Source organism: Euprymna scolopes, chromosome 16 (genome assembly GCF_053919585.1).
Source record: "Euprymna scolopes isolate OS-2025 chromosome 16, ASM5391958v1, whole genome shotgun sequence".
Lineage (NCBI taxonomy): Eukaryota > Metazoa > Mollusca > Cephalopoda > Sepiida > Sepiolidae > Euprymna > Euprymna scolopes.
The window spans coordinates 56097733-56219628 of NC_136497.1; the positions used below are offsets into that span (position 1 = coordinate 56097733).

A 121896-nucleotide genomic window follows, 5' to 3' on the forward strand; every position below is an offset into this window, starting at 1 on the left:
CACATCAGTGGAAGATTTTCTTTGGTCGACATATTGCTAAGTTGAAAGATTTCAACATTATCCTCCCTGAACCTACAATGCATTCAGGGCATTAAAGAGCGCTTTGCTTTCCCCAGAAAATGAAAGGCTAGTCAAGACTACAGTTGGCGAGTTAATGCTGTCTTCAATATCAGGAGAGTTAAAAAAGATTATGTACAGAGTCTTCTGACACATTATCTATGAACTCAATACCCATCGTGTTAAAGGAGGAAGATATTGTAATATTTGCTGTTATCTCGTTTGAATAAGACACAACACAAATACTAATTTGAAGGATTATTTTATTTTCTGTTAACACTGCGAACATGATAAGATGATATGAGTATAGCAGTCATCAAAACACGTGTGTACTGGACGTCGACTCAGTGAACTCTGCCTCGTTCTCATTGAAAAGGCACCAGCGTGCTCTACTTGGATGGTAGCAGCAGGCTGGTAGGGGAGGAGTCAGTAAGCAGGGTGACTAGGTGTAAGGAAGGGTTAAGGAGTGAGAATTGTCTTTTACACTGTAGAGAAGAAGATTTAATATAGTGCTGAAGAGGATGGTAGTAGTGGTTTTGGTTTTGTGACCTAAATCTTTGGTCAGTACAATATTATCACCTATGCTGAGAAGGAAAACGAATATAGCGAGGTTTATCATGGTCGCTCTTCACACCAATGTTAGTGTCCTTACGTTGGTGACGTCGGGGATCAACACAAAGATGGCAAACAAAAGAGTTATCTTTCCCTAGCCAACAGTGTGCTTATGAGTCAGCAAAAACGCAACACAAATGGCAACATATTCTTAGGTGAGACACTCGGTTCAGCTGTCTTAGATAGTGGTGCATCTGGTACCGTTTGTGGAAAAAAAATGGTACGGATGTTTCCTCAATACATTAATCGATGCACAGAAAAAATGTAATTGTGAGAGACGGAGTGAGAAGTTGGAGACAGAAACAAGCTGAACTCCCTCTACAATGTCCGACTACCATATGTTATTGCAGACATCGAAGTCAAGATCGTCACTGATGTTGTGGACTCTGACATTCTTCTAAATAAAGACGCAATGACAACAGCTGAGACTTGACTCAATTTTGAGCATGATAGTGTGATCATATTTAAAAGGAAAATTCCATTGTTATGCACATCGTTACGACTATCATAATGACTTACGATAGCTGTAACATCATCTGGCCATTACCTTATCCCTATTGCAAAATTTTTATCTGATAGAGGAAAGCTCAAGTACATACTTTTTATTAAAGAAATTTCTTCTAAGAACAAGTCAGAAAAGGTTAAAATTGCCACTAAATTACACAGGAAATTTAGTCATCCTATTAGTAAGAAATTGTGTGATTTAGTTAGAAATGCAGGAATAAGAGATCTATATATTGCTTCTATTGTTCTTCAGGTTCAAATCCCCACATATATCAAGTTTCAAGTCTGTAGACCAAAAATTCAGAGAGGAACTTGGTAGAGACTTTCCATGTACACACAGACAAGGTCACATATATATATATATATATATATATATATATATATATATATATATATATACTTCAGAATAAAAGAGGGCCCCAAGAGAGAAGTTGCAGACGACAAGTCCGTTTCACGTGGAGTTGTTGTCAGTCTAAGATTTGTGAAAGAGAGAGAGAGTGTGTGGCCAGTTTAACCTTTTATAAACTCGATCACATGATTGAGAGCTGGCTTGTGATTGGACATGCCAGAAAGGAGTTAAAATATTTCAAATGTATTCTTTGTCTTACATAGAATAATAAAAATCTTTTGATCTGAAACTCAAACATTTCACATCATAAATTTTTAAATTCATTGAATGACTAAAATTATATATATATATATATATATATATATATATATATATATATATATATATATATATATATATATATATATATATATATTTGTCTGTACTAAAACTTGTTATCCTAAATGGTATGCAATAATGCACAACGTAGAAAATATGCATAAATAGATCTGAGTATAATAGTTAAATGAAACGAATCATCTAATAAGAAATCATAAAAATGAATAATTATTTATAAGTTAAGCTTTATTTAGTGTCTCGCATATCCATGATTCAGTATAATAAGAAGTTCGTTTTAATAATTTATAAATAGAAAAAGTAGGCTTTTAATATTAATGTAAGTGCGACAAAACTCAACTTTACATGGATGTAGATTAATATATTATCTCATTATTCTTTTATTATTATGATGATTTTATTATCTTATTATTTTATGTATTGTTTTTTATGTATTCTTTCATTCTATCTTATTAATCTTTATTAGTATATATTATATCTAAAAATTACCAACAATATATATATATATATATATATATATATGTGTGTGTGTGTGCATTTTTAAATCAAAGTAATATTATATGACAACATTTATTACTCTTGGATATAAATCTTTAAATTAGTCTTAATTGAACTTTCTTTATAACTAGTCTGGGTGCTCGGCATTGCCCGAGTGTTTGGAGGTGTGTGTTGAGCAAAAGAAAAAAAAAGAAAGTGGTAGTAGGCAGGCAGGCTCGAACCTGTACCATGAAGGAGGAAAAGAACATGAAAAAAACCCTGACGTCTTTGCTGTTGCGTCTATTGCCAAACCAGAAGTGGCGAAGGTTTAAATTAAGACTAGTCTTTCGAAAATATCGGCAAAAAAAATGACCCATCCTTGTAGAAAAGTGCCCAGTTGAGGGCGAAGGAATTAATGTTTTTAGCCAATTTTTCGATATTTGTCGTCCAAAGGGTTGTGATTTAAAAAGATACCAATCTCGTAAAAATCCGTTGCCTCTGTTGAAAGTTTTAGGCATACGTACATACATAAATACATACATACATACATACATGTAAACAGACAGGTAAGATTTATATTAGAGATTATTATTTAAAAATATTAAGGTAAACTAAGTTTGCAACTTTTATATCCCTTTTACACCATTTAACAAAATTTTAAGGTCGCATAGAATAAGATAAGGATTTCTTCTTCTACATTTTAATATCAGCTTTATTGATTATCTTCAATAGTAATAATGAGGAAACGGGTCAGCCATAGAAAGTATTCGTGTGTAGAGATGTAGATTAAAGATTAGACAGGATTGTTGAAAGAGCCAGAGTTCATGTATGTTAGTGTCTAAATTAGTAGTGGAAACTTATGTCACGAAAGATTAGAGACAGTACCGTAGGATGAGAAAGAAAGTTCATGTGTATACCGCATTGAAGTCCATGTATGGAGGTAGCCATGTTGGCTTGTTTGTATTCACATTTTAGTCGAACCACAAATCTGAAGGCCAGGTGAGTTCTGTTGGGCCCCAAGAGAGAAGTTGCAGACGATAAGTCCGTTCCACGTGGAGTTGTTGTCAGTCTAAGATCTGTGAAAGAGAGAGTGGGTTGCCAGTTTAACCTTTTATAAACTCGGTCATATGATTGAGAGCTGGCTTCTGATTGGACACACCAGAAAGGGAGTGTATTCAAAATCTCCAGCTGCGAGAATTTGCTCCTGCTTATGTTTGATGCAATTTAGTCTGCTACAGTCGTTTCCGAAATTTGGGAGGGGGGGGGGGGGTAACAAATATTTTTTTTTAAAACTGGGGAAAAAAGGCAAGATGTAAAACAATAGCTAAATGGAGCAAATAATCAAAGAACCAGAAATGTCATTAACTTCAGTTTATTTAAAAGGAAATAAAATAATTGCTTTTGTTTCCCAAATAGAAAATAGACAGGGTTTTTTTTTTTTTTTTTTTTTACATAGGCATCACCACATTATCAAGGCCAAGAGGCCACTCAAGGATAAGGGTTAAAGAGTGTTCAGTAGAAATTGGACAATATAGTAATCATTAGTAATGAAAATTTGGTAAATTTGATAACTTATATGGAACGGCTCATCAAGAACTTATTTACTTTAGACTTGAACACAACCATATTATAGTCAGCCGGAAAGCAGGAAAACGGAAGACAATTCCACAGGCGTACAGTTCTAAGAAAGAAGCTTTGTTCATGGAATCTACGTTTAGGTTTAGGCACAGATAAAGAGTGGGGGGAATTATTGATAGTGTTTACAGCTAGACGAGTGTTTCTTGTGAAAGTTTGGCGAGGGGGGACCATAGATTGAAGCTCAGTCGAACACTTTCCATGAAAATAGCGATACATCAGAGACAAACTCGCAACATCCCTTCTGTGAGATAGAGGTTGCAAGGAAGAGAAAAGGACATCTCCTACGAGGCTACGAAGTCTATTTTGAACTCTATCAAGGCAGGCCAAGTCCTTTCTAGCAGCTCCTGTCCAGATGTGGCAACAATATTCCATCCTTGGACGTACCTGGCTCTTATATAGATAGAGAATAGCATCAGCAGTGAGATATCTACCGGATCGATAGAAAGATCCCACCATTTTTCCAGCGGCCTTGGCAACAGATTTGATGTACGTGTTCCATTTAAGATCAGGAGTAATGGTCAAGCCAAGAAGCTTGTCAAAACTTGAGGCCTCCTGAAGACGAGAGCCATTCATTTCAATTGATGCCAGATGTGGATCAGAATGTTGATGATGTAAAGAGAGAAGCTTGGTTTTAGATGCATTAAAAGTAACCAGCCACTCCTTACCCTGAAGTGAATAGTATCAGTAAGTAAAGAATTGCCTTTTAGAAAGGTTTTATTAACTGTAAAATACACGTACGCTCTTGAAAGGATCGAGCGGGAAAATGAAACAGAGGGCGCTTTTATTATGAATGTCAATCCCAAGGGGGATAACTCTTAACAACAAATTAAATCATAACATTTTCCCCGTCCTAAAGTATTCAAGTAAGGGGTAATTAATTATAGACAAAATTTTTTTTTTTTTTTTTTTTTTTTTACAATCACATAAGAATCATTTTATTTACAAATAACATATGAACCCAAACTGCAGTTTTTTTCAGTATTTAGTCACAAAATCCTTATATTTACTAGGGAATTGTCGAACTCGGGACGACCTCCGCACAGATTGGCAGGAATGCTGATTTTCAGTATTAGTTTTTAGTGAAATCTGATTTTCTTCAAGATCAGACGATTGATTTTTGTCTTCCTCATGACCAATGTTTTCATTAGTAGAAGGTTCAAATAAAGTCTCTGAAGTAGTAGGATTATTATTAGAGTTTTCTTCATTTGATGAGTTTGGAGCTAAGTCTCGAACGTTGACAGTGGTTTCAGTACCAGAAGGTAGTTGAACATAAGCGTAGTGGGGGTTGACATCTATTAGGGTGGCAGGCGTTACAGGAGGGTCATGTTTACTTGTTTTAGTGTGGTTTCTAATATATATTGGGCCTGGTTTAACCCAAGAAGGAATTGAAATTCCGGAAGTAGATTTACGACTATATTTAAACAGTCTATCATGGGGAGTCATATTAGTGGCAGTACAAAGTAATGATCTAATTGAATGAAGTGCGTCCGGTAGTATGTCTTCCCAATAAGGTAGTTTCATTTGATTAGAATGTAATGTTGTTTGAATGGCCTTCCATAAGGTACCGTTGAGTTTTTCAATCTGTCCATTACCTTCAGGATGATACCTACTTGTTTTAGAAGTAGCAATTCCTTTTTTGTGTAAAAAATCCTTTATTTCTCTTGCTAAGAAATCAGAAGCACGGTCAGTATGTATCATGTCAGGCAAACCAAAAATTGAAAAGAGTTTGTTTAGACAGTGGATAATGGTTTTGCTTGTCATATCTCTGCAAGGAAAAGCGAAAGGAAAACGGGAATACTCATCAATTAGAGTAAGTAGATATTTGTTGCCATGTATAGAAGTAGGTAGAGGGCCTTTAAAATCAAGATTTAATCGTTGAAAAGGTAATATGGCTTGAATGAGAGTCCCTCCATTGGTATTGGCGAATTTGGGTTTCAGTAATTGACAGGATGAGCAAGAGTCAGTAATATTCTTAATTTGATCCAAAGTAAAAGGGAGGTTCCTCGTTCTTATAAAATGGCTTAATCTTGAAACACCAGGATGACATAATTGTTTATGTAAATCACGAAGATCTTGTAGATTGTAAGTAAGAGCAGAGATGCGAGAGAATGTGTCAGCAGCAATATTTTCAGGTCCAGGTCGATAAACTATAGTGAAATTGTATTGGGATAATTCTATACGCCAACGACATATTTTGTCATTCTTAATTTTAGATTTTCTTTTATTGTCGAATATGAAGCTGATGCTCTTCTGATCTGTGATGACTTTAAAGTGCCTGCCGAGTAGAAAATGTCGCCACTTACGGAGAGCTTCTACAATAGCGGCTGCCTCTTTTTCTACTGCATGGTGCTTAATTTCGTTAGTATTGAGAGTTCTTGAAAAAAATGCAATAGGACGACCTTCTTGATTTAGTGTTGCAGCAATGCAATAGTTACTAGCATCCGTTTCTACTTCAAATTCTTTATTTGGATCTACCGTTATTAAAGTGGCGTCTTTTAGATCATTTTTCAATGTTTGAAAAGATTTTAATACAGATGGAGGTAGTGGAAATTCTTTGTTTTGATTTAGTAATAAAATTTTATCAGAAAATTTTTTAATGAATTTGCAGTAATAGGAAAACATTCCAACTATTCTTTTTTGAGATTTAAGATTCAGCGGAGGTGGCATTTCGAGTAATGGTTTTAGTCTTTGATAATCGGGAGCTATTTGATTATTTTCTATGGTGTAGCCGAGTAGAGTAATAGAACTAGAAGAAATTATGCTTTTATTTTCATTTAAAGTGATGTTATATTGTTTAGCAATTTTGTAGAATTTTTGAAGATTGTAATCGTGTTCTTCTTGATTTTTCCCACATATAGTTACGTTATCAACATACACAAAGGTATCGGTTAGATTTTCTTTTTCTATAATATAGTCTATGCTCCTCTGGAAAGCACTTACTCCATTGGTGACGCCAAAAGGAAGACGAGTAAATTGAAAAAGTTTGCCACTTACTTCAAACGCGGTGAATTTACGATCAGCATGATTTATAGGTATTTGGTGATAAGCAGATTTTAGGTCGAGAGTAGAGAAGATGTTATATTGAGCGATGTCGTCTACCATCTTATTGATATTAGGCATTGGGTAAGCGTCTAGTTCCGTGAATCTATTGATGGTATCGCTGTAGTCGACTACCATTCTTTTCTTATGATTCTCATTCGAAGTTACAAGAACCTGCGCTCGCCACGGAGATATCGAAGGTTCAATTATGCCTTCTTTCAACATTCTAGCAGTCTCTTCTTTTATGAATTTGTTGGCGGCAAAAGTGTAACGTCGGGATTTTGTCGCAATAGGAGTAGTATGAGGAGAAAGATTAGAAAAGAGAGGAGGGGGTGGAACGTTTATGGTAGGAAAAAAATTATTCGTGTTTATAGCTCCAATTATAAGTTTGTCTCTAGGACCGTCGAATTTAAGTGTTACTTTTTTATATTTTTTTAAAATATCTTTTCCGATTATTAAATCAATGAAAAGGTTTTCAATGATTTCAATTGTTATTCCAGAATGGGTTTTATCTTTCAGTATTAAATCCACGACAGCTTCGCCAGTTATTTTAGCATGTTGATCGGAAGCAGCCAGAGCTATAGTTTTGTTTTTAGGTATTGTGAAGAGTTTAAGTTTTTTAGCAGTATTTTCATTAATGAATGTTTTTACACTGCCGGAGTCCACCATAGCGTTCACGAAGTGCCCGTTAATTTGGCATTGAGTGAATGTGACATCTTTGGAGTTAGTTCCTAGTCAGGATAGAGAAGGTGAGGGGTAGTCAGAGTCGTCGTAAAGAACAGCAGTATGAGTGTTAGAAATAGAAGATTTACACACTTTAGCCCAATGACCATTTTTTTTGCATTTTTTACATTCGGCGTTTCGTGCAGGACATAAATATCGAGGATGACGTGATTTTCCACAGAAAAAACAAACCCCTTTTGGATGCATATTTTCTTTAGTCACAGCTATACGATTGTAGCCCGAAGGATTATTTGTAGCTGCTACAGTAAAGTTATTTGCGTAGCTTATCGAATGCTTTTCTGCTTGTTCAAGAGATCTGGCCGTGGCATATGTGTCTTGTAAAGTCAGGATGGGTTTTTCTAACAGTCGTTGTCGGATGGACGAAGAAGAAATTCCGCCGATGAAAGCTTCCCGAATGTATTGATTTTTGTTTTCTTCAGCAGAAACCGCTTCGAAGTTACATGTTTTGGCAAGCATTTCCAATTGTAGTATGAAGGCATCTATATTTTGTGTTGTTTGTTGCTTCGTCGTCATCAATCGATATCTATTATAAACAATATTTTCAGGTTTTAAATAAGCGGCGTCCAATGTTCTTAATGCACTATCGTAGTCGGTTTTATCGCTTATTAAATCGAAAACAGAGGCTGAAATACAATTGATCAAGGCAAAGAAATTATCTGAAGTGTTTTCGATTAATCCGTTATTATGTGAGCGGATATAATTCTGGAGGGTTAATTTCCAATGCCTATAGGATTTTTCGGAATTAGGGCATGTAGGTTCCACCTCGAATCTGTCGGGACGTAAGATTCGATCCATTATTTTTTTTTTTTTTTTTTTTTTTTTTTACAGTTAATAAAATTGAAGTGAATAGTATCAGTAAGTAAAGAATTGCCTTTTAGAAAGGTTTTATTAACTGTAAAATACACGTACGCTCTTGAAAGGATCGAGCGGGAAAATGAAACAGAGGGCGCTTTTATTATGAATGTCAATCCCAAGGGGGATAACTCTTAACAACAAATTAAATCATAACATACCCCATAGTACTACGTGCTCAAGATCAGAGGAGAGAGAATTGGAGAGAACTTGGTCGTTTACTGTCTTAGATGTGCTACCATAAATGGTAGTGTCGTCAGCATAAATGTCTACAAATGATGTAAGGATGTGATTTGGAAGATCATTAATGTAGATCAGGAAAAGAGTTGGGCCCAGGATGGACCCCTGAGGGACACCGGCATTAATACTGTGAGCTTCTGATGTTTGCCCCTCAACTACTACTCTTATGAACCTATCAGAAAGAAATGATTTAATAATTGAGAAGACATTTCCAGCAATACCATAGCTAGAGATCTTATGAAGTAAACCTTTATGCCATACCCTATCAAAGGCCTTAGATATGTCAAGAGCAATTGCCATAGAAAGGTTGCCTCCGTCGAGAGATTTGCTAATCCTATGAGATATAACTGTAAGCACATCTGCTGTAGATCTAGCAGAACGGAAACCATATTGAGTGTCACTAAGAAGGTTATTTTTGTTGAGATAGTTGATTACTTCTGTATTTAACACAGATTCCAGCAACTTACTCATGATGCACAGGAGACTTATTGGCCTGTACTGAGAGGGGGATGAGCGATCACCTGAATTCTTAAATACAGGGCATACTGATGAAATTTTCCAGGGAGATGGGAAACTATTCTCCTTAAGACAACGTTTAAACAGTTTTGTAAGTATAGGCGCTAGTTCAGGTTGAAGTTTTTTGAGTACTATAATTGGAATACCGTCAGGGCCAGTTGCTTTACTGGAATCAAGGTTTTTGATTAGCTTGGCAACATCACGTACAGATATACGTATATCACATAGCGTGTTTTCTGATACAGGAGGAAATATTGGGGGTTGGCGGCCTTGATCGCAAAGGGTAGAATTAGCTGCAAAGTTCTTGACAAAGAGTTTGGCTTTGTCTGATGCTGACGAGATTACCTCAGGTCCATTGATAATAGTTGGGATGGAGCACACGCTTCTGTTCAGGATTCTGTTTGCTATTTGCCAAAACTGGTGCGAACCAAGCCGCTGCTCAGCTACTTTGGACTTAACAGATTGAGCATGCAACTCTCTTGCATTCTTTATTACTTTCTTACAATGGTTGTTGGCAGTCCTGAAAGCGGCTTTAGTTTTCATACATCTATTACGTTGGAAACAGTGGAAAAAGTGATTTCTGTGCACAATGGCAGCAGCACATTCTGGAGAGAACCATGGCTGGCTGTTAGGTTTTTGCTGAAACTTTTTAGAGGGTATGAAACGGTCAATACCTACAATTAACCATTCCATCAGGTCTAATACTATAGAGGACACATCCTTTTTAAACATGGAATGCAGAGGTAGATCAGATATAAATGTACGGAAGCTATCCCAGTCAGCCTTAGTGTATCGATATACTGTACGATGGAGAAGTACGTCTGGGGACTTATTACATTTCATTTTTATCTTAATTGATACAACAGAGTGGTCGGAAGATCCAAGAGGCGACAGAACAGAAACTGAACATAGTTCAGGGCAAGTTGTGAGAAAAAGGTCTAGTAGGCTCGCATACTGGCCGTCATTGTCGGGCACACGGGTGGGTTCCTGAACAATCTGAGTGAGGTCATAGGCAATGGAGAAATCATGACAGAACCTACACTCATCATCGGTCTTGTTAGAGTGGGTCAACCATTCGACGTTGTGAACATTGAAGTCACCACATACGTGAATGTTAGCTGAAGGATAAGCAGATAGGACTTGGTCAATTTTCTCAGATATGCTTTGAAAGATAGTAACTCCGCTGTTGTGGGGGCGATAGAGAGTAAATATAAATGCCGTAGTGTGAGCTAAAGCAACCCGGAAGCACATATAGGGTAAGTTAGGATCTTCCCTGGAGATGTCCCTACCACATGAAAAGTTATCCCTAATATAGGCACATATTCCATGCCCATGGCGATCTTGGGGGTCAGATTTAGAAGTTAAGTTAGAGTATCCTTTAATTGCGAACTCTTCTAGGGAAATAGCCTGTCCAATGCCAGTTTCACTTAAAAATAAAAGGTCTGGTTTAGTCTCCTGTAATTGGGTTTCAACCTCTGGAAGGTTAGAACGTAGACCCCTGATGTTGGAGAAGGAGACATGGTAGTAGGGGTCTACGTTGGAAGTTGGAGAACCGGGTTTAATCGTGTATTTTTTCTTGAAACTTGTCATGATGAATTTTTGGAATTTGTGGACTAGGTTACTTGAAAAAAGATTGCAAATAAAAGAAGCCTCAAGTAACAAAATTATTTTATTTTTTTTACTTAGTTCTGTTTGTTTCAGTCCAATATGAAGAAAAGTCTTCAAATGTGTAAAAGTCCAAACGTTTAAAAGTTTGCATATGTAATGTACAGGGTTGAACAATAAAATTGTTGCCCCAAAGAAAACAACAGTACGGCTTTATTTTAAACTTTTATTGAAAAAAAAATTAATTCAGGTAACTTGATTATGTTGTAGAGCTGACTTCTATTCAATGTAGCCGCCTTCAGCTTCAACCACTGTGTCAATACAAGCCGGAACTAAGAACATGTCTTTTCCGCAAGTGCCAGTGGTAGCTAGGCGAATACTCGGCAGATGCCAGCAATCAGGCTGGCTTTGGTGTTGTGGGAGGTCAGGTTGATGATGTTATTGACATATGACCAAATAAAGTAGTCCAGCAGGTTCAGATCGGGAGAGGAGAAGAGCCAGTGAGAGAAGAATACAAAATCATAGCAGTCCTTCTGAAGCCAAACTTGGGTCTCTTTGAACTTGTAGGTCAGCGCAGGGTCCTACTGCCACATCCAGGGTTTGTCAACAGCGATCTGATTGCACCAGGGGATCACCACACTCTTCAGCACATCCAGATACACTTTAGTGTAGACTTTCAGGCCGACTTCGAAGATGTGAGTTGGTATGATGTGGCCCTCACTTGAAATCACACCAAAGACAATAACAGGTCAGAAACTTTGTGTTCATCACCATGGGCATGTTCCTGTTATTTGTGGCAATCCAATGATGATTCTGACTGTTGTGCATCTGGTCCTGGCAGAAGTTCTTTTTGTTTGAAAAGAACCAAAGCATGTTTGGCTTCTTGGGATGCTTCAGTCTGTTAAACAAACGGACGGACTTGATTAGACTTAGGTTCTTTGTCTTCTCAATCAAGATGTAGCTGGTCTGGTACCTGTAGGACCTACACTTCAAGTCCTCCTTCACACATGCATTCACAGTTGTGTGTGAGACACTTAAATCTCTGGCAATCTGCTGAATAGGCCACTGGGGAGTTTCATCAATGATTGCCTAGACCTTTTCGATGAACTCCTTGGTTCAGGTCTTCCTGGCAGTGTCCTCAGCCTTGGGCTTCTGCTCTACTACCTCCAAGAGTCATGTGCTCTCAGGTGGCATGATGTGGCCCTTACTTGAAACCACACCAAATATCATAACCATAGGTCGTCTGGTTCATTGAGCTGTGCCCTCCAGCGTTGAACCGTCCGGATTTGCATTTTAAGGGTGTTGGCAATGGTCCTGTTGTCATAACTTGGATCAATAGAGAGGATGAGTTGTACAGCAGTGCATCTCCGATCTTGGTCGTGGAACATTGTTTCACTTTCAGACATGATAGAAGGCTCCTATCTCTCATGAGATTTATACACAATTGGCAGATGGTCTGAAACAAAATAAAAGAAAACCGGTTTTCATTAAACAGTCATTTTTTTCTAGGGTGACAATTTTATCATTCCACCCTGTATATGAAAGACAGTCTTCTTTTCTTTGATTTCCTTCTGAGAAAGATCCTTTCTAGATTATTCCTTAGGAAATTAATACTCTTTTTCCCTCATCTTTTAGAGTACTTTGTTCTTTACAAACAGAATGTAAAGGAAATACATTGACGAGTCAAATCTTCTTTTAGGCTGAATATGTTTTTAAAGTTTGCTTTCCGAGAAAAATCCCTTCTGGCTATTCCTCAGGAAATTATTCATTTTTCTTTCTTTTTTTTCCTTTCTCTCCTTTTAGAACGTTTTTTTTTTTACAAAAGAAATGTGAAGGAAATATATTCACGATTCAACAGCTACCTCGCTTTTCCCTAATGTGGAGAAGGAAATAAAATTCCCCAAATAGTAAAAATAAGCAAATAAAATAGGCAAAGCAACAGCTTACTTAGAAGATATTCTAATAAAAGAGTGAAATATTGGAAAGAAATTGAATTATAATCATTCATTAATTGATGTTTTTCCTGAAGATTATTTAGTAGGAGATGTCAGTTATGTTATACATCAAGAACTCAGAAACAAGAACTCAGAAACAAGAACTGAGAAACGAGAACTCAAAAACGAGAACTCAAAAATGAAAAACCTAAGGGAATGAGCTCCAAACAAATAGCCTCAAAATATCGTTGGAGTTGCAAAATAAAATAATACAAGTATGATAAAACAGCCATTTTCTGTTGGGGAAAGGTCAAATTGTGGCATAAAATAATTACAAACTGTCACTTTGTGATACTAAAAAAAAAAAAAAAAAAAATCACCATTATTCGTCAAATGATGTTTTCCTCGAAAAATAAAACTGAAAACTATCAACAAAAAAGATGACTGCAACCACATAAACGACATCAATTGTCTTGTTTTTATTTCCATGTCATCTGTTCTGTTGTTGTCCATGTAAAAATCTCGTTCCAGTTTCTGTCCTTGCAAATGAATGACAGCTTTTCAGCTAGCAAGGTTAAAGAAATACACCAAAGTGATTGGCTGTTTCCGGTTTAATCAAGCATTTCAAACTATGTTGACATTTTGATAAACAGATTTTACTCTGAACATGAAGTCCATTGTAAAGATGCCATGATGTCTGATTTATTCCAAATGACATCATAACAAATCCAAAAACTAATCCTCCCATTTCTTGTCATATAAATTGTTCCTTTCTTTTCAAATATTATACTTGTCAAGCTTACATTAGGTTATTATTTTGTTATCAATTTATTTAGCTACTACACCTACCCATGATCCGTTGGGTCACAATCACTAAAATTATTTACTTAATTTTGATTTCATTCAAAAATTCATGAACTTTGACATATCTTTTATGGCATTATTGCATAAGAAAAATAATATGAGGTACCTTTAATAAGTTTCCAGACTTTTCGTATACAGGCACTTATAATTCTCTTAAACTCTTGAAAATTCAGTATGTTATTGCTATACATCTTATGAAATGACTGACCAATTTTTATGATTTCAAGTTTAAATGAACACCTACAGCAGGAATTGGAATACACCCTACTAAAGCCTCATTTTCACAGCTGGTGAATTTTAAACATGCAGTCTGGACGTGAGGCATAAGAGATTCAAGGAAGGCAGGATGTCTGTGAGAGATGAGTAAGAAAGTCAGAACACCAGAGTTGATTAGACAAATAAAGAATTTCATTAATAAGGACCATCATGTGTCTATAGAAACAATAAGTGCACAGTTTGATGTCAGTGTGGGAACTGTACACACAATTATTCATGAGGAACTATTAATAATTCCCCCACTCTTTATCTGTGCCTAAACCTAAACGTAGATTCCATGAACAAAGCTTCTTTCTTAGAACTGCACGCCTGTGGAATTGTCTTCCGTTTTCCTGCTTTCCGGCTGACTACAATATGGTTGTCTTCAAGTCTAACGTAAATAAGTTCTTGATGAGCCGTTCCATATAAGTTATCAAATTTACCAAATTTTCATTACTAATGATTACTATATTGTCCAATTTCTACTGTACACGCTTTAACCCTTATCCTTGAGTGGCCTCTTAGCCTTGATAATGTGGTGATGCCCGTGTAAAAAAAAAAAAAAATAACTGAAGATGCAGAAGATTTATGTGAAGTTAGTTCCAATGATGCTAAGAGAAGATCACAGACTATTTGATCAAGATAGGCATCACCTTCCCTATAGTCCAAACCTTGCTCCGTGTGACTTTTGGTTATTCCCTAAGCTCAAGCAAAACCTTAGAGGCTGTCGTTATGAGACAATTGAGGAGATGAAAGAGGCTGTGATGAGGGTCATTGACATGCTTACACAAGAGGACTTCTATGGGCTTCCAGTCGAAGGAGATTACTTTAAAGGGAAATAGAGTTCCATGTGTGTACTATCAATAAAAATGCACATGCAAAAAAACTCTGGAAACTTATTGAAGGCACCTCGTCAGTCTCTTTACTTACTAGGCATAGTCACACAGGCCATCATCAAAGATTTATCTTTGAGAACAATTCATGGTGTTCTCTAGAGTCTGAGTGACAAAAAATCTCTCCAGATTTCCAGTTCTCTCCACTTCTTCCAATAATCTTTGCAGATGAATTTGCGTTATTGCAACAGCGTTTACCATTGATTTCTCATTGGCTGCGATCATTGATCTTCACTAGAATTTGGGTGGAAATAAGCCTCCTCAAGGCCCCAGTCCTCTTTGCACTCATTCATCGGAGGTCTGGCTAGTGTATTCTCTCCTCGGTCTGTCCATCCTCCTTGAACCTCCTCACTTATTTGGTGTGGCATCAGTTTATGGTAACATTCACGAAAAAAAATGGAAGGGAAGGCAGGGACACAGGGAGATTAACTTACATTATTATTATTATTATTATTATTATTATTAACTTGCTAAGAGTTTTCACACAAGTCATCATCAGTGATTGCTCACTAACAACAACAGGTGGTGTTCTCTGGAATCTAAGTAACAAGTCTCTCCAGACCTTTTTTTTTTTGTCAAAAACAAAAACAAGTATTGCACTCTAGAAAACAACCAAATCAAACACCATTAATAAATATTTGAAGATACAAAGAACATGAAACATACTATCTTTTTCCAAAATTATTGGATTCAGTATTGAATAACCGAAATGAGTTACTATGCCACAAAAAAAAACAAAAAAACAACCAAACCAAACTCCATGAATAAATATTTGAAAATATAAAGAATTTGAAACATAAACCCTTTTTCCAAAATTACTGGATTTGTCATTAAATAACTTAAAAAGAGTTGATATGCCATGAAACAAAACAACCAAACCAAACATCTTCTCTCCTTTCATGTATAGTCGGTGAGTATCATCCTTCAGATGTAGTATATTGTGCATGATCATTAATTTCCTAATCTTCTGGTCAAGATGTCTAAATATTTTTGTCTAGTCTATGACTAGTCCAGAATATCCTACTAGTGATACTGCCCAGGCATTTACTTTTATTCGATTTCTACGAAATGATTTAGTTTCAAAGAGTTTTGCTTTTCTACTTCTAATCTTCTCTTTCATTTCTGTTGGTTTGATGGTGTATGCCTTCTAGAACTTCCAAATATTTATGGGTAAGCCAAGTGTTCTCATCTCCTCTCATCTGTTCTATGCCCTCTGCTGTTTCCAGTTTATCCCCTTTTATTTCTAATAGTGCACACTTTTCCATTTCCAATTTGATTTGAATGTTCTGCTTAAAGAGTCTGATCATATTTATCAGCTTTTCCAGTCAATTTTTGCATTTTGCAAATAGTTCCAGATTGGCCATGTACATTAGGTGGTTTATTCTTTTTTCTGTGTCTGTAAACTCGTATCCAGCATCACATCCAACATCGTATTCCTCGAGTATGTTGCCGGGTAGCATCATGACTAAGATAAACGATAGTAGTGATAGTCTCCTTGAAAGATGGCTTTCTGTATTCTTCTCAGTAAAGTGTCATCCTCCAGCTATCAGTACTAGTTTCCATGCTCCCATTCCTTTCTTAATAAGCTTGGTAATATTATAAGATATTTTGTATACCTTTTAACTCAATCATCGATACTTTTGCTGTAGACTATCTTATAGCTGATCCATACCATGACTATGTTTTTTTTTTTCTGTTTTTAACCTTCTTCAGGATCTTTTGATCTTTGTATGTATGTCATGCATTCATCTTTTCCCATTCTACTATCATTCTGTTTCCCAAGGTTATGATTATTAAGAAAATAGTAGATCTGTTCTTAAGATTTTCCACATGGTTGATAAACAGGTTATTGGTCTATACTTGCTTCCTATTATTTCTATAATGTTTTGTATTAGTGTGGTTCTTTCTTTGCTTATCCATTCTGGTATGTTTGTTTCTTGGATACATCTTCTCAGGTTTTGCATTAGTTTTTCATGTAGGATAATAAATTTTCTAAACCAATATGGACTGGTGCTTTTCAGTTTGACATTTTTCTTAAGGTTCTCTTGAGTACTAGCATTTCAGCTTAGTAAACGTTGCCCGGGTGTTTGGAGGTGTATGTTGAGCAAAAAAAAAAAAGCGGTCAATTTTTTTAAATTTGACCCCTATTATGACCACTTAAGATTTATTGTTTGGGGCTCAAATAAAGTTATTAAGTTAGATCCATGTCCAATGAACCTAGATCTAAAATTTCAAGTGTGTAGACCCAAAATTGTTAGAAGAGTTTGGTAGAGTTATCAAAGGTCAAATCGTTGAACTTTGACTCCTTAACAGCCAAATTTCTGGCCGAAAACCGATCATAAAGATTTTCCCAAATCTCAGTACCCTGTATATCAAATTTCGAGTCGGTAGACTTAAAATTGACAGAGTTATTGCGCAGGGAAATGTACACACACAGACACAGACACGTTCACTTTTATAGATATACTAGCATTTCAGCCTGGCGTTGCCCGGGTATTTGGAGATGTATGTTGAGCAAAAAAAAAAAAAAGTAGTCAATTTTTTTAAAATTGTACCCCGGTTATGACCCCTTAAAATTTATTGTTTTGGGCTCAACTCAAGTTATTAAGTTAGATCCATGTCCAATGAACCTATATCTAAAATTTCAAGTGTGTAGACCCAAAATTGTCGGAGGAGTTTGGTACAGTTATCAAAGGTCAAATCGTTGAACTTTGACCCCTTAACAGCCAAATTTCTGGCCGAAAACCAATCACATCGATTTTCCCAAATCTCAGTACCCTGTATATCAAATTTCGAGTCGGTAGACTTAAAATTGACAGAGTTATTGCGTAGGGAAATGTACACAGACAGATAGATACATAGACACACAGGCACTTTCACTTTTATAGATATATAGATAGATATAGATTACTTCATTAATTTCAGTTTCTGTTTTCTCTTCCATTTCCTTAAACCCTGTATTGTAGTGAGGGGAAGATTTTTTGTCTGTTAATGTGTATATCTTATTACGTGTGTCTCTTTGTCTCTATGTATGTATGTCATCGTAATACATTTAGTGTGTGTGTACATATACATATGCGATAAAGTCCACCATACCTTTTTTCTGTTACCTTGATCTTCTCTTTGGGATGTGATTCTTCCCGTCACTGGTCGATGAACTGCAACTACATCTAAGATAAAAACATAATGCTGATTTTCTGGTACTGATTCCTTTATTTCATCTACGAGTGAACTGGGGGAAGCAATTGTATTGCATGGGAGAGAAAAAATATTTCCTCTCTTTCTTTCCACGTTTTCTTTCATATGAACTGAATAACCTTTTTTCAGGTGCCACCGTTGACTCTAGCCACAGTGTTTGATATAAGTCAGTAACTTAACCTTTGAACTCTTCTGCCACTAACTCACCTGCACAGCAAAATCACAATTTTCAACATGCCGGCATAACTCGAGATAGATTACAGATTGTCAGAATTTAATTCTTCCATTTACCCTTCTTTCTCTCTTCTTTTCTTCTTTCTTTAACCCCCCCCCTCTATGCAAGTAGTTGTAGACTGCTACTGATAGTTTCTTTGTTGACGCTTGATCGAGTGATTTTTGCTTGCCAATATAAGCAAAAATGGAAGTGAATAAGGGCAGTTGCTGCCTTGGCATTTGGGAGTGAAAGGTCGTTGTTTGAAAATGTTGGACATGGATGTAGTAACCCATCTTGGTGAGACATCAGGAGGCTCTAGATGAAGGTCCTATTTCGTCAGTTAAATTTTCGTCTAGGTGACGCAAATCAAGAGAAAAATGCCAGCTGAGTTCAGGCAGAAAAGTCTTTAAAAAATTAAGTCAAAAATCTTGTCTAGAGGAAAAGAAATAAGTGCAAATGTTAAACCCTAAAAGAATTAAAAAAGTGACGGTGCATACAACAATAATTTGCTTGGTCCTCATGAAATATTCGAAGTGGAAAGGAAAGTGTATAATCTTCAATGGTGCAGCAAGAAGAGCCTTCTCTATTAAGAAACAAGTTTTTGTTCAACTAAGCTGTCGAATCTATGTCAGGTCAAGTAATGTTTTTCCCCCAAGTAAAAGCCGACAAATACGAGTAAAAGAAAGTTGAAGAAGATGCAGATTTATTTGATTAAAAAAAAAAAAAGACATTTTATATTTTTATGCTATCGCAAGTAGGAATGACAATTTTTCTCTCTAAAAAAATTCCGTATAAATTATTCTTGCTTCTAAAAAAAACTATTCTTACCTAAAGTTAGTTTTGACTCTTTCTCAATCTTTTCTTATCTTTTAATTCTATTCTTTCTCTCTCCTGAATTGTTACTAGAACTTTTAAGGTTCACCAAAAGGGCACATTTTTTGGCAGTCAAAATACAGTCTTTTATACGGTTAAAAGGTGAACTTCAGATTTTACTATTATTTTTTTTCTCCCTCCCCTTTCAATTTATTTTTCCCTCTTTAAATAAAAGTTTATAATTATTTCAAGTGGTTTTTATTTCCTCTTTTTTCTCCTTGTCTTACTTGTAAATGGTTATATGCAATTGGTTTTTACAGGTGCTAGTATTTAAATATGTCTAATTTGGCTGTTACTAAGTTAAATTTGGACAAGATCAGCCCTTCTTTGATTATTTTCAGACATTCAGCATTTCTATTGTGGTTTTGTTGTTTTTCCCATATCTTTCCCCAGAAGTGTTTTACTTCTGTTGGGTTTGGTTTGGTTTGGTTTGGTTTGGTTGTTCTGTTCTTCCTCCATTTACATTTTTATATAACTGGCTTTTATTGTTTACAAAAGTCTTCTTTTTTTTTTTTTGTACTGTTTTGATTCATATCTGTATCTTCTCAGTCTTCCCTGTTTTGTTGCTTTTGTTTTAGTTCTTCGTGTTATTCATGCACTCTTTCTTCTCTGTCAATCATATCTCACTTATTTCATTGCTTCCTGTTTTTTCATCTTATTTACGGTTTAAGCTTCTTTTTGAAAATTATTGATTTCCCATCCATTCCATTGATGAGTTTTTTTGCTGACCTTTATCATAAAGATCCATACAAATTTTCAGCCAGTAGTTTCTGAGCGAAGAGCAATAGACAGACAGATAAACAGATAAAGAGAAATATAATATAATTTGCATATCAGTGATAAGAAAGACGAATTGTAGTGGAGAACATGTCATGTGTTTAGCAGCAAAGAGAACATGGTGAGCTAATGACGTGAATGTTGTGGGAATGCTGGCAATTTTTGTAGATTACAAGCTATTTGAACAAGAAAAATAAAGACCATGTCGAGAGTCGGTCTATTTGAGATTTAGAATCATCATGTTATGAAGAAGTTTTAATTACGAGACAAGAATCGAAATTTTTACAGTTGGTGTTGGTATGTTTTGGAGAAATTTTTTATACATTTCAAAAATTATCGTCATCATGTTATGAAGAAAATTAAATTACGATTTAAGTTAGATGTTTTAATTTTATTTTGTGTTTGAAAGTCAACAAGAATATCAAGGGATACTTATGCCTAGTTATGTTTAACTGTGTATTGAGGGTTAGTTTAGTCTAGCCATGTATTGAGGGCTAGTTTTGTTTGGCCATATATCGAGGACTAGTTTTGTCTAGCTAGGTATCAAGGACTAGTTTTGTCTGGCTGTGTAAGGGATAGTTCAATTTGTTTGTATAGTGAGAGCTAGTGAAGACTGGTTTTGTGTGAAGTACTAGAGATGTAAGGTCTATATGATATTAAATGATCTCTAAAGATCATGGGGGGGGGGAGTAAAATATAATTTGCATATGAAATGAGCAGCTGCAATAAGAAGGATGAATTGTGGAGGAGAATGGGCCAAGTGTTTGGCAGCAAAGAAAACATGTCGAGGTTAAAATGCTGAATTAATAATATGAATGTTGTGAGAATGCTGGCAATTTCTTCTTTTTTGCTTTTAGATTAGTCAGATACACACAAACACAGTAAACTCAGTAAAATGGCAATATTCTGTTTCAACACTCTTAACAGATACCCCACTATTATTATTAGAAGGATATTATCTCCAACAAAAACAGTTGTAATATGACATCATATTATTTCATCACGTGGCATGTCTGTTTGCTGTTTTATTTTCTGTTTCGTAATGCTGTCTGCATATATTTTAAACCCCCCCCCGTTTAGTTTTAGTTCACAATAGGGTAGAAATGATAGTTGTTGGTATTTGATTAAGAAATCAGAGCTGAACGATAAAGCGAGTTTGATAATAACTTTATTCAGGAGAGCATGCTAGGCCGGTAATGGTTACATCCTGTCCTAGGCAATCCAAAGCAATTAGTATTCCCGGTGTAGGGTGCTTGGTCGACATTCACTGATGCCTTGTATCACGGTCGTGATGTGAGCATAGGTAAATTAAATGTTTCTCAATCCCCAACAAAAATATGAAAATAAAAGGTCAGAAACGGCATTAAGACAAAGGCAAATTTTAAAAGTTCAATATGATTTTTATTTAACAATATAAGAAAGGCGAACGATGTTATTGTGTTGATGTATTTTTATTTGTGCGTATGCTGGTTTAGCATGAGAGTCATGAAAGTGATAAAGCTAAAATGTTCAGGAAAGGAATATTTTGCCAATAAAGTTAATGTTTGTAACTTCTTGTACGATCGCTAGGACTCTATATATGTATTTGTATTTAGTCTGATAGGTTTCGAATTAAATGCGTAAAACAAAGTAAAGAGAGAGAGAAATCTTGCTCTGACTGGGGCAGATGTCTTTTCTTTTTTTTTATGAAAGAGGTCACAAAAATGTTGATTTTCAATGGTTACGGGCATAGAATTTAGGTAATGCAAACTTATATAAATATACCCTTTTGGTAATCAGTCCAAGGAAATTTACAGCTTCAAGTGTAAAGCGCGCAACAATCATTTTTAGTTTACGTCAGGAGACGGAGTGAGTGTTCGAAGAGCTGGGTTACCGGACAGAAAAAAAATCTGACTTGGCGCATTTGCCTGTTTTATTGTAGACAGACCGGCTCCCAGCGAAGGCTGTTGAAAAAATCTTTTGGAATTTGCTTTCCTCGCAATCCGATTGGCTGAAAAACACAACATCACTGTGACGTAAAGTGCTTTCAACTACGTCGGTGAAACAAGATGAGTTTTAGTTTTTACGATCACGAAAATTGCATGTGTGTAAACAACAGATGTACGCGGAACCAAAATGTTGCTTGTACAATTGTTATATATTCGTTATTATCGAGGTTATCCTTGAGGGGTACCAAATTGAGCTTTCGTTACATTTGAATGTGTTATATAGAGTTCTTCATTTAGGGGCACTTTTTACGTTTGGGTGTATACACTGTATAACATCAAAGATTCCGTGTGCGTATGATTGTCTCTAATATAAATGGTTGTGTGTTTGATTATCATAAAGGGAATCGTGTGTGTGACATGTAATTTCTGAACCTACCTCTGTTTCTCGCTGTTGAACCATCTGGCAATTTCTCATCCTGGAGGGAGACTTGATACCTGTTTGACGAAGATTTATCACTCCAAGACGATGAATGTGTTTTATAGATTTTATTTCACTTTCCCCAGAGGTCCTGCAGCAGGTGTAAAGTGAAATCTGCTTGTGTGGTTCTTCTTCACACACGTCAGCGTTCGTCTCCCCCCTCCCCAGTTAAGAGGGGGAGACCACGGAAAACGTCCGTCTTCTTCAAAGCTCAAATCAAATCTCACAGATCTAGCCAACCACGTCACACATACGTAATTTGGTCAGCTGACCTTTGGTTCTGGTAAACGTGTCTACCTCCACGTTTACTCACCTCTCTCTCTCTCTCTCTCTCTCTCTCTCCCTCTATATTCTCTTATAGAGACACAAAGAGAGAAAATAGAAAGAGTAAGAAAGCCAGAGAGAGGGGGGGGGAGAGATGCTCGTTAACATTCCTCCACCCCTTTTTTATCAAAATGTATGGCAAGCCATACATTTTTAATAACTAACTAACTAAAAAAAAAAAATAATTATGTCCGAAGTACATCTTTATTTTTTCACTTTCCGGACTCACCCCTTTTCCAAGAAAGATCAGGCACCAGTACTCTTCTACAACACTATCAACCCTTCTGCTGCTTCTCGAAAGTCCCTCCTCGACATTAACTTGCTTCCAAGTTAGACAAAGGTACAGCTTTGCAGATATACATCTTGTCTAGGCGGTCGCATTGTTGGATATTTTCCACTGACTCTGCTCTTTATTTGGACCACTTGGCCAAACAAATGGAGACTCCATTTTCGATCACTTTTTCGAAATGGGGCCAGCATATCGCAATTACGACCAGAACGTCGGATGCTCCATGTTGGTGGTAGCTTTATCGCATGGGGACTCGAACCCCAGACCCTCAGATTAAAAGTCTGATGCTCTACCGACCCAACCATCCCACTCGCGTTCTCGACTTTCAGCATAGGCCTAAGTCCCAGTTTTTTTCCTTTACTGTAATGCCCTGACGTCTTTCTCTGAGTGGTCCTATTACTGGAGCTTTGTTCTATTCTATCTACTACTTCGGGACTTCACAAAGCTCTTCTACTAACTTCCTTGGTTGGTCTAAGCCAAGATACGCCTTCACACTGATTCACTCGGAGCCTGTTTGAGTTCCTGGAACCCGACAAGATACGGAATCATCACTCTCTAACTAATGCGCCAAAGCTTACTTGCGCATCGATTTCTAACTAAGTAGCTTTCCCTTTGTGATTTTTCCGCATTCCCAGCAAGTCCCAAGATTCCAACCCAGATACCTCTCACACATTCCTCAAAAAAAATAAAAAAATAATAAGGCTCTATCTTGTCCCTTACGTAATCTGCATCTTTCCCTTTCTTCTATCTCCCCATGATTAGGCTTGGTACCGACTGTCCAGTCGCTCCGTACCCTGAGGAATTATCGCGACCTCGCACGCCAGACTTTTGTTGGACAAGACTTATTGCCGTTGCTTGGGCCTACGTGGCATCTTCCAACTCACTGGAACCACTAGTATTGTTTTAACAGGGTACTCATTACTCTAAAATAGTATTTCCCCTGCCAAATTTTCTAATTTGTGACAATACCGTGGGTTATAAAAAAAAATAAAACAACAGAAAAAACTGCTTTCTACAGCCTAATCGCCTTGTAATTCTCATGAAAAAAAATGCAACTACGCGCTAAACGTCCCTAAAATATAACTAAACCAACCAAATCTATTCCAAAATAATTTAATTTAATAATACCAATTAAATTCACCCAGCATGTTTTTTTTTTGTTTTTTTTTTTTTTTTTACACTTTAAAAAATTTTTCCATCCCAAGCCTTATCCTATTCATCATAAGCCTACTCTTATTACTAGTATATTGTGGGAAACAAAAAACCTCTTAACATTCCATATGGTGGGTAGCCTTCTATTTTCCTAAGTACTTGCATACATATTTCATTCATCTTCTCTTGAACGATTCGTAACATAATGGCCACGTCAGCCATTGCACCCCCTCTGCCCCTTACGCCATGTCAGAGGGCATTTCATTTGCTCTCTGAAGTTGATTACAACTAGATCCGCTCACGCTGGACAGAATACATTCCGTTTACTGCTATGTCAGAAAAAACTTTTTTTTTCCAAAGTCGGTAAGCGCAACCTGCCTTGAAGACACATAGCTTCACGGAAAACATCGGATTTCCACACATGAAGTACTCAAACTTGCTCCATGTTGATTCTACTCGAAATCAACAAAAATCACGATAAAAAAAATAAAATTCGAATCATTTCCCGAGAATAATGAAATTAATAACTACTCATGTAATTCAACACCTCTCCAAAATTCTAACATGCTTGCCACAGAAATTAAATTCCATTCACGCCCCACTTTTTTCTTTCATTTCTTCATATAGTTTATTTAACCCTATATTTATCCTTTTTTTTTTCTCCCTTACTTATGTGGTGAAAACGTCACTCATGTCGAATAGAACATTTATTCTACTTTTCGAAAATTGAAATTAATACCGACTGAACCTTTGACTCTTCGGAAACTGTATTATTATTATTATTATCATCATTATTATTATTATTATTATTATTTATTACACTGTTTAAATCTTATTTCTTTCTCTTTTTCCCAATTTTATTATTACTATTATGATTATTAATTAATTAATTAGCAACACGTTCTTTCTTTTATTAATCATTCTTTCAATAGACCCCACAAGCAAAGATTTCACCTCACCATTCTGCGAACAAAAAAAAATACATGTCAAAGAACAAGAAAATTCTGCCAATACCGTTTGACAACACATCAATTACATAAAAATAATAAATTAAAAAATACAAAAATATCCTATAAGCAATCACAAAGTCCCATCTCACTAACAACAAAATTCCAAATAACAAAACACAGATTCGTGGATACTCCTTTTGACCACGTCAGCAAAAAAAAAAAAAAAAGAAATTCCTACGAAAAATTCGCCCAATCAGCGAAAAAGAAAAAAAATCATTTTACAGGACATGACCATTGTCTTTTCATCAACAGTACATATTGTTTTTCATTAAAAGTTACATTTAGTTCACAGTTTTAAAATGACACAAAATATTCATAACACATATTTTTGATTGACGTGTTTATCTTTGTGGTAAAGGCTCGTTACAATCATATGTTCTATTTCTTTTTTTTTCTTTTTGGTTTTCTCACTGGCTGTTGTTAAAAATTTACAAAATAAGGTCATTCTTTGATTTTCCCTTCTAATTTTGACATTAAGTGATATTTTTCTTCGTTCATAACGAGCTAATTCCCAATACGATAAACATTTTTTTTTAACTATTTTCTATATATAAAGTTTTACATCTGTGTGTTTGTATGTCTTCCTTTTTCTTTCTTCGTGAAAAGTTGTACGTGTGTATTGCTTTTCTTTTTTTTTTTTTTTTTTTCTTAATTATTTTTCTAATTCGCCTAGTGTTTTAATGGACCCTACGTTGTGTGTGTGTTGATTTGTATTTTTTTTTTTTTACTGTTCTTTCTTTTTCTTTTTTTTTTTCATACATTTTATTGTTTTTCTTGTCCTTTTTTTTTCTCTTGTTTTTTTTAGTCTATTTCTTTTTTCTTGACACTAAATCTCCATGCTTCCACGTTGTATTTTCTTAAACACAGGTTCGATTATCGCATCGGTGATGCGACTGGTCGACGAGCACCAAATTTTGAATATGTTATATATTCTTATCATCGAGGTTATCCTTGAGGGGTACCAAATTGAGCTTTCGTTACATTTGAATGTGTTATATAGAGTTCTTCATTTAGGGGCACTTTTTACGTTTGGGTGTATACACTGTATAACATCAAAGATTCCGTGTGCGTATGATTGTCTCTAATATAAATGGTTGTGTGTTTGATTATCATAAAGGGAATCGTGTGTGTGACATGTAATTTCTGAACCTACCTCTGTTTCTCGCTGTTGAACCATCTGGCAATTTCTCATCCTGGAGGGAGACTTGATACCTGTTTGACGAAGATTTATCACTCCAAGACGATGAATGTGTTTTATAGATTTTATTTCACTTTCCCCAGAGGTCCTGCAGCAGGTGTAAAGTGAAATCTGCTTGTGTGGTTCTTCTTCACACACGTCAGCGTTCGTCTCCCCCCTCCCCAGTTAAGAGGGGGAGACCACGGAAAACGTCCGTCTTCTTCAAAGCTCAAATCAAATCTCACAGATCTAGCCAACCACGTCACACATACGTAATTTGGTCAGCTGACCTTTGGTTCTGGTAAACGTGTCTACCTCCACGTTTACTCACCTCTCTCTCTCTCTCTCTCTCTCTCTCTCTCTCTCTCCCTCTCTCCCTCTATATTCTCTTATAGAGACACAGAGAGAGAAAATAGAAAGAGTAAGAAAGCCAGAGAGAGGGGGGGAGAGATGCTCGTTAACACAATCACTTAATATTTGTAGCAAGTCGCTACACTGGTACTATAACAGGGAGTGAGGAAAGTTGTTGGCAATTGTTTCAGCTAGGTGATTTTTTGTTGTGAACTTTTTACAGAGAGAGACCATATATTGGAGCTCAATCGAACATGTAGCTATATTTGGCCAAAACATTGAGGATCCTGATAAAAACTTGAACAACCATCATGGTTTGTATTCAACAGCAAGAAGTGTTTCATAAACCAGCCTAGTATATCTTTTTTGGAAACATATACACCTCCACTGGAATGAAAACAGATCCAGATAAGGTGCGCAACATCAAGCAAATACCAAGTGCATAAAACAAAGAGGAACCACGTTTTCTAGGTATGTTAAATTACCTTTCCCCATCTATTTCAACTTCACTGAAAAAAACTCTGCCATTGCACAGCCTTCTTAAATCACAATCACCTTGGATTTTGGATCCGTACCATCAAAAGTGCTATGACCAACTCAAGGAAATGATTAGAATGAAAGCTGTTAGCAATTGTGCATAGTATTGAATGGTACCACATCTACCTTTATGGGAAAGCTTTTTTCATCATCACAGACCATAAGCCACTGGTTAAAATATGTGCTAAACCATTGCATTCAACACCACATTGGTTACAGCAAATGTTATTGAAGATCCAGGGCTACCTATACCGAGCAATATACAGACAGGGTAGTGAAATTATCCTTGCTGACACCCTAATTTGATTGCTTGAACTTGAAAACAACAAATCAATTGAGCTAGACGAGAGAGTAGATAGCATAAACACTGAAGTCAATGAAGACCAGACCATCTCAACCATCAACTTCTCATTCAAAAAGCATAAAATGCTCTGAAACACAACAGCAGAGGACCCAACCATGAATCTCATTAAGGAGGGATAGCTAAATAATATCTGTGAATTACCTGCCAAAATCCAATCCTATTGGTATTTTTGCAATGAACTTGCTGTTGAATCTAGAATTCTGTTCAGGGGAAAACAAGTACTCATCCTGGATTCCATGAAGGAAGACATCTTATACCAGCTCCACCAAGCCCATCAAGATATTAAGAAAACACACTAACTTGCAAGAGAAAGTATGTACTGGGTAAACATCAACAAAGATATTAAAAGGATTTACAAGTCATACACATTTTGCCAGGAACACCAAGATGCAAACAGGCATGAACCACTGCATCCATATGACATCACATCTCAACTTCGGAAGTTCATCACATCAAACCTATTTGAGATTGATGGACAGCAATTCCTGCTCACTGTGAATAGGTACTCAACATACCCAATTGTCAATGAAATGCCAACACCAGTAATCAGCAAAATGGTGGCAGATAAAATGAAATATTATACCTCTCTTTTTGGTCATCCAGATGAAATCATGATAGGTAATGGCCCACAGTACTCGGAACAGGCTTTCCAAAGTTTCATCAATTCCTGAGCATCAAGCATATCACAAGCTCACCTCACCACACCAGAAGCAATGGCTTCATAGAGAGACATGAGACATATTAAATCAACAATAAAAAAATGCAAAGACAGAGAGAACTGACATCCAGCTTGTTCGTTCTGCTGTAGATTAAGGCAATACCAGTAGACACCAAACTACCATCACCAGCTAAAATATTTTTTGGAAGACCTACTTACCCAACCACCTTACCCAGCTTATCAGAACCAAGAAAGGAAGAACATTAAAACAGTTACATGAGACATCAGTAAGCACAAAAACCCATCATGACCATTATAGTGGAACCAGAAAATTACCATTATTCCCAGGTCAGTGTGTATGGGTACTAAATAAACTCAACAACACATGGCATCCTGGAACTATAATCAAGAATGACAAAGGACCTAGAATCTACATAGTAGAGGCACCCAATGGAAATAGACTTTGTCACAATCGCACCCATTTGCATATCACACACATTCCAGTGACAAAAAAGGTTCACTTTGCTATCTCCAAATCTGACACCATACAGGACGTGAGAAAATCAAGGGAAAATTGATGTTGGAGACAAAATCACCAAACCCAACATCACCAGAACTACATTAGACAAAAACAGATATGGCCCACTTCAAACTAAATCAGGAAGAATTATAAGAACACCCTCCCGGTACAAAGACTGATCTTATCTCATAGATCATAACACCATAACATGCTATAAAAAGACAAAACAGACAACAAATATGCACATACAACTCAACAGGGATAGGGATTTTATGGTACCGCAGATACTATTTGCCTCAGATTGCCAGGGACCGGATGTAATCCTTATTGGTTTAGTTCACTCCTTTGAATAAAGTTGTTTTCATGCTTACTCTATTGTTCGACTCTAATTTCTTAACCAAATACCAACATCTATCACTTCACTCCATATCTGTCCTAAACTAAACGAAAATTCAATGAGCAGAGTTTCTTTCCTAGAACTATCCATCTATGGAACGCAATACTGTTTGTTTGCTTTTCAGCTGACTATATCATGGTCATCTTCAAGTCTAATGTGAATAAATTCATATTGAGTCATTCATTTAGAAAATTTAGCCTTTTCACTATGACTGATTTTGTCTTACTGTATACTTAACACTTAACACTTGAGTGGCCTCCAGGACTTGATAAGTGGTGACTCTCCAAGTTAAAAAAAAAATTATTATTTTAACTCATATCCTTAGTGCGCAATATCGAATAGCCATATGAACTTATAAATAAAATATTATGTTATATTTAAAAAAAAACAAAAAGATTTAGTTCTTCCAATCTTTATTAAACTAATTTCAATTGATTTATTATTCATCCAATTTATAAGTAATTGCAATTATTTTCAAAAATCAAATATTTATTTAAAATCAAATTCATAAAATACAAAATTTATCAAATGTGAAAAATAAATTGAATGACGAAAATAAAGCGTAATTATTCCTTAAATAATAATTGTAATTTTAACCCATCGCCTCGCAAAGATAATTGTTGGAACATTTATATTTAACACTGTCTGTTTCTTTGTCAATCTGTACATGTTTTTTTATTTCTTTCTTATTCTCCTTTCCCTCAATTAATTCCCTTTATCCTAAACAATGACCCCCGCCATTTTGTTTTTCCACTTTCTCGTCTTCCGCACAGGAGAGCGACAACATAATTCCCATTGTAATCGAGGAGAAAGAAATTCATTTCTTTTCCTCATTATTCTTTTTTGTCGTGCGTGTAAATATTTACTGCATGTTTATTTTTGATTTCCGAAAAGGACATATTAGGCGACAACTTTTGTTTAGTTCAGTTGTTGCCTTCTTTGCATGATTATTTAGATTTACATGAATGAAGAAATGAGCGGCACGAGAGGTAAGAAGACGACGAATCCTTCTTGTTTGGCCATTGTTTCGTTTTTTATTTATTTATTTTTTTCAATTTCTTATCCAAATTTGTCTACTCGTTAACTTGCTATATCCTTTTCTGTATTTTTATTTTATGGATTTGTTAAATCATGAAATAAGAAATTTTATTTTTATTTTCAAAAACCTTATTTTAAAATACTTGACTATATATATATATATATATATATATATATATCAGGTGACCATACTTGGATTCTTTTTTTTTTTTTTTTCGTTGCATTAAAACAATTTGTATTATTCGCATTTTATCACCAAAATTTGTATCAAATTAATATTTGTTCGAACCGATAGCAGTTTACCTTTAGTATGAAAATGGAGACAAAAGATATTTTTTGTGTGTGGCATCGCAAAAAAGAGCACGAATTCCAGTGAAGAAAAAGTGGAGTTTTGCACGCTTTCAGCGTTCTAAATTTTTGTTTCACAAGATTGTGATACCGTGCTGATATTTAGAAAACCATTCGGTAAATTTTTACGACTTGACCCAGCGTATTATAAACACCCCAACCTCCCATGTTAAGAACAGCTTTCGGAACTCCCCCTCCCCTCCAACCTTTGAAGCCGTTCTTAACATGGGGTGATTGGGAGTGTTTATACTACGCTGGGGCAAGTCGTAAAAAAAATGGTGCTAATGCAGAGAGTGATCCACGCTATTTTTTAAAATCGTATTTCCACGTTTAATTAAAATTTTATGATATGTTTCGTTTTTGTTTTTTGTTTTTTTGTTTTTTTTTTTTGGTAAATATGAAGAATTACTCCACCCTTTAAAATTACCTGTTTACATTTGGCGGCCGCCAAAACACCCCCGCCCCTCCACCGCCTCCCACCAAATGTAAACAGGTAATTTTTGTAAAATATTAAAGTTCTTCTGCTCGGTTAATGTTGGCACGTTACTTATGTTAAAACGGTTAATTAAACTGCATAAGCACTTGAAAAACTATACAAGTTCTATAATTGAACGAAAAACAGACAGTTATCCCCCCCCTCCAAAAACAAAAAAAATCATAAAGTGAATGCATTTCTTCATATCTTGGAAACTACTTGTTTCCTGGAATTTTAAACGTAAGTGGTAATTTTATAGGATTTTCCGAGGATGGAAAGTAAGCCCCCCCCCCAAAAAAAAATCGTGCCCACAAAGTGGGTGATCATTTTACGTTAAATTATTATAGAAAAGTGATCCCCCCCCCACTTTTTTAAACTAACATTTCTTTGTATCTTGGAAACTACTCGTTTGCCGTAATTTTAAACGTTATTTTCATTTTCAGCGACCCCGAAAACCTAAGAGTGATAATTTAAAGGAATTTTCGAGAGTGGAGTAATTCTTCATATTTACCGTTTTTTTTTTTTTTTTTTTTTTCTTTTTATTCAATTGTAAGGTTAAAGTACAGGTACAAAGTATCCTCCCCTTCCCATGTTAAGAATGGCTTTTTAAATAACGTTATTTCAGCATGGATCACTCTCTGCATGAGTACCAAAAAAAAAAAAAAATACCAACCATTCTTAAAATGGTGAGGATGTTTAGTAATTATTCTGTACTTTCACCTAACAATTTAATAAAAAGATATAAAACTTGAATTCAACTTAAAAATACTATTTAAAAAATAGCACCGCACCGTAACGTAAATGCATAAGCGTCAATTATTTATTCGATCATGAATTAATTTTATTTGCATATTTTCTTTTATCCTTTACTTTTTTCTCTCCCATTAATTTTTTTGTGTTCCCTCTAATATTAAAATTGGCAAAACAAAATTAAATTCTTAATTGTTGATGAATATTTAGAATAACTTAGCCCCCGTCTCGCTTCATGTTTCTTTTTCCGTAAAGTTGCAGTATCTTTCCGTCCTTCAAAAATGCCTTAAATTTACTAATCAGGTTTTCGGGGCCGCTAAAAACGTAAATAACGTTTAAAATTCCAGGAAACGGGTAGTTTCCAAGATATGAAGAAATTATAGTTAAAAAAAGTGGGGATCACTATTCTATATTAATTTAACGTAAATGAGCACTCACTTTATGGCCACTTTTTCGGGGGTAAAAAAAAAAAAAAAAACTTTTCTATGGGTTTTCGGATATGCTGAAAACGAATATCGCATTTAAAATTTCCATAAAGAAAGTAGTTTTTCGGATATGAAGCATTCAATGGGTAAAATTTTAGAAAAGGCGTGAACTCGAATTAGTAGAAAAAAAATTCTTGTAGATTTCAGTGTGCTGAAAAAGAATCTGAAAACCGTATCCGTCGCAAGTTAATAGTTTTGGAGATATTGATATTTTTCTAATGGATTATTTTCTTTGTAAAATCAGCTATAATGGCGTAAGTCGGCTGATTACGCATGCCCAAAGAGAAATCATTTATTTTTAAAAATCAGCATTTTATTAGTTTCCATAAGTAAAAAGTAAATATCACAACGCATCGCATCAATGATGCGATGCGTTGTGATATTTACTTTTTTGCGACGCATCATTGTATTTGTTCATGTAATTTCGGTTCTTGCATTCACGTACGCAAAATGACTTGTCACATTGCGGAGGAATTTTTATCGGGCATTTTAAAAAAAAAAAGTGGTTCATTTGTGTGTTATGTAGTTTAGTTCTTAATGCTTTTTATGAATTGATCTAAAAAATTCAGTTTTCATAAGCGGTTTATAAAAACATAACCGTTTTTCCGGAAGTAACGTGCCGAAATTTATCGAGTAGAGTAATGATTAACATTTCACAAAAATGGTAAATTTATACAAATACCGTGACAGCGAATTAGTAGAAAAAAATGTACCCTAACCCTAACCCAGTTTTCAGATTCGTGTTCAGCACACCGAAACGTAACAGAATACTACGTAAAAGATTTTACTAATTCGCTGTCACGGTGTTTGTATAATAATACCACAAAAATTATGTTTACATTGGCAGGGCGACGGCGGTGTTGTTGCGGTAACACCGCCGCCCCTCCTCTGTGAAATGTTAATCATTACTCTGCTCGATAAATTTCGGCACGTTACTTAGGGAAAAAACGGTTAATTAAACTGCACAAGCACATGTTAAGCTATACAAGTTCTATTATATGATTACTCCCTTCCCCCCCCAAAAAAAAAGAACGAAAAACTAGTGTTTTTGTAAACTTGTCGTGTTACTAACAGCATTATTTTTACTATAAAATGAGGTTAAACTTTTATGAAAATATTTCTTGTGATTTAAAATGTCCGCCATGTATACATGCGCTTTGTGAAATGTCACGTAACTACCGCTCTTGCGTAGTGTAAATGAAGTCAGCGAAATGGCCTCTGTGCGCATGCGCAATCAGCCGACTTACGCCATTATAGCTGATTTTATAAAGAAAATAATCCATTTGGAAAAATATTATCTCCGAAACTATTAATTTGCGATGTATATGGTTTTCGGATTCTTTTTCAGCACACCGAAATCTACAAAAAAAATTTATCTTAGTTCGAGTTTACGCTTTTTCTAAAATAAGTCTTTGTTACACGTGGTGGTGGCCATTGTTGTACAGCAAAAATGTGAGCGTACAACAATGGCCACCACTTATAACACAGAATTAAATTGCTTGATATCCAGAAAACTACTTATTACGGAAAGCTTAAATGCGATATTCGTTTTCAGTACATTCGAAACCCCCTAGAAACAAGTTTTTTTTTTTAAGGTAGGCCACAATTACCAAATAAACACCTTCCCTAAAACAATTGCCAGAATCCCTCCCCCCGCTACAGGTGGCCATAAAGTGGTGATCATTTTACGTTAAATTAATGTAAAGTGATCCCTTACTTTTTAAAACTATAATTTCTTCATACCTTAGAACCTATTTGTTTCTTGGAAGTTTTTATACATTATTTTCGTGTTCAGCGTCCCCGAAAACCTACGAAAGTGGTGATTTTAAATGATTTTTTGAGGATAGAAAGATACACCTTAACTTTTTTTATTCTCGTGTATTTATTTCCCTGTTTTTACTTTTTTTTTTTTTTTTTTTTCTCTTCTCGCTCACATGCCCCCATTCCGAATTCATAGCAGAGCAGTCAGTGGGCCGACATCAGTAGATTTACAAAAGTAGAAAACGGGAGACAAAAAGTACCCTTTTTTTTTTTTTTTTTTTTTTTACCTAAAACTTTATCCATTTACGTGATTTTTGGAATATGACATCTTTGTTCCATGACGATTTTTCTGTATTTTTTTTCATCCTAAGAAAGTTAACATTCAATGATTACTAAACAAAAGACATGACTTAGTGCTTTCAAATAAGTTTCTGCGTGTAATTTTCTGATATGAAAAACAGTCAAGTTCGTTTGCTTATTTTTAAACAGGTAAACATTAATAAGAATGATTTTTTTATTTATTTTTTTATTTTTTTTTCAAGGCATTCATCGTGAAACAGAACAATCAACATAAAAGTAAACAAAGATATGCAAAACTTGAACAGGAACACAGTCACTGATTTCCTGAAGCACACACACACACACACAAACAAAAACAAACTTTGTTTTGGATTCATAACATTTTTGTCTTCATGGCAAACGTAATGCTGAAATATTTGATACTTTGCAATTTAGTTATTTCTAAATCGGGTTAGTAATGTTACCCCTCCCCCTCAGGCATTTTGTTTTTGTTTCAGCTTTTTAAAATATTACAATTTATTGACATCACTTGACCTATTTGGTCAATTTTTACGATGTGCCCCAGATCGTAAGCACCCAGGTTTGTGTTACTATACACATAGATCCGAAAAAGTGTTAACATTTATTTGTTATATATTTTTTATCAAAGGCAAGATAAGTTACTTTTCTACCTATCTGCAAAGGTTTTTAATGGTTTTACTCGCTTTAAGACATCGGTTCGAAAATCATAGTTTTATCGGTATATTTGAAAAAGCGAAATGACGGTGTGCATCAGAATCGGCCATTAAAAATGCCGTATATGAACTTGAATAAATCAACTTACTATCTTTCCAAGCTCATAACTGTTTGAAAAATGTAATTCAAACCCTAATTTATTTTTTTTCAATTAAAGGAGCAAAGATCAAAATTTAAAAAAAAAGAAAAAAACAGTTTAATAGCAAATTATGCAATGTTTTTTTGTTTTTAATCGGTTTTCTTTAAATCTTTTTTAAAGAAAATCAACGAAATTTTACTTAGTTCGATTATAAAAAAATATATATAAATTCCCAAAAATCACTTATCTATAAAAAAATTCTATTTAATGTGTACTTCCATTGTTCATTAAGAATTTATCCATATTTATACTTATATTCCATGTCCTTAAAAATAAAATACTTTTTTAAACAAGGATTCCACAAAAAAAAAAATGCGAACTCAGATTTATTGACTGTTCAAATAAATGGAGAGAAATCTGATTTTTTTTATTATTATTTTACGGTGACTTATAAACGCCAGAATTAATATCTTATTGCGTGCTGTTAACCAAAATTAGTATTTTTGGGCCTCCATAGATGAAAAAAAGCACACATTCACTTATAAGTTTTTTCCCTTAAACAAAAAATCCAGTCGACCGATTTTTTTTTTTTTTTTTTTTTAATTCTCTTAATGAAATACACGAGTTTTTATTATCTTATTTCTACTTTATCGAATGATTTTTTTTTTATCTAAAAAAAAGAAAACATTGAATGAAATAGAAAAAATAGTCGCCAGCGATCGGTATTTACTTGACGATATAAGCATAACATGAGCTTTCATTTAAAAAAAAAAAAAATCAACGTGGTTTTAAAATAAAGGTTTTACACTTTGGACTTTACAGGTAAATTTCAAAAAAAATTTTTTTTTTTTTTTAATTAGAATATTTTATTTATTGATCTTTTATCTTCAATTTGTGATCTATAAAACTTTGGTACGTAAATTATTATTTGAATTTTAATAGATTTTTTAGACATTTTAAATTTGGAGGGTGAATTTAAAAAAAAAACGATTGTCTAAAATATATTCGGTTTATTGGAAAGAGCATAAAATTTCATTGACCCTGAAAATATCGTAAAAATTGAACCAATAGAAAAATTGATAGATTTTTAAAGTTTAAAAATTGAAAAAAATTTCACTCGTAAAATTATTGATTTCATATGTTAAAAAAAATGGCTAGTTGAAACGCATGCGGCCACTTTGTAAACACTTTTTTTTTTTTTTTTTTTTTTTAATAAAAAATATTTCTATTTAAAACAACTTTAATAGTTTATTTTGGAAGTATATTACATACAGAAAATAAACAACCCACTTTTAAAAGAGAAATTACGAGTTTCTTTTTATATTTTATTCAGTTTTCTGTTAGGGGTGTCAAAAATTCCCCCAAAATTCTGAAACACTTAGCAGTATGCTTGCTGTTGAATACGGTAAGTTTAGGAAAATGAGTTCAAACTAAATAATTATACAAAATACTGTTAGAAACCCACAGAATATATATCCGCCTATGTCATGATAACATATATTGAGTTTCTAACAGTATTTTGTGGGTTGTTTATTTCTTTATGGAAAATACTTCCAAAATAAACTATTAAAGTTGTTTAAAAAAAAACAAGGCCGATAGCCATTAGTCGCGTGCTCTTGTGTAATGAATGAATGCGTGAATGTAGGATTGACATGGAATTCTTAAAGATAAACTAAAATGACCTGAAATGACTAAAATAAATAGAAAGTAAATGACTTTAATGAACTTAAGAATGACTTGAATGCTTAAAAATAACTGGAATCCTTCAAAAACAACTTGAATGATCTGGAGAATGACTGGTTGTAAAGTGGGTGATCATTTTACATTAAATTAATACAGAAAAGTGGTCCCTCACTTTATATCACAGTTACAAACATAAGTACAGCATGTAATAAGAACAGATACTACACTTTTTGACCAAAAGGCCAAGAAAAGCTTAAAAAGCTAAGAACAGCATCTATTAACAGCAGACCTTTGATCTTAACCAAAAAGGCCAAGCACAAAAGTGTTATGGACGGATGGACCGACCGACGACGGATTGGCTTATAGAGTCACTTGCACGCGACTAATAGAAATATTATTTTTTATTTTTAAAAAGAGTGTTTACAAAGTGACTGCACGCGTTTTAACTAGCCATTTTTTTTTAACATATGAAATCAATTGAATTTTATGAGTGAAATTTTTTTTTTGCAATTTTTAAACTTTAAAAATCTATCCAAATTTTTCTATTTGTATAATTTTTACGATATTTTAAGGGTCAATGTGAAATTTTATGCTCTTTCCAATAAACTGAAGATAATATTTTAGACAAACGTTTTTTTTTGTTTTGTTTTTTGTTTAATCCCCCCCCCCCCCATTTTTTTTAAAATGTCTATTAAAATTTAAATAATTAATTTACGTACCAAAGTTTTATATATCACAAATTGAAGATAAAAGACAATAAAATATTCTAATTTAAAATAGTGTTTTTTTTTTAAATTTACGTGTAAAGTTCAAAGTGTAAAACTTTTTTTTTTTTTTTAATGAAAGCTCATGTAATGCTTATATCGTCAAGAAAATACCGGATGCTGGCGGTAATTTTTTCTATTTCATTTAATGTTTTCTTTTTTTAGATATTTAAAAAAATAAAAAATAAAAAAATCACTCGATAAAGTAGAAATAAGACGATTATCAAAAACTTGTGTATTTCATTAAGAGAATTAAGTGAATGTATGCTTTTTTTTCATCTACGGACGCCCCAAAATACTAAATTTGGTTAACAGCACACAATAAAAAGACATTAATTCTGGCGTTTATAAGTCACCGTAAGATAATCGCGAAAAAAAATCAGATTTCTCTCCATTTATTTGAACAGTCAATAAATCTGAGTTCGATTTTTTGAATCCTTGTTTAAGAAAAGTATTTTATTTAAAAAAGGACATGGAATATAAGTATAAATATCGATAAATTCTTAAACAATGGAAATACACATTAAATTTTATAGGTAAGTGATTTTTTGGAATTTATATTTTTTATAATCAAACTAAGTAAAATTTCGTTAATTTTCTTTAAATCTTTTTTTAAAGAAAACTGATTTAAAAAACAAAAAAAAAACAAATATTGCATAATTTGCAATTAAACTTTTTTTTTTTTAATTTGATCTTTGCTCCTTTAACTGAAAAAAAATTAGGGTTTGAATTACATTTTTCAAGTAGTTATAAGCTTCGAAAGATAGTAAGTTGATTTATTCAAGTTTATATACAGCATTTTTAATGGGCAATTCTGATACACCTAGCACACCGCCACTTTGCTTTTTTCAAATATACCAATTACACGTTTTTAAGTGAGTAAAACCACTAAAAAAATTTTGCAGATAGGTAGAAGAGTAACTTATTTTGCCTTTGGTAAAACTTATTTGTTATATATTTGATTTTTGACCACTTTTTTGAATCTGTGTATAGTAGCACAAACCCAATTTTCAAATACATCGGCAAACACTGTATGTTTGTCGAGCTGAATAAACATGTTATATTTAATAAAAAACACTAAAAACATGTCCAGTTAGGTAGAAAAGTAACTTATCTTGCCTTTGATAACATCTATTTGTTATATATGTTTCTTTGCCAACTTTTTTGAATCTATGTATACAGTAATACAAATCCATATATTTTTGCCTACAACCCCCACCTCTATTTTTATTTGTTACAAATATGCTTAAAATAATTAGCCAAAACTGAGCAAAATCTTGTGTTGTGGGAAGGGTGAGGATTGTAGATAACACAAACTAACCAACAAACAAAAAAAAAAAACTGTGCACGTATCAGATTTTAAGGTTGAAAATCCGAATTTTTAATGTTTTATTTTTCATCTTTTGTATTTTTGAAGTGTGAAATTCATTGAATATGTTAATAATTATTTTTCAGATTTGCAAAAAAAAAAAAAAAAAAAAAAAAATTATATTATTTCTGCGAAAAACACTACTTTTAAATATTTGAAAAATAAATTAATCATTTTCTTTTAGTGAGCCCAATATTGCTACTATACAATTAAATAGGAAATGCTTTGAGGAATCGATACCAAAAAAGGAAAAAATTTATAAATAACTGCGCATTTTGCTTAAAATATGATAATTTCTTTCAACAATTTCTTGTTTATTCACCTACGGTGGCCCAACCATGATAGAAGATGCAGTTGTTTTCAACACCTACGACGGCTAGTATTCCCAAAATGGTCATGCATCTGGTACTGGCCAGCGTCAGTGTTGCTTAACTTCTAGGGATTATGTAGGCAACAAATATCGCTTATGAAAAAAAGAATAAAACCCTTCACTTAATCGCCAAATCAAATTTTAGAAATACATGGCTAAATATAATTTATTTAGGCCCCCCGGCCTCCATACTTAATTTTGAACTATCATTAATTTTATATTTTTATTTCGCTGTGCAAATCTAGTGATATAAAAAGTTAGAATTATTTGAAATTCAGGTACTTATAATATTTTTGCATATTCTTACAGCAAATCATCCTAAGTCTTATTTAGACGACAAAAATTGACCAAAAAATTATGATTCAAGAACCTTTTTAAAAAATATTTTAATGTTTTAGCGATCGCAACAAAAATGACGGTGAATGATGTGGTTTTGGAAAGTTTTAAATTCCATTAAAAATAGTTTTATATTCTGCTTTACATTAAAAATAGTTTTATATTCAGGCTTTTGTCGTTGAGAAAAAAAAGTTGCTCAAGAATAATGAATTTTAATAGATTTAAAAAAAAAAACAAAAAAAAAAGCTTGTTTTTTTCTTTCACTTTTTGGTCGTGCCTATTTTTCAGTATACATTTCGAAATAACCCCAGATTGCTTGAGGGGGGTGGGGGGCACATGTTACAATCACTGTAGGGCTGAAGCTTACAACATAAAACTTTTGTTTTTGTTGTAATGACAAATCCATTTCATTCTAATTAAATAGAACTTGTCACTCATGTTTGTGTCTCTTTGCCGAAAAAAATGTGTTTTATCACTTTTCTCCGGTATTCAGTAATAAGCAGATTCATAATTTATTTTAGCTTCAAAATAATAAAAATGAACGAATATAATAATGACCGCGTTAGATACATTAATTTTTTTTAACCAGAAATTACTTTTGACAGATTCGAGGATTCAAAATCATCTTCGAACGTGACGACCTAAATACAGTTACCGTCTCCCCCCCCCCCTCACAATTTGGATGTATGTGATTTTCTTGCCTATATGTAACTTTGTAAAAAAAAAAAAAAAAATTCAATGCGTATTTTTGGTTTATACTTTGAATCGAATATTTAGTGCAAAATAAATAAATAAAATACAAAAATGCTAAAACGATTTTTCATAGACACATTTTGTTTGTTCGAAGTTCTCCACCCTGGTCGGGTAGGTCATGGCCTTCATATGGAGGCCAAATGAAGGTACATTTAACTAGTTTAAATAAATGGTAATGTTGACTTTGTTAAATTTATCGCCGTGCGAATTGGTTGTATTAAATTCTGAAGTAATTTTCAACTATTTAAACGTGTATTAAAAATAATTTAGGATTAAAGTTTAAAGAGTCACGTATACTTTTATTTATATCATTGTAGAGAATTTTTATTTTTTATTTTATTTTTTTATTTTTTTTATTAAAATGCGCATGTTTTTTTTTTAACAGGAGTAAGTTGAAAAATAAATGATCGAGTTTAAACAATTTAACACTTTGTCAGTAAATCTTGATTTTATTCTAAATAAAACTCAGGATTATATATATGAAAAAGAAAAGAGTTTTTAACAGTTTTGAAAAATACAACAAAGTATCGTCATTTGTTTTTTTTAATGTAAAAAAAAAAATGGTATTCGGTGAATTATGTTTATGAATTATCCAGCATTTTTTTTTTTTTATTATTATTGATAAAACGGATTTTCTGATTTTTTTTTTTTTTTTTCACTTCACTATTTTCTCAAGTGCGTGTGGCGCTCTCTTTAATTGGGTCATGTGAGATAGACTCGCTCTAAAACCTCGTTGGTTTTTTGATGGTGTGAGGGGGCGCTCCTTGTCGCAACAACATTGCAGATTTTACGGGGGGGGGGGGGGCTGCTGTTCAGTCTTTCCCCCTTTTTTTCCCCTACTCCCACTCACGCAAAAATGTCGGCTCATTTTAATAACTATAGCAGCAGCAGCACATCATCCTTCTTGATGATAGCATTTTGTTCAGGGGAGCCACGTGAAAGATTCTCAGTTTTATTTATTTAAATAATATTCATCCGCAACTGAACAAATAATTAAAGTTGGTCTGAAGTCTTTATTTTTTATTTTTAATTAAATTTTAAGAATTTGATTATTACATTAAACCTGAACCAAGTTATTGGATTAAAAAAATTTTAATGGATTTTTGACAGCTTAAATACTTCCATATTCCATTTAAATTTAGTAGGGTTATACCACGGTTACCGAGATATAGTGGCTTCGGTTATGCCGTGGCTACCGAGCTCGGTGGCCGTTGTTATACCCCCGGGCCCTCCACTCAGAAAAAAATTAAAAATCGCTGACATATTTAAAAATAAACCGAAATGTTGGATTTAATTTAATTACATTAATTTTAATGGGATTAAAAAATTTACTTTATTGCATTTTTTTTAAATTTAAATATTCTATTAATAAAAACAAAGTTTAATGCATAAAAAATGTTACATCGACACAAAAAAAATATGCACACGCAATAGATTAATAAATGTAAAAAGAAAAATGACGTTAAATTATTGGTAGATTTTTAAGGAAAATATCAACTTGGTAGGGCATTTTTTTATAGATTCAACTTGCACTGAAAGTCTCAATCTTATTGAAATAAAGTTTTATGAACGAATTTATTTGCTAGATGGAATTAAGCAAAAATAGTTTTATTAATTAAGCTTTTACTTATTAGACTTTAAATTGTGCTTGAAAACAAATCTATAGCAATTTTTTTTTGTCTGAGTGTGGCATTTTGATTTGCTCAAATTCTTTTTATTCTTAGAAAATGAGCAACTCGGCCAATATTGATTGTTTTTCTTCGTCTACATTACATCATAATCATACTAATAAATTAGTATTAAATGGAATTTTAGATTATTTGTAACTGGCTCTATTTTTCTGTATGTAATTATTGCCGGATGGCAATATGATTACACACGGACGAATATAATTAACAAGATGTTTGTTCACATTACCTTTAAATTTTTGTATCTTGATACAGTCGGAGATTCCAAAGACCAGCAGTTCAAGAGAATAAACTATTAGTTAAAAGCTTTCCTGCATTCTGGGAGCGTTTAGAGTAACATTGTAAGCAAATGCTAATCGGTGTGTGTGTGTGTGGGGGGGGTCTTTGGGTACTAGTGTCGCAAGTTCGTCTGAGTGTTATATTATCGGTCTATAAGGACTGCCAAAATTCACCACAGAATTACCCCACCCTATATGTAAAACACGATGTAACTTTATTATAAATTAATATTATCAGTATAACTTTGTACCATTTAAAAAGGCAAAATAAACCAGTAATAATGAAAAAAAATTTTCATTGAACGAAAATAATGAAATTGCCAGACGAAAATCGTATTTACATAATTGGCACTTTAAAATAACGTTCCCATGTAGTAGACATTCCGAACGTGAAAACAAATCTAGCAAAAATCAACTAATGGTCAGATTTTCGTGAAATTTTCGATATTTATCCATTTTAGAATGTAATTACATATAAAATGCAGTTTCCATAAAATATGAGGGGAAATATATTTTTAGTGCGTGTCCTCCCCCCATTTATTTTTTCGAAAATCTGCCAAAATATATTTAAATATATCGAAATTTCTATTTATTATGAAACATAGGCGTTCAAATAAGTAAAAATATTTATTTTTTAAAAGTTTAAATACACGTATTGAATAAAAAATTTACCTTGAAGTTGCAATTAAAAAAATATAAATTTAATGTTTTTTTGTTTTGTTTTTTTTTAATAGCGTTTTTTCGAATTAATATATACTATAATCAGGTGAATTGCCAAGAAAAAGAAACTTCGTAAACATTAATTAATTTTTAAAAGATTAAAACGATTAAAATTTCATTATTTCAAAATGTTCCGTTACAACATAGATTTTTAATTAATTGTTTAAATTTTTTTTTAATATTAAGTTTTTACATAAACATGGCTCTTGTCACCTATTTTATCGCCAGATTAAAACAGATTTGAAAATATTATTGCACAAATATTAAGCATTTTGTAGCCCCCCCTAGTATTTTGTTTGTCTCTTTTTACCGAACAAAATATGGAAGCCCGTAGGTAACCAAAAGAACATTCAGTAAAACCATATTTCATATTTAATATACAAATGTTTATAATATTATTAATCATTAAACTGTGTAAATCTTAAAACCTAACAAAATTATAACAGATTAATTATTAATTGCAGTTTGAAGAAGATAAACAAAGGTTTAAAAAAATCAAGTCGCTCCTGCTTTTCTATAGTTCGTATAGTTAACACAAGTCTGACGTCATGGGAACATGCGCTCCGTTTTTCACATTGTTTTGGGAATATCTATCGATCTATATATGTAACGTGTCTGCGTTGTCTCATATAGTGTGCGTGCATATATAATTTTATAGCTATTATCAGGTTAGTGGGTGCGAGTATATATGTGTCATTATAAATATAAACAACGGACTTTATAACTGTATAGCAGAATTTAAAAGTTTTTGACGCGAGAATAACATTAAGACAGTTCTTTTAACAAAACTTATGCATATATTTTCTTGTTTTAAGGTGCTGAGATAGGACACATAGCTTTTTTCTTTCTCTTTCTCTTTTACTATCTGCCAAAATTCTTCCCTTTTGAAGGAAAACATCAAGCATGTATTATATTTTTTATATATAACATTTATTTTACATCTCTGAGGTTTCTACGACTACATCTTCCTATGGTCATGTTCATCCAAAGTTTTCGAATGTGGAGACAATGTGCTCCTGTACTAACTTGTCGCTAGCCAGGACCCAACTCTTTCTTTCTTTGATTCTCTGACGTCATTACTCTGGTCACTTACTCGGTTCTATTTATTATTTCTAAAATTCCAAGCTTGTTTTGGAAATATTTAACATTTTATTCTAAAATACCTAATCTGTTTCAATGTTTTTTCTTTAATGAATATTTCACCTTCAAAATTATATATATATATATATATATATATCTCACTTAAGCGACTCAACAAAACACAGGAGTGCTAATATACAACGAGCACATTCCATTGAAGTGTTTGTAAAACGAGCTCTGGGATGCAGCATTGCAACAATGACAGGAACTGGAGCTTGGTTGATAGAGGGGCCTATTAGATTATAGATTCTTTTTTTGCAATCCTGTCTGTGAGAATGCAACAAGTAGTTTGTCAAATTCACTCTTTCAGACAAGGTTAAAAAAAAACAAAAAACCTTTAATCTAATAAGCCTCTGACTATCAACCCAGCTCCTCTGATCTTGAGCACGTAGTACAATGGGGAAAGGAGTGGCTGGTTACTTTTAATGCATCTAAAACCAAGCTTCTCTCTTTACATCATCAACATTCTAATCCACATTTGTCATCAATTGAAATGAATGGCTCTCGTCTTCAGGAGGCCTCAAGTTTTGACAAGCTTCTGGGCTTGACCATTACTCCTGATCTTAAATGGAACACGTACATCAAATCTGTTGCCAAGGCCGCTGGAAAAATGGTGGGATCTTTCTATCGATCCGGTAAATATCTCACTGCTGATGCTATTCTCTATCTATATAAGAGCCAGATACGTCCAAAGATGGAATACTGTTGCCACATCTGGGCAGGAGCTGCTAGAAAGGACTTGGCCTGCCTTGATAGAGTTCAAAATAGACTTCGTATCCTCGTAGGAGATGTCCTTTTCTCTTCGCTGCAACCTCTATCTCACAGAAGAGATGTTGCGAGTTTGTCTCTGATGTATCGTTATTTTCATGGAAAGTGTTCGACTGAGCTTCAATCTATGGTCCCCCCTCGCCAAACTTTCACAAGAAACACTCGTCTAACTGTAAACACTATCAATAATTCCCCCCACTCTTTATCTGTGCCTAAACCTAAACGTAGATTCCATGAACAAAGCTTCTTAGAACTGCACGCCTGTGGAATTGTCTTCCGTTTTCCTGCTTTCCGGCTGACTACAATATGGTTGTGTTCAAGTCTAAAGTAAATAAGTTCTTGATGAGCCGTTCCATATAAGTTATCAAATTTACCAAATTTTCATTACTAATGATTACTATATTGTCCAATGTCTACTGTACACTCTTTAACCCTTATCCTTGAGTGGCCTCTGGACTTTGATAATGTGGTGATGCTTATGTAAAAAAAAAAAAAGCTCTAAATTTATGCAGCAACTCAGATGTGGCAATAATACTCCATGAACGTGAGCAAATGGTGACTTTGTATGGATATAGTATTTTCATTTATCTTTAAATATTGTAAAAAAAAAAAAAAAAAAAAAAAAAAAAAAACTGAGCATGGCCAAAAGTTAGTGTTTTTACATTCATAACAGGAAATTAAAAACTAGTAAAACAAACTCAACATAATTGTGCTGTATTGTCAAGAATGGGCAAAAAAAATGTAGTGCTGGCTAGGTAAGAAACTGGCTCAACACTATCGGAGTGTACACTTGCAACAACTTTCTTGCCTTGATAGAGCAGAAAATCTACTTTGAGATCTACTGAAGGATGATCTCTTTTGGTTACAGAAAAGATGTTGCTAGTTTTTCTCTGCTTGTTATTTTCAGAGCAGGTGCTGAACTGAGCACGGATCTCTGGTTCTTTCTCCTCCCCTATAAAAAAAAATTCCCATTAAAAACTGTTACAGCCATTACAAAAAACTTTTTCTACCTCTCTGTCTCTGCTGACTACAACATATTTTCAAGGCCAATGTTAAATACTTTTCAAATTTTCTGTTAAAGTAAATTTTTTTTTTAATTCTGCCCATATCACCCATCACTTAGAATCATTTCAGATAATCTCATTAACCTTTATCCTTGAATGGCCTTTAACCTTGATAACTGGTAGCTCATTATTTTTACACTACACTCACAAGAAGGGTTATCTTTTTAAATTACTGGAAATTTATTAAAGTAAATTTTTTTTCAAATATGTCCAGGTTCCTGTAATTATAACTTGTCTGTAGACCGATGTCTGATTTCAATATGTCAATTATCCCATGTAAGTAAATAGGGTTAGTCTGTCTCTATTTGGTGAAAAGTTAATTCGGTTGTTTAATGGTTTATCTTACTATATAATATGAAATCTGTAAATTTAATGCAAATCAAAATTATTTGAATGGGAGGGGGCATCTTATCCCCACCTGCCCTACCTCTCTCTAAAATCATCAAAATTTATGCAGACCTAACTATTACATGTCAAGTAACCTGTTGATTTAAAGCATATTGTTTTTTTTTTTTTTTTTACAAATATATTGACCGTTGAAATCTGGTGTGTGGACAAACTCACACACTAGACCAGGGTTTCCCAAACTTCAGGACACCATGTAGCCCCTGAGAGCAGGGCAAAGGTTTTTCACAGAACACTAACACGATAATTTCTAAAATAAATATGAAAAATATGAATTTCAAATTGTAATTAATACTTATTTATTAGTTGTTCCCGTTCATGATTTTATTGTTTTTGATTAATCAAAAATTGTTGCATTTAATTTTTACTTTTTCTGAACCATCCTGAAACTCTTTGTAGTTATGTATTATATCTTTTTCCAGTAAAAAAGATCAATAATTAAATGTATCCATTTAATTTTTCCATATAAAGCATTTGGTCCTTTTGAAGAAAGGGCTTGCCTCACTCACGGAGTCCAAGGGTTCTGTGGAGTCCATTTTAGGAAACCTTGCACTAGACTATCAATGACCCAATGGATCGCAACCATCACCGCAATTTGCTTCATTTTGATTTCATTTGAAAATTCATGTCCTGACATATCTATTAAGAAAATCTTCTTGTATAACTAAAAATAATAAGTCTCTTCTACTAATGAATATTGGAATGTTTGGAAAATTCATTTGATGAAAGAACAAGGGAATACAAAATTCATAAGCCGCATTTTTCATGTTTGCTTGAAACAGTTAGTTTCGAATGCTGCTATTCATTCTCATTGCAATGTCTTCTCTGCCACAAACTTTCCTCATGAGACATCTTTGTTGGTTTGGCCATGCTCTTCGCTGTCATTCAGATTTCATTCACAAAACAATCGATTCCGCTCTTTCTCAGGTTTAGAAAGAAAAACGTAGCCAGCTAAAAATGTAACTCAATATGGTGAAACAGGATGCCCAGCTGATCTTTTGTCCTTGCCTTTATGGAGTTTGCCGCTGGAATAAAAATTGACTAACGTTTGTATATGCTTCTGCAATGAACCGTCATGTCTGGTCAACATTCATTTGGAACACCCTAAATTCTATGAATAGAGCCAATCCAACTCCTCCAGGGTGAATGCTGGAGCAAATACACGTACAAATTCAATGGATAATATAAAGTGACTTGTTTTATTATTGTACAAATGTATTTGTGTACAAACACTATTTAGACTTTAAATAAGTCATTCTTTCTCGAAATGCTCAGACATTAAGAAATATTAGTTGAATCAACAGAAATTATATAAATTGCTAAGAGATGGATGACTTGTTCAGTTATAAATTACAGTTAATTTAATGAATTTCTTAACCCTCAGGTGCTGTATTTCATGCTGTGCCCCTTTGGAAAAGAATAGCCTAGTGGTGCCCATTCCTTTCCAGGCTTCAGAGTACATACAACACCTTGTATTATCAAATAGTTACTCATTTTAGTACTGACTAGGCTTGGCATTGCTGTAGTGATTTAACAGGAATCAATGTGTCAACATGATCATGCCGTAACATGTATTTTCTGTCAAAATATATAGGAAAAAAGCCTTTGAGAAACCTTAATAAACTCATTATTATAATATAGGAAACGTTCAGTAAATTTTCAACTTTAAAACAGTTGACATACTTTTGTAATTAATCAAGTAATTAATCATCAAAATTGTTTTGATATTAAAAATGGGTTTCTGGGTTTCTGTCATATGTAAATTCTATGAATATTGTGTCATGTTTTATTTAACAATGGGTCAGTTTTTCACTGGAATATATTCCCCATATTTTATGGGTTTTATTTTAAACAAGCAATACATGTGTATCACCCCTTTTCCCTCCAATGCTATTACTATGCATTGAATAACATAAACAGAATATTAAATCATGACTGTGATTTAGGACAAAACTAAATTAGTCGAATCTTTGCATATTGTGGGGACAGGTAGATCTTTTATCAATCAGTTGAGTATCATTTTCAGCACTTTGATCTGCAAACCTTTCCTTGGATTACCAGCAATTGAATCATGTGGACAGGCTAATGTATCATTGTACATATTTTTTTGAAAATGTTCACTTATTGGGGGTGGGGGATAATTTCCTTAGCATCAGTAATATTTTTTGGGGGGGGGGGGATCAAGAATGGAATTTTAGATATTTGTAGAGTTTTTCTGTGTTCCTCTCTTTATATGAGGTTAGATATGTTTAAATATTTGTATGTTCAGGTTTCATTCCTGAACTAATTTACTGATCATTATGAATTTTAGAACACAGTTGCTGGACATAACTATTGGTAAAGTAGGCTTTATTTAGTTTTATGTAAAAGTGGAAACCTTTGTGAAAATTCAGATACCTCCATTTCTTGTGAAATTTTTAACAATAGGTATTAGACTAATAGATTAATAAATATTCCCAAAATTTCAATTTCTTTGGGGTATTTTCAAGGGTTTTTATGAGGTGAATACAACTTCCCATTTGAAAATCCCAATATACCAAATTTGTATTGAATTTAATTCAATTATTAAACACCAATTAATCAAAGTTGCCTAAATTTAAATTTCTTAAGACCTCTTAAGCTTAAATTTTAGACATTTTCTAGAATCAAAATCGTGTAATAAATTTGGATCAAAATTAGAATAAGGATTCTAGATATGTTTTAGAAGGTTTAGGTTTATATCTTGATTTCAATCTTTGTAAGGGAACATAGAATTGTTCTGTTCAGTGGATTTTCTCCATCTTTAAATGGGCATTTTGTCTTTATTTTTTTTAAACAAGGAATCAATTTTGAGAGTCCAAACATTAGTGGAATTTAACAAAAACCTGAGCTAAAATGAGAAAAAACGCGGCCTCTTAATTTCTTTGATATGCTGTGTATTTTTTGCTCTTATTTGACATTTTATAAGCTTGTATTTTTATCTTTATTTTATATCTCCTCTTCATTTTAGGAAATGATTCGGTGGTGAATGTGTTGGATGACATTCTTGATACCAATGCAGGAGATGATGATCTCAGTGTGGAAATAGCAGCAGAAGGCAAAATGGGTAAATTTACCAATTTCTAAAATTATTCTAATGCTATCTATAAGGTTACACTATTAATCACAATGACATTAAAACTATATCTTTTCCTATATGAAAAAAAAAAAAAAAAAAAAACTTTGTATTTCTAATATACTAAGCATGTCCATGCAAAGGCTTAACTAATTTTCATGCTTATTTACAAAATGACATCTCATTAATTTACTATTCCTTATTAGTGTTTTCTAATTCAATGACTATTTTCATTTTACAGAATTTACACGTTTTTTTACATAATGTATAAAAAATTATTTTTTGTAGAAAGCATTTTTGTAACTATTTTCGGGTCAACTTTTGGGAATTTGTATTTGTGCCATACAATCATATTTGAGGTCAAGAAATTTCTTTGGTTACTTTACTTTCTTGGCCAACATTGAGACACCAGTGCATTAGTTAATCTATGTATTAGTAAACATAATCACTACCATTTATATCTATCTAATATCAAGTACATATACAAAACCTTTACATTTGATCATTCAGTCGAAGCTAATGGCAGACCTACATCCAAACTGAATAGGTAGGTAGTGTCATCCCCATGTATATTAGGAAACAACAGAATGGCACTTCAGAAATAAAACTATGTGAAAGGAGGACTCTTAGGCAATGCTGAGAAAGTACAGCTAATAATTAATTAAAACTAAACCAAGACTACTAAAAATGGAAAGGAAGACTAAAATCTGACCATAACTGATCCTATTTACTTGCCTATCCATGGGGACAGAGTTAAACACATGTTTGGCTTTTAATGCTAGAAAATTCAGTTCCTCCTAAATTAGGACAAATTGTCTTGGTCTAAAATAACAAATCTTTGAATTATCTATTTGCAAAAAAATATAATAAAATTACATTTCGAACAAATTAGGTACAAGGCCATTTAAAAGTGTGAAGGAATGAGTGTCTAGTTGGTCATCCTTTGTCACTTTATCTAAGAATCATCAATCGCCATAATACCACATTTACTCCAGGGGTTGACTTTCTTAAAATTCTAAATTGATTAAAAAATTTTATTGAAAATACCATTTTAATCTTAGCCAAAAATATTCTTTTTTATAGTGAATAAGTTATTTCTTTCAATAAATACTTTTTAATACTTTAAATTTGATTTAAAGCAAAAAATATTTCAAAATAATTAAATGCCTGGGATAAACCGACATAAAAACTGAAACATAAAAACAATTACTATTACTTTGCTCATATTTTTTGTATAAGTTTTCACAACCTAAATAATAACATTTAATATTTTTTTGTTTACTTGAACATAAACATATTCTAAATACAATTGTAAATTGTTTGAAGACCTTTTACTATTAAAAAAAGAATTTGATCCTACAAGGTTAAATCACTTCATACACGGATGCATTTGCTCTATAAGCATTAAACTGAAATATTTCAAATTAAAAAATATTTTAAACAAATAATAATCCTTAAAGATTTTTTTTTATAAGTTCCTTTATGAAAACTGCTCTCAGTTTTGGTGAATGAATTTACTGAAAAAGTTAGCATTGCTTTTTTTGTCCCTGATTTCAAATAATGGAAATAGCTTTTTAATTTTTATTACCTATTCTGTCAACACAGATCTAATTATGTGTTACTCTTTTTTTATATTGAACAAGTGGCTTTTAGTATTAATTTTTGTCATTGAACCTCATTAAAAGACGATTTTTATGTTATGTCTGTTTAGAAAACTAATGGATGTGAAAACATTTTTAACTATAACAATATATTACTGCTGGCAAAAATATACATTTGCATTTTTTTATAAAATTTCTCTATTTATGAATTAAAAATAAGCTCAAATCTAAGACACCAGTTTTATTTCATAGTCAAACTCAAACTTCAGAGATCATACCACAAATTAAATTTTGATTTTTTTTATATTAATATAAGGAAATAAAAATTATGAAATCACTTAAAATGAATAATTATTAAATCTTTCTGACTAGAAGAGAAACTATTTTCTTACTGTATACTCAGTTAAAAAAAAATTCTTTTCAGTGGAAGACTAAAATTTGGCTGTTTATTATTTGCCACTAGATCAAGAAATGTTACTTCCTGTGCTTCTATAAAATGGCTACAATCAGAAATTTCACTAAGAATGAGAGAAAAATTTGGTTAATGTAGGAAGATGGGGTCCCAAAATCCAGCCTCATTCTGGGTTTGAGGAAAAGTGGGTCACATGGTACTCTGTCACTGGTGTTGAGGAAGGACTAACCCCTTTGAATAAAGTGCGGAGTTGTTTACTTTGAACGAAAAAAAACTCTGAAAAGGTGTAATATGCAACAAATAAATGCTACCAAATTTTTTTTTTTTTTTTTTTTTAAAACCAATTTCAATAATTAAAGAAACAGTTCAAAGAATTTTCAACCATTTATTACTATAGACAGCATTTTAAAATTACAAACTTTTAAAATTAAAACTAAAATGGTAATTAGAATTTTTAAAAATTAAACAGTTCAAAGAATTAGTTTTTTGTTTTTTTTTAATAAATTGACAAATTAGTCACATAGGTCTTTCTGTTCTTAATATATTCTTCTCCCCTAAGAATGTTTTCGCCTTGTTATAACTACTTAAAAATTTGCTCATACTGTTTATATCCATGTTCAATGGGTTAATGTTTCTCCGCATTTATTTGAAGGGGTTAGGTTCTCCTCGACACCGGTGACAAAGTACCACATGACCCTCCTTTTCCCAAACTCAAAACAGATTTTGGAACCCCAGCGAGAATTCAATGGATAATGTGGCCAAAACTATAGGTTGTTTTCAATTAGCAGTATAATATAAAATGTGATGCAAGTTGAAAATAGAAAGCTTACAGAATAGACCAAGGAAACCTTAAAATTAAAAACTTTTTAAGCAATATAACTTTCAAATGAAAAATGGGAATTTGTAACAAAACTATGATTAAGTGTTAAAAATGCTTGTTCTGTTAATAAACTGAAAATGTTTTAATTACAGTAATTCAGAATGTTTAAAATAGTATATTTGGATAATAACCAACAAAAGTTGATTTGGTGCCCTGCAGTTCAACACTGTAATTTATTAAAGTTTAGTTGGGACCTATTGAACTCCTCTATCTATTCAAATCCCTTGCATTCCAAGTAGTCGTTACATTAAGCTTCAATGAATTGTAAAAGAAATGTTTAAGTAACTCCTTATAATTTATACAAGTTAAAACAAGATTTGTTGGTTTCATATGGAGTAAATCTATAAGCAATTAAAGGCTGGGTTTGATTTGTCAAATCAAATTTGGTATATTATACTATAAGTTAGAAAAGCATTTCATCTAAGGCATGAAAATTGTTAAAATGTTTTTACTATAAGCTTTAAAAATAAAGGTACAAGATTCAATTTGAAATTTATTTATCTTCAAAGTGTACTTTTATAAATTTTACAAAGTAAGGTATAAAAATTTAATTTAAATTGAATCAAAAAATTACCTTGGATTTATTTTATGTAATGTACATTCTGTTGCACTTTAAAAAAAATCATTGAAAATTTTATATCTATATCATTAATTGCTAAATGAAAGATGTCTTTAAATTGCAACAAAATGTACATTTACATAAAATAAATTCAAGGTAATTTTTTTATTTAAATTACATTTTTATACCTTACTTTGTAAAATTTATAAAAGTGCACTTTGAAGATAAATAAATTTCAAATTGAATCTTGTACCTTTATTTTTAAAGCCTATAGTAAAAACATTTTGTTTAACAATTTTCATGCCTTGGATGAAATGCTTTTCTAACTTGTATCTTATCTTTTTAAGCTTATATTTTAAAACTCTCCTTCTCTCCATTTCAGTTTGTATTTCTCTTCACACTACAACTCATTTTTTCAACCCCTTCTTTGTATTATTATAGGTCTGAATATTCTGTTTCAGTTTGTATTTCTCCTCACACCACAAGTCATTTTTTGCAACCCCCCCCTCTTTGTAATACAGGTCTGAAAAATCTGAATTTTTTTAACAAAAACTTTAAAATAACTTTTTAGATTAAATTTTTAAAAACTTCTTTCAGAATAGAAAATCTTTAAAATTTAATAAGGAACATATTTCATATGTTTCATTAACAAATATTCAGTACATAACGAAAAATAGAGATGAAAATTTCAAAAGGACTGTATAACTGGTTACGATCAATAGTAGTCCTCGCCAGCGAAAGTCTTTATTATTTAAAACATTTTGTGTCCTTCTTTCGCGTGAGGACTAATTAGACTAAATTTAAAATACAAGTAAAATGTGTTGGTAAAGTTTGTACATACACATACCAAAGATTATACCTATCAATTTGTAATTTTGATAGTGTAGAGAAGAACCTACTCCCAAAAATATGCAGAATGTAATAGTTGTCTCCACACCATACTTTATTTCAATATTAGTTTTATTGTTGGAGCGGGGGGGGGGTCAATTTTTTATAGTAAAAATACTTGTGCATGTTTAATAATTATTTTTTTGAAAAATAAAAACTTTACAAAGAAATTCATCAAATTGCTCTTTCAATTAATAAAGTCATTTTGTTATTTGAATCATTAATGACATGAATACATTTACAGACTTTTTATTGTATATTTGAAACAATATATTGCTAACATTGCCTGTATTCTACATCACATCAACATTTCTCTTCATAATCACATTTATTGATCATAAAAATATAGTTACTGATTTTTCTTAAATTATATGGTTTAATATTTTTTTGTTATATTCACCTATCACAACACCCATATGTTAGGAAAAAATTTGTGTGCGTGATTCAGGCAAACTGTCATTGAATTTAAACAAGTTTTTGTTCTGATTCTTAATCAGTGGTAGTGTTGTTCTCTTGAAAATTGAGATTGGTATCTAAACTAATCTGTGTTCTGTTTGGTGAATACATTAAATTTAAGATGCTGATATTTTCTTGAATTAATCAATATTTGATTTATTCTTAATTCCTAAGATTGCATCCAACTTCAATTCAAGGTACTTTATTTATAAAAATAAAGCATTTAAAATTAAGTTTTACTATTTAAAAGACATTTTAATTGAATCAGTTTTTACCACTGATCTGCATCAGTGATAAAAACTGTTTGTTCTATATACATTATCACTCTGCAAGATATTAAATGATTTAAATATAATTGTGTGTGTGTGTGTGTGTGTGTATATATATATATATATATATATATATATATATATATATAGTTTCTATCCTTATTAATATTTGTTTTGATTTTTAAGTAATCCACATTTCATTGCAAAATTATATTATGGGTTTTAGTGATAGGAATAATTATATATTTAAAAGCTAATTCGTTTTTGGTAATTGTTACTGAAGTTGGTAATATAGAAACTCAATTTGGATTTCAGGAATTTGAAAATCCCCAGTTTTTAACTAAGAAACACCCTTCCACAAGTATATATTAATATATGCTATTATATATGGCATTTTAATTTTCAAGAAGATGGAAGTTTTGTTTTTGTTGTGAAAAAAATCTAAAGAATTCGATTTAGAAAGAAAAGAGTGATACATGAAAAATCTGAATTTGTCATTTTGTTGTGCTAGTTTTTTTTTTTTTTAAATTGTGTATCGCTTTTCTTTTCTTTTTTTTTAGTCCATCTAATGCCCTTAGTGTCATCACATAATTTCATGGCATTCTTCATTTTTACATTGCCTCCTATTAATATACAAATACTTGCTATGATCAGGAGCATTTATGTGTACAACTTTTATCGCAGATTATGTGTATAAAGCTGAAAGAAAAAGTTTTAACTTAAGTTCTGAATGTTAGTCTTTCACTATCTAAAGTGTTTCCAGTTCAAGCCATCATCAACACTGATATGAGACAAATTTTATAAAATGCTCAGCTAAATTCTATGGCGTTTCTTCTAATACCGAATGTTATTGCAACATGTTTGATGACATCACAATCTAGCTAATCATTTTGATTTCGAGTAGGGTTTGCAAGACTGCTTTTTACGTCTACATTTTCACAGCAAAGCGGTTCTTCTTAGTATGACTTTGGTGAGGTTAGTGTTATGCAAAACGTTCATCCTGCTGGATAAACCATTGCAGAAGTATAGATGTCTTAAATTGCAAGAAGGTTCACTGACCATGGAGAACATGGAAGCAACTGATAAGACAAAATTGTTAGTGAAATTGTGAAACAGCTGAACTGGAGAATGAGTTTGCATAGTATCAAAAAACATCTGAACCTTGAACCAGGGTTGGGGAGGGGAAGCAATGTTAAATGAATAGAAGTTTACCGTTTAAATATTTTTCATATTTTGTCACTGTATGTAGTTGAAAAAAAAAATTACTTAAATATCCTCTGAAATACTTGTTTTTATTTAGCGATGGATTTTAAACATAAGTATTTGTATATTAATAGGAGGCAATGTAAATGCTTTAGTTTCAGCAAACTTTGGATTAATTTTTATTTTTTAAATTTCATAAAGACGGTAAAATCTGGAACGTCTTTCTTACTGCATCAATTGTTTCTGACCTAAGGCGGTATTTTATTTGAATATATTAAATAACTTCATAAAAGTAAATTTACTTGCAGAAAAGTTTCAAAATGTGTGTTCATAAAGTAATATCTTTTTCTCTCTCTGATTTAGAGATAAGTTTTCAAAAAAAGTTGGGGTGCAGTTTCATGGGAAAGCAAACTGAAATTTAAAGGCTGAGGAATATGAGAAATAAAATAAAATGCTACTAAGACTAAAATGATTATCAGCAATTGGAGTATCAAAAAACCCTAGAAAGAAACCAGTTTGCCTAATCAATCTGTAGAAATAGGATTCTTTTTTCTGAATTCTCTGATTATCTTTAGAGCCAAAATTGTTGTTGGATAGCAGTCTTTTTTTCTTTTTTTTTATATTTACTGAACAAAATCATTCTTTTATTAAATCTTAAAGGCCTCTACAAAAATAATATTTAAGAAATAAAGCCCAAACCATTGATTTTTTTTTTTTTTTTTTTTTCAGAACATGCAATGCTTGCGAAACAGAAAAGTAGTGTCTCTTCAAGTAAGTCTTCATCCAAAGCAAAACCCTTGGTTGCTAAAAGCAAAGGAATGGGCAAATCTGTTGGTGGTGGTGGCAGCGCTTTAGTATCTGTTAAAACTGATAATGGCAAAGTAAAAGAATCCAGATCTAGAGTACAAAGCAAATCAGTTGAGGACAAAGGTTGGTTCATTTTAGTCTCATGTGCCATGCATATCTATTTTAACCATTCTAATATTGTGATATTTTGTTTCAGTTGAAAGTTTCTTCTTTGAACAAGATTTATGCAACCAGTCAATAAGATTTTTTTTTTTTTTTTTTCTGAATTATCAGTGAACTTTTTTTTTTTTTTTTAATAATTGTATAATGTGGATCTTAAGTGATCTCGGGAAGATTAAATCTGGGCAATACAGGTGCATGCATGCACAACAGGAGACTTTGATGGTGTGGCCACATTAAAAGAATGGATAGGAGTTTTTAGGTTAGATGTAGAATAGTTAAGGTAGTAGGTCCAGTTTACACGGAAAAGGCCAAGGTAAACCTAGATTTGCAAGAGATAAAAATGTGTACAGAGATGTTTGGGAGTTAATTTTTCAAAAGCCATCCAACGCATGCCTATAAAAAAAATCCTGTTTAATTCATTAGTCTCTTATAGATGTCAGTTTCTGTTTTTTGGTTGAAGTTTTTTACTCTTTCAATTTCAGAATTCGTCTTTTTCTAAACAAAATAACAGGTTGAATTCTACCAAATGGCTACAGCTTTATCTTTTTATTTTATTTATTTTTTTTTTTTTGCTATTTTGTTTTATTTTTTATTTTTCTCTATTTCTCTTCCTCTCTCCGTCTTGTCTTGCCTTTCTTTTCATTCTAATGACAGTTTTCTCTAAAAATGTTGAGTGAAGACTAAAACTTCAAATAATTCATGGTGGTAGGGGATTTAGATAATTTGTTTCATCAAAGAATACCCCCCCCCATCGACTAATCATGTCTGTCATATCAACATGAGAATATCTTGAGAATCCAAATTGAGATTATTTTTGTTTACTTTCCACAAGCTTTAAAATGTATAAATTATATTAGATTATATTAAAGGTTATTTTTACATTATTTCAGAGTTAATATTTGTGTTTCATAAATAAAATTATATAATCCCTTAACTGCGAGTAACATCATCTTAAAATAAGTTTATGGGGATATACGGAATACATGCCACATCACCCCTACCTCTTATAGTTACAGGTGTAAATTATCATAGCACACTCATTTGCTTTAAAAAAAAAAAAAGAAAGTTAAATAACGTAAAAATTAAGGAGTTCACTTACATCAGACTAGTGGCCAAGTTACCTTATTTGTAAGCATTGTTGATAATTTTATTCTAAAAGCAGTCATTGAAAATCTGTAGTGTTTAAAAAAAAAAAAAAATTATATATATATTTTTATAAGCTTTTAAATTTTATTTCCATCAAAAAATTTATTTAGAACATCATTAAATTATTTCTTTATAGGTAAAATAATAAATTTACTGTTGTAAACTTTAATCGAAGCTTTCTTAGTCTCTTTACAATGGAGAAATTTACTGGTACATAGATTATGAATGCAATGTTTCAAGCTTTGGTTTTTATTTAGAATTCAACTTAATTAAAAAAACAGGAGAACTTGTGTTGGTATACATACTTGTCACAGAATGAAGACGTCATATTCCAAAAATCACAAATTGGTCAAGTAGTTTATTTTTTATTTCTTTAACTAAGAAAATTAAAATTTACAATTTTTAGCACTTAATAAATTAAGAACAAAATCTCAAATTATCGCCCTTCAATTTTAACATATTCTAAAATAACATAGCGACTTTCATCTCGCTCATCTTAAAATTTGATTTTCATAGTTAAAAAAAACAAAAAAAAACCTACATAAATTTATATTTTTGGAATTTGAAATTTTCATTCTATAATGGGTACATACATAAAGATTTTTCTGATTTGTTTTAAGTTGAATTCTAGATAAGAACTGAAGATTTTAACCTTTTCATTTGCCGATATGTTACTATAAAGGAATGAAAGATGGCTTAATCAAGACCTTCATAATCGGATTTCTTTTCTTGCACTAGAAATTTATTAGCAAGACAGCGCTAAAAACAACTAAATCTACAAAAGTTGATAGTTTTTTCTTTTAGAGGGAACAAATGATTTAATCGGGCTTAAAATAGCACTAATATATAACATTTTAAGAATGGTCGAATTTCAGAAATAATGGTAAACTGAATTTATATGAACATTTTTATTTTCTGATGAAGATGATTTTTATCTTGTTTATTTAAATTACATATTGTGAGATTGAAGTCTTATTTTTATTAGAAGTAAGATTGCTTAAAATGAGATGCCCATAGAGGTATAATAAATTAGTTATATAAATATAAATTGATTATACATTTGTCAAATATTTGACATCAAATGCTTGTAATTTTAAAATGAAAATGTGTATTTTTTTACCCTTACATTTTCTTTGTCAACAGACCCTAAAAGTAACAAGAATTTGAAAAAGGTACCCGTAAGAAAGGAAACGAAAAAAGTTACGAAAAAGCCTGAAAAACCTCACAAAGAAATTTTACAATTAAGAGAAAATGAAGAGCTTGAAGATTTAGAAGAAGATGATTATACACTTGATCTTGACAAAGATGCAGAAGGTATGTAAAGCAATTAAAGATTATTAAAAAAACATCTTTGCTTTTTTTCAACATGTTTATAAATCTATACATTATTAAATCTCTGAGGAGTTGATTATCTTGTCATTGTGCACATTTCATCTGTTCAAGAATGTTTTAGATGGTGGGCAAATAAGGTAAATAGTGGGAGAAATTAACCCATTAGATCCCACTGTTCTATAAATAGGATGCCAAATAATTTCTTTATAAGATATATATAACATAATATATAATAGTACTGCTTACTGCATAATTACATTGACAAAAGGATAGAATTCATCTATATTAATCAACTTCTGAGAGTTGATGGAACTTTCTTAATTCTTATGAAATTTTGCTAAAATTGTACTTGTTCAAGGATATATGGACTTATATAAATGTGTTGAAATAGTAAGCTACTTACTTATTGCCAAAAGTGCAATGTAACTCTTTGTATGAACTGCTTTGCTCCTTGCCATAATGTGTAAAACTTATCTTGATTTCTGAAGTATATCACATGTACTCAGTGTCTTATTTATAGGAGTCAATATTTTGCTTTGTAAATAAAATAACTTTTTCCTTTCAATTTGTCTATTTTAACCCATTTTTAGTCATGTGCAAGCAACTCTATAAGTCGGTCCGTCGGTCTGTCCGTAACACTTTTGTGCTTGGCCTTTTTTGGTTAAGATTAAAGGTCTGTTGTTGATAGATGCTGTTCTTAGCTTTTTAAGCTTTCTTGGCCTTTTGGCCAAGATCAAAGTCTAGTATCTGTTCTTGTTACATGCTGTACTTATGTTTGTAACTTTGTGATATAAAGTGAGGGACCACTTTTCTGTATTAATGTAAAATGATCACCCACTTTACAACCAGTCAGTCTTAAAGCCATTCAAGTCATTCTCCAGATCATTCAAGTTGTTTTTAAAGGATCCCAGTTATTTTTTAAGCATTCAAGTCATTCTTAAGATCATTCAATTCATCCTTGTTCATTAAGATCATTCTAAGTCATTTACTTTTTATTTAAGTCATTTTAGTTAATTTAAGAATTTCATGTCAATCCTACATTCACGCATTCAATCGTTACACGAGAGCACGCGACTAATGGTTATCGGCCTTGTTAGTAATAACATAGTATCAATTGGATGGTAAAAAATACACTGGAGTTGAAAGGATTAGCTGATGTAAATAATTGGAACGAGCGGAGAAGGTAACCAAATGAGATCATAATGTATTTTGAAATCATTAATGATAGTTTCATATCCTGGTAAAAATATCATTATCAATCAATGTTATTAGGAAATATATTAAATAATATATTAAAAATACCTGTGACCCATTGGGTCACTACTACAGTTTATTCTTTGATGTTAACTGAAAAATCATAAACTGTAGCATATTTTCTATGTTTGTGATATGTATAGACAATTATATCTAAATTAGACAACACTTTCTCAATGTTCAGAGATATTAGAAAGTGATTGCATCAACAGAGAAATAGACAGATGAGTGATTTGGTTTAGTTAAGTATAAATAACAGTTCTAATTAAAATGATAGAAATATATTTTTTTAAACATAATTCAATTTATTTTATATTTTAGCATCTATTTTGTGTTAAATTACATATCAGATGTGAGGTCTGCTTTTTAGCAGAATTTCTTTTTTTTTTTTAAATCCAGAAAAAGCAAATTCTTGCTTAAATCACTCAAACCTCTCCTCTACAACTTTTCAGCTTTTTGGTTGAAAATCTTTCCCCCCCCCCCTCCCCCCGTTATGACAGTTCTCTTTGAAAATGTTGATTTTATCATAAAAACTAAGACTTAAAATAATTCATGAAGAGGGTAGGGGAGTTAGATTACTTCCTGTTTCTCTGCATATTCACTTGGTGTATTAGTTGAAACTGATTAGAGTTGGTTTAGCAAAAAGTTTGTTTTAATTTATTATTGGCTACTTGCATCTTTAATATTATATGAAGAAAAAAAATCTTAGGGAAACAAACATTGATCAACTGACATTTAGTATAATAGATATAATTTTTTTTTTTTTTTTTTTTACACAGGAGTCACCACTTATCAAGGCCCAGAGGCCACTCGACAATAAAGGTTAATGTGTATACATTAGCCAATGTGATTATAGCGTAGTAAACATAAGTAGTGGAAATTTCATTAAATTAAGTATAAAACTATTTTTTAATTGTTGCTAGGTTTAAGTTTTAGAGATGATTGGTCGGATTATGTGACTTTTTTTTACACAGGCATCGACACAAGAGGCTACTCGAGGACAAGGGTTAAAGAATGTACAGTAGAAATTGGACAATATAGTAATCAATTCATTAAAATTTGTTAACTTATATGGAACGGCTCATCAAGAACTTGTTTACGTTAGACTTGAAGACAACCATATTCTAGTCAGCCGGAAAGCAGAAGACAATTCCACAGGCATGCAGTTCTAAGAAAGGAGCTTTGTTCATGGAATCTACGTTTAGGTTTAGGCACAGATAAAGAGTGGGGGGAATTATTGATAGTGTTTTCAGCTAGACAAGTGTTTCTTGTGAAAGTTTGGCGAGGGGCTTATCCAATAGTTATGCAGGGTCTTTAAGTTTAATCAATTTAATGTTTACACAAATTTAAGTTTGGAAATTTTGTTCCTGTTTACTTGCTTATCCATGAGAACAGTTAGACATTGTCGGTTTTTAATGTGTGGAAAAATATTTTTTGATGCTTGTTAAGATATAGTCAGCAAATCAATTTTTTAAATATATTGTTTTAAGCAAAGAAACAATAAAAAAAGACAAAATATTGCAGCTATAAAGAAGTAATCTAAAATAGTAGATTTGGAGTTATGTCGCCTGCATGTATACTCCTACTGTCTAATTTATAATGTCTAAGAAACTTAATTTTCCATAAAAATTATTTTTAACTATAGATAACTTTCTACTTCATGAATTTTTGTAATTTGTTTGGATATATAACTATTATTGGCATGACAATTATGTAACATCGTTTTTGCTTAAAATGACATATTAAAAAAAAAATCGATCTGTCAACTATAGCAAGCACCTATTTTTTTATTGCCTCAGTCTAAAAGAACTTTTTTCACTGATCGAAAACAAGATGAAGTGTAGTACCGGAACAGATACTATACTTTGCCCTTAGCCAAAAGTTGCATGTTTGACATTTATGTTAACTAAGAATAACTTAATTTTTTTTATTTTTAAAAAAATTTTTTAAAAATTAAAAGCTTCCATACACAATAGAACATATTTCAATTACATATATATAAAAAATATTCAAGAACCGTGATTATAATGAACATCTTTATCCTACTAAAATGTTGGAACATGCTTGAGAGTAATAATTTTATTTCTAAAGACAAATTGCTCATAAATTTTTCTTTGAAATTAAATTAAAATTTAATTCTTCCTGTGATTTAAAACTTATTCTTTATCAAGATGAACTTCTCATGAATAAGGGTGATGAAAGATACGAAGAGGATTCTGATGACAAGCACAACGTTAGTTTGAGTGCAGAAGAATCTGAAGAGATGGCACCGGGTGGTGGTAACGATGCGATGGATACACAGGACTATGATACTCGGAGTGAAACTGGCAGTTCCAGTTCAGAATCCTCTTTAACAGGTTCCGATTCAGAATCTTGTAAGTTTGCATCAGATTTGAAAATAATCTGACCAGAATTTTTTGCATCTAATTTTTCATTTTTCATTTGTATGTGTATATATATATATATATATATATATAATCAATCATTAGTTATCATTCCAAAAACTAAAAGATGAAGTTAATTCATTCATAAATTTTTATTAGATTTCTTTTCTTTTTTATGCAGATGCTTGAATTTTTATTATATTATATCTTGCACATGTTTCATTGAATTGCGAAACATCACTAAGCAACTCTTCAGAGACACATGAACTGTTACAATTCAAAATACAATTTATGGAACATGCCACAGTAGTATATACTTTCTTATAATCTTAAGAATATATATATATATGAGAAAGTTCATGATTCCAAAATGGAAGTAATATGTGATACCGGCTGTACTAACATAAGAACAATGCTATTATTGTGTTTTCATTTGTAATTATTTTAAATGAAATGGGGGGGGGGTATTTTAAATTGAAAAAAAATTATTTTTTAGGATTCCTTGAAACTATTTTAATTTGTATATATGCATAAATTTAGTCCATAGACCAAAAAAAAACAAAAAAACTTGCAATGTTACTTCTGGATCTCTTCCAGTATGTGATCTAAGTTATCTACATTCCAATGTGCTTAAGGTTTACCACTAAACTACTTAAACTATATTTTAGGTAGTTACTGGGCAGATCACATATTGCAATGTACCAACAATTCTAGATCACACCTTACGATGTTACAACTAGAAAACTTGATTAAAACTAAAACTTACACAAGTTTATTTTATTTTGTAAAGCAAGTTTACATTGAAATGTCAGTATTTTTTGTCTTAATTTATTCTCAGTCTCAACTTGAATGCAGTAGTCGAACAGGTTTCTTTTCCATTATCTTTGGCACTTATGCAAAAGTACAACTTTTTTGTTTTTCAGTTGGGATATTTGGAGAGTGCATAGCAGGGGAACAAAACTCTTATTTTGTGCTACGTTTCTTATATTTTAATTCAATAAATGTGTAACAAAAAATTTCTCAACAAAAAAAAACATGCATTCGAAAATCTCAGAATTTTGGCTTTGTTACAAAAAACTTTTTTATCTCTAATTTGTGTTTTAGAACTCTATTTTGTGTTATTTTAAATCTTTTAAAAAAAACAAAAAAAAACATGCATTTGTTGTTGAGATTTTCAATGCAATCCAGAAATTGCATTTGTCTGCTCCTGCTATGCACTCTTCAAATGTTCCAACTAAAAACCAAAAAATTCTTCTGTGTCAAATATCAATTTACAACAAACATAACAAATAGTCCTAAGTCATTTATTGTGGTCTGTGCCAAACAACTAGTTTGGGATCTTGGATTAGATTATGAATTTTAAATCCTTAGGTTTTGTCATTTTATGATAATAAAATGCTACTTAGGTATACATTTAAATTTGATCTTTCTCAGTTACTAATGTTATTGTCATTGTTTGAAAATGCTTATTTTTAGATCATTCTGATAAGGATAAAAAGAATGAGCCAAGGCGGGATAAGACCCGTAAAAGAGGAATTTCTCCCATTGAATGGGATCGCAAAAGTGAAGAATCTGCTGAAGATGATGGTGATGACAGTGAGTCAGAAAGAAGACGTAAGTTTTTTTTTTTTTTTTTTTTTTTTCATTTTAATGTTATGTATATCTAGGTTTAAAACTGTTTAGCCTATATATTGGTTTTGTCAATCATTTTATTTAATTTTATCATTATCATACTTATCATTTTAAGTCTACTTTTTACGTTGAACAATTTCCTCATTTTCAAAATGTTTGCTTTCATTTATAGATTAACTTACATTGCTCTCTCCTCCCTCTCAATATTGATAATCAGTGACGTATTGCAATGCGACTCAAATGACCAAATCTGAAATATTGTGTAAATTGCTGTACAAGTTATATACTTAAAAATTTATGCAAAAAATTAAATAACTTTAATTACAATCTCTATTCTTAAGATAAACAAATTGATATTATCAAACGAATTTGTTAATATAACTAATAAACCGTTCATAGTTCTGTAGTTGATAAAACAGAATAAGGCTTTTCAAATTCATCTCAAGTTTTATTGATTTATTCAGAGAAGAAATTTCCACATTTTTTTTCATTTTCTAACATGGTTGGCTATTTTTACATGACCCAATTTCTTCATGTTGCAATCCTTTATCTCCATTTATATATTTCAAAAATGGAAAATTACACATAGAATATAAAGTGATGGTTCAATGTATGTAGTTAATGTTGGTATTAATTTTGTTTTATTTCTGACTTGACATAGAATGGAGAGAGTGAGCAAGCAAGTCTTAGCAGTTACTATACAAAAGGAAGGAAAAAAGTTTTCTGACAATTTACAATAGCTTTGTGCTTTAAAAAATATTTTTGGTCCTCCAAAGGAGGAATTGGCCTAGTAATTTATTCTCGTTCATCTGTTTGTACTTTTCTCAATAACCACGCCTTGGATTTTTTAAAATTTTGTACAAGCATTAGTTATGGTGAAAGTAAATTTTTGCCACAATGGATTTTCCTGGATAACTCTGGTTGCCCCCCTAGGTGCCATTATAGGGGTAAAATTGCCGCCAAATCATTCGTCCATTATAATTTTTATGGCATTATACATTTTCTTTCTCAATTTGTCCAAAATGTTTTGTTTTGATTTGAAATTTGATTGACTCTAGTTTAAATTTTTTTTTTTTTTTTTTTGCTTCTCTGTATTTCAGGTAATACAGCACGTTTAAAGTATTTATTCAAAAGAACCCGTTTTTTCTTAATTAAAAGTAACAATCATGAAAATGTTGCCTTGGCAAAGGCTAAAGGTGTTTGGTCGACACCTCCTCAAAATGAAGCTAGACTTAATCAAGCATACAGAGTAAGTTTATCATTGATTGAAAAACGTTTTTATTTGAAAATTTTTGTAATTGTATTTACTAAATTTGATGTATTATCATGATTTCCATGTTGAGATTTCTTTACATGTTGAAATTCATAATTCATCAGCTGCCACAAAAAGGTAGTTGAAGAAAGCAGAAGAATACAACAACCCAAACATTGGAATTTGAAATATGTGTAATGTTTATTTATCAAGTATGTAAAGCACTTAATCTTTCTACATCCCCTCCCTCTTTCTTGGGTTTATCCAGGTGGGAATGCTCTGGGTTAATTTTGTTCATTGTTAGTAATGTATTCTATTATATGAATGGCAGTTATCTTCGTACAGACAAAAATCAGAAACTACACAAGACACCCACGAAGCTGGTATATTTTTCAGCATTGCCTCTAACATTTTTCCTGGTCTCCCCAGTGGTCTTTAGTGTGAAACTTTCATACACTTTCTTGGCCTTCTGGTAAAGATCAAAGTGTAGTATCTAGTTTGTTGGATAAAGGGAAATCCTTAACTGAGGAGGGTGTAGAAAGATTATCTTTTTACATACCTTTTATAACTCTTCTATTTTATTTTCTATGCATCCAGGCAGTTCTTTATATTTCAAAGTAAACTACATTTTAATTTCTCCGTGTGAGTTAACCTGAAAATTAGCCATTTTATCTGAAAATATAATTTACTGATGCTTTCTTGAAATTGTATTAGGAAATATATATCAATCAAAAAAAAAAATTCAGTTTCCTTTTTGTCATTTAAAAAATGAGAACTGTTATTATCAACTAAAGTATTTATTCATATAAATCTTAATTATTAAGGAGTTCAAATTATTTGTGCAATTATTTTATTAACTTATGAATTTTTTTTTCTTTAGGAAGCAGATAATGTTATTCTGGTTTTTTCTGTTAAAGAAAGTGGAAAATTTCAAGGTATGTTTTCTTTTTTTTTTTTATTTATAAAACCTTAAAATCTATAATAAATCTGAACATATGCATAATCATTCATTTTCCAATTCTTCAAATATAATATTGCAAAATGAGTGAATTCATAATCAAGTCTGGTTTAGTAGTTAAACATTTTATCCACTGTGCTATGGATATTACACCATTAAAATTGTCCAATCAATGCCTTTCATATTAAATGCCACTTATTTTATTAAGTATGGCATGGTGACTATTTTAAACACTTAGTATATTTGTATTGTTATCAGGTAGGTAAATAATTTTTAAAAAATTATTTGAAATTTAAGAATTCTTCAAACAAAACTAAATCAATGTGAAAAAAAATTATTTAGTTTCCATTAATATTATAAATTTTCTTATAAAATATACAATAATTTGAGGTTTAATGCAATTAGAAAATGTTTAATATATATTTATATTATAGAAAAGATTTTTGGTCTTCATTAACAAACAAATCACAATTTTAATTATTCAAAAGAAATTAAAACATTATCTATTGTTTATAAAATTAAATTATATTTTATATCTGGAAAAACTATTATACTCTAATGTAAAATCTGTTAAAGGAATCGAAAGATATCTATTTTGTATATCAATATAAACTTAATTTAAAAAATCATTAACTGATAAATTTTGGTTCATAAATTGAATAAAATACAAATGTGATTAAAAAAGATATTTCAAAGTTTTGTGTAGAAAATATTTCTTTCAAATGTCTAAAAGTTGATTTTTTTTTTTTTTTTTTGTTTAGGCTTTGCAAGATTATCGGCAGAGTCTACCCGCGATCATCCACCTATCCGGTGGGTTTTACCACCAGGATTAAGCGCACGGGCTCTTTCTGGAGTTTTCAAGTTAGATTGGATCAACAGGTAAAAAAAAACAAAAACAATGGAATCTAAAACAATATATGAAGAATGAAAATGCCGTTTTCTTTATTTGAATTTATTTAATTACAAAATTAAAACAAAATATTTTAAAACAAGATAATTTTTTTTCTTTTTAAAATATAAAACTAACAATTTTGGTTTATATAATTAAAAATGTTTTGTTTTCTGTGTTCATTTTGTTTTAAATTTTGTTTACATTTGCTTAAATTATTATCAACACAGACCATTGACTTACTGTTCACTTACTAATTAAAGGCATTTTATATCAGAGGCCAAATGTGCAACTAACAGAACAGGGTATTTATCTAAAAATGTTTGAGTTTCTCGCATATAAAAGTATCTAATTGAATTTAATTATATGGCAAACTTAAGTTTGCAGTACAGGAGAACCCCAGGATATGGCATTAAAATTAGTAACAAAATACAGTACAATATATAATACACGCATATATAATCAAATAACATAAATAACACTGCAAGGTGAGGAAAATTATGTAACCAGGAGGCCAGAAAACATTGTATTCCACATCGTAATCTGAAAAAAAAGTATCCTAGGGCTACCGTATCCCGGGTTTCTATTGTATGAAGATATTAATTTCCTAATTTAATAGTAAACTGAATTAAACTTAAAATACCTAAAACAATAATTGTAACATTTTTATTATGGATATAAGAAAAACATATTTTCAAATTAATTTTGCAGGGTAAAAATAGAATTGATAAAAAACAAATTTTAAATTAATTAAAATTAACTTTTGAGTCTTTGCTTTAATTTTTTTTTCTTTTGTGTGTGTTGCAGGCGGGATCTACCATTTACAAGAACTACACATTTGCATAACCCATGGAATGAAAATAAATATGTCAAAATTGGAAGAGATGGACAAGTACGATATTTCTTTCTCTTTATAATCTTAATCTGTGTGCACTTTTTGTGTATGTCTGCAAAAGGCTTTTTTCGTCAGCCTTCTCGGTCGGCTCGCTCCTTCTTAAAACTTCACGTCTAAATCATAATATCTACGACTTCGGATACGGGGGTCACATGTGTATTTAATTTGCTCGACTTTTACCAGCTATTTTTCCATCGCCGCATCTTCAAAAAGCGAATGATGGTGTGGGGGGAAACAGTAACTGGCTTGCAGCACAAAACTAGGTCAAACATCACGCCACTTAACTTCCTCGCACATGTATATTTCACATTATAAACCTTAACTTAATACGCTTATCAATTCCTCTCCCCTCGTGGCCGAGATGGCTAGGTCTCAGATTTTTTTACATTTGCTTAAATTATTTGTGTCCAGGCTTCGGGGTTCAATCCTACCTTCCTACTAAAACTTTTTTTTTTCTTTTACACCTCCAAACACCTGGGGACCCCCCCCCACACACACACACACACAGTCTAATATATAAAAGGCAAAGTGTGTGTGTTTGTATGTTTTGCAAAAACTTTCCACATACACGACGGATCCTCACAACATCAGTATTGTTTTAAACTCAATCTTTCGGATGGCAAATATCAAAAAATAGGCCAAAAACATTCATTCCTTCACCCTCAACTGAGAAGTTTTGTACAACAAGGTGTCGCTTTTTCTGTGGGATTTTTTCCTTTTTAAAACAAAAACTAAATTATGTTATCATTTGCTTAAACTTTTTTTCACACCTCTCCCCACTCAGGCTGCGTCTGTCTTTTTTTTCATGGTTGTATTGACTCCTTCTCTACACCTGACCAATGCCGGGTACTCCTGCTAGTCTGCTATTATATAAATCTGACCTGTCTGTTTAACTGTATGTAAAACTTTTCTCAGCGGCATCGGACTGGGTTGAAACTGGTACCATCTGAAAGGGTGATGTCTTGGTCGAATAATATTTGAAAATTAGAAGAAAAAAAACGCTGAGTACCTCTGCTAGTTTAATATATCAAAGGCAAAATGTGTGTGTTTTTATGTTTGTATGTCTGCCAAAAAATTTCGACAGAGGTGGCGGATCCTGATAAAATCGGTATTGTTTTAAAGCTTTGTCCTCCGGACGACAAATATTGAAAAATTGGCCAAAAATATTCCTTCCTTCTCCCTCAACTGAGCAGTTTTGTACAAGGAGGGATCACTTTCTTCGCCGACATTTTAGTAAGTCATTGTCTTCTTTTCGAGTGACTACGTTCCTAACTTCCGCTCAGGTGGTAGACATCGGCTAAGACATCACTTTTTTTTTTTATTACCTTTTTCTCCTTCACGTTACCGGTTCGAGCCTGCCTGCTTACTACCACTTTTTTTTTTTTTTTTTTTTTACATAGTTTTGACTTCTTTTTGTGTTGTCTTCATCAGATTACACAGATCATCCAATGGCATATCTTGCAGCCATTTCATCATTTTATTGCGTTTCAGCAGTTGAACAGAAGAATGATAATGCATTGAAGCACTCAGCTGTCGTCTTTTGCTATGGTCTAAATCACCAAAATGATGTTCGCATCTCAAGTTTATTGTTGGTGCAAATCTGTAAATTGAATATTTTCTTTTAGCAATATTCACTTTTTGATATTTTTTAAAAATATATTTTTATATAATTTTAGTGAAAAATTTCAAAATTTGCTGTAATTTTATTAAAATATTCTTACCATGTACAGTCAATATCTTTATCTGAAGGGGGTCTACTAAATTTGTCTCCTGGAAGAAAGTCAGCAAACTGCTTTTCAATTGTTTTGATTCATTGCAAATAATTAGTTTCTTGTGTCTTCATGAACAATGAATAGGCACGCTACCATCCTATTTCTGTGAGGTAAATTTAAGATTTCATTAGTGATATCTTCAGTCCAGTCTGAATGTAATATTATATTATTATTATAACAGGTTCTTTCTACATTTTTCTAAAAAAAAAAAAAAAAAAAAAAAAAAAAAGATGTTGAACATATCTTGAACATGTTTATTAAGCTGAAGATAAGGTACCCCTGACTTGGTAATCACATTCCAAAATGGTTCTGTAATTTTCACGTAAACAAATCCAAAACATTGTAACATAATGGCAATAAATTTCTGATTTGGATTTTTTTTTTATCATTTCCAAAATTTTCAGGAATTGTTTTCTATGAATGAAGACCTGCTGATGCCTGAAAAAGCGCATTGAATCTATTATTTCTGTAATTCCCTATTACAGACTGACACCATTTTCTTTACAATAACCTTCCCACAAGTCCTAAATTCCATAATAGTTATATTTCGGATACTGTCCTTAGTACTCTCTCCATTAAAGAGCTTTCAGAATTCCAAGTGCAGAAAAATGATACTCACAACTGAGTCGACATGTTTACTCACAAGGGTCTTCTCATATTCTCACATATCTTGGCAGCAGTATGTATGAAATCCAAGAAATACATGCGCATAAAAGTACAGAATGGGGATGTTTGTATAATTTGATAATTGTGTTATATAAACACTTAAGGGGATTTTTTTTCCTTGTAATATTGATATACAGGTTTTGCACTTTCATCTAATGAAAGAAATGAAAACTAAAAACAGGTAATATTTAAAAAAATAAATAAATTTATCTATGAAGTGTCTATATAATAATAATTTTATATTTATCTAAAAAAATGTTTTTAAATTCTTTTCTAACGATTGTTTTTTTTATTTATCTCTTTTTAATAGGAAATTGAACCAACAGTTGGAGAAGAACTATGCAAATTATTCCCGTCGGATGATAATGTAGATCTTGGTAGTATTGTTCGAAAAGCGAGGAGGTCACATCGGCGTTCACGAAGCTCAGAAAGACACTTGGATCGCTATGGAGTGAGCAGTGCAGGTGGTCCAGGAGGAGCAGGCGGTGTGGGAGCAGGCATGACTGGCCCGCCCGGTGGTAGCAGTGGCCCAAGGAATTCCGAAATTTCTAGGTTAGAGCACTTGTTTCCAGCTCGAGTTTTCTCTGGAAGAGGTATATCATGACCTCGTATTCTGAAGTACTTTTGGGGTTGGTGTTAAGTGTTATGACACAAAAATCTTCCGAAAAAGGGGCTGTCCTTTTTTTTCCTCGACTCTAATGGACAGGAATTAAAGGAAATGCACACAGAGCCGAGAATGGGAGAAAATATTATTAACATTATTATGATGATGATTATAATAATAATGATGATGATATCGCTATCGTAATATGAACTCTCACTATTCTCGGTTGGTAAGTATTTTCTCAAATAGTTGGTTTATCTAATGGTTTTCTTAGCATATTACAGGGCTTACAATTCCTGGAGCCTCTTGCCATCACACATAGGAAGGCTTGGCATGTCTCTGCTAGGTCATGGTTCGCCCAGCTACAAGAGGGGAAAACAAATGTGCATATAAGCATTGAAAGGGAGTGGAAAAAAAAAAGAAAACCAAAAAAAAAATGAAAGAAAAAAAAAAGTCCATGAAAATGGTGTATATGTCTGTGTGTGCAAAGGACTTGCACAATGTCGTAATACCATGGCTGACATGGTACCAGTCAAAGGATTTTTTCTACCAGATAAAACCATTAAAAAAAAAATGCAAAAAAAAAAAAAAAAAAAAAAAAAAAATACAAATAAAATCAGCAAGAATGTGCTCGCATTCAAATCGCTTCAATCACACCCCTCCCTCTGTTTGCTAAATCTAAAGAACTTAACATATTGGGGATGGGACCAGGGCTGTTTGGACAGCCCCCTGATGGGATCTGCGCAAAAAAAAGCACAACCTGTTGCCTTTAACTATGTTATTTTATTTGTTTTTATATATATATATATATATAAGCTAAACAAAAAAGAAAGCAAATGTATTTAATGAACTATTGCATATATATGTCTATACTTATATGTATATATGGGGTTAGGTAAGGCTGGTTTACTTAGTTGCAGCCTACATCCACTAGTGGACTCTCGCTCGCCAACATCTTTATATTAATGTTGCCTGACATCAACTTGCTTCTGCATGGACGTTTTCTATTAAATTTGCTTTTAATGTAAGCAGCTATTTCTTTTGTTCTAAAGGCACAAGTTGATGCGTGGCAGTTGATATAGATATATATATAAACCTGCTGTCTAAAATCAGGAAAAAAATTAATATTTACAAAAAAAAAAATGAAGAAAAAATATAAATTTAATGAACTGCGTATACCTTTTCTCCTCTTACTCCTCCTCTCTTAATTTTGTCCGTCTTCGGCTCTGTTTGAACTTTGATACTCCTTTTTATGCGTGGGACTTCTCACAATACTCCTTCCACATAATGGACTAAAAATATTGCATTAAAAATAAAGGACGATAACATATACAAAAAATATATCAAGCAAACAAAACAAAAAACCAAGACAAATAGTAGTGAGCAGTGGAACACAGCTAATTTGCGGACTTGGTACTCAGATGCTAGACGACATTCACACTCCGAAAAAAACGGTATGTTACCTCTTTTTCTTTTGCCTAATTTAAACCATAGAACTTCCAGCATAGTGTGCATCGTTGAGTATTTAATCGTGTGAACTTCCCTTGTTTTTATAGATTAAATTGTCTAGCGAAACAAAATTTACCATTTCATGCCTTTTGAGTTGAGTATGGTTCAATATATGATCTAGTTAAAATAGAAATTTTTAAGAAATAAATGTCTAATATAATTTCTAAGATTAAAATAATTTTGAACTTAAAAAAATAAATATACACACTTGCACATATTTTGTGAAACAACTTCTTTTACCCCATCCTCTAAAATCTAACTTGAGTATGTTTTTGCTTTAGTCTTAAGATGTAGGTTTTTTTACTTTTCAAACTAGATTGTGTTGTGAAAAAAAAATTGAATTTCTTTTTATTTCATGTTACTGCACCTATTCTCCCACCAACCTTTAAATATCAGATATTTAATATTTTTCTGAGAAAAAAAAGTGCAGTCTGTTAGTGGTTTGTTGCATATTGTCTGCGTTTTCTGCAAAAAAAAAAAGCACCAAAGATAAGAAACTTCTTTTGATCTGCTGCATAGTTAAATTTGTACAGAATCAAAATGGTTGCGGGCAACCCAACTCCCCCACCTCCTTCTTACCAATGGATTGTGGGCTGGGTTGGTATTTCAATCTACTCAACCATGATTCCTTGTGTAAGTATAATTTGATCCCCAGTAATTAAACTAATTCCCATTTATTGACCATTTAAAGATGAAATATTGATGAGTAGGATCAAAAGTAGGTTTTATTCATCACAATGTTACAACTGTCATCTGTCTATCTCTTATAATTATAACTAGTACAAAGGAAAATTGATTGCTGTTGTCATACACCCCCCCCCATCCCGAAAAAGTTGTAAAATTAAACGGCATATATATTTGATATTTTTTTTTTTTTTTTTACTGTCAAAACCAGCTGAAAATTGAACATTTTTAATTTTCTATAAAACTGAAAACGATTCTGTTTTAAAATCTTGTTTCTGGTTTATATGCCAAAAAAAGAAATGGCTCAACCACTTGAGGGCTTTTTTTTTTTTTTTTTTTTTTCATTGGCTACTGCACAAAGATATAAGGGAGAATGCCATTCCTTCCCTGGATTGCTTCACTTAACATTGGTTCTCATTTTATGGCAAGGAGACATTAAGTACCGTCTCTGCAGTCTTTGGTATGACTACCAAAGATTAGCTCCATTTGGGATAATGATTAGTGACTCTAACAGCATTCACCTTCGCTGATCAATAGCAGAGAATCCTCTGCATACTTCAGCCATTCTTGTATCCAATAACAGGAGGAAGGGGGGGGGGGGTTCAGCCTACATAATGGTTTGTGTTTGTCAATAAGCTTACAGACTGATGCTTAATCCTTGTTCAAATCATACCAAAAGACTTTTTTTTTAAAATATGGTACCTGATGCCTCTTTGTTAACAGTAAAAAGTTAGGATTAATAAGTTGAACTATCTAGGAAAGGGAGTGGCATCCTTCCCTACATCTTGATCTAGTAATGAAAAGGAAGCTTTTGAGTTGTTTTTGACTGGTTAATCCATTTTAGTTTTTTATATATTAGTGATTTTTATGCTACTAATTCATACATGTTTTTTTAATTTTAGATGAAATTTATTTTTCTTGATCGTGTTTATAATGTTGACAATTGTTTCATGAAACAATGGAAGCTATTTTTCACTTTCAACCTTTCAACTATTGTAGATAGTCTGTTCGGGGTTTTTTTTTTTTTTTTTTTTTACTGAATGGACTGATTAAGATTTAAATTATTAGTAAATAACTTTCCTCTGTCTTATCTAACAATGTTCACTCTTAACTTCATCTCTATGGCAAAATCATTTTTTATCTCGCATATTTATTACAAATTTAAACTTGATTAATTTTCATTTCATGTCGTTTTTCATTTATATTTAGCAATAGTTTTCAATAACAATGTTATCATAAAAGCCGTTCTGTCAACACTTTGACATTTCTGATGAATGTATATTCAGAGGATTTTCATATTTACAGATTGAATCCAAAGTATTGACAGAATCGAAAGTCAGTTCTCAAAATGGTTGATGCAGTTTACAATTTGAAAACTATATATATATATATAAGGGTGGACGGCACTAAATATGCGAAGAGTTGAGTTAGTTTTTTTAAGACTTTCCCCTTCCCTCCTCTTGAAAAAGCTTCATTAAAAAAAAGTAGCTTTCAAATTGTAAAATTTCAACCATTTCCAGGATTGACTTGCGATTCTTTGTCAATGCCCAGCACTGACTCTATAAAGTACTGACACGGATGATGATTCATTGCAAATACACACTTCTTAATGTCATTAAACAATGGCAACATTTTAACAAATATTTATAAACTGAGAAATCTCTTAATTACATCTTTATCAGAAAACTATGTACATTCATGAATTAAATTTGAAAAAGAAATAGCTATACTGCTATGAGCATGCAAGTCAGTAGAAAAATAAGGTTAATATTAAGAATCAGTTGATAAAATAGTTTTTCTTTACTCTTATCCATTTCAATATTTTGACTTTTTTGGATAGAACTGATAGAATTCTGATTTATGAAAGCAGTTTATAATGATTTGGTAAAAGTTGCCATGAAAATGTACCTATAAACACTTAAGTTTCAATATTGCAAAAGTCATGGTGTTTATTTAGCACTTGAAAAAACAAAAATACAGAAAATATCTTTATGATATACATACTTATAACAGGACGAAGGTGTCATATTCCAAAAATTACATAGCATAAATATTATATTTTAATTCATTCAGATTTCATATTTATTATTATAGAGCCAATTCTCAATTGTTTATTATATATATGGTACCCAATATCTGGTTATGATTTTGAAAGATATATATAAAAAAATTGACTTTGGTGCCATCAGCTAGAATTGAAACTAAAACATTTAGTGCTACAGCCTTAATCATTATTTAGAGCCCAAGTGTCGTTACTGTTTGGGCTATTGAGAGATGGATAAGTAGTGTTGAAAATTAAGTGACTTTAAGCAATGAATTTCTTTTTTCGCATACACAGAAGTAAAAACTTTACTTGACTTCAGGCAAGATCGACTGTTCCCTCCCAATTTTGATCCCTCAGCGTCTATTTGTGCCAGATAAAAAAAACAAAAATGTTCCATGAATCCAATTTTTTTTTTTTTTAACATAGGCGTCACCACTTACCCTTGAGTGGCCTATCGGCCTTGATAAGGGTTAAAGAGTGTAGAGTAGTCAAAAGGACAATATAGTAATCAATAGTAATGGAAGTTCGGTAAATTTGTTAACTTAAGTGGAACAGCTCATCAGAAACTTGTTCACGTTGGACTTGAAGACAACCATATTATAGACAGCTGGAAAACTGAAGACAATTCCACAGGCGTGCAGTTCTAAGAAAGAAGCTTTGATCATGGAATCTATGTTTAGGTTTAGGCACAGATAAAGAGTGTGGAAAATTATTGATAATGTTTTCAGCTAGTCTAGTGTTTCTTGTGAAAGTTTGGCGAGGGGGACCATAGATTGAAGCTCAGTCGAACACTTTCCATGAAAATAACGATAAAGCAAACTCGCAACATCTCTTCTGTGAGAGGTTGCAGCAAAGAGAAAAGGACATCTCCCACCAGGCCACGAAGTCTATTTTGAACACTATCAAGGCAGGACAAGTCTTTTCTAGCAGCTCCTGCCCATATGTGGCAACAGTATTCCATCCTTGGACGTATCTGGCTCTTAAATAGATAGAGAATTGCATCAGCAGTTAGATATCTACTGGATCTATAGAAGTATCCAACCATTTTTCCAGCGGCCTTGGCAACAGATTTGATGTACATATTCCATTTAAGATCAGGAGTAGAGGGCGTATAGTCAACTTGTGCCAAACCACAGTCAATTTTTTTCTTTTTTTAATTTTGACCCCTTAGCAAATATTTTACCTGTTAAAAACCAAATCGAAAGTGTGCTACAGGTCCAAATATCCTATATATCAAATTTCCACTCTGTAGACCAAATATTCAGAGAGGAGTTTGGTAGACTTTTCATACACACACCAACAAGGTCATATATATTTCAGTGTGCTAAAACGTTTTCATCTTAAATTCTATGCAATTATGCATAATATAAACTATGCATAAATAGAATTTAGCATACAAGGAGCGTGCAATAAGTAATGCCCCTGACACACTTCCCATAGCAGTAGAGCAAAGAAACTTGGCACAGTTGTTAGTCTTTCTCTACATAGGAACCACCCAGAGTTATGCATTTCTCACATCATTTAATGCAGCTCTGGAGACCGTTTTTGTAGAACACCCCAGGTTGGTCCTCCAACCACGACATGACTTCAGAAATCAAGGCTGCATCGTCTGGGAAACGCTTTTCTTTCAAAAACAACTTCATGGCTGGGAAGAGGTGAAAGTCAGAGGGGGTGTTGCAATATTTTGGACTTATAATGGGGTATGATCCCACACAGTCGGACGATTCTATTTATAAACGATGCTGTTAAGGACTGACGAATCAAATTAATTCACGTTCTGCTACCAACCAATCAGAAACCAGAATTGCTTCATAAATATTAAACCTTTTCTGGAGCAATTTCACATGTTCTTTTCCCGGGTTTCGACACGGTAAGAATATTTTGTTCTGTGGAACTGTCTACTACAAACAAGTCACCTCCCAGGACTTGTGTGTAACAGCGAACCATCTGAAACTGTTCTGAAACTCAAAATGGCTTACACTTCTAGAGGTTATGGGCCCAGTGTGCATCTTTATTTCGATGGATCTGAATCAAAATTCGAATTGTGGCAAGTTAAATTTCTGGGATATCTACGAATCCAAAAGCTACACAAAGTACTACAAACACAACCTGAAAACAGAAACGACCCCGAATTCATTGAAAAGAACGCAACTGTCTTTGCGGAATTAATACAGTGTTTAGATGACCGAAGTCTATCACTGGTAATGAGAGAAGCCCTGGACGACGGCTGCAAAGCATTAAACATATTGAGAGAGCATTATTTATCCAAAGGAAAACCTAAAATTATTTCTTTATACACTGAACTGACCTCTCTAAAACGAATGGAAGCCGAAACTATTACTGATTATATTATAAGAGCCGAGACAACTGCAAATTCTTTAAAAATGTCTGGTGAAGTTATAAGTGACAGTCTGTTAATTTCCATGGTCCTTAAGGGATTACCGAGTGATTTCAAGCCATTTACCACCGTGATAACCCAGAAAGAAAAACCCATGACTTTTAGCTATAATTGTGGACAACCTAATCACAAGAGTTTCCAATGTAGATACAGGACTCAAAATGGCTTACACTTCTAGAGGGTGCAAGGTCAGGATAGTAGGGAGGATTTCATAACCACATGCTCATGCTTCTGATCTGGCGACATGCGAGTTGTGGACCGGAGCGTTGTCCTGCAGGAGAAGAGTACCTTTGCTGATCTTGCCCCGCCTCTTGATTTTGATAGCTTCCCTTAATTTCCTCAAAAGTGAAGCATAATAGGCTCCTGTAATTGTGGTACCCTTTGCCAGGAAATCTGTTATCACTACTCCGTCCTGGTCCCAGAAGACTGAGCATGACCTTGCCGGTGGAGGGATGCACCCTTGCCTTCTTTGGAGGCGGTGAGTCCAAGTGCTTCCACTGCATTGACTGGGCTTTGGTCTCTGGATCATAGTGATGGACCCAGGTTTCATCCTGTGTAATCAGTCTTTTGAAAAACTTTGACTCATCTTCTTGGCACATCTCCAAATTCATCCTGGGAGCTGTTTCCACAGACTTCCAGCCATGTTTGAATTCACGATGCCAGCATTTTACAAGTTCATATGATGGGACATTATCACCATAAGTTTCTTTCATTTCATCAAAAGTCTCCTGTAGTGTGCATCCTTTCAAATACAAGAACCAGATCACTGCTCGACATTCAACAGGCTCTATTTCACACCTTACTCAGTTCAAACACCTGTAAAACAGAAACCACAATTAGTTCAGAGCTGTAATTTGCCAAATAACATGTAGAGATATAAATCATTGCATATGCGAAATTTCAGCTAGATCAGACAACTGGAAGTGTGTCAGGGGCATTACTTATTGCACGCCCCTCGTAATACTGAAAGTAAATCGATCATCTAATAAGCAACTATAAAAAGAATAAGTAATTAAAGCTTATTTTTCAAAGGAATATGCAAATTAGTTAACTTTCATGTAGTCACTCGCATATCCATGGTTGAGTATATTAAAAAGTTTGTTTTAATCATTTTTAAGTAGAAATAGGCTTTTAATATCAATTTCAGAGCGAGAAAAAAAATCAACTTTATAGGTACATAGATCAAGTAGTTTTTTTTTTTTTTTTTTTTTTTGTTTTTTATCAAATTTTATGAGAAAGGTCAGGAGCAGCCATATTGTTTTGATTTTTTTTCCAAAATTCAAGGGCAACAATTCAATTTGACTAGAGATTTTGTTTGTATTCAAAATAATTAAAACTTTTTAATCGCTAAAAATTGTAAAATTTTAATTTAAAAAACCCCCCAAAAAAACCATTTGATCAATTTGTGATTTTTAGAATGTGACATCTTCATTTCATGACAAGTACATACATTATAAAGATTTTTCTATATTTTTGTTAATCAAGTGTAGTCATTCCTGCAAAGAAAAATGTTTTTAAATTGGTTTTGAAAAAAATTAAATCTTTTAAAATTTGTATAGATTTTCTTTTTCATTTGAAGAATTAGATTCTTGTCCAGAATTCCCTTTATAATAAAATAACGGAAATAAAACAAATCTATATGATGCATATACCTGTGATAAAACAAAAATATCATATTCCAAAGTTAACATAAATTGACCAGTTTTATTTTTAAACGAGCAGGTTACCCTGTGTTGCCTGGTCATAAAATATGCATAAATATTATATTTTAATTAATGCAGAATTTTTTATTATAAACAGAAATACTGTAAATATTAAACATGTTAAATTCCTGTAAAAAAAAAAAAAAAAAAAAAACAGATGTACATGCGAATGTTGTTTTTTTTTCTAAACAGTCCACTTTTTGTAAGTAAAAAAAAAAAATACTCTGAGATCGAAATCAAAACTTAAAGATAGTGAGTCAAGTATGATAACCATTAGGCCAGCTTGACACTCTTTAAAACATGTTCTTAAACTTATTCTTAGCATAAGTAATTTGTCATGTGAACGATTCATGCATGTGCATTCGTAAAACAGTTGACAAACAAATAAAAATCTGATGACGACTACGTACCAATTTTTCAATTTTGACCCCTTAGCACCCCTTTCTGGATGAAAACTGATTAAAATATTTTTCACGTGCCTGAACACTCTGTGTACCAAATTTCAAGTATGTAGATCAAAAATTTATTGAGTATATAGGTTGAAAAGTGTTTTAACATTCTCACTTTTATATATTTTTAAATAAGAAAATCAAATTTTATGAGTATCCAAGGAGCAACTGTCTTAACCACCATTATTTTTTTAAAATAATTTCAAGAAACAAAGGAAGATATCTAAATAATTTGATCTTGCCTTGTTTTTGTTGTAATGCCTCGGAATTCCCATTAATCACTGAATGATTTTCTTTATATAATTTTTTATATATTTTTGTTTTGTCACTTTTATGTACATCATACAGATTTTTCTTTATTTTTGTTTTATAATACAGAAGTTCTGGACAAGAATCCAACATGTCTTGTCATGTGGAAGTATATAGATAAGAAAACTTGCTTTGTAACCTAATTTATATAGAGAATCCAAACTAATTAGCTGATTGCATCACAGCTAAACTACAAAAAAAAAAAAAAAAAATTATTGAAAAATCCTAGAGGGAATCACCAAACATAATCAATAATGTGAGCTTGTTTAATCAACCCATCTGTGTATTGCAAGGGGAAGTGTATGATGTTGCAGCTGAAACCTGGGTAATTTCACTGAGCACTGCACACCTTGCAGCAAGAGTATATGGCAAATGTTCACCTATCCCAGATTTGAAAATGTTCGATTGATTTGTAAATTGAAGTGTTTCAATTCTAAATAGAATTAAATTAAAGTGGGTCTTTTGTTTGCTTTCAGCAGCCTCATGTTTCTTGCTTCCCTTATTTTGTTCTTTTAGTTCTCGCATTCCATGACAAAAATGGAAGAATTGCTGTTTTCTGACTCTGAATCTATCCATATAACACTTAGCATTGGTTAAGTTTTGACCTTGAGGTTATTTGGGGTTTTTTCCTCTTTACATCAAGTGGCTTCATGCATTGTCTGGAGAAATTTCTGTTAAAACGATTCTGCCATAATGTAATCTTAAAAGATCTATACATTAATTTAAAACTTTGTTTTATTAATATCAAATTGTAATATGAGTTGCTGAATATAAGATTTTATACATGCTGCAGGTGTATAGCCATGCTTGATTTTACATGTCTGTCATGTAATTAAACTAATCTATTTTCATTTAATAATTTAACAGATTCCATCACTTTCTTCTTTGTTTCTTACAAACAGCATGAAAATATCTAAGATTCAGAATAACCAAGGGAAGTAATTGATAAAAACTCACCTAAGTTCCTCCTAGATATCTTCTTTTCATGACTATGATTCGGTAGTGGTCTTTTTCTAGTATTTTTGAAATTATTTCACTCCTCACTTTTTGACAATCTGCAAAATATTTAGTAAAGAATATTTTGTTCTATTGCCAGAAATTGTTTCAATATTTTGAAATGTATCTTGTTGGCTATAAAATTTGTTTAAAAATCCAGTTTTTAACTCATTTTTGTAAGATTGTTTCTGTTTCTACCTGATTTTAATGTTTTTTACCTTGTTGAAAGTATATTCATTGCATTCTTTCAATATTCATTTTCCTCTGATACAATTCTTCAATAAAAATTTAGTGTTTTTATTACCATAATTTATTTTTCCATTTTCGGGTACATATAATTTTCTAAGATGATATTAGTTGAAATGACTTGATTAATAGTCTATGAATGATTTACTTTGTAGGTAAAGCATTTCAGTTGACCTAATTCATATCTTACAACTCTCTCACATTCAGTAATCGGATGATATTGAGATACGTTATATGAATTAACATCAGATAAAAATGCAGGAACTATAGTTGATTACTCCATTTTCCTCTGACAGACCTTTTTTTTTTTTTAATAGCTTGAAGAAAGATCAAAATTCTTTCAGGTATCACCTCCTACCAAAAGAGAATGATTATATATTTAGATGCTTGATGTCTTAAAATAGAACTCTTACTTTAGCCTAAATATGTCCATGCCCACAGAAGGTTTTTAAAAGTTTTGAAAACTTAATTGTATTTTTCTCTTTTATACCTTAGATCATTGCAATTTAAAATGATCTTTCACTTAGATTTTTATTTTGATTCTCCTTTCTGTCACTTAGCATTCCAATTTTTATTATATATTCAGTCTTAGTCTGTTCTTGTGACAGCACTTACAGATTAATCCTTCTCTTGAAGTTCTTTATTTACATTTTATTAAAAACTTCAAGAGCATGTAAGTCTTTTGATTAAAGATCTGTAAAACTGATATTGACATTGCTAGTCTAGAACTTTTTGGTAAGTATCTAGTCAACAGAAAGCTTTGTCATAGTCCAGAGACAGGACTCTTAAATGTGCCAAGGAACGAGTCTTCAAGCTAAAAAAAAACAAAAAAACAATGGTTGTGTATAAAATGGATAAGGCATTTTTGTCTTTCAAAAAACAAAAAAATGGGTGCTTGTTCAGAGGTGACCGATCAAATTTTTTTTTATATATATGTCCTTTTAAGCAAAAACAATATTATTTGTCGCGTCAAAAATAGTAATATATCCCAAAATTATAAAAATAAGTCCAGTAGGAAGTTGTTTATACTTAAAAGTAATTTTTACAGAAAATTTTTTTTTCTTTTTTTTTTTTTGTAGATATTTTTAGAATAGACTGAATATTGCAGAAAAGGGGAATATAACTCAGAAAGCATATTTCAAATTGTAATGCTATGTAATCTTTTTTTTTTTTTTACTAAAAACAATAGTTATTTTACATGATGAATTTTCATAATTTTGGGATATAATACAATTTTCAATATGAATATTCAGTAAGTAATCTTTTTGCTTAAAAGGACATCTATATATCTATACAAGTGAAAATGTCTGTCTGTCTGCATTTCCCTACACAATAACTCTGTCAATTTTCAGTCTACAGACTCGAAATTTGATATACAGGGTAGTGAGATTTGGGAAAATCTTTGTAATCCATTTTCGGACAAAAATTTGGCTGTTAAGGAGTCAAAGTTCAACAATTTGACCTTTGAGAACTCTACCAAACTCCTCCGTTAATTTTGGGTCTAAACACTTGAAATTTTAGATATAGGTTTCTTGGACATGGATCTAACTTGATTTGAGCCCAAAACAAATGTTATGGGGTCATAATAGGGGGTCAAAGTTAAAATTTTGACCTCTGCGGTCTCTACCAAATTACTAAAGACAATTTCTGGTCTAAACATTTGAAATTTTACATAGTGTATTCAGAGATAGGGCAAGCTTTTTAATCAGTTTGAGTTGAAAATTTTAGCTACAAATATATAAATCTATATTTGCATGCCTACCTAAAACTTTTGACAGAGGCGACTGATTTTCATGAGATCAGTATCATATTTAAGCTTTACCCTTCAGACGACAAATACCAAAAAATTGGCTAAAAACATTAATTTCTTCACCCTCAACTGGGCACTTTTCTACAGAGAGGGTTTGCTTTTTTTTTTTTCGCCGATATTTTCGAAAGTCATCCCCTCTTTTCGATTGTCTAGCCTTAATTTAAACTTCCAAAGACCCCGGCAACGCCGGGCACCCATGCTAGTATTTTAAAAAATCAATCTGTTGCCGCTTTGAACAACCACCAAAAAATGTATACTTTATTTTACTTTGTCCGATGTTGTGGCTCAATCATGTGTATAGTAAACAAAGCTTGTAGTTTTCAATGTGTCCTTTCCATGGCAAACAAAAATCTTTTAACTCTGAGAGAATCTGTGAAACAAAACCACCTTCTTTGTCACCAGCAACAAACAACCATAATATACTTGTAAGAAAACCTGATGTTGCTCAGGATTTACTGAGGAAGACAGTCCTTTCATGGTTTTCATAACACCATATTTGAAGTTCTTGGGGAGGAGGATGGCACTTTTGGAACCATTTTCGTTGTTTTTCGAAGAAAATTTTACATATGAATGCATTTTCAGTTTTTATGTAAATTATTTGATCATTTTCTTTTTTTCTTTCTATTGATATGTATCTAAATGAATAAATTCACAATTATCCTAACTATATTATTAAAGATTTTTAAATATTCAGCATCTGTAAATCCTTTCTTGTCAAATACAATTAATAGTTTTTCATTTGGGAGGAAACCGGCAATCAGGAGCTGCATCTATTTCAGATTGGAGGTCAGCTAATTTTTCACCCAGTATAGCAATATAGTCTGCATAGTCAAGGCCTGATATTTGGAAATCATGGCCCCCACAGTGACACAGGGAAAGTTAGCCAAGGCTCTGGAAGTATCTAATTGATGGCATAGTTGAACAGAGTTGGTGGTAAGACATCCCTAACGAACATCTGATTGAATATTGTAAGATTGTGATTCCTAACCCTGCGTACAAACTCTTGTAAGAATGGAAAGTTAGTGTGCTCTAAGTAGATTGATGAATTTGGGTGGGACACTGTCTGCCTTTAAAATCTGTCAAAGATCTCTATGGTAAACAGAATGAAATGCAACAGCAAAGTCAATGAAACAAATAAGTTTTTTTTGCTGGTAGCACCAGCGATGCATGAAAACTGGTCAGTGCATTTCCGGTCAAGACGAAATCCATATTGTTTCAGTCTGGTCTGCGCATCCTGCTGAAATTTAAATCGCTTCAGCAAAATAGTAGCAAAGATTTTAGCAGCGGTATCAATGAGACTTGTACCCTGGTTGTTGCTGCAGCAACATTTGTCTCCTTTCTTGAAGAGAAAAACAGCATTGCTCTAGTCCTGGGGAAGACTTTCAAATTCCCAGGCACTGGAAATAATCTGGTGAAGGAGTGGAATCACAGTTTTGGGAAAATGCTTATAGATCTCATTTGGAAGACCACCTTGTCTTTGAGCTTCTTGATGGTTTCCATAATTTTGGCAATGAATGGAGGAGTAGTGGCAGTTATAGACATTAGTGGTGACATTTTAGGATCAAGTTTGGTTGGGGTTGGTGATTTAAATGGTTATGCAATATAGCAAAGTGATTGTTCCATTGTTGAAGTTCATCAAGGTTAGTTATGGGTTCCTCTTGCAGATTGGAGATTACTTCACTGCTGCTTCTAAACAGTTTCGTGCTTGAGCAAAGAAGGTTGTGCATATTTCTTGAGTTCCCAACAGATAATGCTGGCTCCATCTCTTCAACCATTTTTTGCCAGTATGTATTGCGATCAGCCCCTTTGGAATGGGCAGTCTTGCAGCAAAGGCAGCAAGTCATTAGTTTCAAAGCAACAGGCTTGTTTTGTTTGCTAGATCAATAGTGCAGTATGGGATATAATCTTTGGTACAATGTTTGGTAGTACCAAGAGTTTGTTGCGTGACTGTTTTTGAAGGAATGCCATAGGTCCTCCACAGTAGTACCGTCTTGCTGGAGATCTTGAAATCTACTGAAGCTGTTTGACAATTGGATCTTAAAATCGTTTTGAGTATCTGCGCATTTGTGTCTTGAAATGAAGAGGTTGATCATTTCAAATACCTTGGCTCTATTATCACAACAGGTCAAAAAGAGGAGAATATCATTAGCAGTACTCATTTCATTTTCTTGGTTGTCGTCCAGACCTGAAATAAAACTTGGGACTAAAATCTGCATCTATCAAGCTCTTGTCCACACCATTTTATTGTATGACTGTGAAACCTGGCTGATGAGAGCAAGTAACCTATGAGAGTTTGAAGTGTTCGTCCACTACTGTTTACGTTTCATTCTTTGTGTTTGCTACTGTTCATTCTCACTTCAACATATCCTCTCTACAACAAGCTCTCCTCAGCAGACGGTTATATTGGTTTGGTTACATTCATTGTCATCATTCAGATGACTTCATCCACAAAGCCATCGATCCAGCCACTCTCAGGGTTGGAAAAAAAGTGATGTGGAGGCCAGCTGAAAATGTGGCTTAGGCCAGTAAAAATAGGACGTTGAGCTGATCTTGTGTTCTCGCCTTTTATAGAGTTCACTGTTAGAAGCGAGATTGGCTAATATATATAATTTGATCATGGTTTCATCATAAATACATGATTAAAATAGTTTTATGAGGGAGAACTATATCTTCCTTTGAATCTGTTTGTAAATATTTCAATGTGTTTATTTTCTGAGATGGTATCAAGTACCATTTTAATAATAATGAACTGATTATGTGGGTTCAGATTTTTATTAAATTACTAGTAGACACCATTAGTATTTCTTTTATTTAACTGAGGACCTCTTTGTGTTCCTTCTCCTAGTCCATAAGCCTATATCACCATTTTGCCTTAAAAATCTTAATGCAAAAATCAGGGCACAGTCGGGTTGATAAACCACTTTATCAAATCCCCTGAGGTTAAGTGATATTGAACCTGGTCAATATCAAATGGGTGACCAGACACTATGTAAGAGAATGATTTTCATGTCTATCATTAAAATTGAGTTTTGTTCTGTGAATGGATATTTGATTAAATGTGAAAGAACATTTAAGTTTTTGTAATGAGTTTTTAATAAGTGGATCAGTCTTCACTTGTGGCACCAGGGTTGCAGAGTTGGAAGGTATAAAGTTTGACTCTTGGGATTCTTAATTTTTTTATTTTCAAGTCTTCAAATATTCAGACTGTTGATTCATTGGAGATTAAAAAATTCAACTCTTAGCATTCTTACAAAGTCACACTCCACAACCTTGGTTAACGCAATGTTTAGAGGCCACTGAATGTGTTAGCTTTTCGCAACATAAGTTTCTACTTATTTCTAAAACATTGGATTAAACTGCTTAATTTGTGATACAAACATTTTGAACAGCAAAAGTTTTATCAGTTGTTACTTCGCAACACTGAATCCAGGGATTTCAGAAATCCTACTCCTCCACACTGTTTCTAATGTCTGTTATAAATGATCAACAAGGACAATCTGATCATGCAAATTATTTTTTAAGTAGCATAAAATTAATGATTGTGAGTTGGAGCTTCCATTAAAATATTTTTCTTGTCTCTTTTGTCTGCTTGTACTTGTCCGTCTGTGTATGACTGCTGCTGCTTGTGTTAGTGGGTCAAATTTTATTTTTTTAGAGTGGATTTAAATTGATGCTTGTGTCTCTTTAAAGAGACAACTCTAGGATTAGACAGAAGTCCATGGCATGTCCAGACCCACAAGAATGATTAGCCATGATATCTTGCAATAATTCTATGACGGTGGTCTCATTGAATGATTCTGCTATTGGTCACATCTCCATCTGATTTAGAAAACGACATGATGGTCCAGTTGGTAGAATTGCTTCAGCTTTATAACTTCTGTATTAGTGTCCCGTAGTAATTCAATGAGAATTCTGTTTAAATCATTTGATACTTCGATAGTTTGCTTTCTTTAACTAAGAAAGTGTATTTTTTCTTGTAACTCCGTTTTTAATATGTTCACAACAGCAGACATTATTTTGAGAGGAGATATTCATCTGAAAAACAAAATTTGTATAAAATCTCAAACCATATATCGAATGATAGAAATTGAATTATCTAAATGTTTTTCCTTTTGTTTTCTTATATCGATAAGATAAAAATAAAAACAATTGTAAACCTTTCTTACAAATTATACTTTGCTTTGGAATTTGGTTTAATTTGGCCTGAAAATTGGATAAAGGATGCCATTAATCTCATTTGTATCGATCCATTTGATTGGCTGTAAGTCACAAAGTTGGATCACTTTAGCTTGGTGAATTTCTATTAGAAAAATGCTGTTAAAATTAGTGAAACAGTGTTTTAAAGGAAAAATACTTTTTTCTAAATGTTTTGTAGTTTTTCATATAAAAATGCAATTTTCTGAAGAGATTTATTGATTCTTTTATAATAACAGTAGCGTTGTTTATATAAAAATTGTGAACACGTTTTAAAACTAAAAGAAAGTTGTTTTTTTTTTTTTTTTTTTTTTTTTTTTTTTGTAGGGCAAAATGGAAAATTTTAACATTTTGACCAATGTTTTTCCCCTCCTACTGCTTGACTGTTTATCTTTATGCTAACAAAATTGTCTTATCTCTGACTTTTTTTGTTTGTTTACTATAGAATATTCAGTGAAATCAAAACCGCAATAGTGTAAAATATAGTAACTTAAAAATCCTATAAATAATTTGAATTCACCACAATGCATTTTGGTTGAAGTCAGCCATTAATCTTTTTTTGTTAATAGTTTAAAAAAAAAGAAAAAAGCTAATGAATTATGTTGTGAACATTCGAATTTAAAAGGAATTTGGACGCTTTTAAAAGTCATTTCTGGTGTTCAAATTCTTGAAAATTGTTATAAATCTAAATTGAAACAATGTTTTAATAGTTTATAAAATTATTGTATGTAAATAGTTTTGTTTAATGTGAGGAGTTGCTAAGAATTCTAAAGCCAGAAATGATTATCAACTTTAAAATGGTACAAAGTATTTTTTTTTCTAATCAGCTATTATTAAAACATGTACTATTTGGAGATTGCTGCGCAATCACACGTTTTGTAGAAAATTGATTTCTCATCTAAAATTGTATTTTTACTTGTGAAATATAAACTTCAATCATTGGTGATCATTTTTATTGATAAATCTTTGTCTGAATTTGTTAAAGTCGATAAATTAAAACAAAGGTTTAAACTAAAATTTATTTTATTTTTATTTTTCTTATTTTATTTTATTTTTTCCATGGTTTCTAAGAGTATAAGAAAGAATGTATTGCGTAGGGGAATATTAACTCTTACTTTCTCTTCATATTAATAAAAAAATAGAATATGGAAGAAGATAAAGTATGTTTTTGATGTAATTGGTTTGAAATGCATTAAAAACAACTGACATGATCTAGTGAAACATTAAATATTGAGCGCGTGTGAACAAACATAAATTATAGATCCACAGAAAAGTTTGGTTTACTTTATAAGATATTACAATCTTGCATTTGAAAGAAAAAATACTCTTGTGTTTAGTCAAAGAATTTTTCCCATCTATGAAAAACGGGGGGAAGGAGGTGTGTGTGTATGTAGTCTTGATATTTTTGTAACATTTGGAACTTTTTACATACTTTATACATATATAAGCTATATCAAAATGTTATAAATTGAATAAAACTTTTATTTCATTATTATCATTCATGCGAAACTACATACCTCTTCCCTCACTCCAGGCTCATATTTTATTTTTATTTTTTTGTACATTTTATAATATTCAATTGACTGAAGAAGGGAGTGTATTCATTAATTCTGTGAGAGAGAATCCAAGTACAGTTTACATTAACTAAATTTATTTTATACATTTAGTCTTTCACCCCTTTGAAGGGTACCTGGGATTTCCTGAAAATGAAGATCACCGAATAATCTTCCTTAAATTCTGAACTTTGTATTATTTCTATTTTCTATTTATAAATCAAATAAAATGAAGTAAAAAGTTTTATTTCCTTTTTATGGATGTCTAGCATGAACTCTAACTCAGCAATATTATGGTGCACTCTTTGATCAAAATGAAATATACTAATCCAATGTAATATACTCATCTAATGTAATTTCAAGTTTTACTTAGGTAGGAGGAGTCTATTTATAGATATGACACTGGTTATAAATTTGCAACCTTCACCCTGACAGAACAGAATTGAAAACACAAGTTTTGATATATGTACTTGTTTTGATATTTTGTTTTTCTTTGTATGATAGCAATTATAATTCTATTTTATTAGTAGTAGAAATATTTATTTTAAATCGGTATAAGGTAGTAGAAATATTTATTTTAAATCGGTATAAGAAAAAAATGTTGATCCTTCATTTTTCTTTTCTTTTTTTTTAACTAGTTTTAAATTTGTGATAAAATTATTGGATTATATTTCTTTCTTGATTTTAAAATATGAAACTAGTTGAAGTATCTGTTTATGCTAGGTTTCTCAACTCTGTATTCATACCATTTTTACCGTAAATTCTAATGAAAACAATGAAGCATTACTATTTTATCAGTAAAGGAAAAAAAATCACTAAATAACATCAATAATTGTTTTTGTAGATTAAAAATTTCAGATTTTTAATTACAAAATATACCGTCGCATAAAAGGAACTTTGTAAGTTCGTTCCGTATGAATTCGGAAATGACTGGGCTGATTTTTATCAAATTTCACACAAAGGTACTTGGTGTGTTTGGGAGTAATCTTATATAGGTTTGTTTGTTTTTTTAACTAGTTTGAAATTTGTGATAGAATTATTAGATTACATTTCTATCTGGATTTCAAAATATGAAACTAGTTAAAGTATCTGTTTATAAAGCTAGCTTTCTCAACTCTGTATGCCTGTCATTTTTTACCTTAAATTCCAATGAAAACAATGGAACATTACTCTTTATTAGTAAAGGAAAAAGATCACAAAAATTGTATTTGTAGATTAAAAATTTAAACCCTCAAAGAAAGATTTTATTTTACTTACTAACATAGCATATATTAGTGATAAATGTTTTGTTTGGGTTTTTTACCTAAACTTTAATTACAAAATTGAACCATGAGTACAATATTTTTTTTCCAAGTATGAAATAAATGCAAAAAAAAAAAAAAAACTTAGTCAAAGTTTTTTTTATATTTGACTTTTTTTTAATAGTTTGGTAATTTCATCCAATTAGTTTTACCAATTGCATCCCTTTTTGACACTACAGTAATGCCTACTTCTGAAAGAATTTTAGCATGGCATAAATGGTGTCACTCAAAAACTTATGCAAAATATACACATATTTTCAAAATAAGTTATTGAATTACATTACCATAAAATACAAATAAATTTTAAAACTATAATAAAATTAAATAACTAATTTTACAAAATTATTAAAATATAATTAGTTCATTAAAAAATGTTTAGTTGCTAATAGTGATAAAAAAAAAGACTAATACAATCTGATTAATACTTAATACACAAAAACTTTATCAGCAACAAAAATATTGGTAGTAAATTTGTATAACTTTTTTTAATCAGAATAATTATCTAATTATTTGAAACTTTTAAAAACATTAAATTTTCTTTTTTGTATATTCTCACTATTATTATCTTTTAAGAAATGATTGTGTTAAATTAAAAAAAATTATATACATTTGTAAATTTAATTTGCATGTTGCCATAAGCAGTTATGAAAGAAAAAGGGATTTTTTTGAATTTAGACATGGTATGAGTATTTTTGTAAGAATTTTTATGAGGAAACTGGTATTCTGGGGCCTGAAACTTAGTCAAATTGAAAAAAAAAATTTTTTTTTTAATTTTTTTTTTTGAAAGGCATGCCATGTTTTAGTAATGATATGCTAAACCCAAATCCTTTCAGTCTGATAGAATTGGAATGCTGAATCTACAGTCGTATCAGTATATATTCAGTATGAGGTAAACTTTTTTTTTTTTTTTTTTTTTTTTTTTTTTTACAAAGGTATCACCACATTATCAAGGCCCAGAGGCCACTCAAGGATAAGGGTTAAAGAGTGTACAGTAGAAATTGGTCAATATAGTAATCATTAGTAATGAAAATTTGGTATATTTAATAACTTATATGGAACGGCTCATCAAGAACTTATTTACTTTAGACTTGAACACAACCATATTGTAGTCAGCCGGAAAGCAAGAAAACGGAAGACAATTCCACAGGCGTGCAGTTCTAAGAAAGAAGCTTTGTTCATGGAATCTATGTTTAGGTTTAGGCACAGATAAAGAGTGGGGGAAATTATTGATAGTGTTTACAGCTAGACGAGTGTTTCTTGTGAAAGTTTGGCGAGGGGGGGACCATAGATTGAAGCTCAGTTGAACACTTTCCATGAAAATAACGATACATCAGAGACAAACTCGCAACATCTCTTCTGTGAGATAGAGGTTGTAAGGAGGAGAAAAGGACATCTCCTACGAGGCTACGAAGTCTATTTTGAACTCTATCAAGGCAGGACAAGTCCTTTCTAGCAGCTCCTGCCCAGATGTGGCAACAGTATTCCATCCTTGGACGTACCTGGCTCTTATATAGATAGAGAATAGCATCAGCAGTGAGATATCTACTGGATCGATAGAAAGATCCCACCATTTTTCCAGCGGCCTTGGCAACAGATTTGATATACGTGTTCCATTTAAGATCAGGAGTAATGGTCAAGCCCAGAAGCTTGTCAAAACTTGAGGCCTCCTGAAGACGAGAGCCATTCATTTCAATTGATGACAAATGTGGATTAAAATGTTGATGATGTAAAGAGAGAAGCTTGGTTTTAGATGCATTAAAAGTAACCAGCCACTCCTTTCCCCATTGTACTACATGCTCAAGATCAGAGGAGAGAGAATTGGAGAGTACTTGCTCGTTTACTGTCTTAGATGTGGTACCATAAATGGTAGTGTCGTCAGCATAAATGTCTACAAATGATGTAAGGATATGATTTGGAAGATCATTAATGTAGATCAGGAAAAGAGTTGGGCCCAGGATGGATCCCTGAGGAACACCGGCATTAATACTGAGAGCTTCTGATTTTTGCCCCTCAACTACTACTCTTATGAACCTATCAGAAAGAAATGATTTAATAATTGAGAAGACTTTTCCAGCTATACCATAGCTAGCGATCTTATGAAGTAAACCTTTATGCCATACCCTATCAAAGGCTTTAGATATGTCAAGAGCAATTGCCCTAGAAAGATTGCCACCGTCGAGAGATTTGCTAATCCTATGCGATATAACTGTAAGGACATCTGCTGTAGATCTAGCAGAACGGAAACCATATTGAGTGTCACTAAGAAGGTTATTTTTGTTGAGATGTTTGATTACTTCTGTATTTAACACAGATTCTAGCAACTTACTCATGACGCACAGGAGACTTATTGGCCTGTACTGAGAGGGGGATGAGCGATCACCTGAATTCTTAAATACAGGGCATACTGATGAGATTTTCCAGGGAGATGGGAAACTATTCTCCTTAAGACAACGTTTAAACAGTTTTGTAAGTATGGGCGCTAGTTCAGGTTGAAGTTTTTTGAGTACTATAATTGGAATACCATCAGGGCCAGTTGCTTTACTGGAATCAAGGTTTTTGATTAGCTTGGCAACATCACGTACAGATATACGTATATCACATAGCGTGTTTTCTGATAGAGGAGTAAATATTGGGGGTTGGCGGTCTTGGTCGCAAAGGGTAGAATTAGCTGCAAAGTTCTTGACAAAGAGTTTGGCTTTGTCTGATGCTGACGAGATTACCTCAGGTCCATTGATAATAGTTGGGATGGAGCACACGCTTCTGTTCAGGATTCTGTTTGCTATTTGCCAAAACTGGTGGGAACCAAGCCGCTGCTCAGCTACTTTGGACTTAACAGATTGAGCATACAACTCTCTTGCGTTCCTTATTACTTTCATACAATGGTTGCTGGCAGTCCTGAAAACGGCTTTAGTTTCCATACATCTATTACGTTTGAAGCAGTGGAAAAAGTGATTTCTGTGCGCAATGGCAGCAGCACATTCTGGAGAGAACCATGGCTGGCTGTTAGGTTTTTGCTGAAACTTTTTAGAGGGTATGAAATGGTCAATACCTACAATTAACCATTCAGTTAGGTCTAATACTATAGAGGACACATCCTTTTTAAACATGGAATGCAGAGGTAGATCAGATATAAATGTACGGAAGCTATCCCAGTCAGCCTTAGTGTATCGATATACTGTACGATGAAGTGGTACGTCTGGGGACTTATTACATTTCATTTTTATCTTAATTGATACAACAGAGTGGTCGGAAGATCCAAGAGGCGACAGAACAGAAACTGAACATAGTTCAGGGCAAGTTGTGAGAAAAAGGTCTAGTAGGCTCGCATACTGGCCGTCATTATCGGGCACACGGGTAGGTTCCTGAACAATCTGAGTGAGGTCATAGGCAATGGAGAAATCATGACAGAACCTCCCCTCATCATCGGTCTTGTTTGAGTGGGTCAACCATTCGACGTTGTGAACATTGAAGTCTCCACATACGTGAATGTTAGCTGAAGGATAAGTAGAAAGGACTTGGTCAATTTTCTCAGATATGCTTTGAAAGATAGTAACTCCGCTGTTGTGGGGGCGATAGAGAGTAAATATAAATGCAGTAGTGTGAGCTAAAGCAACCCGGAAGCACATATAGGGTAAGTTAGGATCTTCCCTGGAGATGTCCCTCCCACATGGAAAGCTATCTTTAATATAGGCACATATTCCATGCCCATGGCGATCTTGGGGGTCAGATTTAGAAGTTAAGTTAGAGTATCCTGTAATTGCAAACTCATCTAGGGAAATAGCCTGTCCAATGCCAGTTTCACTTAAAAATAAAAGGTCTGGTTTAGTCTCCTGTAATTGGGTTTCAACCTCTGGAAGGTTAGAACGTAGACCCCTGATGTTGGAGAAGGAGACATGGTAGTAGGGGTCTACGTTGGAAGTTGGAGAACCGGGTTTAATCGTGTATTTTTTCTTGAAACTTGTCATGATGAAATTTTGGAATTTGTGGACTAGGTCGACAGATTTACTTAGAGCAGGACAGAGAGGGGAAACTAAGAGAGAAAAAGAAACGAAGAATTTTTTTTTTTTTTTTGTACCACATGATAAGGTAAAGCCGTAACAATTACCCACTAGTATGGCATAACTGTTTTAACTATTTAATCTATAAGAATGCAGTTTATTTTGATAACTTTACAGTTTTCAAGAATTATTCATCAAAGTTATTCACTCTTGTTTTATTTTATGAAAATGTATTTCCACATATGGTTCCCTTTTCTCTTTTTAATAATTCAAAATTGAGATATAATCATTTTTACTTTCATTTTTCGTCTTGTCTTGTACATTTTTTTTTTTTTATATAAAGAAATATACTGACAAATCAATAAATTTGTAAATTCTGATTGTAGTATTGTTCGTAGCTAAATAAAATCAAACTGTGAATAGAAAGTTTTTTTATTTTTCATTTAAAGTTTATTTTCACACATCTACAATATTTGAATTTGAAGAGAGTTTTACTGTTTTAGGTTTTTTAAATTACCGCTGTTGACTATGGGAATAGTAATAGGCATGTATATGCAGCATGATGTATAGAAGTGAAACCTGGCTAGTGAGAGTTGCAGATATGCATTGCATGGAAAGAAATTATGTGAAATTAATGATGAATGTGTAATGTGAGTCTTGAACACGGGCTTAGATCTGATGACCTCAGAGGAAGGTTAAACCTGTACCAGTTTGTTTTTGGTACCCTCGTTTAAAAAAAAAAGTATTTTTTTTTTTTTTTTTCCCCCCCACAATTTTAACTTCTCAAAAACTACAAATAAAAAAAAATCTATGGATAAAAATATTCTTTACAATTTAAAGTTCCTTCATTTGAAAATGGATTACTTTCTGTTCGAAATAAGATTAGAGGAAATGGCCAACTTGTATATCTTATTTATAATTAGACAATCACAATTTTTTTTTTCTCACTGATATTATTTTTAATATTCCTGATTTTACTAAACTGATTTATTCAATCGTTTCAACTTTTGATACTTTCCTGTTTTTTTTTTTTTGGGGGGGGGGGGTCTTATATAACTAAAACAGACGTGTGTCTGTGTAAATACCAATAAACTCTTAAACTACTGATCACATAACACTGAAATTAACAAGAAATAATAATCATACACTAAGGATAGTTTATAACTAGCAAAGTTTTTGTTTGGATGGATGATGTACATCGACAAGTTGAAATGACATGTTTATTTCAACTTGCCAACATATTTCTATTTCTTTCTGCGCATGCCCAAATTCAATTCATCAAGTCATTGAATATTACATCTTATCTATTTCTTGATAGCTACGTCAGTAGGGAATGCAGCTGGAGTGCTAAATGTTTAGATTTTGGCGGATAGTCATTTTTGAAATCAGTACTATATATTAGGTACAATATTCAATAGAGAATTGGCTCTCTTATAATACAAAATCTCATGAATTAAATTTAAGCATTTTTTTTTTTTACGACCCGGCAGGTCCGAGCGCCCCCTGCTAATCTCTAACAAAATATCAAGAATAATTTAACATACTGCTACTAGAGTTTCGATTTCTTCCTTTCTCTTCCCAAATAAAATTAAAAAAATACAATCTGTTTCTTTCATGCACTATTATTTTATCAGACAAATGAGTATTTTATTTTTAGTCTGATATTTCTCATTAGTGAGTGGAGAGAAGATCTGAGTCTTTTCTTCACACATGGGAACGAGTTTTATCTGCATTCCATATCTTTACAGGATTTCTTTTGGTGTCATTCTATGTCAAAGAATTGATGCAGATTAATTTTCAAATTTAAATAATTTGCATGAGAAAAATTGAATGATGCTTATTTTACATTTCTAAATGTCAAAGGGCTCCAGAGATATGATCCTTTTACCTTGCTCCAAATTTTAATTTGAAAAATAGGAACAGTTTAAAAATTAATTTTTTTTCTCTACCTATAACTTTATTTTGAACTACTTTGATAGATTTAAAAAATGTGGTCCATAGATTCTTGTTTTTGATATCAAATAAAATAATTTGATATTTTAATCTTTCATTTTTCAAAAATGGGTCTCTTCAATTTTAAAGGATATGTCCCAAAATATTTATAGTGTATTTTCAACTGAAGCCATCAATAGTTTCATTGACGCAAGCCAAATTCCAAATGGCATTTGCTAACATTTTCATTTCTTGGTTTAGTCAAATTGTCTATCTTTTGGTAAGTTTTTACTGCCAATTAATATTCAAAATTTAAACGTTTAATATAAATCAACGATTTAAATTTCATGACATTTTATTTTTATATCTGATTGTTCGGTTACATGGAGTTTGTAGAGTTGAATTTTTTTGCTTTGAACAAAGATTTTTTTAAAAAACATTTGAATTTAGATGTTAAATTTGATGGAAACTCCGTTAATTGCAGCTGTTTTATAATGTAATTCACTTTTCTTTTTAATACTATTTTCTAGAATAACTTGACAAAATTGCTGTTGACTTTGGCTTTATTTGTTCAATGGAGACTTGAAGCCGTTGTTTGCATGGAATAATTTCATTTTTAATTTCTTCCCTAGAACTAGGTATGATAGATTGTTGAATCTAAAAAACTAACTTAAAACTGAACTTACAAAAAAAAAAAAAAAGAGGATAGAGAAATAACTATATAAAAGAAAATCATATCTCTCCATCCCTTATGGTAATTATTTTTCATCATTTCACTGATTTGATGTGAATTAAATCACTTTTAATCCTCGTCGCCATTCGCTATGATTTCATGCTCACATCCTGTGATGTGTTGGGAAAATTCTTGGTTCTTTGATATGACGAGAGATACCCCCCCCCCCCCCGCAAAAAAAATTAATATTTTCCTTTTATTCTTCCGTTTAGACACAAATGAATCCTAACACTTGACACCCCCCCCTCTTAAATTAGCACTAAACATGGACCGATAAAAGGTTTTGGGCAATCAGATTTCAAAACCAAAGCACTTTAAGTCCTCAAAATACCACCGTTTTGTTTGGAAATGAATTTACTTTCAAATGAATTAATAAATAATAATGTACATTATATATTTTAAGAGTTTTAAGCAAATAAATTGATAAAAATGTGAACATCATAAGTGTTTTTGCTAACATTTTGTAAAGACCCCCACCCCCCTCAATTTGTAAATGCCCGTACCACATTTGTATTAAGAATTTTATCATGAAATTTGGAAACTAACCAGAAGAGACATCACTTTTAATAGTTTGTGTTGTCCGAAATACTTTTGACCACTTTTGTGTGTTAAAAAAAAATAACTTCAACATGACGAGTATTTAAAACTTTGAAAAAAATTGTCTTTGGACACCCACTAGTAAATAAAATCTTTTTACTGTTTTTATCCATTAAAAGTATAATTGTATATTTTCTCTTGTGGTAGCTAGCAATTTAAAATCGTGATATTAGGTTGAAGGGGTCGTTTCTATCGACTTTCGATGCAAAACTATCTTGTAATATTAGTACTAGTAGCAGCGACAGCAGTGATAGCACGGATGTAAACAACAGATATTTTTTTTTTTTTTGCTATGTTTTATTCGATTGTTTAAAAATAATTGAAAATATGAATATAAAAAATGTTCTTACATGTTTAGTTAGTTTAATTAGAGCTCTCCAGTTATCAGAATATATGATAAATTATTAAAGCAATCCCAACCAGTCCAGCATAATGAACTTTGTCCAACTTGCAATTTCTCGCATATTTCTAGTCAGCTTTTTAAAAATATTTGATTGAATAGACAAGAAAATGTATAACTTGTGTGCATTTTTGTCTGTTGCATTAGTTTTTAATGGTGAATTAAGCAGTGTTTTGCTAACAACCGAAAATGTGAAATGATTTTTTTTTTTTTTTTTTTTTGTTCACGTGTACAAGCGGTACACACACACAGTTAATTTTTTTTCTTTTGGTGTTTTTTACAATTTTTTCAGTGAATTATAATCATAAACACTAATCTACCAGATTATTAAAAAAATAAGTGTAAGTGCTCAGTTTCTAGTGAAATTAAGAAATAAAAAACCTCTTAAACCGGAAAACTTAAAAACAAAATAATGTCACTCCATAGAAGGACATGAAATGTAATTGAAAATAAAAATTAAATTCATTAAAAAATTTTAAACGACTTTTCAGCTTAAGCAAAAAAATTTTTCAAAGGAACATGTTTAGTATGACACTCTTACAAATGGAAACAGTACACATATACAATATATTTTCAAATTGACTCGGTTTCAGAATAAGTTTATTTAAAAATTTAAAACTATATTTAATTAATATTTTAATTTGACACTATTTAATCAAAACTTTTATAACCATTTTATAAAATTATTAAAAAAAATAATGCAGATAAAGAATTATTTTAATTTACAAAAGTAATTTGAAAAAGGAGTGATTAATAGAATTTGATTAGTACATTGCTGCTAGAAATTTATTGATCCTAAAAAAAAAACTGAAAATAGAAAATGTAGATTTTTCTCATTAGCTGCTCAATTTTCATGTTTTCTTTTTGTACATTTTGTTACTTAAGCTAACTTTTGTTATTAAAATAAATATTTGGCCACTATACCCGTTATCCACACCTCAAAAGAAAGTGATGGATTAAATTAATCTGCATATGTCATATTATCAAAAACAAAATTTAAGATGAATAAAAAATAAAATGTTCTGCTTTTCATTTTTTAGTTGGAAAAAATATGTAATTATTTTTATCAGTTAGTACAAATGTCTTTTATTTGTTTTACTGGAAAAATTGGAATTACTATTTGAGTTAATGTAAAAAAAAAAAAAATTGTTTACATTTAAAAGCATGGTGTTTTGGATGAGATCATATATGGTTTCATACTAAACTAGTTCGTTTTATCTGTCTCTATAATTAAAATGCTGGAAATACACTTAGCTACTTTAAAAACAAAAAAAAATGTCTTCCCCACTTTTTTTTTTTTTTACCAAACGTTTGGACAAAAAAAAAAAATCGAAAACTAAGCTCTTGGTATGTAGATGACATATTTGTACGTGTTATAATCTAATGTATAATTACTGATATGTATAGATTTTCTTTTTGGGTGTTTTTGTTTATTCACCATTTATAATAATTTTAAATAGTTTCTATATTGATTGCATTGGTTACATTTTGATCAATTATATGGCTTTCTTTTTTGTTTGGTTCTTGTTTAATAGATCTTTTCTTTCTTTTTAAGATACTGCTTGAGAAATCGTGCTCGGTTATGCAGATTTAAAAAGAAAAAAAAATGGAGTTCCATAAATGTTAGTTAAGTTAACCATTTACTAAAACTAATAAAACCTTTTTTCAAATTCCAGACGTAGACGTCATCGTGATGACTTTGAATCTCCACGAGTGAAACGGCCACGAATTGAATACGATACGAGAAACCGTAAGTATTTAAAGATTAGACGCAAATTTTTGCACGTTTATTTAATGTTTCAATTTATCATTTATCAACATTCAAACCTTCTAATTGATGTAATCCCCCCCCCCAAAAAAAAAAGAACCGGTGGCTTGTATTCATTGGGATTAATATATTTTGAATTTAAGTGTTGCAGCAGTTATCCAGGTGCAATTGTTTTTCTAACATGAGTGACAGTAGATGATCCTGGCACGCGCAATATAAAACCCATATGAAAAGTAAAATATTGATGCAAGATATTTGAAAATTGAAATTAAATGCAGTTTTTGTTAGGGGAAAAAAAATGACCTTAGCTATACACAATGTAAGATCCTGTTGAATAGAGATACTAAGGCTCTGTGCTCTCTCTCTCTCTCCCATATTCAGATAATCAAGAAGTTTATGCTAGTTAAGAAATTAGACCTCCGTTTTGTTTAAAATTTAGAATTGTTACCACCGTTTTCAAAGAATATACTAATCTTGTAAAAAGTGGACATTTTTCATCCGTTGTAACAAAATGATGCTAAGAGAGAAAACTGTATGCTAAAGGAATGAACTTATTAAAGCTTTTCAAATCCAAAGTGCCCTTTTGTGAGAAGCTGGATATCCCTACATTAAATACTACCCTTGTGTCAAATTTTGCCGCCCTGAGGATCAAATAAATAGCGACATAGATAATCTTTAGCGATATTCTTGTGTATTTTAGAGAAATATACATCAGCTTTTTACTCAGTGGCTCTTCAATAGTCTGCATTAATTTTAATCCCCTTTCATCTTTTTAAATCCTTCTGTAACTCGTATGCTATATTTGATAGAAGATAATAGGTTTTTTCTTCTCAAAAAAAACCTTACTTAGATGTTCCTTTGAAATCTTATTATTCAAAGAAGTACTTTAGTTCTTTAAGTGTCCAATTGGTAAATTTCTATTACCACTTGTTTCTTTATCAAATCAGTCGTAATAAATTTTTAGAATCTTGGTGCATTTCGATAATAAAAGTTTTTATTTTATTTTTTATACAATAACATTACGAGCATGTCCATATTTTCTTCTTCTTAATCGACTTACGGCAGTGCAAACCATTCACTATATTTGCCATTTAGGTATATGGTACGGGTACCATTGACAGAGCACACAAAACGTTTATATAGTGAATATTTTTCTGTGCCACTGTAGTTAAACATAGCATTTTTTTCTTCAAATTTTCACTTGGAAACAAATTTTTAGTTAAATTATTAATATTTTAATTTTTTTTTTTCTTTTCTTCTTAGCTGCATATTATAAAGACAGGCGCCCTGATCGGTAAGTTTTATTTTTGATATGTTGCCAAAAAAAATATTGCTAGATAATGAATCCGTCCATATTCCAAAAGAATAGTTATGTTTTTGTTTGTTTTTTTTGTTTTTTTTTAATGAATTCTAAAAAGATTTAACATTTACTTATCACTTGTATGGTTTTACAAGTACTTTAGCAACCAAGCATTAATGATTATTCTATATTTGCTCTATGGCAAATAGCTAGATTTACAATAAAGCTATACATACCTAACTTTGTTTTGGTCTATGTGGAACATACTTTGGAGCATTTCAGATGGTTAACAGCAGGCAATGTGGCTATACTAGTTAAGACATTTCTTAAGCCTTTCTTATGGAGGCCTGTTGAGTTAAAATGGCAATTTTCTACAGCCATTATTGTGTTACTCTGACATTGTATCGTTGAATGTGTTTCGCAGCTACACAATAGTATAGGTTGGACATGTGCTGTATGCTGCCATTCTCGCATATAATGGAATCCATTTTGTTAAATTGTTGATGGCTGCCTGAAAACACTTCATGTGGCAGATGTACATTATAGATGTTGTATAGTTGTGTCAGTTCACCTGTTGGAATCTATTGTTACTGAAGTAATGAATTTATCCACCCTTTTGACACCTGCAACCATTTCTCTTTTCATGGAAGTTGGATTTTTCAACAGGTGCTCTGAATAAAAGTAACTGGATCTATTACACATTAGCACTGGCAGTTTAATGCACTTTGTGACACCATCTACTCGGTGTTCTGCAATAAGTGGTGTCAAAAGAGGCACCAATCTGTGTGTGTGTGTATACACACACTGGTTGGCCAGCCAGCCACCCTTGCTCGATTGTGCACTACACTTAAACATATTTTAATTTATGCAGATTGCGTATGTATTATAAAATTAATCTTCTATTGATTACTAGCAGGGGTACCCAGCATTGCCCGGTTGTTTGGAGATATAAAAGAAAAAAAGTTTAGGTAGGTAGGCTCGAACCCTTGAGGTTAATAGGCTGAGGACTTACCGCCACACTACAATGGCAGAGAAGTGAGAATGTGTGAAATAAAATCCTTAAAAAGTGATGTGACAGGTGCGTGTTTAATGAGGTCAAACATCACGCCACAGTGAATGAAACGTTCATAACCGCACAAGTGGACGGTGCATGCGGAATTTAATTCCGTATTTAATTTTACTGCGAGATAGTTCTTTTGGGTTTGTTTTTTTACTCAACTTTGTCTGGTTTTGTTGTTTCCCCAACAGGTTGGGGAAAACCAGATCTCCCCCTTATGAGGGGAGTGTCCAAATGAAAGCAATTGTCTGATATGACAGTGAAAATCAACATTGACTAAACGTCCATAGCTTTCTGGATGTTCCCAGCCCGTAGCCAAGAACTGCTAATTAGTTTCTCATCAGTTTCACTTTTATATGAAAAAAACGAATCAATGTGTGAGAAGCCGAAATAGCGATAATTTTGTAAAAGTTGCTGTAAATAAATCTAGACGCAACGCGCATTCACAAATCCCTGAGGAAAGAACTCTCTCACACACAATGACTTATATATATATATATATATATATATATATATATATATATATATATATATACATACTAGCAAAAGTACCCGTCGTTGACTGGGTTCAAAAACAGCCTACAGAAAATGAACTCTGATTTATGAAAGTATGATAGGTTATGAAAAGGAAGGGTTGTAAAGAGATAGCTTCGAATTTGGAGGTATTCAAAGCCAAAGCAAAATATGATAAAAGTAAAAATAAAATAGATAAACCCCATAATTTATTATATCATGCCTGTTCACACTGAAACACTTATCACAATATTCTGTGGATCTATATTAAAAAACCTTGTTAAAGTTTGTGACATATTTCCATTCTATGGAGGTCATGTGTGAACGAATACCCCATAATTTTATTATACCATATTTCTTCAAACTGAAACATAATTATCAAAGTATACTTATGCAGATAGATATGAAAAGTCTTTATTAAAGTTTGTGCCTATTTCCATTCTATGGAGAACAGGCACGAATGCAGACCCCACAATTTTATTATACCATCCCTATTTAAGTTAGGAATACTTTGATAAGTATGTTTTAGGTACATCTATATCAAAAACACTTTTAAACGTTTTTTTTTTTTTTTTTTTTTTTTTTTTTCCATACTTTGTGGACCAGGCATGTATGCAGACCCCACAATTTTAATGAATCATCATTATGCCAGATCAAACATACCCATTCCTGTGTCTCGATACATCTGCTATCATTATATGTGATCAGTTTTCTATAATAGTCAACCATATAGGAGCCTATTCATGACTAGACACACACTCAGACGTTCAGCTTTATATTATAGATATGCATATTATATAAAAAGAAACTATATATGTATATATAACAAACCCACAATGATTTTCTATATTTAAACAAAGTGAATGATTATAACAAACAGTTGGAAAAAAAATTCTATTTTCAGTTTTAAACAAAAGGGATTGATCCACATGCTGACCATTAAAAATTAGCATTATTTCAATCCAAACTTTTTTTTTTTTTTTTTTAATACTGATTTCTTTCCTTTCTTCTAGACCTCCTCGTTATGGTGGTGTTCGCAGAGAAACCTTTTTGAACGGGGTGAGCAATTTTCTATATTATTAAGATTTACTATTCTTTCATATAAATTTCAAGTGTTTACTTTTTCTGAGTTTTTATAATTGGAAAACTTGTGCAAAATTTATTTAATTTTTAAAATGTTTCCCTCTACAAAAACATCTCACTAAAAAAAAAAAAAAAAAAATTAACAACTGCAGAATTTTGAGTAGATTTAAAAATATATTCTCTAAAATATTCTGAAAATGAAAATTTTTATTTTAAATTAATAAACTAATTGAACACAATTAAATGTTTTTTTTTTTTGTGCCCCCCTCCCTTTCCATCTTCATTTCAAGATGTTACCTCTTTGTCCTTTTCGTCAAAGTACAAACAAATAATCCGAAAGTTTAGCCAAATCTGTTAACTAAAATGCAGCAGCAATCCAGGCTCTGGAGTCATTAACCCAAATACCCTACTTTAAGTTTTGAAATTTTAGATGGTGTAAGCGTGATATAAAAAAATTTTCTGTCACTAGTTATAATATATAATTTTAGAGCCTCTTTCAGTTTAAAAAGAAAATGTTTTTCAAAACACTGAATTTGACCTGTTTTGTTTGTTTTTAATGGGAAAAAAAATGGAAAAAATTCATACATCCCATAAAAATTGAGATTTATTCCAAACCAATAGGTGGTGCTCATCTTTTTTAACCATTTAAAATCGTAACCTTGTGAATAAGTCATCACTCCATCCTAAAAACTCAAAATTATATAATCATCCTGTACTCTATCAAACGGTGGAAAGACATGTATGCCATTATGATTTTTATTGCTCGTGGACAATAAAGTGATACTTTAATTTTTGCATTTCTTTATTTACATCCAACACTATTTTAGTTAGCCAAGCATGCTAACAGTTAACTCTACCTCTACCAATACACAATTACATGTGGCAACTGTTGCATTATAAAGAGTTTTGGTCTGCTTTGGTAGCTTCTGGTATACTGCAGCAGAATTGGCAGCTTTAGCACTGCTGTGTTTCTGCGAACACACAGCAACCCCCTCCTGTCTTTCTCTCTCATAGTAATGTTCTGCAAACGGTTTCAGCTACTGACTCTAGTTGTGACCCTTACATCACAATTCATCGCAAAGCCATTGTATCTAGACATGAAATGTGACTATTATGTAGTTTTTTAAATTCCTCCAAAACATAAGCATTATATTCTACTCGCATAAAAAAAATTTGTGTGGCAGATGCATTTTTGCAGATACATTAGTTGATTATCAGTTCGACCCATGAGAATTTTACAGGTTTTTGACACTATCAGGTTTACTGATGTAAATTGAAGTAAATTTTTCCTCCTCCAGACACGAACTATGACTTTGCCGTTGAATAAATCCACTTATTTCCCTTTCAATATTTTCCTGTTCTCTTTTGACAATTAGGAAAGAACCTTTTCGTGTATGAAATCAATCGGTAATCACTGTACAATTCTGGTATTGAAAATCCTGTTGTCCCTGTGATACCCTATGATTAACCATGGACAGCGCATCTTGTCTCATGCCTGTGGCATTTATAATGTACTAACGTTCACTAGCAATGAATAAACATTTAGGCCCAGCATATCATTTTCTCTTCAGACAGCAGATTTTTTGTAGATATCATACCATCAGTTGGCTGTCTGACACAAAATGCCTTTGCAATTATAGCCACAAGTAATTGAAGATTTCTTTTAAGTCTTGTCTTTCTTATTCGCATTGGGATTATGCTCCTCTACAGTGAAGATGAGCATTTGCCTAAAAAATTTGTCCATCATAAACATTGTGTTCTTGTTCATTTTGCTTCCTAAATTGCATCGTTCCAAAATGGTGAAACAAAATCTACGTTCATATAAGCTGGAATACATTTTGGACCAGTGGAGATGAGCTAAACTACACAGCATTAAATAAAACATTAGTATTTTCTCTCTTCACAGTGAACTAATATTAGGGGTTCATACTGTTCATCTATCATCCTCACCATGCCTCCTATTGACCGGTACAATCCTGATGAATGTTACACTATCATCATATATGTATCTGACTCACTGTCAGAATTATCCACTTGTGTATTTCAGCATCAAATTCTGGTCAAATTCTTACATTATCATTTTTAGTAACATCCAAATCTTCCTCATTGTGAATCTGATCAAATATATATTAAGTGGGGACATTTTTTAAAGCTTGAATAATGCTTACTGAAAGAGTGATTAAACGAACATACTGGTTGCTTGTAAATGCAATCACAATGATTGCAGATAATCCTAGAAATTCAGCATTCCAGATTCATAAAGTTAAAAATGATCATTAAACAATAAAACATTTGATATTTTTTGTTTGATACTTTTTTTTTTTCTTTTTTTTTTATCACTTTTTTATCACTTTTTGCTTTTAATTGGAGTCTGCTAGTTTTTACCGACTCTTACTTCTAAAGCAATAACCTGATTCCTTACTTCTAAAGCAATAACCTGATCCCGTTGCTCTGGTAGCAGTACATTTTTTTTTCTTTTGTGAAATGTGAATTATAAAAACCCAAATTCTGCTTTAAGAGGAAATTGCTGCTGCCTTAGTTCAACTTTCACAAATGAATTGTTTGAATTTTTTTTACTGTTGATTTTTTTTCTTGATAACTTTTGTTTTGATTACATTTCTCAGTCTTACTTTTAAACTACATTTATTCCTCTTCTAGCAGACTTTTAAAAATAATTAAAAAAATACTTCCCTAAATTAAACCTTTTTATCTTCATCTCTCAAATAACTTAAACAAGAAAACATCTTTTTTAATGTGTTAATTTAAGAAATATTTTTTACCTTTTTCCCTGTCCCTTTCCAGCCTTGAGTAATGTTTGTCTCCATTTGTAGTTAATTTTTATGGTTTGTGATATTTTGATTGCTGAAAAGATGCTTTATTTATCCTTTTGTTCTGTTCTAATGGGAAGTAGCTCAATAATTGTCTATTATTTGATGGATGCTTGTAGATGACTATTCTTTTCCTTAGAAAACAAAAGAAAATGATTGTTGCTGTTTAATTTACGTTTGTTAGCACTTGAAGAATTTATGCAAATGGATTAAATGATTTTCACATGTATTGTCGACGTGACGGCTGTTTGTGTCTGACCCTTTTCAATACAAAGTGACTGTTGACTTTATTAGCAAGAAGAATGGTGTATTATGTGCTACCCTCCCTTTACTTTTATTTTTAATTTTTTATTTTATTTATTTTTTTTTTGAGAACTGATTTGACCTTAAAACTTAAAAAAAAAAATTTTTTACTCTAACTTGTTAAGACTCCCTTTCCCTATGTGTATCTTAACAAGTCATTCTCTTACCAATAGTCATCTACTATATTAACAGTTGTGTGAATGTAATCTACCAACTGCTAATTGACTTGGTTTTGTTTGAGGAACTTAATCATGCTACAGCATTCAATATTTGTTTCTTCATATTTTTTTTTATTAAAATATTTATTTAGGGAACGATGGGAAAGCATTTTTATTTTTTAAATTGCTTGTCAAAATTTTTGTCAAATTTGGGAAAGAAAAAGTAATTTTTTTTTTTTTTTTTTTTTTTTTTTTAATGAAACTTTTCATTTTTAATTATTTTTTTACTATTTAAAAATGATCAATTACAAAAGTACATATTGTTGGACCTTGTTTTAGTCATGTTAAGAGTTTTATTTTAAAATAGTTTCTGCTCTAATTGATCTGCTGTATAGAGCCTTATAAACGTAGTTGTTTCTCACAAGTCGTAGCATATTGCTAAAAATGTTGATTTTGTTTTTGGCTCGCCCAGCAGCGGAGCAGTGTGGCGAGCACGTGGATATATCCAGCAGCGAGTGTTCACCCGTTAGTCCGTCCTTCTGTACGTACACTATTTTTTATCACCATGATAAAAGCTAATTATGTTGACATTGCTTTGTTTTGAAAAGATTCTTTCAGAAAAAAAATATTTTAATAAAAAGTGAAAAGAAAATAATCTACTTATTAGGTGTTTGTTCTGTAGATAAAATTTAAAAATATATTCTGCATTATTGCACGAATAAAATCACTTGTTTAATTTTGTATTTTTCTTTCTTACCATGAAGAAAAAAAAACTATTTTTAAGTAGATTAAAAAAAAATAAGTAAAAGCTACTCAGTTATATTTTATAGCTTGCTGCTTTTATTTTTTTGTATTAACTTCACTAATTCTTTTCTCTTCACTTTTCTTTTAAATTCACTTGATATTTTTGTTTTCTCCTAAGTTGATCATTTATCCATCATTAAGTTATTGGGTTACTTCCCCTTGGGTTTTGGGTGCAAATAACCTGAGTAGCATTTTTAAGAGAGCTTTATTAGCTTTTTATTGCTAACTGATTGCCTCTTTATGTTTGCCTGCCTTGCTTATTTGACTTATAAAGCATGTTTTTTTGTTATTTTTTTATGTTCATTTTCTAAGTGTTATTATGGCTTTACTTGTGTTTCATTAATCCATTTGGTTGGAAGTGGCGAAGTTTACAATGGTTACTGATGCTGGCTTTCATTTTTGTGTTGTGCCCAAATTCTCTCTGACTATTACAGCATCTTCATTCATACCATTTGGAATGATATGCACACATCTCATTCTCCAAGCTATGTGTAAAATAGGGCAAACTAGACTCTTAAACCTTGGTAAGATAACTAGTCTAAAAGAGGAAAGCTCTGATATAAACTCCTTTGTAGTACTGATGAACACTAATGAGAATACTAAACACCAGGAGGACTATCATTGTCTGTGCTAGATGCAGCTTCACTCTTTCAGTTCCTTAATGACTGACCTCCCTTCTGACAAGGTGTTTGCCAGAAGTTTTTTTTTTGATCAAATTCTAACTTCTGGTTTAGCTATACATATTTTCAGTGGCAAATAGGAAATCAAAAAGAGCTGCTGCTGTGATAAGTGTAGTGGACTGGTGTTTTTAAAATTGTCCTTAGACTAGTTGTATCTGACCACTGTATTATTTCACTTAGGAGAGATGAGATTGATTTATGCTTTGCTCAAAGGTGTTTGAACTATCGATTTTTGCATCCACTTCCACTTGTTTTGTTTGCATAATGAATTTGGAAAATGTTTCAAATTATCTACAATCTTACAGAATTTATAAAACAGATTAAATTCTTTGAGACATTTCATCAGATAAACCTAAAAAAATGTACTTATAAATCTGTTCTTTTCCCATTATTTCTGAATCCATTCAGTTTATTCTTCAAATTATGCTTTGTTATACTTTTTACTTTGGAAATTAGTATCAATTTTGAAACTTTTTGACTTCAACTTATTTAAACATGATACATAAATCCATTTTTTTTTTTTTTTAATAATTAAATAATCTTGCTTTGTATTAAACCATTCAAATCAGTGGCAATTAAGTTAATTTTTGTCTAGTTTTTTTTCTCTTGTTCAGTTGTTGAAAATGTGATTACTAAATCTTTGTGTTTGACACTGTCTTGCATTTAAAATCTTTCAAGAAACTAAAATGTCAATAAAGTTTATTTCCTATTTACAAAACTAAATCTCTAAATATAGGAAAAATGGGTCATAAAAAAATAGGACAATTTTTTAAAAGGCTTATGTTTTGGGATGAAAATCTGGTGAAGTTGTTTCCCTGGATGACGAGTTTTAGTGTATAACCAGATTGATAGTCTCTCCTATTGCCACTTCTAATCTTGGCAGCTGCACACGGTTAGTCTAATAAAACTGTTTCAGACCTAGGATACCTGATTTCTCTATAGAGGGACAGAATCAGAATCTAATATTTTATTTTTTCATCTTCAACATACTTAGTGATAGGACCAATGTTAATAGCCAAAATGATGAGAATTGACCTTTCATTTTCCCTCTTGAATAATTTGAAAATAAACATCTTTCTTTCTCTCTTGCTTTGTGTGTGTGGGGAGGGTGTCCATTAGTTCTTTTGATTTTATTTAGTTTCATTGCATGAGTGCAGTATATTTTCTTTTGAATAAATTCTATATTTATTTATAAAAATGTAAGCTGTATTTAAGCCATGTTATTGAACAAACATGATATTTGATTTTTTTTTTTTTTTTTTAATTCTGACATTTTATTTCATTTTTCTCCCCAGTCCTATAGTGACTATATGCGAGAATTCCAACATGTCCGCCCACCTCCCCCCGCACTGCCTCCATATGGACCTCCAGTAAGTAACTCCTGCTCATTTTGTAATTTTATACTTTGTTTTAAAAAAAAACAGAAACGGTTGTTGCTGAAAAAAATTGCAACTAGAATTGATTTTATAGTAGTAAAAGTCAGCATAATATTAAGCAAATACATCGATATAAAGATTTTTTTTTTTTTTTTTTTTTTCGTTCTATAAAAATAAAAATATTTTCAATAAAAAGCAGAGGGCAGGAGGAATATTTATACTTCGATTCACATGTAAATATTCATGATAGATTTTTAAGTTTCTCAAGAATAATTTTTTTTTTTAGATTTAAAATAAATATATATATATATATATATACATATATGTAATAATGAAAACTCATTTACCTACTATTCTACAGGGGCTGTTCCAAAAGTAAAGCCTTTTTTAATTTTTTTTAACTCAAAACGTTGAACAAGACAGAGGAGTGGTACCATAAAACGAGCCAATTTTTGTGCCCCAGAATTTATTTTTCTTCATAGCCACTACCATTCTCAATGCACTTTCGTCAGAATTCAATGATGCATCCCTGCTCTGACACATGTTCATGACAGTGGTTGCTTTCTTGTCTCACACCATCAATATCTGCAACAGAAACAAAACTTTCAGGTCATGAATGCATAAGTTCAGTCATCATAATGCAATTTGCAATCTCCGATCTATTCAAAACTTAAAAAAATAGACATTACTTTTGGAACGCCTCCTTGTATATATATATATATATATATATATGTGTGTATGTATGTATGTATGTATATGTATTTATATGTATTTGTTTTATTTACAAAAGGTTTAGATAAGTCGTCGGTACCATCTGTTTCAAACCTGATAATTAGGGACTGTATTAGATACCCATATCAAGCTCTTTTCAGCCAATACTCGTGACTTCTCATCTTAACTTTCTGTAAATAAAACATAAATAATACGCTCTTCTTTTCAGATTTTTCCTTATAATAGAGCACTCTAATGGAATCCCCCCCAAAAAAAAATATAACTTAATATATATAGTGCATAACCCAATATTATCTTCTGTTTTCCTATCTTTAAAACAATTTTAACTTGTTTTCCTTTTTCTTTCTTCTAGCCACCTGCTTATGGTCATCATATGGATCCAATGGCAACTTATGCTAGCCATTATGACAACCGACCCAGGAATTACATAGCTCCTCCAGAATATGGTACACCTTCTCTTTCAAGTGCTAGGCGAACAGATAAGCGTTCTGCCAGTGCTGTCTGGGCAGAGAAACGTTCGGTAAGAAACTCCACCCACCATTTTTGTGCTTTTTTTAGGAGAGGGAGTGAAATTTAAAAAAAAATAGATTTTATTTCCAATGTTCATCTTTTTGAATGGTTTTATGCACTCAAACTTTAGCTTGTTTTATTGTGTTCATGCATTTATAGAAGAAAAATCATTAAATTTCATTATTATTTTAAAATTTTTTTACAAATCAAGGAATTATGGAATTCCATATGTAATAGACTTCTAACTATTATTAACTAACATGATCCGTGAAACTCCCTTGATGCTTTCTATATCAATATGTATAATTTATGCTTAGTCATAATGTTCTTTTAGAAATGTCTTTCAGGATTGATACTATTTTTTTAAAATTATTCTTTTACAAAAATAATTATTGTAAGCTTTATATATTTAAATAAAACAAATTTTTATTTATTTATAATTGTAGCAATTCTTTATTTTAAACAAATACTCTTACCGTAGAAATGATTGTCAGTGAAATATTTTTAAAACGAATATCACTTTTTGAAATATAATTTAAACATTGTATTGGTTTTGTAATGGTTCACTTTAAAATGCGTAATCTTGAACAAGAACAGATTAATTACTGTCTGTGCGAAATCAGACATTCACTTTATGTGTGTGAAAGGTGATAACATATGTACAAAGATGAAGTGGTTTAACATATTAGAAAGATAAGCTGGAATCCTCACTCTCAGAAATCCTAATACTCAAACCTAATTGTATTGTTTATTAATGCAAAGGAATCTGGACCTCACAAGTATTTAAAAATCATCTGAACTTATTGCTATCCTGGAAAGCGAATTTATTAGCATAGAAAATGTTTAATCTTTTGGTGTTAAACTTCTCATTATATACATCTTTTACACCTCAAATTAAAAAAACTAAAGTTCAAATTAAAAAAACACAACTTCAAATTAAAAAACACAACTTCAAATTAAAAAACACAACTTCAAATTAAAAAACACAACTTCAAATTAAAAAACACAACTTCAAATTAAAAAAACACAACTTCAAATTAAAAAAACTAAACTTCAAATTAAAATACACAACTTCAAATTAAAAAAATCCAAGTTCAAATTAAATTAAAATTTTATTACATGATAGATAAACCATTTATTCTCCAACAGGGAGGTCCTCTTCCCTGAGACATCTAGCGTGATGGCGTTGAACCCGATTACAGAATGCCTGAGACATGGCAGGAGTTACCACTTGGTAGGCTCGGTCGATGGCGGTCTCCACAAGACGAAGACGGTGCTCCACTTTTGTGATATCTTCCGGTTGTGGCACATGTATAACGCTCGGTAGATCCCTCTTGATGACGGCTTTGATGGCTGACCAGGCCATTTCGATGGGGTTGAGAGCCGGGCTGTATGGAGGCAAGCGAATAAACTCCACTTCTGCAAAAGCTGCCTGGTCGTGTAGTTGTTCCACTCGGGAATGGCACGGGGCGTTGTCAATTACCAAGGCTACCTGTCCGGCATCATATCCCATTGCGAAGACAGAATTGAGTAGTTCTGCAACCCATTGGTTGACATCCGGGTGCTTGTAGGCGCCACGCCTGCGGGTGAATTTGATGAGTCCCTGTTGACTAATACCAGCAACCATGTGAATATTTGGACCTTTCGAGCCTGGAACATGTAGCACCACTTTCTGGCCCCTCGCGGATCGTCCAACGGTCCGAGTACAAAATAAGTTCACGTTTGACTCATCCAAATACACCACATGTTTACCAGCTCCCAATGCGGCCATAACCCTTTCTACATAGATACGACGTTTTACCTTATTCTCCGGAGTGTTGACATTCTCGGCTTGCTTGTGAACCCGTTTTACAGTGAAGAGTCTACCATCGAGATGGTTATTTATGGTAGTAACGCTGATTGGGGGGTTGATTCCATGCATCTCCGAAATCTTCAAGGCCAACTCCTTGAGAGTGATGGTAGGATCTTCTCCGATTATATCAAGCATGTTGTTGACCATGTCCGGATTCACTTTCCCATGTCGCCTTCCACCCCGCGGCTTATCCTCCACGTCTTGCCCCTTGGCCTGTTTATTCACCCAGGCGTACGCGGTGTTCCTATTTATCCCACAGTTCTCTGCGACAGTTGTCCAGTCCCTGCTATTTCGAGCGGCTTCCAGAATCCGACGCTTAGGAGAATTTCGATTGCGTTTGTACTGACCACGTACTGTGCCTCTCTTGACTCCTCTACTTGATCGCACAACTACCGGAGATCCATTGTTATTTTCCATATTTTAAATTATTGTAATGTTAATTGTTAGAAACTTTTCTTTTTTTATTGTTGCGAGCAACTACAAGTAATAGTGGGTAATTTGCATAAGTGATGTTATGCAAATTACCTTACAAAGTTTGAGTATGAATAATTCTAACATAATGTCACGTGCTTTTAAATTGAACTAAGGTTTATTTAATTTGATGTTGTCTTTTTTTAATTTGAAGTTATGTTTTTTAATTTGAAGTTATGTTTTTTAATTTGAAGTTATGTTTTTTAATTTGAAGTTATGTTTTTTAATTTGAAGTTATGTTTTTTAATTTGAAGTTATGTTTTTTAATTTGAAGTTATGTTTTTTAATTTGAAGTTATGTTTTTTAATTTGAAGTTATGTTTTTTAATTTGAAGTTATGTTTTTTAATTTGAAGTTTAGTTTTTTTAATTTGAAGTTGTGTTTTTTAATTTGAAGTTGTGCTTTTTTAATTTGAGGTGTAAGAGGTGTAGAATAAAAAAATTATTTGAATTTCTCAGATTTTTGGCATCTACAATTATATATAATTTGTGTTTGGAGTAAATTTCATTAAAATTAAAGATAAAAGCTTTTTTTTTTTTTTTTCTCCATAAGCGGCATATTTGCTAACCATTTCAGTGTATACATGTGTGATCCAACCCTTATCACATCTCGTTTAATCTAATGTAGATGTTAGGTTGATGATGTAGATCTATAGGAATAATGTGCATTATGAACCCAGCAAACGAATATAATTGTTTATAATGTCATAGTAACTTTTCTTTTTTCTTTTTTTTTTCTATTTATTTATTTATTTTTAGCTTGCTAGTCAAGGTTAGGTGTAAGAAAGATCTAATTATAGAAATGTTTCGTGAAGCTTGTGTAGCCCTGATGTTGAATTGAAAAGGTGTTGGATTTATGCTTTGTGAGGTTGAATTTCTGTGTTAGTCGATGGTGATGATTTTCAAAAAGCAAGTGTAATTGTTTCAATTAGCAGCAATCATGTTCTTGACTTGATTAACTCTGTTTCTTCAATGTGCTAATAAAGCAAACCATTCTTATTACTTTTCTCCACATTTTACCTATTTTAGTGAATTGGATTGGGACTTTTTATCGCCATTTCTTGTGATGATTTTATACATAACAGCTGTCTTACCTTAGCAGTCACACGCCAACATTTAATCGTAATCAAATTTTTGTTTTTGACAAGAATTCAATTTCACCAAAAATGCCAGCATCACTTAACAAGCTATCTGACCTTAGAGGTCACTCTGTGTCATTCACTTGGAAATCAAGTAGTTTCAGAAAGTACAAATTAGTTTTGATAACTCTTCATCTGATTTTTTTATAAAAACCTGTTAAATTTCTTATTCTGTCATCACTTTATAAGTTTGTGCTTATTGCAATTCACCAGTTGGTTTATTAGTGCAAGTAAATTTCAACTTAATCTAGTTAGCCTTTTACATCTGTTCCAAATGCCAATAATTGCCCTGTCGGTAGGGCTTTAGAATACACTGACTACCCCCCTGCAGAGAGTAAAATGGGTGGCAACCTGTAATGCCTAAGGACGGGATCGTGGTGGTTGAGCAAATCATGTTCAAAATGTTTCAAAACTCTACAACTATTCAGGGTTATAGCAAATGCTGTGTGGGGATCAGACTGCTCATCACTTGTAAAAATATATGGAACCCTGATAAGAGCCAAACTATGCTACAGAAGCTTTATATATGGTTCAACCAGAAAAAGTTATCTTTAAACTTTGGATCTCGTCCATTACACAGGATTAAAACTTGCCTTGGGGGCATTCCAAACCTCTCCAATAGAAAGCTTATATGTTGAAGCCTATGAAAATTGAAACGTAAACAATTAGGCTTTCAATATTATCTAAAACGGCAATCAACCCCCCGCCCCCCCCCCCAAATTCTACCCCTCAATGCCCTTTCAATCCCAACTACACGCATCTATTCAAAAAAGAAAATGCAATCAAACCTTTGTATACTATAACATTACTTGAATACTCAGCAAAAGTCAATCCCAAAAGCATATAAAAATTTAAATTTTAAATACAGCATTAAATGACCCAAAGAAGATTGACATGTTGGTTAAACAAACAAAATGCCAATAATGACTGACATAATGGTTCCGGAGTTATAGTAAGAGCATACTACATATTTAATTTTCTCCACATTATATAGAGTATTATTTTTTTTATTAGCAGGACCTGCAGAAATTCCACAGGAAACTCACTCATTTGTAATATATTGATGTTGGCATTCTGTAGATATTTAGAGTAAATGGTGATGCTCTGATATTATTGTAGCTTTTTTGTTAAAACTGCAAAAGTATTTATCTGAGCTAGCACGAATGCCTGGCAAAGCCCAGTTGTAAAGTACGCTTAAATATATTTTAATTCTTGCAGATTTCATATATATTAAGAGTTAATGTTCTATCTATATATTTTTTTTTATATATATATTATAAAGTTGCGATTTTCAAAAAAAAAAAATATATCCATATGACTTGGATGCATTAGCATGAACCGAAACCAAAACTTATGAAAAATATATATATATATATATATATATATATATATATATATATATATATATATATATATATATATATATTTATATAAATTTGAGTTCCTTCAGTCATAACCAAAACTTATGAAGAATTCTTAATAGAATTAATAAAAAAAAAATAGATGACTTCAGTGCTGTTAGCTATAATTGAAACCAAAACTTACGAAGAATTCTTGGTAAAATTATTTATGACAAGAAAAGGAAATACATAACAATTAAACGACACGGATGTAAGCTTGACACAGAAAATAATACACATGCTATTGTATTAATATATAGATGACAGATTTGTTTAAAGTTTTTTTAATTCTTGTAATGATTTTCTTTAATTTCAGTATGAGAGAGATGTAGATGACTTCCTTAGACGAACTACTCATGGTAACAGCTCTAGAGACAGGCATCGCCACAGAGATCGAAGATGAACGCTGATTTTGTAAAGCAATTATACTTGCTTTCTTTCTCTCTTTAATTAGAAAGACAAAAAAGGCTAAAATCCAAGTATGTGGCCTAATGTCTTTCTAGATTGGTCATATTTGCTACTAAACAATACTATTACTCTTGCCCAATGGTGATAATAAAGATCATTCACCGTATTTCTCTTTCCGTCACCCCCCCCCCCCCACTTCACCGCTGGCCACTCACAGCCACCTCTTACTGTAGCTCCAGTATTGCCATCATTATCAGCATTATCATTGTCATCATTTTTCATTTTGTGTAAATAGATTTTGTGCTGACAAATGTCACAACAGCTCATCTTACTCCTTTCCTCCCCTCCTCTCTTTGTTTCTAGCTTTATTTCATTTGGATCACACAGCTGCAACCTAACACCAAATTATTGGCATTATTTCATTCACTCATGCTTTTGTAATTCAAAACATGAATAAAAAAAACTGAAATCGGAACAAAAGTTGTTGCCAATATTTTTTTATGTGTATGTATGTATATATATATATATATATATATATATATATATATATATATATATATAAATTCCTCAGAGCTTTAATGCTTGAAAAAAAATTTTTTATTTTTTTTTTCCAAAGTTGCAAGGTCTGCATTTTTGTGGCAACTGTTTTGATTTTTCTGCCATATTATATCCCTTCACATTTGATGTCTTAACATACTCTTTTTCTTCCCACTTTATTTCTTTCATCCATACAACAAACCTACTCCGCTTTTGTTACATGTAAGTAGTTGCATATTGCCCACCCTTTCAGCATTCTCTTTTCAGTATAGCATATGATATTCAACTTTTGGAGTTTCACATCACCCCAGCCAACTCTATCCCACTCCACCTCCAAATGGCCCTTTCCTAAGTACCCATGGCACATTTTTCTACTGAGATGCTGATGCTCTCCAAAGAAAATTTTTGGCAGCTTCAAATCTTGTCTCCAACCCTATGTGATCAGCAAGTTTTCTCAGCCATTATTTTTACTAAGCGCCTCATTTACATTATGGCAGGAGATAAAGAATTAAAAAAAAATTTTTTTTTTTGTAAATGGCAGTAGAAATAAGAGAAGCTGCTTTTTGAAGGCCAACAAAAACAAATCTATTAGTTTCAGATATTGTATTTTCACATTCATGGTTTCATGTGTTGTGTGTATTTCATGATATGTAAAACTTGACACATTTCCAGTTTCATCTGCTTCTGGTTCAAAACATTTATTTTAAACAAATCTGAAACAAGAGTTTCACTGTTTTTTTATTTTCTCTCTATTTTACTTTAGGCTTTTAGTTTTCATTTTCTTAAGCAAGAGAGAAGCTATTTTTCCCTTTTTAATAGAAAAAAATTTATTAAACCTAAGCTTTATCATATTTACTTGTAAGACAAAATAGTTTAGATTTGCAGAAAGCACTTCTAAAAGAAAGTTTAAAAAAAAAAAATTTTTAGCGGCTATTTTAAAACAATTTTATTTTTACATTTTCTGTATCATGAGGATTGATTATTAATATATTTGTATTCTTTGGACTACTGTTCTCATTTTGAGTGTTAGTTTCGCATTTCATTCAATGTAACCTCCGGCATTCTTCAGGAGTATATTGTCAAAATTCTGTGCAGATTCCCAAATTCAACAAAATAAACCTTTGGAAGTTACATAAACAGAAACATGATGAAAATAACACTCAAGATGGGAACAGTAATCCAAAGGATCAAACTATAAAAATTTTTTTTTTGTCCACAAATATTAAACTGTTTCACTGCTGTCAAAAAAAGATAATTTTATCTTTTTTTTCACTTTAGTCGGTCTGATTTTATGGTGGATATTTTTTCTCTGGCAGTCAAATCATTTTGATAAACAAGTTATCATCAGATCACCAAAATAGTTAGATGGCTGATCATTTTGGCGAATTCTAGGTGCTGTAAGCAAATCCAAACTTGCTAGGAATGTAAAACCAGTGACAGACTAGTGTCTTGTTGTGGGGGTGGAGGTCAGACCATCCATTTGTTTAATCAAGGTTAAGCACTAATAATATGAAAGGGCGTTACTTTTAGTTTCTCTGACTTTGTCCCCCCCCCTCCTCAACATTCTCCTGTATTTTTCCTCCCTCCACTTCAATCTAAAACATTTTATTTTCTCAGTCTTTGATATCCCCCCCCCCTTTTTTTTTTTGTCTTATTGCCGCTTTCCCCTCCTATTTAGGCTGTAGAAAGCTGAGGTTGAAATCTATGCACCTTTATAGAAAAGTATGTTTCTCTCCCCCTTTTTTTTTTATTCCCATGTTAATAAAATCTTAGTCTTTCTGTACTTTTGTTGTCTGCTTGTTGTACATAACAAAATTATTTTCTTAAATTCTTCATAAACCCAAAATTTAGTTGGTCGTGTTGACCACTGTTGGAAATGGATTAAACTTACAAGAATTAAGAACCAAACTAAATTCAATTACTTTATCTTTTTTTTTTCTTTGTTTAGAACTATTATATAGTGGAGTCATAAAAATTGTGATCAAATCATTTGTACCCAACAAGATGGGGAACTACTTTTTTCCCCATTTGAAACTGTTAATAACAATGCTGCCAGTTATCTCGCCGCCTTTTCCTTCCCAAAGTATTTTCAATAAAATTCTGAAAATCAAAAAAAAATACATTTTTCTCTTTTTCTTTTGCTGTTGTACAAAACAATTTTCTCAGGTGAGCAAAACTATTTTTTTTTGTTTTGTTTTACAATTGGATTAAAATGAATCCTTTTCAAGATGTTTCAAAACAAATCTATAAAATGTCCAGATTTCGGAGCAAGAATGCAGAACATTTTTGTGTTATATTGCTACGTATTATCCTCCAGAAAGTGAAATGAAAAAAAAAAGTTAAAATTAAATTTTGCAATTATTAAAAATCCTTTTAATACTGAAAAAAGAAATAAGAACTAAGAATCGTTTTAACTTTGAAAGTAGCATTCTTTTATTAATATTTATTATGAAGCTTTTTGAAAATATTTCCTTTTAAACCAATTGCAATTGTTTATCAAAAATCTTCCATTTTTTTTACTCATATTTAACAACTAGCCTTTTCTCTGCATAATTACCTAGTATTTTTTTTACTTATTTTTGTTTTGTTTTTTCTTTTAACTTTGCTATTTAAAAAAATAAATTTTCCTAGATCAGATTTTGAAAGTAAATTTCATGTAAAGTTTCTGCGACTATTTACATGAAATATATAGGGATTAAATGCTTTCAAATTTCCATGAAGCAAATTCATTCTCTTTCCAACCATTAACAAAATGCTGATTTGTTTACTAAGAAACAAATGCATTTTAAAATAGAATGTTAATATTGGTACTTTATACTATTGCTTTTTTTTTTTTTTTTCCAACTTAATTCAATCATTATTTTATTAATATTTTTTTTAATTTTGTAAGTCGCAAAAGATACTGACACACGAGTGAAAACAATGTTATTAATATAGACTTACATTTTTTTTTAATGGAAATTGCTTCAGACAAGGCATGAAGCTCCTTGATATAAGGAGCTAAAAGAATACTACTTCACGGTCAAAAACTAGCTAGTAAGTGTTCCAATCCATTAAATTTATGATTTAACTTTACCAAATTTGTATGTAAAACAATTCTTCGACTGGATTCCATTACCAATCCATAATACCAAGATACTAAATTTCTGTTTACCTAAAATTTGGCACAATATCTTTTTTTTTTTTTAATCCCATCTTCTAACTATAAAAGAATAACATTTTTTCCCCCATTTCAAATCAGAAGTTATAAATTTTTATTTTAACTCTTGCATATTCTCATCTTTTAATTTTTGTTAAGCCTCAAATTGTATATGTACTTCTTTGTACAGATGTGAATGAAAGTTAATAAAATTCATTAGTACATTTGAATGGACGATTTTGTAAAATGCATTGGATATTATTGTACCTATTTACAATGCCTCCCCACAGGACAGTTAAACACCAGGGTCGTTTTTTGATGTGGAGAAAAGGTACAAAAATAAAAAATTGTCTCGGTTGTGAAGGACTGTTCCTCCACTGAAAGAGAACAAGAAATGGAAGTGCAACATTTGAAGAACAGATACTACACTTTGATCTTGGCCAAAATTGGATATTATGGTAGAGTTTTAAAAATGTTCAATATTTTTATTCCAATAAATACTAATTCTTCATGGATAATTATTTCTGTATCCATTAAAACTTACAATCCTTCCTCTGATCAAACTTGATTTAGTTCAAATGATAAACTGACAAAGGAGATGATTAGTGTGTCTGCTAGTTTAACCTTGCAACCAAAGGCAAAAATCAAGTGTTTAGTTAGTGAATATTTCATGTTTAAAAAGATTTTGTTATAAAAAAAAAAAAAAATTAAATATTTAACTAAAATAAATTTTGTCAACAAGAAAATTTATTTAACAATTTTATAGTTTCTTTATTTGTTGTTTGACAAAGTCTTGAAATAGCGTTATTTCTTGGTTCGCAATCTATGTAATTTACTTGGAAAAGACTCTATTGATACAATATTAAACTGATGAAAATTGTTCATGTTAGTTAATTCAAATAAAACTATATTTTCTCACCTATGCCTTCATCATTGACTTTTTTCTACTGATCTTCTATAATTTCCAAGCCCCCATTATTGTACTTTTTCCTTTACTGGGACCAAAAAAAAAAAAATTAAAACTAGTTGGCATATCCTCTTGAGTGGAGTCATTCTTGTAATAAGAAAAAGGATCCAAAAAGAAATAACTATTGTAGAGAAAATAAAATTATCCACTGATGAATATTAAATGAAGTCTCGCACTCACCCAATCAAAAATTGGCAGCATCAGGTTTTGAAATGTAAAGAATGGTAGTATTTATTTAGCCAGGGTCAGCAAAACATAGTTGCCTTCTTGTATTAAGACAAAAAGTTCTGACACAAAAAAAAAAAAAAAATTGAGATTCAGTATATTTTATACAGCAATTCTGGTACCTAATTGCTTTATCACCTTTGGCTATAAATATAATCATCACACTTTTTGTGATCATACCTAATTTTTATGCCAAACATATTTCA

General features: G+C 31.9%; 2 protein-coding genes and 1 pseudogene across 5 annotated transcripts; all 3 read left to right on the forward strand.

Moving 5' to 3' along the window:
• The first annotated feature begins 27901 nt into the window (after positions 1-27901).
• Positions 27902-28258, forward strand: LOC145296178 (uncharacterized). The gene has a single exon (XM_080142386.1). The coding sequence runs from the start codon at positions 27902-27904 to the stop codon at positions 28256-28258; it is 357 nt and encodes a 118-aa protein (XP_079998512.1).
• A 1648-nt stretch (positions 28259-29906) lies between these two features.
• LOC145295976 (YTH domain-containing protein 1-like) lies at positions 29907-117302 on the forward strand. Of its 4 annotated transcripts, none has more exons than XM_080141910.1 (18): positions 29923-30151; positions 49461-49556; positions 56563-56763; positions 59092-59262; positions 62706-62909; positions 64395-64532; positions 65651-65799; positions 66683-66737; positions 67522-67639; positions 68457-68541; positions 71293-71534; positions 100119-100192; positions 101474-101504; positions 104094-104139; positions 107925-107993; positions 110232-110306; positions 111397-111564; positions 116731-117302. In XM_080141910.1, the coding sequence occupies exons 1-18, from the start codon at positions 30124-30126 to the stop codon at positions 116815-116817; spliced, it is 2037 nt and encodes a 678-aa protein (XP_079998036.1). In that variant the 5' UTR covers positions 29923-30123; the 3' UTR covers positions 116818-117302. The 4 variants fall into 4 exon arrangements, with proteins under 4 accessions (XP_079998038.1, XP_079998036.1, XP_079998037.1 ...); XM_080141911.1 differs by having other exon boundaries at positions 107928-107993; XM_080141913.1 differs by having other exon boundaries at positions 29945-30151; positions 56563-56604.
• LOC145296488 (U2 spliceosomal RNA) lies at positions 59988-60119 on the forward strand (annotated as a pseudogene).
• Positions 117303-121896: the final 4594 nt, after the last annotated feature.

What these genes read in the sequence shown, in the direction of transcription:
- LOC145296178 (XM_080142386.1), top strand. Translation starts at nt 27,902, where the DNA reads ATGTACTGGGTAAACATCAACAAAGATATTAAAAGGATTTACAAGTCA.
- LOC145295976 (XM_080141910.1), top strand. Translation starts at nt 30,124, where the DNA reads ATGAATGAAGAAATGAGCGGCACGAGAG. An exon ending in GACTTAATCAAGCATACAGA is followed by an intron (nt 65,800 to 66,682) that starts GTAAGTTTATCA and finishes TTTTTTCTTTAG; the next exon opens with GAAGCAGATAATGTTATTCT. An exon ending in GAGAAACCTTTTTGAACGGG is followed by an intron (nt 104,140 to 107,924) that starts GTGAGCAATTTT and finishes TGGCTCGCCCAG; the next exon opens with CAGCGGAGCAGTGTGGCGAG.